The sequence below is a fragment of the Sceloporus undulatus genome, chromosome 4, assembly GCF_019175285.1.
Source record: "Sceloporus undulatus isolate JIND9_A2432 ecotype Alabama chromosome 4, SceUnd_v1.1, whole genome shotgun sequence".
In the NCBI taxonomy this organism is placed as follows: domain Eukaryota; kingdom Metazoa; phylum Chordata; class Lepidosauria; order Squamata; family Phrynosomatidae; genus Sceloporus; species Sceloporus undulatus.
The window spans coordinates 206923496-207067674 of record NC_056525.1 but is presented as its reverse complement, the minus strand read 5'-3'; positions in this window follow the sequence as shown (position 1 = coordinate 207067674).

The following is a 144179-nucleotide window of genomic DNA, read 5'->3' as shown; positions in this document are numbered from 1 at the left end:
AATTTAGGGAGGCACAATTAAAATGTTCCACCAGTAAGCCCTAGTGCCTCAACCAATTTCAAACCCCATAACCCCAAGGAATGCAGCCATGGCAGTTGAAGAGGAAGCATAGTGCTAAAATGGTGTCATGTGAAAGGCCCCTGGTACTAAATGCTCACGAGCAACATGAAAACCATTAGTGTCCCTTGTTTTATTCCTTTAGATTTAATCCAGATTTGATATGTAAATAATATTCACTTTTTCTTGTCCATAATCAGAAAATATGGGGGTAGTAGAACAGTCTTTTTAACATCATTGTGAGAGCAGAAAGACCAGCAGTTTTAAAATCAGCAGCAACCAGAACAGAAAACATTTTGGATAAGATGCTTGATCAGGAAATGTATTGCAAAGTTCCATAGAAATGGAACTTCAATATATATCACCCCGCATTACCTTAAAAGCTGTTGCACACACAATCCCCCATATAGCCATTTACTGGGGAATGAAAAGTGGTGATGGTGAGACCATTATCCAGCTGTGTTCTATAGCTGGGTCCATAGAATGGAAATCTAAGGATATTCCAAGGATTCTACAGAAGTCCTGAATGATAATGATATCAGAGATTATCATGCCCAGAAATGATAACACACATTTTTGTACTTTTAAATCCTGCATATATCCTGGCGGGATTTCTGGGTGCGATAATCTCCATCATTGCTGTTGCTGCTCAAGACGGAAAGCTAAGTACTATAGTAAATACTACGTAGTATAATATTGTTGTTATGAGCCTGACCTTTACAAGCTTTCAGATAAACTAGTTAATGCCAAATCTGTTTCACTTGTGAGGGGCAAGGAAGCAGAGTTTTAGACTACAAGTGATTATTAACCATCATTATGGACCCTTATTATGAACATTCCTGTGAATTCTGTTCAACTTCTGTGAGTTTGTTCTCTGTTCTCCTTCTTGCTGAAACTCAGTTGCTCTTTATTAGGAACATGGTCTTTTTGGTTGAGACTCCAGATCAATGAACCATCGTTCCTAGGGGAGTTTTGCCAAGGGCCAATATTTGAGGTCTTTAGGCATCAGGTTGAACCCTGGCTCTTTCGGCCTTTAAACCTAATTGGCTGGCTGTTTGTTTTGTTTTGTTTTTTTCTGTAATATAATCATGTGCTTGTATTTGTGTACATTCATGCATGTGTGTGGTGATCGTTGCTCTGCTACTTGGATTTCTATTTCAGCTGCTGTTAAAATGCATTCCGTTTAATATCAATATTGCTTAGACAGGTCTATGAGTTAAATATTTGTGATAGGATAAAAACTCTTTGCATCAGTTCTATGGTAGTTATTATGAGTTATTAAAAGGAAGAAAAATACAAACGAAATAAATATCTCAAAACATATGCCCTTTCACAATTTAACCTTCAGTAGGTATCCTTATAGACTTTATTCCCCCTTCAATGCCATCCTCTGCCCTCCCAAATCTCTCAGTCTGAACCCTATAGACATGCTGAAATCTGAATCATATCCCAGCCTATTTTAGAGCAAAAGGGATAAGGTCCTCCTAGAGCTGGTTATATATGTCAGGTGGTTACCACAAGAGTTCTTACGCCTGTATAATTATTGCCAACAGGATGGAAAGTGAATTTTTGCAAATGAAACAGCTGCTTTGTTTCAGTCAAATGACCATAAGGGATCAAAACCAAAGCCTTCACAGTTCAGCCCATAGCATAAAACCACAGAGACCACTATTTGTATGAACACACTCATGCACAATCTCTGTATGTAGGAGTTATGGCTAGTGAAAATGCTACTGCCAACCTCTGCCAGAATGGCCCCTTAGGAACAAAAGGAGAAACATGTAATTTAGAACAGCCTCAACCAATTGCAGCGGGTGATGTCATTAACTACACTCTCTGTTGCCTGCTCTCTATCCATCATACCAATGTTAATTGGTAGCTGAACAAAAGTTAAGTATGTGTTTATGAATGTAGGACTTCTGCAGCCAGTAATAAAAGTAAATGGTGTCTCACACTTCAAGTCCAGTTATGCTCACCTTGGGCTTCTGGTTCGAGCTAAGCCAGACTATGTTCTCAGTTCTGTATCTCACTCAAGACTCTTCCCCATTTCATATTATCCTATCCCCACACCTACCCACCTCAACCACCTAATGGTGGTGGTGACAGAAGTGCATGCTTCATCTCCATGTGTTTCAGAGCTTGAATTTATTTTATTTTATTTTATTTTATTTTATTTTATTTTATTGGGATTACAACTTCCCAGGAATCCCTCAGTCAGCACAACCAGTTACCATGATAGTAATAGCAACTACATTTCTATACCACTTATCAGTGCACTTAAGCACTCCCTAAGCAGTTTACAATGTGTAAGCCAACTGCCCCCAACAAGCTAGGTAATCATTTTAGTGACCTCAGAAGGATACAAGCCTGAGCCGCCCCTGAGCCCCTGGCTCATACTGAACTCACAACCTTGTGGTTTGTGAGTGAGTGGCTGCAGCACAGGCATTTAACCACTGCGCCACCAGGGCTCTGATAACTAAGGATTCTGGAAACTGTAATCTTTTTTTTCCTTTTTTTTTTTTTTTTTTTTTTACAAAACAACCCTAACTTTTCCAAGCTCTGAAAAGTTTTTCAAGCTCTGTAACCTTTCCCAGTTTGGGAGCCCTTGCCAGAATATGTTTTTGCAAGTTTTTTTTTCCAATGCACATGATCAAATATATTGTTATATATACTATTAAATTTATTGTAATTATTCTGGAAATGTTTAATATGAAATTTAAGAGCAAATAGCTGAAACAGTTTGTTACAAGAAAAACAAGTATTGTTATTTGATTCTAGACGGAAGAATTTTATCTGGCATGCACTCCAGTCTACTGACATCTGATGAAGTGGCCTGAAGTCTACAATAGCTTATGCCAAATAAAGCTTGTTTGTGTTTGAGTTGTCACATTTTATAAGATTGACCATAATACTGATTTTAATTTTGGATTTTCGTTATTCATTATATGACTTTTACAGAATTATTTTAGTTTGGATTTTGAATTTTGAGTCACCTTGATCCCCTGCAGAATGATTGCATATAAATGAGTATTCACATGCCAACATTTCATCTAACAGTAAGCTCAAGCAGGAAAGGCTGACAGAAATGGAATGAAATGGAGTTAGCAGGGAACCAAAGGGAGATAAAAGCATGGTTTGAGAAAGCCTACATTTTCAAGAATTACATGGGGGTGGGCTGACTTTTTTGTTTAGAAAATGGAAAGCAGTATCTAAGTAGGCAACACAAAAATATAAGACGCTGCCTGACAATTTCATCACATGAGCCTCATCCTCACAATTGTGTCAGTTTTAAAAAAAAGGAATCACATCAGGTTCAGAGCAGCCAATATTTCACATTTTTGCAATTGTGCAACTGGGGCTGCTGTTGCCATTGCACTCTCTTCCTGACACCCCTTACCTGACTTTCCTGTTCCTGATCTCTGCTACTGTGATGTACTTTTTTGTTTGTTTGTTTTAATCTCTCTCTCTCTCTCTGGCTTTGCTTCACGAACGAAGATTCAGGAAGGACTCGTCCCGCACTTTGTACAAGCGCGTTGGTGACTAAAAAGGCCAATTCAGGATAAGCAGGTCCAGTTGCAGAAAGCACAGCAGAAAGTCTCGTTGGGTGATGTTTCCAGGTTGTGGTTCTTTCTGCGTTGACGTTTCTCTTTGAGGCTCGTTCGGCGTGAGCTTTTGATGAAGGCTGCAGCGTCATGGATAATGCGTCTCCATGCCTCCCAAAGCGAGGCCAGGGAGGACCATTGTTGGTGATCTATCTGGCCAAGCCTGAGATGTTGTTTCAGGGAGTCCTTGTATCTCTTCTTTGGGGCGCCCCTCTTACGCTGACCCGTGGCAAGTTCACCGTAGAATACTATTTTTGGCAGGCGATGGTCCTTCATCCTAGAAACATGTCCTGCCCAGCGCAGCTGCGTCCTCAATAGCATGGCCTCGATGCTGGTGATCCCTGTTTGCTCGAAGACAGCAACATTTGTCACATAGTCAGTCCAGTGTATATTTAGAATTGTGCGTAAACAGCGCTGATGAAAGTGTTCAAGGAGTCGTAGATGTTGGCGATAGATGACACATGTTTCAGACCCATAGAGGAGAATAGACAGTACAATGGCTCTATACACACTGATTTTTGTGCTTCGCCTCAAGTGTTTGTTACTCCAGACTCTTTTGTGAAGCCTTCCGAATGCACTATATGCCTTTGCCAGTCTGTGATCGATCTCTTTATCAATCTTGGCATCTGAGGAGATGATGCTTCCCAAGTAGGTGAACTGCTAGACAGACTTAAGCACAGATGTGCCTATGGTAATGTGGGGATGGTAGTGTTCTTCCTGTGGTGCCGGCTGGTAGAGAACTTCCGTTTTCTTCAGACTGACTTCCAGTCCAAAGAGTTCTGCAGCTGTTGCAAAACAAGATGTGAGGCACTGCAGAGCTGCTTCCGTATGGGCAACGAGGGCAGGATCATCAGCAAAAAGCAGCTCACGGACTAGATAGTTTAGAGTCTTCATGCAGGCCCTCAGGCGGCTTAAGTTAAACAGGCTACCAGGAATCAGACTGCTTGGGAACAAGAGGGAGAGAGGGGAGAGGAGGAGACTGTGACACATTGGCATCACTAGAGGGTGTGGGGGGTGCAGACTGCACTGGGTGACATCCAGAAGAGGTGTGACACCCGGCTAAGCAGTCCCCCAACACGCATGGCACCCTTTCCTCCTTGCCTGGCATAGCTTTACTCACGTGTATAGCCATGACCGGCAGGGAGGTGAGGGCATGCCCTTTTGGCCCCAACCCAAAAGCCCCACCTCCCACAATGTGTGACATCCTGGTGTGGGACGCCACTGCTGTGACACCATGTGATGAGCACAACTGTCCTGGCAGTGATGTTTTGCACCTGGGGACTAGCCTAATTGGCAGGTCATTGATAGGGTGTTATTATGCTCAATGAAAAGGATATTGATAGAATGACAGCATGCTCACTAGCCATGGAAAGATGAGGTCAGCCGGTACCTTAGGGGAAGAAAGTGAAACCTTGGAGTGTAGGAATGAAAATGGAAATGGCTGTCTGGAATTCCTGTGAGCTTCAGGAAGAAGAAATGGCTCCTGTCCCAAATCACTTGTGTAGATGCAGTGGCGTCCCACAGCAGGGTGTCGCCAAGTGTGGGGGGTGGGGATTCAGGGCGGTAGGGCCAAAAGGACTTGCCCTCACATTCCTGCCTGGTGTGGCTTTACATATGTGTAAAGCCATGCTGAGCAGGAAGCAAGAGGTGCCCTAGGCCTCTCCCTATTTGTGGCGTGCAGTGGCATGCAGCAGGGAGGTGGTGGCACTCAGCTGGGTGTCACCTCTCTTCTGGGGTATCACCCAATGTAGTCCGCACCTGTCTGTACCTCCCCAATGACATTACTATGTAGATTTAGTGTCAGAGTCTCACTCTTCAGCAATGGCAATGTTGGATTTTCGTTTCCCATAGGAAGAAAGACAATATAAGAGCAGCATACTCTTCAACATTTCACAGATGAGAACCAGGACATATGAGGGCAAACAACATTAGAGTGTGGTCAACGTGGCAGAAGTTATTAATTAGGAAGAATACACAAGCTAATAGAGGCTACATCAGTTTGCTTTTGGCTGAGCCTCATGGGAAGAGCAAGACTTCATTCCATCACTCCAGTCCTTCCTGCTGAGTTAACTGAATACAAACATCTTTTGCATTTTGAACCCAATTTGCAGCAAGTGAAGTAACCTGCAGGCAAAGGAATATTTTAAAAGCAGCTGAAAAAGTTGCTGAAAATTAATCAAGACTTTCCTTGGCAAATTGTGACAGTTGTAGGGCATGGAATAATCTGTTGCTGGTCTCACTTATATAAGTACATTTTTAAAAAAAACTCGCAAAAGTGATACCTGGGAATATTGTGAGGTCTGTTTGCTTCATCATGCGATTGTACTGCCTCTGAATGATCCTTTGTTACTGTGTTGCAAATAGTTTCATTAATATCCAAAGTGTTTTGAAGGTTCAGAACCTACAGACTGTAGAAATGTCCGGGCACTTGTGCCATGTATTCAGGCACTTACCCGCTATGGAATGTGCATGTAACCATAATTACAAATGCTGGAATGCCAGACATGTGCTTGCCCACAGAACATTGTTGTCTCTGTGCCAGAACAGACAGTAAATATATCACAGCAAAGCTGCAGGACAGATAATATGAAAATGATTATCGCTAGTAATTTTATACTCTACTGCAGCATATCAACTTTCATTGAACTGCAGGAATTCATTTTGCCTAATTTCAAATCAGTATCCAAGAACACTGAGTCTGATTTTATCTCATGGAAACCTGTAATGGAAACATCATCATTGTCTCCTTCTCCTTCACCTCCATCATCAGCACCACTACCATTATCATGATCTTGGCTAAGTTCCAGTTCTGATAAACCATTAATGTGGAGGATCAGTAACTCCTGGAGTAGTTATTTCAGCTGGTAACCCTAGGGACACATACTATGGAGGAGGTTTCATTGAACATAGCAAATCTTACTTCTGATTAGACATTCTCCATTGCTGACCACCTCAGGAAATAACGAGATCAGACACAGTGGAATTGGGTTATAAAATGAGCAACTTTATTTAACTCAAACTATTTAATGGCCTGTTACAGACTGCCAAAATAAAGCTGCTTCTGGTCTCTTTGGAAGTATGCTATTTAAATTATGCATGGGTCCTAAGAGTCCAGAGGTTGCACCAAAGCCACACTCCATTCCTAAGCACCGGAGTGCAGCTTTTGGTGCAGCTTCCGGATTCCTAGGATGCATGCATCATTTAAATAGCATACCTCCAAAGAGACCCGAAGCAGCTTTATTTTGGTAGTCTGTAACAGGCCAATGTATTCTTCAAGATCTGCAACAAGGGGGGGGGGAACCAAGTGTGGAAACAACTGGGGCAGATGGTCTGCTCTCCAACCACATCCCCAGCCTCTCTTGGGTGGAACATCTGAGCCTCAAGGGCAATTCAGAACTAGGGTGCTCCCTGACTGGAGTGCAACCAGAAGGCCAACCCAAGGTTCCCTCAATTAACTCACAAGGCCAGCCCCAAGGGAAGTCTCTTTCTCCTCTTGTTTAGTTACAAGACCTAAAATTCAGTTCCAGAGACTTCACCCTTTAAGAGGGTGCCAAGGTGTTCACCTGAACTTCTATCTCCCCCCACCTATGCCATGAAACCAATCTATGACCACATCCCAGCCAACTGTCTCCATCCCCAAGGAAATAGTGTGGGGTAAGCAAAAAACCTTTGGAAGGGGAGGAAATTCCTACCAAGTCCCAAAGCAACCAGAAGAAATCTCACACTTCTGTAGAGGCAGGAGGGTGGGATAGTGTTCCAAGAGAGGGAGAGCGCAGGGCGTGTAGGCCTTAAATAGGCTAAGCACCTTCCCCACAACTCTCCAAATGTGGTGCCAGCATGCCATGTTTCTTTTTAAACTGCTGGTCTCTCCACGATCTGGAGGTGGGGGGGGGCATTCTGTGCAGCAGGGGATAACATAATCTGCTCAAATGTGCTTTGGGTTGGACTGCTAGGTGGCAAGGATTCTTTCCCTAATTATAAAATAGGCTTCCCCCATTGGACAGAATACTGGAGCATTAAGAATTTTACAGTTTTTCACCAGTATTCAAATGTATTCTGGAGAATTTTTCAGTGTCAAAATATACATCTGGGTTTTGTTTTGTTTTTGTTTGGGTTTTTTTTTTTTTTTTGCTTATTGTTTTTGTTTTGCATAAAAATGTTTTGCTTATTGTTTTATGTTTTGCATAAAAATGCAAAAAATGTGTTTTTTTCAAGAGTGGTTTGAGATGCTCAAAATGGTCAGCATGGTGTATGAGTTTGAGTATCGAACTATGAAAAACCACTTGGTGATGCTGGGCTAGTGACATACTCTCAGCCTCAGAAGAAGACAGAGGCAAACCCCCTCTGAACAATTCTTGCCCAGAAAACCTCATGATAGGTTCTAAGGCTGGCACAAGTCAGAAATAATTTGAAGGTACATAACAACACTGTGCATTAACATTTGTTTTTTTCTCCTGCAGTGAAGCAAAAACTACAGTGTTGGTTGGCGATTTGCATCCCTAATAAGCAGCACGCTTATTTAAACACTGTCTGACATATTTCCCATTAAACATGCCTTAAATTGTGTGGCTAATATGGAGGCCTCTACTGAACACCACAATCGTAAACTATTTATTTATATATTGTTTAGTTAGTAACTTATAAATCACTGTGAAAAAAAAAAAAACCCTGTCTCAAAGTAACCATCAGATAAATAGACAGACCAGAGCTTGGAAAGTGGCTTTCCCAAAAGGCTGTTAGTTATGTTTTAAATGAACTCCCCTTAACTTTTAGTTATCTGTACAAAAAAAAAAAAAAAAACCCACCATCTGAATGCTATACAGTGCCTGTAATCCAAAACACACTTGCCTCCTGACTGCCTTAAAATCACACCAACACCCATAACAGAGCACAAGGCTGAAGCATGAGGCACAGGACATGCCAAAATATGAACCGTGTAACATTCCTTTCCACCATTTAGTGGGGCTCTGCTTCTTTAATGAGAAAAGTCACTAAAACATTACGTTGCACTGTGAAAGGTATGTAGTTTAAGGTTTTTAGGTTTCAAAATATAATGTAATAATGCATTTAAAACATCATTGTTGGAAAAACAAATCTGATGCAACTAGGTATTTGGAACTTGTTACTTTTAAACTCTGAGCTAGGCATAGATAAATTTGTTGATAATTGTTATTAGCTGATTTTGACTTAGAGCAGCCCTATAAATGAGAAATGTTCAAGAAAGCCTGTCAGCAGCAGCCCTGCTCAGGTCTTGCAAGCTCTGGGGCTGCAGCTTCCTTGATTGAGTCTATCCACCTGTAATGCAGTCTTCCTCTTTTCCTACTGCCTTCTACATTACCAGGCATTATTGTTTTTTCTAATGAGTAATTAATCAAATTAAACACTTAAGTCAACAAACAGAAAGAAGCACAACCATAAGAGGAATTACAGAGGGAGGAAATAATAATGTAAATGGAGTCTGAAAGAAGGCAGTCATTCAACAACATCCATTAAATTAAAGCACAAAAGCCTGAGAGTTTTTAAAATCTATCTAAAATGGGAAAGATATCAGTTTACATTCCAGGTATGGATAAGTGTTGTGGAGGAGAGCCTTCTCTCACTATCTCCTCTCTGGTGAAGCCACACTCCAAGCTGATGGGATACTCAGAGAAGGGCTTCAGCTGGCAACCTGACCTTGGAAGTGGTATGTTAAAAGAAATAATCCTACTTGCTGCCTTAAAAAAGAAAAGCAACAAGTACTAATTTCTTAAATGATATTTTAAAATTCAGCCATATAACGATGCTTTTAAGATTCAAAGTATTCTATAGTGTTACCATATTACCTGACATGTTCTTTGGAATCATTTGGGGGATTTGCAACAATGTTGTGTATTTTTAGTTGAGTTTCCTAAAAAGAAAAATATCATATTACTAATGAATAATGTATCATGTTGCTTTTTAAAAATTAAAACAATATCGATGAGTAACTTTTCTAAAAATTAAAACTTACAAATTTGTTTTTAAAAAATAATATTTCCAAGCTCTGGATCCAGCATTGTAATTAACATAACACACTGACACTTAACTCATACAACAAGTTGGATTTTATTTTTCCTTCGTTCCTCCCTTCTTTTGCCTTCTGGGTGTAGAGATATCTAATTCCATGGTTCTCTGAAGCAGAGCTGACCCAATATATTTTGCAGCCAAGTTATTTTGTGATCTGTGCAAAAAATCCTACAAGCACCTCTCCCTTTGAGTAAAAATACATTATTATCATTATCATTATAAGTATTATTATTATTGAAAGAATTTAATAATTTCTTTGTTATATCGTTTTTATTGTTTGTTCATGAAAAATAAAGAGGGGAAAATTGTTATTATTATGCATTTTCCCAAAATTGGGACACACAGTGGCTTTCAAATTAAATGAACAATACAATTAAAAACATGCAAAAGTGAACATTAAAATAGAATTAATATAGTATTAAAACACATTACTCATTAAAAGTTGTGTACTGTAAATAATTATTTATAATGCATTTGTGCCAATCTGATGCTATGACAATTGTTTGAGAAGGTTAATGTTGTTCTGCTGGTTGACTAAATCCCACCATTCCACTTAGACAGTAGCTAGGACTGGAATGATCATATAAAAACATATCATTACTGCCAAGGAAGACACCAAAATGCACATTAACTTTCCATTTAGTGTTAAATACAACTTTCAACATATGGCTTTGGGACTGTTGTTTTTAAGCTCAATGTGTATTGCTTCATTCTGTACAAGGAAGAAATCAGATTCACTACTTCTTCACCCAAAAGCTCTGCCTGCATGAAAATGAGGACTGTGAATGGATGAAATTTAGCCTAGGCCTCTCTCAGGTATACAGTTTTCTGTGTCCTGGGTGTGTGTTATGTACAAGTGTTCAACCATGCTAACTCCTACTAGAATTATGACGTACCTCTGGATAGGAATGGATGGAGAGAGAAAAAGGGAGAGAGAGAGAGAGAGAACTTACTATTTGGATAAACTTTAGCCACCATTAGCTGTACACCTGAAAGTTCCTTTGTGGCATCTGTGTATCTGAGGTTGGATCATCACAGACACTGAGCCAATATCAGGCAGATGACTGCAAAAGTCTCCTTCTAGGGCACATGTGAGCTTGCAAGCCAAGAGTCAGGCAGATGACTTCAGCATAGGACTAAGACAGTCCATTGTGACATCTGGGGCGAGGGAGGGGGGAATGAGGGCAGTGCAGCTGGAGATTTGGAGAACAGGAAGGGATTTTTTTTAATGAGGCCAGAGAATAAAATAAAAGGGTGGTAAAATATGCAGGATCATCAGCAATGAGGTTCCACAGCACTTTTAGAAAACTAAGCTGCTCCACATCAGTCAATATGGAATTACGCCATATTCATATAGTAGTTCTTGAACCTAAGAGCCAGCATGGTGTAGTGGTTTGATGTTGGATTATGACACTGGAGACCAGGATTTGAATCCCAACAATGTTTTCAAGCTTTAATTTGATTTAGCTGAAAAGTGTCCAGAAAGTCAATTTGAACCTAATGGCGCCCATAGAACTGGAGAGATTTGGGGGGAATGAACCTCCATTTCTACTAGACCTGAGAATGAAGACTATTGGCAGTATTCAGAAATGTTGTTTATAGAACTGGCCACAGAGAGAGGGGAAACAATTCCAAAGAAAGAAAGTATGCAGGCCAAGGTTGGCAGCTCTGGGCAAACATAAAGCAACCTGTGCTCCTTCATAGTCATGTTATTCTCCTTTGAGCATAGTTTGAAGGAGAGCCAATGATGCTTGGCATAGACACCTTTCTCTTCACACTTGTCTGGAGAGGCTGATAGGCAGCTCAGTGCACCACAGAGTTTATTAGTGGCATGCTGTGGAGCTGATGGACTTTCAGCTATGTGGTTTCACCTGTTGTTCTGGCTTGCAAAGCTCATATGCAAGAGCAGCAGGGATGTGACAGCTCTGAGGAAGCAGCAGCAGCTGCAAACTAGCTAAGAATGAAGGGGCAGATTCCTTTCCCTCCAACCACCTCCACCCCCCAGTCTCCCTAGCAATCTCTGGCACAGAGCCTACATTACAAGGCTGTGCAGTGGAGCCAAGTGGTTGACCTCACACCTATTTCTGTTCATCAGTTTTCCTTTTTTCCAGATTCTCATGCGACTGTTAGTTTTGAGGGAGAGACACGGGTTATGTGGTTTCATTTGTTGCATAACAGGGAGATATTCAATAAGATAAGCTTTTGTCATCACTGTATCTCCACAACTGGTATAGGAGAGAAGGCTTCCTGACACGCTTTTAAATAATAAAATATGGAACAAATGGATACTGGGGTGATTCTGCAAAACTCTACTTTGTGAAGTCGAAGGCTTTCATGGCCGGCATCCATAGTTTTTTGTGGGTTTTTTGGGCTATGTGGCCATATTTTAGCAGAGTTTCTTCCTGACGTTTCACCATGCCCATAGCCACAGATGCTGGCAAAACGTCAGGAAGAAACTCTGCTAGAACATGGCCACATGGCCCAAAAAACCCACAAAAAACTAAACTCTACTTTATTGGACTAAAGCATTCTAGAATCCATAGCTAGTGGCCCTTGCTTGCTGGGAAATTATGGACCACCAGGGTTCCTTTCTTAATAAGCCCTTGGTCTAATCCAAGGTCATTCCTCTTATCTTTTTACATTTCCCCTCTTTCTTTCTTTCTTTTTTCTCCCACAATGTGGGTGTGGCTGGAAGGTTGTTTGCATTGAATTCTGCATGTGTAGCAGCCCTAGCAAAATGGAACAATTGATTTTAACAAGATCCAAATCCCTATGGGGAAAACTTCTCAGAAGTCAAATGTTGTGTTCTTCAGATGGGTGTGTGTAGCCTGTCAAATCATGGCAACCCCATGAATTTCAAAGAGTTTTCTTATGCATCTCTATTCAGAAGTGGCTTTGCCAGTTCTTTTCTCTGAAATGCCACCTATAGGACCTGGTAGTTGTTGGCCATCTCCCTTCCAAGTGCTAAGCAGAGCTTTTTTAAATTCAGAAGATGTCATAAGGGTGAAGCAATCTCTTTACTCCAAGTTTTCCAGCTCCTTCCACACTCCTCAGATTCGGGAGACAGGGTCACTTTTGCATTAGACAATTATAGTGCCATGTTCTACTCTAACTGCCATGGCAACATCTTATGGAAACCTGTGGTTTGTAGTTTGACGAGGCACTAGAGTTCTCTGCCTGAGAATTCCTAAACTACAAATCCCAGGATTCCATTGGTTGTCGCCATGGTGGTTAAAGGGAAATCAGTGTGAAATAGCTGTGTAGTGTGAAGGGGCCCAGAGTGTGGAACCTTGTTGATGACTTATGCTGGCAGAAGTCTCATTTATGTTGGTGTTAAGTCCTATTTTTTACTGAGCTGTAATGGAAATTGGGGAACAGCAGCAAAAGTTATCTCCATCAGGAAATAAAGCTGCCTTGATGTTTCCTGTCCAGCTCAGGGGACAGCAGAGAATCTTTATCTCATAGTCAAGACAAGTTTCATTGCTGTCCCACCTGTTGTCCCTCTCCCTCAGCCCCTTTTTCTATGCCTTCATGTGAGCTCCTCTGTCACCACCTCCTCTTGTAGCAGTGTCGTTACATTAGCTAATGGAATCTTGGCCTTTGGTACACATATTTTACATCAGCAAAGGAACACATGAGAACCAGCATAGTGTAGTGATTTGCATGTGGACTAGGATTCTGGGGAATAGTTTCGACTTTCCACTCAGCCACAGAAACCGATTGGGTGAGTTTGGGTAAGTCACATTCTCTCATTCTCAGAAGAAAGGAAAGGCAAACCCCCTCTAAACAAATCTTGCTGAGAAAACCCCATGATAGATTCACCTTAGGGTCACAATAAGTAAGAAATTACTTGAAGGCATACAACAATAAACAAACACATATATTTCATTGACCATTTATAGACTCTGAGAGTATGCCAAAGAGGTGTATAGAAATAAAGAAAAACTGTCAATCAATCAATACTGTGGGTTTTTGTGGAGTTTTGGGGGGCTATGAGGCCATGTTCTAGAAGTTATTCCTGACTTTTCACCAGCAGCTGTGGCTGGCATCTTCAGAGAATGCTGGCATGGAAGAGAGTGGGGTATATATACTGTGTGATCCTTGGTTGAGAGGAAGCGATTTGCATGTTAATCTGTGTAATGTTCTGCTGCTGAATGGCAAGGCCTTGCGGTGTCTATTTAATTAGTGATCTATTGTCTGCTGGAAAACCCCTGACCCTGGGTGGTTTTCATTTGCATTTGATGGATCTTGGTTTGGGGTTTCTTTCAGGACTGGTAGCCAAACTTTGCTGCTTTATAAACGGGCCCTATTAGGCACCGTCCTGACGCACCTTGCCCCTAGCTTGTAACGAGGGTGTCAAAAAGGCAGCATCCTATACAGATGGGCACTGCCATTTTGACATGACGGACGCTTAGTGTCCGCACATTGCGGCACAGTTGTGATGCCGCAAGGGTGCCATAGATGCCTTGTGGCGTCATAACTGCGCCACAAGAAGAAGCCGCTTTTTGCGGGTTCTTTTTGCTGCGCAGAGGAGCCGCGCAGTTTGTCTGCTGTGGCTCCTCCACGCAGCAAACAAGGGCGGCAGCAGACCGCCCTTTTGGGTGGTCTGTAACGCACCTTTGTTTAAGGGTTTCTTCTTTCCTGTTAAAGTTGTCCAGGGCGGGATACAGACGGGCAAAAAGGGGTGTGTTCATGACGTCATGAAGGTATAGCCTTCAGACGGCCCTTACCTGAATGCCGCCATGAACACGCCGCCCGCACGCCCCAAGCGGGAAGAAGCGGCATTAAAAAGGTGCTGCTTTTCCCCGCTTCTTTTCTATATAGTGCGCAGCTGCGCATCTCCGTCTGTAAGCTGCTGCACCGGTACGCCAGAATTGCTACACCGCTAATTTAAGTTGCCCATTTAAAAGCTCCGTGTCTGCTGCGTTGCATAATGAGTTGGGGTCATGGAACATGCGCAGTTTGCAGTCAGGCTTTAATTGCAGCGTCAGCTGCCATGCAGGTGTGGAAGCTGCAGCACAGCTGCAGCGCATTTTAAGACTCATAACCCTAACCCTAACCCTAACCCTAGAGCTGCATGTACGCATGCACTGCTAGAATCGTGGAAAGTTTGGAATTTAAAGTGCACCCCTACACACATTCCTGCTCCATTTTCACCTAACAATAAAAAAACGCTAAAACTTTAAATATTTACATATGTACAAGGGAGGTGATGGGGGATGGCAGGGGGACAGCGGTGGCAGCGGCGACAGCTGTGGCTGTGCATTGCAGATTCAGCAAGAGCACGGGGACCAAAGGAGAGGAGGCATCCATGATGCTGGTGACATTGGCAACGTGCAAGCGGACAAGGATGCCAACACCAGCTGATCACCAGCTGGCAGGAGACCACCTTTGTTCTTGGCCAGGGCGGGGGAAAAAGTTTAAAGGGGCTTGGGTGCTTTAAATGTGCACATATGCTTTCTGCCGCCAGTGCTGAGTGCCGCAGCTGTGCAGCTGCGCATCCGCCAGCCGGCAAAAGAAAAAAAAAGCCCCGTTTTTGGCCGCCTGTGAAGAAGCTGCCTCTCTCTTTGCAGCGTCCTGCGAGGCGGCGGTATGGAAACTGCGGGTTAGAAACAGCCCCAGGTGAGGCGTCTTCACTGCCCCCCATGTGGAAGCCCCATACACCTGAGCCACGCCCCCGGGGCGGGTGGTCTGGAGGCTCCGTATTCAGCAGAATACACCTCCAAGACGTCTTCCCCTGCCCGTCTGTAACCCGCCCAGGTGTTTATGGATTTCAGTGGCTTCCCTGTGTCAATACTGTCCTTTGTGAGAATACCTTCCATATGGCTTCTATCATGTCACAGGAAAGCAAATTTGGATTTAATGTAATCTGACTGGAGCTGTTAGCCAAGAGAATGGGCTTCTCTCCCAGGAAGAATATTGTATAAAGGCTGAGCCTAATGTGTCTCACTCCATGACTAGATGTAGAGCATTTGTTCCAAATATTGCTTGCCTTTCCCCTCTCCATTCCTTCTTCTTTTGTGTCTATTACACAGTACGTCTGTGGGAAAGGCCTATCAACTTTTAATGCCAATTAAGTTCTTCAACATTGTTGGCAGTTTATGAATAAATAAAAATTATGGTAATAATAGTAGTAGTAGTATTGATATTATCACCTTCTAAAAGTTGGTGAATTTTCTGCAAAGTGGACAGTCATCTAAGTTTTTAAAAATTGTGAGAGTATTTAATCTGTTTAAAAGTTCTTTCTATTAAAATTTTACTATGATATTTAGTATTATTATCAGTGCATTGATAAGTCTGGAATTCTCTTCATACTTTCTTATGAGTAAGCCCCAATGAATCCAATGTGACTTACTTCCAAATAAACATCCACAGAATTGTACTGTAAATCTAATAATACCAGCATTTATGCTTTATCTAGATCTAATAAATCTAACCACTATTTATGACCCTTTTATCATCATCTGGCAGCAAAACTGTCCCACCCCAGTACAAATTCAAAGCAGCCAGTGCAAGCAATATGTTCCCCATGCCATAGCCACACTATATTTTCCTATGCAAATCCCTATAGTCTATATACAAATGAGGACATAAACCAACATGTCTCCTATGAAAAACGATGTTTGCTTGAATGGCTAAAATATATGGTTCAGTGCTGCTGTGTCAAAGCATGAAAAATATTTCTATAAGCCATTTCCTTGAAAATAGCAAAAGTATTTTCAATACAAATTAGGACAATTCACCATCCATAAACATCATTTGCTTCTTTGACACTATAATCCTAATCCCATTATTACTGAGATAATTGCTTCAGTATCAGTGGATCTTAATTCCACTTCAGTGTCCCAACTCAGCAACAGCATTCCGCATTTGGAAACAGTTATCTGTGGGACAATCTGCTGTAGTAGGAGCATAAAAAGCCTACAGCATGGATGCATTACCAGCAAGTGGCTTCCATGTATGCTACTATCCACCTGTCAAAAGGAAGGATGGGGAGGGAGAGATTACTCAGATTCTGTCTCTACAAGGTATCTCTCTATTTTACATGAGAGAACTTTATCTTTGTATTGCTTAATTTTTTTTTAACCTGTGTTCATAGCCTTAGGGGCCCAGGTAGGCTGGAAGGCAATATATAAACACTTTAAATGAATAAAGTTTGCTTTTGAGATGGTATATTAGTATACTATATACTATTAGTGTGTGTGTATATATATTATATATACACACACACCCACAACACACACACCACACACACACACACTATATTATATATATATATATATATATATATATTATATATTATTATTAGTATAGTATATGGTATATTAGTATTTTCCCTGGATAATGATTAACCTTCCATTTGAAGCCAGCCCCCTTCGTCCATCTGCCTGGTCCCAGTGAGGTAGAGAGGAACTGCTGGACCTCTTACCCTTTCCCTCCACCACTCGCTTCTCCTTCTGTGTCATGTCTTTTTAGATTGTAAGCCTGAGGGCAGGGAATAGTCTAACTAAAAAGATTGCATGTACAGCGCTGTGTAAATTTACAGCGCTTCATAAATAAAGGTTAATAATAATAATAATAATATACTACTATTATTGCCATAATTTCTCAGACATTAACTAGGATTGTTTTAGTAAATGGAAGTTAAATAAACACTTGTATTTTATTTAATTTCTTTATTCATTTCATTTCTTGAAATATTGCAAATATAACCAACTTTCACAGAATCAAAAAACATAGTTGGAAGACACCACAAGGGCCATCCAGTGCAACTCCCTGCTTTGCAGGAAGACACAGTCAATACACTCCCAACAGAGGGTCATCCAGTCTTTGTTTAAAAACCTCTTTATTACTGATTTTTAATTCATGCACCTTCTTTTAACCCATGTGTGAGCTACTCTGGTCTCTTTTAAGAAAGGTGAGATGATAGATAGATAGATAGATAGATAGATAGATAGATAGATAGATAGATAGATAGATAGATAGATAGATAGACAGACAGACAGACAGACAGATAGATTAAATAGAATAAAAAAAGTAAAGCTGACATGACCTCAGTTTTGGTTTTTTGGGTGTGTTTTTTTTTTGTTTTGTTTTGTTTTTTTTGTTTTTTTTTTTTGGAAAGGAATTATAGTTAGGACATTCCATTTTTCTGGAATGTCAAGTTAAAGACAAAATTTTACAAAGCTCCATACAGGTTTAAGCTTACTGGGAACACCAATCAAGAAAGTAGTCTAAATTACTGTAAACTTAAATCTAGTTAAGGAAGCATTTCACAAACCAAGTCTTAATCTTAAGGGTGCTAAAAGTACTCTCTGAACAACACATTTACAGAACTGACTCAGCAAACACATTACGCTACTGTGGTTTGACTTAAATAGATACAGTCCTTTTGGCAACAGTGAGGCTCTCCTGGCTCTCATTCATAAACCCCACCTTTACTTGCTTGTTGTGTCCAGCCAGAATTACATAACAGATAATAATGCCAGGTTAAGACAGTTTAGAGGTAACTAATTATTTCAAAGAGATGTCAGTCATCTTTTGAGGGCCTATTAATAAGGAAGTTCCAAGTCAATGTATTATACAGGATTTTTAGATAATTACATACAGATTGGGTACTTTTGGGAATCACATGATGATTGCTATGCAAAGAATGTTTTATGAAACAAAAAATGAGGATTGTAAGGCCCTCCTAATGTTGCTGAATTGCTTTACATATAGATGAGGGAAGTGATGATAAATTGTAACTCTAAAGTGAGAGCTGCTTGCAAGGGTTTGGTTCAAACCTTGTTCAAATGATAAGGTGTCATTATTTTGAGGAGGGATGAAATGGCAAGATATACTTTGTATTCTTTTTTAAAAGGTTGGGTTGCATTGCAGGTGTCATTAAAGAGAACACAGAAAGGCATCAGGATGGAAAATTCTGTTTGATCACCCTACTGTGACAATCCCACTATAGGATTGTGGCAGTTTCATCTCAGATTTGCCACATTCTTTCGAAGATGACCAAGTGTAAGCTTTGGTTATGTTGAATAAATAATTTATGTTCATTAAATACTATTTAATGTGTATGGATCTTCTCTTTTATTTTAATAGCTATAAACCAATTAGTCATAATAAATATACTCAATACATCTGTCTCTCTGTCTTCATCCAAATGTCATTCCATCATTTTTACCAGACTTCCCAAGCTCAATTTCGATCCATCAATAACCATCCATAAATAAATTCACATTATTCAACATCTGTCAATCTAGCTTCTTCTCAGCCTTATTGTTGTTGTTAGTTCCCATCAAGCTGACATCAATTTATGGTGACCCTATGAAAGAGAGAGCCGGTGTGGTGCAGTGGTTTCAGCATTTGACCATGACTCTGGAGACCAGAGTTCAAATCTCCATTCAGCCATGGAAACCCACTGGGTGACCTTGGGCAAACCACACTCTTTTTCTGTCTCAGGGGAAGATAAAGACAAACCCCCTCTGAACAAATGTTGACAGGAAAATCCTGTGATAGGTTCACCTTAGGGTTACTGTAAACTGGAAATGACTTGAAGGCACACAACAACAATGAGAAATCTCCAAGATCTCTCAACAGCTCTGCTCAGGTCTTGCAAATTCAGGACATTGGCCTCCTTCACTGAATCTATCTGCCTGTAATGCAGTTTTCCTCTTTCACTACTGCCTTCTACCTTACCAAGCATTATTGTTCTTTTGTAAGCCAGATAGAGGTAAAATGGATTATTAAATCATGCTATAAGCTCCTTTTTCAAAATATGAACAGGTCAGAAATATCTATTTAGTAAAATGTCTTGGAAGAAATAACTATAGAAGACCAAAAAAATGTGCAGATTTGGAACCGAAGCACCCTGTATAAAGAAATGGTAGTGTAGTACTTTTTGGCAGAAGAACAGTGTGTGAGGTCTTCTGGCACTTGCTAATCAAGCTAGCCTTATGGGTAGATCACAGATCAGCTTGATTGCTTCCTGAGAAAAATAAAAAGGTTAAAAAAAACCACCAGAGAATACATTTGCATTAATATGTATTATACTCAGTGCCAAGCAGTTGTTCTTGCAGTAAGACAATCGCAAAGTGGAAAAAAGAGGTGATTCTTTTGGTAAAATTGAGAAATATTACATGCAGGGTGGCCAGATGTCATAACCGCAAAAGAGGACAAGGCACTGCAAAATGTAGGACATTTAAGAAAAATGTAGAGCATTGCAAAATACAAGTTAAAAACACTAGCATAAATGTAAATTCATGCTTCTTAGACTTGCTCAAAGTGAAATTCCTCCGGAATAGAAGGCTGAATTGTAGGATGTGGCCTGGAGGAGGAGGACATGTGGTCACCCTGCTAGCATGTAGCTTAATACTGAATACAAATAAGGTCATGAGAAAAAAAACAACAGTATATTGCTGCTTTCTCCCAAACGCAGCGCCCTACAGAGTGTGACACTATGGCTCCCATCATCCCTAGTCAGTGTGGGCAACAGATTGTCTGTGAAAGATGAGGATTTTACATGAAGGGCACTAAGGAGGCCAAGACTGGTTGAATGCAAACCTGATGAGAGGCCAAAGTACCTAAGAATTTGAGTAATAAAGGCCCTCATAAAGATTTCATCATATGTTAGACAGGCTGGAGGGAAGAAAACCACAAGGAAATAAAAACAAACACATGTACATTATTGCTCATATCTTTACCTCCCCTTTCTCTTGCATACCTTTCTATTCCAGGGAAATAGTAGGGATAAAGATACAGTGCTGTGAGGGTAAAGTTGGTTCCTTCCTGGATCCAGTTTCTTAAGTCATCACAGAGGTACAAAAACAAGCAACTTGAATGAAGAATGTATACTGTAGTTGGAAACCTCCCACAAATAAGTTTTGGAATACAGGTACTGCCAACCAAAAAATTGGGGCTCAGCCAAAACAAACAAAGAATACAGTATTTCTTTTGCATGTTTATTCTGAAAAAGGCTTCCATGTGTTAATCAAGCAATCATTTGTAAACATGTACCAATACCACTCGTACAGCACACCCCATTTTTAATCAGTTTTCCCATTTAATTGACATGCTAGGATTTTTAAAATGGTTGTTTCTGCTGTTGTAGTTGTTAGCATGGATGCTTATGTCATTTCCCTCTTCCGGACTCCCTCTGCGCTTAGCTACAATCTTCTAATAGCTGGGAGAAAATAGGTTTTGCCAACATGGATCTATTTTATTATCCTCTATCTGAATCTGAATATTTGGTGAATGAAAAATAAAGACCCTTTACAAAAGGCCACCTCCTGGAAGAGATGGCTAGAACTGTTTGTTGTCATGGAGCAATACATCCGCCTGCATGTTTGGATTCTCTTTTGGCATATGGCTATGGAAACTTTCATGATGACTGTCTACTCTTCTGAATTTTTTACTATACTACTGACTTGTATATATGCATGCACACATGCAATTTTTATGCAGATCTGCATCTTCTTTCGATATCTTTTTGGTGATGCATAAGTGGCTGTCTCAGAGCCAGCATGATGTTGTGGTCTGAGCCTTAGACCTTTATCACACTCATTTTTCGGAGTGTTAAGGGCACTGGAAGAGGACTCTCATGTGCATGTGCGACAGGCCAGAAACAGATTTTACCACATGTCAAAGTGTCCCCCCAAAGGCCCCATAACGTTCCATTGCGCCTAGCCATCCTCCTTCAGTGCTGACAGGCACCATTTTGCTCAGTCGGAAGATTTCCGACCAGAACATTTCACATGCCTCAGCACTGAAGGAGGACAGCTAGGCAGAATGGAACAGAACGGGGCCTTTTGGGGGACACTTTGACATGCGGTAAAATCCGTTTCTGGCCTGTCGCACACACACATGAGTGTCCTCTTCCAGTATCCTTAACGCTCCAAAAAATGAGTGCAATAAAGTTCTAAGTCTATGATTCTGAACACCAGGATTCAAATACCCGCTCAGCCCTGGAAATAGTGGCATCATTGGGGTTGGTGTCACCCAGTGCAGTAACTCATGATGTAACTCCCATGGATTGCCTGGAACTCTTATGGACTGTCTGGGATGGAGGTGCAGATAGAAAGAAAAGTCTCACCCTGGAGAACCTAGTATTCTGCCACTGCCATCCCATTCAGCTGAGAGAGCAAAAACAGAACACACCCTCTGAGCAAGGAGAGATTTTTAATTATAAAAGATCACCCTCAAGAAAAGAGAATGTCACAGCAAACAGTACCCCCCCCCCAGCAGTGGCATCACTAGAGGTGTGCAGGTGGTGTCGACTGCACCAGGTGACACCCCAGAAGAGGGGTGACACCCAGCCAAGCACACACATCTTGCTGTGCACCACTTTTCTTGAGAGTAAAATGGCATGCAGCAGGGAGGGAGAGTGTCCAGAGAACTCTCCCTGCTTGCTGCATGCCATTTCATTCTCAAGTAAACTGGCATGTGGCAAGGAGGGCGAATGCTCTGGGCAACCTCCCTGCCTGTAACGTGCCATTTTACTCCCAAGTAAACCAGTGCACAGTAGAGAGGGAGGGTGTTCCCTTCTTGCTGCGTGCCAGGTTACTCAGGAGTAAAATGGTGCACAGCCGCAAGGTGAGGGATGTGCACTTTTTGGTCTGCCCTTGCAAGTCCTGCCCTCCACACCAGGTGACACCCAATGCAGGAATGCCATTGCCTCTCAGGGGACAACAGCAGAATCAAACAGATTGGGAGGGGAGGCTGTGGGAGGAGAGTGACTGGCACACCAAGAAAAGTCTCCTCTTTATTTCTCGGAGAGGGGCCTTGGGACACCTCACTGCTCCCTGTGTCCACCCCCCTGAGGGTGTCACTCAGTGTGGTCCACACCTCCTGCATTCCCTAGTGATGCCCCTGCATTGAAACCCACTGAGTGGCCTTGAGCAAGTCATATGCTCTCAATAAGAGGATGGCAAAAGCAAACCCCCTCTGAACAAATCTTAGCAAGAAAATGCTATGAAAAGTTTGCCTTAGGGTCACCATAAGTCAGTACATACTTGAAGGCACACAACAACAAGCCATGAGGGCATATGGGCTTTGGAAAAACTTGTGATCATTAGAAACAAGGCTGCATGAGACTACCTGAGCCAGCATGGTGTAGTGGTTTTAGTATTGAACTAGAGACAGCCACTTATGCATCTTGAGGGGGAGAGAGGCAGGCCAGCAACAACAGGCCTCACCTGGGAAGACAAAGAGCCCTCCTTCCGACCACCATCTTGAGGGAAGAGAGGCAGGCCAGCAACAACAAGCCTCGCCTGAAAGAAAAAGAGCCCTCCTTCCGACCATCTTGTGGAGTAGAGAGGCAGGCCAGCAACAATAGGCCTCGCCTGAAAGAAAAAGAGCCTTCCTTCCAACCACCATCTTGAGGGGGAGAGAGGCAGGCCAGCAACAACAGGTCTCTCCTGAAAGAAAAAGAGCCCTCCTTCCAACCACCATCTTGAGAGGGAGAGAGGCCTATGTGAGAGAGCAGATGAACTGGACTTTCCCCCTTCCCTACTGTCATTCCCTTCTCCTTTTGACCATCCATTAAGAACTCAAGCCCTTCCTCCAGTCCATCTGCCTTGGTCCAGGTCTTGGAGGTAAAGAAGAACTGCTGGACCTGATCCCCTTCCCCACCACCTCTCCCTTCTCCTTTTGTGTCATGTCTTTTTAGATTGTAAGCCCGAGGGCAGGGAACAGTCTAACCAAAAGATTCTATGTACAGCACTGTGTAAATTTACAGCGCTTTATAAATAAAGGTTAATAATAATAATAATAATAATAATAATAATAATAATAATAATAGGGCCCGGTACAGATTATAAGAAAGGGGCAGCCAGAGGCTGTCCCTTTCTCCTCTAGATCATTGCCACAGCAACCACATGGCCATGACCACAATCTGCTGCAAAAAGAAGCTCCGAAATGGAGCACCTTCCCACAATGCCGCCAAGGTGCCATTTGCTCCCTGGGGCAACTCAGTGACGTGTCTTGTGTGCCATGCCATTTGGACGTGTCACACAAGACGCATCATTGGTATGAGCGCTTTCTAAACACGTGCACACCAAAATGGAGGTGCCCATACGTACTAGGGTTTGGGAGCATGTGGTTGCTGCGCACTCCCAAACCCTAGTATTGGCAGCACCACGCTGCCTTTGGCCCATTTATACTGGGCCTAAGACTCCTGGAGAGTCTTGTTTGGGCAAATCACTCTCTCTCTCGGCCTTAAAGGAAGGCAATAGCAAACCTCTTTGGAATCAATCTTGCCAAGAAAACTTTATGATAAGTTAACCATAAGTCAAAGCTGACATGAAAACTAACAAGGCTACCTGCATTGTCCAGTTCACAGAAGTGGAAATAAAATGCTTCTGTTAAATACAAATGTATGGCATCCCTTAGCCTCTTTAAAATACTTAAGGACACAATATATTTCGCCATACCATCCTTGCCTCTTTCTGATCTGGCTGTGCAACATTTGGTTGCCTATAGGGAAATGAATGAACTTTCTGTCTTTAATATGGATGTTTGAGGGAGTGGTAATGTGGACTGTTTTTTTTTTTTTAAAATTGCACTTACTGACCTAGATTCCTGTTGCGTATCTGAAGCATCATGTGTGCACATGCCTAATCAATTTGGTTAAGACTTTACATCGTGCTGTTTCATCACTCACTTAAACTCAGTGAATTATTTCCCAGCCAGATTTAATTTTCAGATGTATGCGCCCATCCATCTGATGTCACTACAAAGGAAACATTTGTCTTTCATCCATCTTTTCTTGCCATACATAGAAAAATGATTTAAAACCCCTCTTTTGTTATATTAATTATTTTGAGAATAATTTGGATAAGGCCTTCAAACTCCCAAGGTTATGCCAGCATGGAATAATCAGTTACTCAAAGCTGCATCTGTATGAACAAAATTGTCTTTTATGCTACTGTACTACTAAAGGCTGTCTCTGTCACTTGGGACACACTTTGTTGTTCTAATTTCAACTTCTGAGGCACCTTTCTGGGTGCCAATATCTTTCTCAAAGCTTCTTCTCTGGACTACCCACACACACATGATTTGTAGGGCAATTTGAGTTTCAGCCTTTGTATAGGAAACAAAAATATTTAAATATAAAAGCCAAGCCTGTTAGGGTCTAGCTTTAAATCAGCAGAAAACATGTCCCTGTTTAATTATACTTCCCTAAGAACTGAGACTGACTCAAAAACAACATGAGTAGCTTGTCTTTTAAACAAAAGTATACTAATGGCTTTAATCTAACTACGGCGGGTTACAGACCGCCCGTTTGGGGCGGCCTGCACCTGCCCCTTTCCCCGCTGTATCGGGGCCTCAGCTGCCAGACCAGCAGCCTCCAAGGCCCTGATCCGCTGCTTTGCAGGCCGCTTCCCCGCGGCCTGGAAAGGGGTGTCCTTGGGACTTCAAGCCCCAAGGACACCCAGCGACGGCAGGGAGGGGGAGAAAGGGGCTGCTTGGCGACGCAAACCCCAGAAGGAGCTCCATTTTGGAGCTCCTTCTTGCACCGCGGAAAGGGCGCTCTAGGCGTCCTCACGTGGCGCAAAGACGTCATGTCCGCACTGCCTTGTTTGGAGGCTGCGCGGTCATGACGTCATAATGGCGGCGGCCGTGTGGAACGGCTGCCGCCATTTTGTACAGACTGGGTCCGTACTAGGGTTAGGGGCGTCAGGAAGTGATGCCCCTTTCTAACCCTAATACAGACCCAGTCCGTATTTTCAGGCCCGTCTGTAACAGGCCATAGAGGCTATATCCTGATACAACTAGTGAATAGTTTACATTAAGAAGGAATATTTATCTCACCATCTTTCCGAAGAAATTGATGGAAAATGAAGATGGAGGACCGAACAGGGCAGGAGATAATCTGTGAAAGTGTGAGTACTTTCCAAAAAGGGGAGTGACCTAAGTCACATGGTGAGTTTGAATGAGAGGAGGGAGAGAGAGGGTTTGCATGCAGGAAAAACCTATATATATAAGGAGGTAGAAAGAGAATACAAAAAACTTCCACCACCTTTCTCCCCACAATTGGGATATACACAATCAACTAAAATCTGCAGTGCACAGTAGGGAGGCCAGATGGGATGAGCATCTCTATCCAAAGAGGGAGACATGTGGATGGCTGGAGCTTAAATCCCTTTTGTTCGTCTATCATTACCCCACATCCTAGCAACACTGCCCCATGATGCACTTCTTCTCCTGGCCCCATTTCTTACAGGCCAGTAAATGTGTCCCTTCCCTGCAGCCATAGTGGCTGATCCAAGTATGGGGATGGATTAGCTCCACAACAGTTTGGAAATAGTTTTTTATGGATTTTTCAGGCTATGTGGCCATGTTCTAGAAAAGTTTATTCCTGACGAAATAAACTCTTCTAGAACATGGCCACATAGCCCAAAAAACCCCACAAAAAACTATGGATGATGGCCTAGGAAGCCTTCAGCTTCACAGAGTTTGGAAACTCACTTTGAAGAAGAGTCAGTATTTAGGCTATCCTAACCAAGATAAATCTGTTCAGTCAATGGAACCTGTAGACATAAATTACTTACCACTCAACAAGAGATTTCAGTGAATCTATTTCAGTTAAAAACACCAACAGGAGAATTGGGAATAATTTAGCCATCCAGATATATTGGGCTGCCGTTCCTGCTGACTAGGGTTGTTGGGATATGCATTCCAAAAACATGTGGTGGGCCATATGATTTCCACCTGTAACATGCTGAGGCCATCCATAACTGAGTAGTGGCAGGTTGATGCTCTGAAGATATACCATTATATTAATTTATTCTTATTAAAAATAAATTTCTAAGCTCTATATAATACTGTTGTGTGGTCACCATCTAGAACAAGAACAGGGGAAATGAAAAAAAGGTTAAAATGTGTTCACAAAACTGATCATTCTTGCAGGTCTTTATTTTACATCTACTGTATTCCACCCTCGATTTACCTTTTTGGCAATCATAACCATAGGGGCACTTTAGAACATCTGCAGACAATTTTTATAGGCACTAGTGATTCATAAACTTTGATTTCAAAGACATTTCCTACAACTGCTTGAGCTCTCTGGGACCACATGAGTTTCCCCACAAAAATCTTTGGTTTGTTTCCAGAGTTTATTTCATGATTTCTGTTGTCTCAGGGATAAAGTGGTTTTGTTACAGCTCAATCATTGTGAGCTATTAAATCAAGCAAGCAGCTCAAACAATTCCCTAGTTTGGACAGTCTTCTTAAGCTTCTCCACACACACACACACACACACACACACACACACACACACACCTCCTTCATGAGTCCTTTTGAAACAGATGCTACATACTTTTGGGGTCCATTTTGGCTTGATTTTAGATTCAGGCTGTACATTACTATTACAGCATTTCATTCATGACATCTACTGAGCGGAGGTAGGTAGGAGGTAACTGATAATGCAGAGCAACATCGTCTCAATTTCCTTTCCTCTGAATCAAAACTGGTGTCCATCCCAACCCATTTCCAGATGCTATTGCTAAAGTACATTACTTTTCCCAGCTTAACACCTCATTTGTTCCTGTGTAACCATTACACCATCAAGTCCTATTGCTTTGCTGCATCCACCTTAACCCAATGGATTATATTACAATTTCTAGTGGATGGAACATCATACAAGATTCAGAGCCACAATATTCAGGGATATAGCTGGCTACTCTACATCTTTAACTGTCTCCATGTGTTCACTGCCCACACTTTGAGTTGTCTGTCTTGTCAACTGCAATCCTATGCACAGTCAACTGGGAGTAAGTAAAGAAGGGACTAACTTCTGAGTAAATGTGCATAGAATCAAATAAATCCCTTGAGAGAGTTTAACAGAAGAGATAGTTTATCTGAAACTTGGTAGCCATTGCAGCATAAAAAGGAGGAAGGGAGAGGGAGAAACAAAAAGAATATGGCAGCACTTTTAAAACAAACTGTTTTTCTATTTTAGCATGACCTTTCGTGGATATAAACCCACTTTTCAGAAACAGTACAGGCTAATATTAAAGCCATAGGTTGTACAGTTGTGCGATTGGGATAGAATGTAATAGGATCCAGAAACATGCAAATCATGTCCCTTGTCCTAAATTTTCAAAGGGCTGGTTGAAGTGATACACATTTTTCAGATTTTGCAGTGGTCAGTTAGTGTTGGTGTGTGAAAGCAATAAATCTGCTCACCAGAAGAGAATTTCCCTGGGTTCAAATTTCTCTGGGAAAATTATTTTTGTTATATGTACAGAAGTGAGACTTTTGAATTAGTATATTGAGCACCATATACATAGCTAGCCATTGACAACTTATGCTAACTAAGGCCTATTACAGACTGCAAAAATAAAGCTGCTTCAGGTCTCTTTGGAGGTATGCTGTTTAAATGATGCATACATCCTAAGAATCCGGAAGCTGCACCAAAGATTCACTCCAGTGCTTAGGAATGGAGTGTGGCTTTGGCGCAACCTCTAGACTCTTAGTACCCATGCATCATTTAAATAGCATACCTCCAAAGAGACCCGAAGCAGCTTTATTTTGGCAGTCTGTAACAGGCCTAAGTTTGACATCTGTCCTTTGAATAACTCATTCAAACATATGAAAATATATATTGAATTAAATTCTGATTTTTCTCTGTCTTATTTCTAAAATATCTGTGCTGTCAGTAGTACCACAGTTTATTGTTTTACATCAGTTAGTTGGTGTACATTATTGTTTATGTGCTTGGTCATGTTTTATAAAGTTACAAAACTACAAAAAAAATCCCCACATTTTCAAAGAAGAAAAATGCATCATCTTGTAATATAGTGGTGGGATTCTTGTAGCACTCCAGATGTTGTTAGACTGCAAGCCCGAGAAACATGAGCCAGCATAGCCAGTGGTGGAGTATGCTGGGAGTTGTAGATATACTCCAACAATATATGAAGGAAAGCACAATTCTAATTCCTGCTGTACCATATTAAATGCTTTATAAAGGCATACAAAGACAGTAGTTGGAACATGTAAACAGATGCAGAAGCAGTAAGTTGACTTACTGAGTCAGACTAATACTCAGCACTGAGCCCAGTAATGTCTCTTTTGACTGACAGTACTTCTCCAGGATGAGAAGACTTTCCAGCCTTATTTTCTGAGATTATGTAAACAGGAGTGTCAATACCAGGGACTGAACCTTTAGTATGCCAAGCATGTTAAAACTGGTTACATCAGGCTTGTACACAGTAATATGCAGAATCATGTATACACCAGACAAAAGCTCTTCTTCATAACCATTTGATGAAAGGTTAGTGCTCTCTCTGTTTTCAAGCACATTTCACATTTTAATGCTAAAATATTTATTCTACCAAAACCACAAATATGAAGATATATTCCATATATTGAATTTCCAGGTCTATGACGGATGAGATTAATCTCTGGCATCCTTGACAGAGGGGCGGTACAGACAGACACTTTGTGGCAGCCTGACCGCAAACTAGGGCTTCAGTAGGGCGGAATATTCACATGGTCCCAAACTCTACCGTACACCGCCGGTGCTATCTTGACATGCCCCGTTTACATGGGGTGTCATAATGCCATACCACACCAGTTATGGTGCCTCTTCTGCAGTGCAAAAAGAAGCCCGTACGCAGGCATGTGGCTGTTGCAGCCTGCTTTAGTGGCAGAAAGGGGCGGCATCTCACCATCCCTTCTTGCCCATCTGTCGAGCCCCAGGGTCAACATTTCTGGCCAGATCTACTACTTGAGCATTTTAAATAGTGTGGGTTGATGTTTGCAATCCCTCGGTCTTATGAAGCTCGCAGTCCCTATTAAAAATGGCTTGGAGCAGCAGCAGAGGTGGCACTAAATAATCCATCGATAAACTAATCCACTAAAGGCAAGCCCGTGAATGTGAAGAGCCAACTGATTTAGGTCCCTATAACATTAATGCTTGCAGTGTATAGAAGTACACTATCTATCTATCTATCTATCTATCTATCTATCTATCTATTCTTTCATGTAGAAGAAATACAGTCTGATCATACCATACACAAGCGAAGATTTACCACAATGGATACCATACTATTCTATCTGAAATCAAAAAAAGAAAAATATCTGCACCACATAAGAATGTAAGTAGCACCTCCTGCTAAATTATTAGCACATATGGCTGTTGCTTTTTTGACATATGTCTGCACCTACGTCTACAACTGGAATAAGCAATGAGGGCAAACCAAAGTTCTTCCTGGCTTCTAGAACAAACAAACAAAAAAGGACAAGTTTTTTGTTCAATAGCAGGGATGAACATTTGGTTAGTGACTGTATAGTGAGGGATCCATGGATTACATATGAATTATAGGTCTATGCCAGATGCAACAAGAGTTAAGCATTGCTTGTTGAGTTGTTGGTGGAGAAAGATAAGAGGAATTCCAAGATCAAGCATACTAAAAAGATGGGATTTAAAACGGGACCTCAAGAATGTGACTAAGTGGTCTGGGACTAATTGATGTATTCATAATTCATACCCAGTTGAGTGTGGTTAAGGGTTCAGTAACACACACTAGTAAAGAAGACCTGCAACCTTAGCTGGAAGGAATTCGGAACATGCCTTGGTGAAATATATGTTTTGTCAGCAACAGTTATAAAGTGAATTACTGGACTTTAGGGAATTAAACCACAATGGAAACCATTTGCAGAAGGTAACAGTTTCTTAGGTAGAAGAAGACACAGAAGCATAACAATAGTTCAATGCCAGTGTTAATTTTTCTTTGACTTACAAGACAGGCAAATTTCAGTTCTATGGTAGGTTGATGGCACCCACTGCATCATCATCATCATCACCATCAGAGCTAGAAATATTTCCATCAGTTCATTGCTGTAATAGGAAATTGCCCAGGTAATTAGTTCTGTGTTTCTGGAGACAAGAACAAAATTAAAATATTATAAATTCAAGGAAGATTCCGGATGAACCCATATATTACATTACTTTTCATACATAGAACTAACATTGAATGGAGCAAGGTATTGGTCCCATGTGTGCACACATACATGCACACATTGTGAACATGGATCCCTTGGGCTACATCACAAGCTCAACTTGTAGAGGATACAGGCTCTACACTTATAATCCTCGAACAAGTCCCAGAATCCCCCTGTCAGCATGCCACTGACCATGCTGGTTAGGAGTTCCTGGGAATGGTAGTTCAACAAGCTCTCTGAAAAAGAAACATTGCACTAAGGGCAGAACAATGCTACTAAATCATTGTTTGACCTTCATTCCAGAAATATAGAAGAAGAGTAAAAATGTGGAGCAGTGGGAGAAAGGAAATTGTAGAATATATCATAGAATCATAGCTTTGGAAGGGAACACAGAGACTTTCTAAATCAACCACTGCTCATAAGCAAACTCAGAATGCAGTTATGGCACCCTTGACAAATGGGCATTCCATTTCAAATACAGTATCTCCAGCAAAGCAAAGTCCATCCCCTTCAAATCTTCCAGTACAGTCTGTTCTGCTCCTGAATAACTCTCCCTCTTAGTAGCAGAAAGAGTCAGCAGTTGTCCCAAAAGAGTGTGTTGTGTGCTCACCCTTCAAGTCATCTGTTGATTTATAGTGACCTTATGAATTTCATAGGATTTGATTAGGCAAGAAATATTCTGGGGTATTTTTGCTAGTTCCTTCATCTGAAATATAGCCTACAGCACCTGGTATTTGTTGGTGGTCTCTCATCCAAGTACTAATCAGGGCTGACCCTGCTTACCTTCCATGATCAGACAGGATCTGGTGCCTTTAGGCTCAAAATACTAGCAAATTGTTATTTGTCCTCATCTGTCATCTTGAACTGCTAGTTACCCACTTGCAAGAAGTGAGGCTCTATGAAATTATAGGTTAGAAGATGTGACTTTGGCTCCTTCTCTACTATTCTACTCTACTATTTCTTGTACAACAACTGTGGAAAAAGGGCACCCCTGAGGCTGCTATTTTTCTAATCCTGATTCCTCCCAAACTCCCCTTTTTTGGCACTCCTCCTTGTCCCTTGAATTATTATTCACCTTGTAGATAAGTTTTAGGCTTTTCCACCTACGTGCTGGGGAATTTAAGAGATAATGGAGGATTATTATTATTATTATTATTATTATTATAGTTTATTTTATAGCGCTGTAAATGTACACAGCGCTGTACATACAAATGATCAAATAAATAAAAATGAAACCTGTCAATCGTATACAATCTACAAAATACTTATAAAACAATAGGTAATAATATAAAATAGAATTGGTTAAAATAAGAAGGCAAACAAACCAACCGAAGGGTTCTGGCAAAATATATATATATGGAAATAACAGCACCTTAGAGCAAAAAAACAATATAGTATCTTAAAGTGTATAAATACCCCACTGAAAAATCTATAAATGCTAAGGGTGAATATTTATATTTATAATATTTTTTGCCAGAACCCTTCGGTTGGTTTGGTTGGTTTTTATCTTGGGTTTTTTTTGGTAATAGGGACTTTGGTTGGTTTAAAATAAGCAGGCAACAATTAAAAACAACAACATCAACTGTCCAATCAAAAATCAGATAGATAATCACACAATGCCTGGGAACGCTTCCCTGAACAGGATAGTCTTCAACTCAGATTTAAAAGTGGTCAAAGAAGTGATGACCCTTTGATATTCTTGATTTTACTTGGTTTTGTACAGTTTAAATAAAGTTAATAATAATAATAATGACCCATGTTCATGGGGAAAGAAGGTTCCAAGAGTGAGGGGCAGCAAGTGAGAAGGGACGAGGCAGTGGAGATCTTAGGCTGGGACAGCAGACCTTGACTACTGAAATGGAGGGTAAGAATGGGAGTGTACAGAGAAAGAAGTTCAGATAAATAAAGATGGGCCAGCCCATGCAGGGCTTTAAAGGTCAACAACAGAAGCTTATACTGAATATGGAAGGGAAAGGGGAGCCAGTGAAGGGATGATGATAATAAAGGAGAAACATGGTTGAAGTGGTGAGTGGATGTAATGATGTGTGCTGCTTGAATGCTGAATGGAAATTAGAGGATGAAGATGAGAGAGAGGAAGAAGTGTTATAAAATTACAAAGCAGAAGTTGAGCAACAACCAGTCCCACCCATCTACCCCACACACCCCACACAGAGGCCTCAATCCAACAGCCACTCAGCATAGCATAAATATCTGCATATGAGCCTACACCACACTGCACAATGCAAAAGCACTCTAGTATCTTCCAGCTCAGCGTACCACATTTTCACATAACGTCACACTCCATCATCCATTCTCTGCTTAAGTAAGGACAATTTGGACATCAAGAAATTCTTTCTAAGAGCCTTATTATTTGATATGATGGGTGTCATTGTTTGACTTTGGACACTTGCACTTTGCAGTTGCTCCTCTTGTCATAGGAAAGTGGATCCAAATGAGAAACACTTTGTTGTTTCATCTCAGGGGTGATGTAAAAGTTTACAGTGATCAATGTGAATTTAGTCATGCAGTTGCTACCTGTTCAAAAATGGTGCTGCTGATTTTTTTTCTCCTTTACATTTACATTTCTGTCTGTAATGTCTTGCTGATAACTTTGATGCAGGGATGCCAGTACCTTCTCTCCCCGCCCCCCCCCCACTCCCGCCCCCAGCATGAAATGTTACTTCCACAGATGGATTGTGATAAGCCAAAGAGATCCAGTTAGGAACTGAAGCTACAGAAATATGAGCTCTTTTGAAAAAGAGGGAACCAATCTCTGGCACACAGTAAGTGAAAAGGAATTTCCATTCAAAGAGCAAGGGATGAGGTGTCAGGCTACACACACACAATTTTGTGTTACTCTGTAGAATGCTTATTCTATGATCAGATAAAATAGCAAAACTGTTACAGCTGTTATAAAAGGGAAGAGGGAAGTCAAATTAGTGAATCAAACAGAATTCCAGAACATCAACAAGGCCTTTATAACATCTAATTGTTGTCCTCCCTGTGTTTTTCAACAAGCTTTTGTATTTTGGATTAAAATCCTCACTATCCCAACTAAGATGAAATGATGAAACATCTTGGGAGCTGATGTGCAAAATATCTGGAGAGCACCAGGTTGGAGGAAATTGTTGACGTATAAGAATAGTGGGAAGCAAATGCTGGCAGGAAAGTGTTGAGCCCTCCAGACAGCTGGGCAAACAGCTATGCCATACCTGAAACAGAAATGGAAGGTACCATATTTCAGCAGCAGCCACTGTTAAGAGACAATACTGAGGCCCCTGGGCAGCTTGTACAGGGTCTTGCGTGTCTGTTGGGAGTGTGAGAAAAGGAAGTGACACACTTTCTTGCTCACCTAGTTCCACCATGTTAGCAGTTTCTGGGTGCTCCAGGTGTCTGTGTCATCTAAACACCACACCCCCGGAGCAGCCAGAAGCTGCCCCCATCTCCCTGTCTGTTTCAGACCTAAATAGGCAATGATGGATCTTTTTTACATTTTAAATGAACTTGTGTAGCTTTAATATGAGTGAGTAGAGGGTTCTGAAACAATCCTTTTGTTTTCATTTCAGGAATTTAATTGTGCAACCACATGGTAAACTTTATTTTGTTTTGTTTTCTATTGTTTCTTAGTAAAAACATACAACAATGAAATAGTACTGATATTCTCAGAACTGTCTCAGTTAAGAGTTCCAGTTGCAGAATAATATCTGCAATAATAAATACATTATATGAATATATGCATATATTAATAAAAACAATTTTTAAAATCCCTACCCAAAACCAAGAGTTTTTAGAATGGCATCTTTCAGTCTGCTTTGGTCATACCTTACATTTCACAGTTGTTTCCGTGTAAATATGAGACTTTTATGTATTATAGCCTCCTCCAATTTGTTTTGGACTACTGCTCCCACTAGTCCCAGCCTACAAAACAAATGCTCAAGAATTATGAGGACTTAATCCAATAGGTAGTTACAGTGTACACCTAAATAAGGGGGTGTATTCTCAGTTTGTGCCAAAAAGACTAAATATGTTGGCATCAGTCAGACAGTGTCACTAGCAAGAAATTGTTCCAAGGAGAGTTCAGAGGCAGTGCTAGAATGGACAAATAGAAAGATCTGGGAGAGCTCCAAGCAGAACCAGCAAAGTTCAAGGTGGGGTACTCTGGCTGGAGTAGCCAGTGGCATCCTAGTCCAAGGTTTTACCCATAGGGGGTGGGGCTTCAGGGGTGGGTGGAGTTCCAGGGGGCAGGGCTAAAGGGGTGCACCCTCTCCCTTTCTTGGCTGGTGTCACTTTATTCATGAGTAAAGCAGTGCCAGGCAGAGAGGTGGGGTGCACTGGATACGCAGGATGATGGACCAAAATCAACTGGAGTTGCTCTGATTGTGCTGCACAGCTGTTTGCCTCTGTGTTAGCCAAAGATGAGGCCTGGATGTGCCCACTTTCCTGTCTGAGGGAGGTACAACACTGCCATGCAACTCACTCCATTCAGCTGATGAAGAGCTCTTACCTTATTGGTCTCATAATTCATCTCCCTTTGGTACATGGATAAGCTGCAATACCTCCCATGACCATTATGAGGGTGACAGTACACAGAGGGTAGATCCAACTGCTAACTCAGAATGTAAGCTTTCTAGGTAGTGAGAGCAAGCGGGCATTGACACTCATTTTTTTTGTCCTGAGGAGATGTGGATCGCCATACTGATGCATACCGGGATTGTTGTTTCCATTATGTTTTGGGTTTGCAAATCTCTCTGAGTCATTTTAATTCTTGTGTTATTCACACAAACCATTGTTTTGGGATAAAATGGAGCCTCCTCCATTCCCTTGAATGACACAGAGCAACCCAGATTGATTTGGAAGAATATTCAGACTGCTGCAGATGCAGATCGATGCAGATTTTTCAGGAAAACTTGAGGGGGGAACGGGCATCGAATATCCCAATTTAAATGGTGTTTTTTTTTTAGTCCCCTGCCCCCAAAGTGCACCGAGTGCATTTGGGATGAGTGTGAACACCAAGAAAATAACCCAGATTCATTCTGGATTATTTCTGTAGTGTGAATGGGGCCCAAGATTTCTTGTAATCTTCCACTGTTTAATATATTAAACTTTAGTGCTCACTTCCTGAATCTCATGGTATTTTAGATATGCAAAAGCTATAGATTATGCTGACTGGGATGAGCAGGAAGTATGTGCAAAAAATGCTCAAGACTGACTGCAAATGTTCCCATAAACCTGGTCTCAATACATCTCCTTTGATCTGCACTGAAAAAGTAATATTTACACTTGATCATTTATGTGTTTAAGAAGAAGTGTAATGCCACTGATTTCAGCAGGACTTATTCTCAAGTAAGCATGCATTGGTTTGCTCTCTTCAGCAAGCTTTTCCATCTGTGCTGATGAAGCCCACTTGAGTTCATATTTAAAACAAACAAATTGTGTCAAATTATTCCCAGAGTCTGTTCCAGCAATGTGTCTCGATGCAGAAGTGTGATTTAAGGCCAGAATCTCAGAGCTGTCATTCTTCAGCAACACAGTGTTTTGTGTAAAGAACAATACTACACTGGCAAAGAAACACAGCCTTCACATAACAAGTCTCTTGTGTTTCCTGTATTTACGATAGACTGTCACATTTTACCTGAAGTTGGCAGTCCCAAAGTGAAAGAGACTAGAAACAAAGAGACAAAAAGGTTAGTCACTCTCTCTCCCCCTCCACCCTACCTTTAAAAAAAAAGAGGGGGAAGGGAGCACTGTAATCATTACTTTCATACAAACTACCTTTCAAGTCTCAAGGAGAGCTCAAGGGATGGTGTGATTTTAAACATCAGACATCTTTCCACTTGTCTTCATTTTCAATGACAGCAGCAGTGTCTAATGGTGTGAAATTTCTGGCACTTAGAATACTTTGATATGTACTTTCCCAGGCTTCAAAAGAACAGGGAGACAATGGCGGCATGACTTCAGGGGGAGCAGTGCTAGCCAAGAGCTTGAGGTAGCTCATCTTCTTTCTGTGTCTTTGGCAGGAGTTGAAATGTTTTGCAAGGTGAAAGAGATGTATAAGGGAGAAAGAGACTTGTTAGTGGTTTCTGAGGCTGCAGGTTTGGTGCCTCCGGCAACTTTCCGGTCTCCACAGGTTTGCTGTTATTGCTATGGGTAAATCAGAGGGCAGACCTTCATCAAAGACTGAAGACTTATGTTAAACTATAAAAGGCGCAGAAAGAAGCAAGTAATTAAACAGATCCTTTTAAAGCTACCTGGATTTCTTGGAGACTACAGTCAATAGTTTAAGGAAAAGGGTGTTGTTCTCTGAAGGATAATAATGTCTAGGGTGATGTTTACATGTGTAGTATATCCTGGGCAATTTATTCATTGATTTTGGTCAACTGATGTTTCATTTCCCCAAATTTAGTAACTGTGGCATTATCATGACCAAGTCAGGAGCTGCCTCCTGATGAAACCAGGCACAAAGAAGTTCTTTTCACATGAATAGCACTTGCAGTGTCATCCTCACAAATCAGTTCAATTGGTCTATATGGGATTTGATATCCAGATGAAAACTCATAGTGTTGCAATCTTAAACACACAGTCGGAGGTAGTAGTCTGGAGGAAGTCTAAACTTCTCTGGATTGAGTCCCAAATGTGGCATGGTATTTTTAATCTGACTCCACAGACAGAATTGTTTTGTACACATGAGCCAAATGAATTGCTCTAATCATGATCAGGAATGCATTTTTCTTCATACATAAGTGGCTTGAGATTCAAAGTGTCACAATGATTGCAGGCTTTCCTTTCCCCTGAAATATACTACTGTACTTTCTTCTCTCACTTCAGCTAAATGTTTATGCTGTGTTCCCTTTTTGAGCAGAGTTTTAACTGGGGCATACACTTTAATGGGGATGACATGGATTGTTATAGAGACCTAGAAGAGGTTGGCTTGGACTATATGGTGTTTAATGTGTGATATGTGATTTATGAATACAGTGCACTCAGTGCCCATAACCATATATGTGCAAAGACAGCAGATCTGTATTCTAGCATTCCTGTAAAGACTTGAGAATGATGCCCATGAATATGAAGATAAAGATTATCTTTATTTACATCCTGCCCCCCCCCCCACCCAACTGGGACTGAAGGCATTAAAAAGATTACAATTAATATATCAAAAAAATTAAAAATTAAATCAATTTTTAATCATATTGAAAACAAAATCCAGATTGTAGTTGCCTAGAGTTACACATTTGTAACTGATTCATATTCATGATTCCTACATATTCAACAGTGTATAGAATACATAGGGATCATAAAAGTACCCCAATCCTGACTTACTGGTCAGCAGCCACTGCAAGTGATGGAGTTAAACAATACATATTATTATTATTATTATTATTATTAAGATGATTCCATTTTATTCTTACAATGAAAACATGTGAAGTAAATTGGGCTGAGAAAGTGTGGTTGGTTCAAATAATCCAATCTGCTTCATGGGGAAATCCTATCAAGGACCTCTCCAAAAGACAAGTTCTTTCATTTCTTGAAGTCTCTATTACACTAAGATTGCTAATTAAATAGACACACATACCCTCCCACATATCTTCCACCTTGAGGCCTTGCCCTTTAACAACAGACCAACACACAGATTAACATGTAAATTACTTCTTCTCAACCAAGGGTCACACAAGTATATATTTCCCACATACCGTACTTCCATGCCATCACCCTCTGAAGATGCCAGGCACAGATGCTGGCAAAATGTCAGGAATAAATTCTTCCAGAATGTGGACACATGGCCTGGAAAACCCACAGAAAACTACGCACACCAGCCATGAAAGCCTTTGACTTCACATTACTGAAGATGATTTTTCAAGGACCTCCTAAATCTTAGAGGCAGCATTGATTGGAATCCAAGTTTCTATGGTCTAGGATTTTCTGTCTACTGCTACATACCACAATAAGAATTATACCTGAGATACAAGTGTCAAAATTGTGGCTTCATTGTGACTCCAGTCAGAGTTTGAAAGGGTTACTTTTGTGGATCACCATTCAAAGAATCTTCCAGCCAGCATGACCAATGGCTCCAATGAAAGTTGTAAACTACAAATTTAACTTTTCCAAGCTTTTGCTCCAGTCAGTTTAGTCTTAATTTGATGACACCTGCAAAATGGTACCATATTCAAGCACTATAGACTCCATTATTTCTGCAGTGGAGATGAGAGACGAGTGGCAAGTCATTACCAGAGCAGTATTGATAAAAACTGGAGGAGGTTCAGAGAACATCAACCAAAATAATCATAGCCCTGGTGGAATTGATTTATGATTGTAGATGAAAGGCTGTGTCTCTAAACCAATAGGAGGTAAATTATGCTAGGATGTATAATTTTTCCTTGGCAAAGTGACAGCTGACAGTATTAAAGCCTGTGAGGCTAACTGCATTTCCTCATGAGTAGGTCCCTGTGATGACACTGGCTTTTTTATTAATGTGTTTGAGACTGAAGCCAAACTCTACACTAAAAAGAAAAAAAAGATAGCATTTTATTACATTTAACTTGCATTAGATTCAAGGAAGCACAGAAATGGGGGGACAAGAAAAGATGATGTGGGTACAGATACAGAGACAGGCTTATCGATATTTATGAAAATTTGCAATGTATTTTGAACCCTTTATTGAATTTAGAACAGCAGTCTTCCAGATGTTGTTGAACTACAACTTCTACCATTCTTCACTATTAGCTATGCTGTCTAGGCCTGTTGAGAGCTGTAGTTTATCAGCATCTGGAGATATACATTCTCTAGTTCTCATCTAAGGTTGCCAGGTAAGATATGGGATATCCTCTTCTCCACCTGCCCACTCTCTATAAGGGAGGCAATAGCTAATTTAGGGAAGAGACATCTGTGGCTGAAAGCTGGGGTTGAGAAGGTGCAGAAGGACAGGTACCTCCCTGCTGCTTGATGAGGTTTTATGCTACATCCTCCTGCTTCCTGATCTATTAAGGACTAAAATTACAGGAGCTTCATCCCATATCCAAGCTAGTAACCTTATTTCCATCCCTGATGAACAGCAACCCTTCTCAACCTCATCCTCTTGAAATAAGTTTCTTTTTCCATAATTACCAGTCAACAATGGACATCATGACTGGGCACCAAGGTAGGTGAAGGTTGGCTAATACTGTAATCAGATTTAATTACACAGAATTATACAGATATGGAGAATTAGCAAAACTGAACAATATTGCATATCCTATTTCATTCTTATATGAGTTTTTCCCTGTCTGACACAGGTCTCATCTCCACTGCAGAAATAATGGAGTTTATAGTGCTTTAATTGCCACAGCTCAGTGCTATGGAATACTGGGATCTGCAGTTTGCTGAAGTATCAGAGCTTTCTGACAGAGAATGCTGAATAGGTCACAAAACTACAAACCCCAGAATTCCATAGCACTGAGCCATGGCAATTAAATCAGTGTCAAACTGCACGATTTCTGCAGTGCAGATTAGACCATAAAGAGAAAATTAGACTAAAATGAAATACGAAATGCAACACAAGAGTTTAGAAGCAAGCAATTACTTAAAACTAGTTCCCCTTTTCATAGAATCATAGAGTTGGAACAGACCACAAGGGCCATCCAGTCGAACCCCCTGCCATGCAGGAAATCTAAATCAAAGCATACCCAACAGAAATAGCTTGCGCTCAACAGGAAGGAGAGAAGAGGAGAAGAGAGGGCAAAGTCCTGCCCTTCCTAAACTAAGTACAGTCACCCCTCCTAATGCGCAGATCTAGGATCCGTGGTCTTGAATAATCATGGAGGGGCAACCTCCATTGTTTCCAATGGAGCATGCCCCTGGGGCACACACCTCAATTTCTCAAAACGTATTACTTTAAACTAATTAAAACACAGGACTTATTTTGTCCTTTTAAAAATCTTTCTCCTTGTATGGGAGTCTGAATCCCATTCAGGCTGAAACCTTATTTCCAACTGCACCCCTGGCATTTCCATCTGCACTCTTGGCAGTTCTAAGACACACTCCCTAGGGTCAGTGGACCTCTCTTGTTCCTTTAAAATATTTCTACCTAACATGGGAGTCTGAATCCCATTAAGGTACATACAGTGCGTCCTCGCCTTACGTGGGAGGTCCATTCCGGATCCCTCCGCGTAAGGTGAATTCCACCTATGCTCAAGCCCCATTGGAAACAATGGGGCTCGTATGTGGCGGCGCGGCGGCCACACTCTTCCCACGTTAATCTTCCCTTTTATTTAACCTATCCTTCATGTCAAATGATTCACTGGTGAGCACTCTTTGTATGTATAGTTTACATTGAAGAGAGAAAGGTCCCTCTGAATTCTCTGTTCTGATTAGGACCACTGAAATGATGAATGAATGACACACAGCAGCTTTGATAGCTGCAATTGGATTTATACATTGTAAACATTTTAAAATTATTAGCAATCTTCTGGTACCTTCCTCAGTCTGGACAACTGGTATGTCTCCTTTCTTTCTCTTGCTAACTTAACATGTGATACTACAACATTCTTCCCTCCCCCAATTTCTTTTAAGTTTGAGTTTGACATCTTGCAGAAACATTTATACCTCTTGCATTTCCTACCCATTTCAAAGCTGTGGTTTCAGTTTCTCCTGTTTTTTATTGATGGACCTGTCATTAGTACATAAAAGATGTGATGACAAATAGATGCCTATGGTAGTATAACCTAAGAGGTGAATATGACTTGGTCTATTTCATGTTCTCATTGCTTTTCTTTGTGTGTTAATAAAATCAAAGTGGCTGCTTTCCTAGTCATCTTTTCACATCATAGTTCACCCTACTCAGCATTACTTTTTTTTAATTGCATCATTTTAACACTTTTTATTCATTTTTTTAATTATAAACAATAAATAGAATTATAAACAATAAATAATAGTATTATAAATAAGAAATAAATTTGAATAAACAATGTGTGTGGGAATTGTCATTTAAGTCTGTAGAAATACATTTTTCTATCTGCATTACTAAAATTCATTAACATACAAAAATAGACTGAAAGGCTTTTCCCATACCATTCCATTGCATAAATTTATTTGCCCAGAAAATGATTTACATCTGCAAAAGTTTAAATCAGATGTTTGAAAACTGCAGAATCATTTAACTGTGAAAAACTTATGACACAATCCTATATGTATCAACTCAGCAGAGAGTCTCCTTCTGAGTTCAGTGCCGTCTATACCCATGTAAGTGCTTATAAAATGGCAGGATATTTAGGAATAAATTTTCGTTTTAAACTCAGTGCGATTTATCTCTGTGTAGTCATACATAGGATTGCAACCTTAGAACCCTATCTTGTTTAGAGACTGGATTATGTAAATCTTCAGATGTTGGACTGCAAAACACAGCAACTCTAGAAAGCATAGCCAATGGTGAAGAATACTGGTGATGCTGGGAGCTGCTCCTGAACAACATATGGAATGCTACCTAACACCCACTTTGATCTAATCTAATGTCTGCCACACAAGATAAACCTGTCTGCATGCACAAGGCATGTAACATGCTATGGTATAAATGCAATTGCTTTCCCCATTGAATGAATTTTGCTGAATATTAAGTCAATAAGGCAGCACTTTGGAAAATTCCACTGATACCATAGCTGGAACTAGTGATTGGATTTGTACCTCAGATCAGTTAAGGCAGTCCAGACTGGAGCATGACAGAGTTAAAGAACATGTGCATTGTGAACCCTGCAGAGGAGCCAAACTACATGAGGAAAGCAAAATAACAGTGGTAGAAACAGAAACTTCCCAAGGCCAGCAGCTAAGCTGAACTAGGGTCATGGGAGATTTCTTCCCAATTCCAAATTCAGAGCCTCTGTGTTAGCAGTAAGGAGATGTCTACTGTGTTGCAAGACCATGTATCCTATTGGCAAGCTAGATGTCAGTATTCTCTATAACAGTACCAAATGCTCTGTGAAAGGAAGTATAAGAACATAACTAAGGTACAATGAGAGACTCGGGGAAACAATGAGAAGCTGGGAGCTGGGAACTGGGCCATGTTCATGCTTCATTTAGGCTATTGACAGGCTCCTTCCCAAATGCCTACCCAATGGTTTGTACCACAGTTCCCCATTTCCATCCAAAATTTAAGAACAAATATTTGGCTGACTAATGTGAAGGGGGTGTAAAACACAGTACAGTGCTTTGGAACTTGAAATATGGTATGTATGCTCAAGACATCTAGGATTGGAACTAACATTAGGCAAAGTGAGGCAGCAGATGTTAACGGGCTGCATTGCCATTCTCTGGGCTGTTCCTCCTGAATTTCTAGGCTTTTCCCTTTCTTGAAGAATAGAATTGTACATGCTGCATAAGCTTTCTTGAATCCCTAAACTAGCCTCCTAATTCAGAAGCAGTGGTGTATACTTTTCTCAGGATACTGCCTTATCAAGACCAGTGGTTCAGCTAGTTCAATATTATTAACCCTGTCAGTGGTTTCATGGCAACATTCCTTTTCTAACCATACCTGAAGATCCCTTGTACATAGCCAGGTGTGCCCTCCATCCAATGACTAACCAAGCTCAGTTGACAATCTGATGAGATCTGATGTGTCCATGATGGTATGACATTGAAGAAATATTATTCAAGTGTCCATCCAGCTGGCTTCTGAATGTGGAATGAGTATCAGGCAGGAAATGTCTTGGGTTGGCCCAAGTATACCATTCCTTATTCCAAATTCTTACTTTAACTAGATTCCTTCACCATTTCAGATTAAGTTTCCATTCAGAGGAAATCTGCTCCCTTGAGATGATTCAGGGATGCTAGAGGGAGCAATAATTCCATGACGATTTTGCATTTCAAATAAAAGATTAAGTTCAGTTCTCAGTTCAAGGTGGCAGATGAGGGAGAAATACATAAAGTTATAACACAGTGTTAAACCACCCTTTATTATAGAATCATAGAGTCTTAGATGTAAAAAGGATTACAAGTGCCAGCTAGTCTAATGCCCTGCCATGTGGCACTCCTGTGAGATCGTAAGCCACCTCCATTCAAAGCCCTTTAAAAAAGGAGAGATCACACACACACACTCCAAGGCAGTCTGTTTTATTCTCCAATAGTTTTCAGTCAAGAGGTTCTTTTGAATGTTTAGGTGGAACCCATTTTCTTATCATTTGAATCCATTGGTTCATGTTCTGTTCCCTAAAGCAGCCTTGATCCATTGAAGATTTTCAACCTGGCAAAATCATGGGTAACTCATCCCTGAAACATCCCTCAAATGTCGAGGAAGTGTGCCTGTATGAATGCCTGGCACACCCTCAATTGTCATGGAATCATTGCTCCCTCTAGTGTCCCTGAATCGGCTCAAAGGGAGCAGATTTCTCTGAACGCAAAGTTTCTGTTCAGAGGAAATCTGCTCCCTTTGAGATGATTCAGGGATGCTAGAGGGAGCAATGATTCCATGACAATTGAGGAAGTGCGCCAGGCGTTCATACACATGCACTTCCTCCACATATGAAGGACATTTCAGGGATGAGTTACCAGCGATTCTGCCAGGTTTGAAAATCTCCATCTTCTACATGATATTCTTTCACATGTTTAAAGATGGTTATGATATTGCCTCTTAATCTTACCTCACTAATAAAAACATACCCTGCTCCTTAAGCCATTCCTCATTGGGCTTGATATCCAGCCCTTTTACCATCTTGGTCATCCTCCTCTGGACATAGTCCATCTTGCCAATATTCTTCTTAAACTGTTGTTCTCTGGAATCTGATTAAAGCAGAAGAGAGTGATTACTATTGCTCCCCTCAGTCTGAACACTATACTTCTGTTGATGCAGCCTAGAACTGCAGCGACTTTTTTCACCATCACATCACACTACTGGTTCTCATTTAGCTTAATTTTTCTCAAAAACTCTTGTTTCTTTTCACATATATTATTGTTAATCGGGGTGTAAGCCATCCTTATTTCTGCAAGTCATTTTCCTTGCCTAAATATAGTACCTCACATTTATCTCCTAATTTGCTGTCATTTACAAAGTTGATAAGCATGCCTTCTATTCCATCATCTAAGTCATTTATAAAGATGTTTATAACACAGAGTCCAGGACAGAACCTGTGGTACTCTACTAGATACTTCTCTCCAGGTGGAGGAGTATCTATTGCTGGGCACTATTTATAAATTGCGTGAATATTTGAAACCCAGAATGTTATTCTATGCCCCATACTTTGATTCTGATAGACCAAAAGAATTTTTACATTGCTGAATCTCCACTTTCCTGTCTCTGTAAGCTTTTCTCCAGTTCACATAATGGTAGACTTGTTTAACTACCATGGTAACCTGTAAAGGAACCTTGGGAATTGCATTTCTGTTAATGAAATAGACTTCTAATAAGGACCTTCATAAAAATTACAATTCCTAACATTCCTTAATGGAAGTCATGATTTTTAAGTTTATCTTTATCTGTGTAGATGTATATTTTGAATAAAAGAATATGGAACACTTGCTTTTTAACTTAAACTTCCACAATCCCCCAGACAGCATGGTCAATGGTCATTATGACTTGGAGTTTTAGTAACTTTTCTGAGAGCTAGTAAATATGCAGTTGACTTTGTGATGGACTGAGCATATTAAATACATTTCCAGAAACTACAAAAGAGAGTTTTTCTTACTCTCCCTCCATCACCCTTTCAGCAAACATATAAGGTTTTGACTATCTGTTAAATTATGGTTAAGAACACTATGAAGTTATAAAGGTGAATTTTTTATTTGCTTCCCATGTGGGGGTAAGTGCTGGGTGGGGAGACATACTAAGATATATATTTTTATAGATCCTACAGTGACACAGCAACTGGACCATATGGCATCATTATTCAGCCGACACAAATTTGACACTTGAACAATTTATTATATTTTGCTTTGCTTCTGGTGCCTGAATGGCTTTGTAACTGTCTCTTCATAAGGCCTATCACAGATGTTGATGTATTTTCCCTCCTTTGCAGTCCAGGTTTTACTGTGGAAACTGATACAACTTCACTATAGAATTTCTAGATGAATTATTCACGCCTTGCATGCTTTCTGCACACCAAGGCTTAGAAGAAATCTATCCTATTCAATAAATGGTTCCTTTAATCCTCTTGAACAACAGAATCTCTTCATATTTTTTAGCCATTTTCCATTGTCACCTTTGTGATCCTTAAATTTTGGGCAACATATTTACATACAATAACTACTCAGCATTACTCCCCACAAATTTTTGCCTTAAAGCACTCCAAAAAGAGTGTTGAAACCAATACTGCCAAGGGACAATAAATACTCCAGATGGGCCAAATTCTCCTCCTTTTGATTTGAGCTTGCTGTTGTAATTCAAAATCTGGCAGGCCATGGTTGATTTATAAGGTAATTCCTGAAATATCTCAATTGATGTTTTGGATAAACGTGCTGCCCTTAATTCCAGTACCATGTGTGCACATGAATTCTTAATTGAAAAGGAACTTTTGGTCTTGACAGAGGAATCAGGTGAACATATTACTGCTCCCTATGGATAGTGGGTTAGAGGAGAGAGATAAATAAAATGAATTATGTTGCATATTCCTGCAATACCTAGGGAAATAATGATACACAAGTTTGATGATGCTGGCTATCAAAGCCACAAATTCATAACTCTCAAATAGTGCTGATGCAAGGGCCTTGGAAAGGTCCTGGGATTGTATCAGTGTTTTAGAATGTGCAATGATCAAATTTTGCTCCACGGTGATATTGTCAAAAATGATGGGATTGTGGCCTTACTCCATCAAAATTGTGCATCATATTCATCCCAGTCCTTGCAAGGAGCTGTTTTCTATTCATTATCTCCAGCTTGGGGTAGTCAGGACCTCAGGATCTGAATCCTCTTGGTGTCCTTACTAGAGTAGAATTATCAAATCAGTAGGATTTAAACAAGACTGGATTCACCATTTAACAATGGACTACTAATAGGATTCAAAATATTGTCTAATGACAATGTCCCAAATGGCATTGTCCCAAAGAACCTTTGCCCTGTCCTCAATCATCTTCAGTCACTGTGTGTCATCATAAATAGGAAAGTCCCCATTTGCCTCTTTCTATCCCAACTGGGAGGCATTTGCAAAACCTGCCTGGATTGCTATTTCCTACCTCCCCTTCCCCATGCCCTGAATCTGGGAAAGCTACATTTTGGAACTACAATTTCCAGGATCCCACAGCAAAAATAGGCATTCTGGACACTAAATAGTTCCCAAACATGACCTTTCTAACTTCTTTCCATGCCTAACGATATGATGAATCATGTATACAAATGAATACTGCACATGGGATATTTCCCAATCTGATCCAGCAGCTAGTATTTGCAAGTGATATTTGCTACCAATAAAGGTTAATTGTATGAAAGCAATTAGCATCCTTATTTTTAAATGTGTAAAATTTTTATGCTATGTACTTTGGATTTTGTACACTGGATTCTTTATTTTTTATTTTTTGTACAATTATTTTATTGTTATTTTATCACTGTGATGTATTTGATGGTGTATTTTGTATTGATGATTCCTTTATTTTGTAATCCGCCTTGATTCCGCAAGGAAAAGGCGGAATATAAATTAATCAAATTATTATTATTATTATTATTATTATTATTATTATTATCATCCTGCCCTTGTGAGGCCTCTGAAGAGGACTCCAATGCACAGAGCAGAAGAAATAACTTCACACATACACACAGTGAAAACCATCTCTTCTAAACTGCTATTAGCCTATTGGTGCCAACAATTCTCTGACAGCAGGAAGGCAAAGGAGAAGAAAAGCACATCCTTCCAGGGTGATATACATCCAACTCTCTTCACATCTTCTGCTGAACAAACAAGAACTTCAGTGTGGATCCAGCAGGTGCATTCATACTGCCCCTATCTTTGTTCTGTATGTTAATGGAACGTAGGTGTCAAAGGAGCTTCTGGTTTTTCCCATTCAATTTCTTGCAGCCAAGTTCTGTCTCCCCCCCCCCCTCAAAAGACAATTTGGCCCAGTATTTGTCTGTGACTCCTACTCCTATATCACTCCTGTAGGTGATCTGCCCACTTAGGAAACATCCATAGCCATGAGAGGGTTTAAGATTTCTCTCTGGTATGATTTTTTTCCCAGTCTTTACACTGTGAGAGGGGGGTGTTTTGCTCACCTTATGCAGCTTAGTGATGTTCATTCTCAGTCATGACCATGGATAGCCAGAGGCTTTCATGTCAGTGGTATGGTCAATTCACACCAGGTTTTATGCCAGACATTAAACGAGCTTTCCAAGTACTGTGTCTGATTCTGAAAATAGGTTCAGTATCATGGACAGCAACTTTAAACCCAGAGATGATTTACCATATCATAAACAATGAAGGATCCAGCCATCCCTGGTAGGGCGCCTACTATGGGGCATGATCTCCCTGTTGAAATTAGGCAGGTTCTCAATACTGCTGCTTCCACTGTCAACAAATTGCTTTCTGTTGCATTTTCCAGCTTGTTTTCCTGGTTATTAACATTGCTAACATAGTTTTTAATAAATTGTTATTCATCCATTTGTCTTTGGTTTTATTAATTTATTATTTTAGCATTTGATTTTACTGTATCTAATTTTATTTTAAACTGCTTTGTGATCTTCTTTAATGATAGGTGGTTTATTATGTTCTTAAATAGGCTTCATAAATAAATAAGGAATGAAGGTTATTTTGCCAAATCCCTAACTTCTATCAACTGACAATTTAGGCAAAAACATAATATGTAGGTATTCCAGTGCAACTCTGGTCAGCTTTAACCAAAAGTCACACTGTAGGACCTAGAGATTCCTAGACAAAACACTCCACTAAACATTTGTAGCTCCTCCAGTGAAATTATATGGTCAGTGTCTAGTAGATGCTGACGACAGAGTTGAACTGGAGAACCTAGAGATTCCTAGAGAAGTGTTCTCTCAGGTAAAAACATAGGGTTTTGGGTTTGTTAGTTTGTTTGTTATTTGCATTTTTTCCACATTCACAGAGGTCCTGTGCCCCTAACCCCAGCGGATGTGGAGGGAAGAGTGTATATTCTACTTTTTCCCCAATCTGAATCAAGGTAGCTTACAGAATTTAAAACAGATACAGCTTTTTAAAAATCATGATGCAAAAGTTTTAAAAAATTAATTAAACTATCATTAAAATTGAGGACAGTTAAAACAAATGATTAAAATGAACACAACTACAACAGCACATGAAAAGCCCTTTCTCCATAGCAAACAGTACAAAATGGTCTGTGCTTGCTTATGAAATGACAGCGTGGAGGGCATCAGTCTAATCTCACTAGGGAGGGAGTTCCAGAATCTGGGAGCAGCCGCCTAGAAGGCCCTCTTCCATGTTCTCACCAGAAGTATACCTGAGGGTGGTAGGACAGAAAGAAGGGCTGAGCATTTTCCTGAATTCTTAACATAATTCTGCCTGTCTGAGTCTTTATATTTTACCTGGCTCTAGTTGGTGGGTCTCAAGGCTCTATGGGGTTGTGGAACAAAGTAGATCCCAGAAGCCCCAAGAGTCTGCTTACAAAAATTGTTCCTTGTTTTTTTGGTTGGGTGGCATTGTCTGCATAGCATTAAATCTTATACTTGAATTCCAAGAACCTCCCTGCTCCCAACCACTGCTGCTATGTCCAATAAATATGTGAGAAGGGTGAAATCAGTGAAGATATGGGATAGAGCAAGGATTAGATCAACATCCATCAAGTAACCACATAACTAAATCTTCAGATGTTAATATTGGGTTTACATTCATATCTTGGAATGCTTTCCTTTTCTTTCCTTTTCTAATGAGGTTCCACATGTTACAATTCCAACCTTCCACCCACACACTAATATTCAAATATGGTATTCACAGACTACGTGGCCTTTCCCCAAGTACTACATTAGCTTGAGACCAGAGTTTACATGTATTATTAATAATAATAATAACGGTGTCCTGAGAAAGTTTCCCAAACAGCACATGAAACTCAGATACACATGTCACGTCTTACATTCAAAGGTCTTTTGTTCTTTAAATGTGAGCCAAGCCAGCAGTTTTTTAAAACTTATTTTGATAATATTTTAAAATGTTTGTTTTTCCATATTCATTCATCCAGATACAGACAGCCGGGGGGAGGATAAATCATATACTGGGGGGTGATCCAAAGTAACTAAGTTCAAGAAAATGTTTTTCACTGTCTCTACTGAATTGGTGAGATTAAATGTTCCAGGAGCTAAGAAACAACACTGTATTTTAAGTGGCAAAAGAACTAGAACAGTAACTTTAAAACAAACAGGACCTCTCACTCACATATTTGCTCCTAAAGTTTTACTATATGGTTTTCTAATTACAAAATATGTTTTATGTTTTGATTAAACTTGTGAACACAACTGAAGTTCCTTCTGCTTTCTGATTCATTTTTAAAATGCAGGCTATTTTCAGACATTTAAATTAGCTACTTCTCCCACTTGATCTCAGAGTTGTTTCACCCATCTTTACATGAACAACATTCATACATGATTATGTGATAATGTACTACATATAAATTTAGAACTTGAATCTCATCTCATATCACATCACTTCAAAGTACAAATTTGACTGTAGCCAAATTTACACATCCAGTTGTCATCCATCAAATACAGTTTATGATTGCCAAAAATTAAACACTGTCCAGGTACCTGTGACCAGACCTAAAGAGTGGTTGCTGATTATAAGAATGGATGCCCTTGATTTTGCTAGAATTGGCCACATGATGAAATACAGTCACTCAACTATAATAGTGGTTTGGCCAGAATCCTAGTGGCGTCTTACCCATGTATAATTTTCCTATAGAAACAGTGTGATATTTTTCTCTGATGTGGAACATCCACATTCAGTTCAAGGTAACAGAAATAAGTTACAGATGTGTATGCATGTGCAGATGTACATGGATCATAGAATCACGGAACTGGAAGAGGCCACAAGGGCCATTCAATCCAAACCCCTGTCATGCAGGAAGATATAATCAAAGCACATTTGGTTCCACACGTGGGTGTGCATTCAGTTCCACAACATTTCTATTCAACTGAAAGGTTTTGTAGTATAATCAATATGTAACTTTGCATGTAGAGCAAAACCCCATGCATGATCTTTGCCATTTCTTTTAAGAAAATAATTGCAAGCTGCAATTCTATACAACAGTAATGGAGCTAATTCTCACTAAAATCAATTGGATTTACAGTTTTGAAGGGGGTGAATAGTGGCCCAGCAACTCTGGCCCCTTCCATTCTTCTATCTTCTTATCAACCTGGATGATCAAAAGCATCTGCCTACATAAGAAAAAGGTTGCATATGCTTTTCCCTTCGGGAATATGCGTCACCATATGTTCTAAGTGCAGGGTTCAGAATGAAAGAGTAAGCCACAATGCATGTATTCCAGTGGGCCTTTTTTCCTTCCAAGCCTTACTGCTTTAGTTTGGAAAACCTAAAGAAAACCCACAATCACTGTCTCTCATGAAAATTATATATATATATATATATATATATATATATATATATATATATGGCAGGGTGCTATACATATATGGTTTTATATGAGTTCTGTGCAAGCCCAGAGAAAACAAAGAGACTGAAACAAAACAAGGTCTTGCTCTTGTTTAAGTAAGGTAGAGCAGCAGAATGGGGAGAAATCAAAATGCTCTATATAGCTGTGATAAACATCAGCAGTCAAATGGCTGGATGGATCTCCCTGTATTAGAGACACAGTGTAATAGTAAGTCACATTTGGCAAATGCTGAGTTAGCACATCATAAAAATCCAAAACCTTGAATGTGCACTCTGCCCTTCAATGTGTGCATTTGGCAAGCATGCAGGGGAAGCTTGTAACGGGCCACTTAGTAAATGTTTTCTACCTAAAGGCTTGTTCAGAAAATGAAACCACACATCTTAAACTATAACCCAAGAGAGGCAGAGCTGGGCAGTTGTTGCTTTTAAAAAACCCAAATATTTCTTTGGAAATGAAATAAAGAAATAGCCATTGGGATTTGCATATTCAGACCTATTCCTGCTGCCGTCAGTCTTTCTGCCTCAGAGCTCTTTTGAAAACTGGAAGAGTGAGCAAAGCATGGGAAAGTGACTTTTTTTAGATTACAGTGGCCACACTGGCTGAGGGATTGTCAGAGTGGCAATCCAAAGCAACACCTTTTTAATGAGGGCTTGTTTTCACTTGCCAGGAAGCACTGGATTTCCTCCAGAACATTCTGGCCCCAGCCATGTTATCAACTCTAGTCACCTTGTTCTTCAGAGTGACTCGTGCCTGCAGTAGTGCTGCCAAGTGGTTTGCAAGGAACAAGAGTGAAGGCCAATGCCTTTGTCAATGCAAAGACACCTGAAAATTCACAGCAAAAGGTGTGTTATTCAAATGCGGCTTAAGGGATGAATCAGTGCAAATGTTATGAAGAAGTTCACACCAGATTCGGAGTTTTGGCCCTCTGTCATGTAAACAGGACTCAGTGAGCCTGGGGGGAAATCAGCGTAATTTGTCCAGGGAAACAAGTCCTGAGACAAGTATATTGAGGCTGATCTAAATATTTACTGATTTATCTGTGAGTCTGTACATTCATGAGAACAGAGGAAGAGCCATATTGAGATAAACCAATGGCTTATCTAGTCCAGCATTTTGTTCCTACAGTAGCCAACCAAATGCCTAAAGGGGAATCCCATTGGCAAAACAAGGATAAATACACCATCCTGTTAATGTCCAGACAGGTCCTCTATCATGAGGGAGAAGCAGTTAACTGTGTTCATGGAGTAGAAAGAATCCAGTTGGAGTCACACCAATGAAGCTACATGTCAAGAAAATCATCAGTTGTTAGGTGATGACCTCTGTCATCTCCAGTCTCACTATATATCCTATCCTTAAATTGGAGGCTAGCATCTCCTTAAAAGGGGGGGGAGCTTGTGGCCCTTCAGTAGTAGCTGAATTACAGCTGTCATCATGGCTGACAACTGGCTAAACTGACTACAACTGATGAAAGGTGAAGACTAACATCTGGAAAGACATAGTCTCCGCACCTCTGATCTTTAGTATGAATTATATCTGATATTCTAATTGTACTAACAAATGTGGTGACTATCAGGAAACGCTTTATATATCATATTGTGGCTCAGTCTACATGATTAGAACTGCAGACATGTGTAGGAAGAGCCCTAATCTCCATAAGCATATAAAGAGGACAAGTTAAGTTTAAACCACTGCTGAATATCCCTTGAAGTCTGGTAGGTTTTTGGATTAAGCCCCACAAAAAGCAGATATTTTAAATAATTTATATTTCATCATAATTTCCCACTTCCTATTACTGTTTAGGTTTTTCCCCGAACAACTTTAAAGAATGTCCAAAGAATCTTGGCAAATTCTTCTCCCTCCTCCACAAAGTGGAGAATTTCAAAAACAAGTACAATTTTCATATAGACAGCCTTTGTTTATAGAATATATAAAGTTTTCACCTTAATTTATTATGGTATACACTTAATTCATTATGGTATCATTTATTTTCATGATTTTAAGTGGAAGGACTATGACTTCTAAGCTGAAGTACTGGAAAATGTTTTTTTTTAAAATAAAAAAAATGAGTGTTAGAGAAACTCTGAGGAGAAAATTCCCAATGGATGAGAAACCTTGTAGGTCAGGACTTAGGGGCTGTACAGCCCCCCCCTTTAGTGCCAGATTAGGGCCACAGAAGCCACGGCCTAATCTTGCCTTCCCATGACACAAAAAGGAGCCCCAAAAAGCAGCTCCTTTCTGCGCCATGGAAAGAACTCCATAGCCTCCAGCACTGCAGCTTTTTGGTGCACCTTTGGTACTGTGTCATCTAGATGCAGCACCAGAAGAGGGCTGTGATGCCGCCTGTCATGTGGTCATGTGGATGCCACTCTCCGACTCTGCCCCCAGGCCAGCCTTAATGGCCGGTCCGTACACCCTCTTACTGCAGTAAAAAAAAGTGCATGTGGTGGGGTGTGGTGCTCATAAAACAGCATTTTCTGTACAGAAAATGATATTTCTATGTAGAAAATAACATTTCTAAGCAGAATGTTTTTCTGTGCAGAAATATTATCTCTTGCAGGAAATTTGTTTTCTGCACAATATTAATTATGAACACAAAATAATCACTGAAAACACATTGAGGAATACTGGTAATGGCAATTCAATCACATCTGGTGGTCTGCATGATTTTTATAATTTACATACAGTAATCATTTTCATTTACACAAAACCCAGCATTAATAAATGGGTCTGATATTCTGTAAACATATGGTTGAGAGGCAGTGCTGAGAACTGCAGAGTAGGCACAAGTCACAGCAACTGCTGTATATCAGGCATGAATTTGCTACAAGGAGCCTCTGCCTTATCTAAGGGGTGTGTGTGTGTGGCTGGCTGGCTCGATGTATGAGCAAAAGATGGCTGAGATGTGCCAGCTTCCCACAGTGCTCTAACCTGGTACCCGATACAAGTGACGAAAGTTATTGCTATGGCAAGGAACCACATCCTCTTGGAGGAAAAAAAAAAGCACTGGGCAAGGAGGGAATACAGCAGGTCTTAGACACAATGAGAGCCAGCACCATTGGGAGAGTCATACACTACTACTTCCTCATTATTGGACTGGTGCTGGCACTGGCACTGCTGCTGTTGTAGCCACAGCTCCTGCTGTGGAGAGCAGCTGCAGGGGCAGCAGAGGATGGCTGAGCCCACAGCACCAGCCAAACCTAGTTCCCTTCTTCTCAGCTTCTGCGTGTCCTCAGTGACAATGCAGCCCCTTATTGCCTGTGCCCAGGGTGAACCATTCCCATGGCCCAGCCTTTGAAACACCACTGTTTATTCCAGGATATGTATCAGTCCTCCAGCAGTGTTCTCATTACTGCTCCCATGACTTCACATTGCAAGCAGTAGTGATTGCAAGACCAGTATACGTCTTACAATTTGTACACCAGGAGCTATGCTTTTAGCTTATGACTAAAATATATCTAGTTTAGGCAGTCCTCTTCTTCAGTATACAGCCCCCCCCACACACACACACACATTTGTGGCTTTGACATTTGCAGATTTGGTTATTCACAGATTTGAGTCATACATTCTCCCTAGAAATCGCTAGATCCTCCAGCACAACTTCTGCCAGAAAGCACACTGAAAGATCTAACAATTACCAAAGAGAATTTGTAAGTCCTCCAGCACAATTCTATGGTCAACTTCGGGCAGATATTAACTACAGAGTTGCCCTGGAGGACCTAGAGATTCCTAGAGAAGTGTTCTTATTTGCAGTTTTTCCACTTTCACAGGGGTCCTGTGCCCCAAACCCCAGTGAATGTGGAAGGATCACTGTATTATCTGAATCACATATAGAGGGAGGTATTGATTGTTTTCATATCAGTGCTACACACACACACACACACACACACACACACACACACACTTGAGAATAATCAGGGGACATAGCTTCACAAATTTATTTTTACTCATTTACTTCAGAAGAGAATTTGAACTCCAAATCTTTTTCAAATATTTTGGCATGCTGCCCCATCCAGGAATTGGATGTGTTGGACTCCAATTTCTATTGTCCATGGCCAAAGGGCTGGGGATAATGGAGGTTATAGCCAACATATTCAGAGGGGACTGGTCTGGACAAGGACTCCTTACTAGTTCCTGGTGGATTTTTGCTACATGCTTTACAGCAAGAATCATTTTCCTTGTAAACGCAGTTATTTCAAACTTGCATTTGTGACCTTTTATTCCAAAGAATACATTGGCGAATCACAGCAACTACTACCAGTCCACAGGCAATGTCATCAGTGATGAAAAAAACCTTCCCTGACACATAAGATGCTTTCCAGGAACATGTCTACAAAGTCTTGGAAGGCCTGGTTATACAATTACAAGATATATAACTGCTAGTTGAAAGGGTCTCAATAAACGATTGGAGGTTTTTCTTAATTGAAATATACTACTGGGGTATGATAACCAGAACAGCACTTTGTCCTAAAAGAAGACCTGTGCTTAATATCAAACTGGATTTGGCAGGGAGTCTAGAATTTACAAATCTCCGGTGCCATGCCTGTTTAAACAGCCATTTGTTTAGGGACAATTTGAAGGCCATGATTGAGGAAGCAAAAGTGGCTCCAGATGTTTTGTTCACTCCCATCCAGGTGCGGATGGCTTGGTCTGTCTTGCTGTGAAGGTTTTCCTCTACCTCAGAAATCAGCACCTGGACAAGATTACATGTGGAAGGTTAAATTTGCTACAAAGAATGCTGATTTCTGTCTGATCCTTTAATTGCATGAGGACACATCACTTAATGCTGGTCTGAAAAGAACACCTTGTTTTGGCCTTTTGGTGTTGTGTTTATCCACTAGAAATGATCACAAAGTGAAGGATTCTGAAGCCAATCAGCTAAGAAATGAACACTGAAGCACAAGAAGAGGCATCTAGGAAACAGTTTGCTCTTGCCCCGGGGAGGGTTGTGTGTGGAAGCTCTTCTGGCTAGCTTGTTAAAAGAAAAATTCTTCCAGTAAAAATACAGACTTTTGTATTCTTGATCTTGTAAACAGATGGCTGCATGTGACCAAAAGTAGTTTTTATTCAGAAGTTGGCAGGTATTACTTTAACAGAAAATTCCTGTCTACAAAGGCAACCTTTAAAAGAAAAAAGAACATACACACACACACACATAACACATGCATACAAAGAAGATTAAAAGATGGTTGCACAATAGCCTTACAAGTAATGATGCCATATTAAAGTGCCTTTAAAGCAAAAGTGCTTTGAAAATGGACTGTTAGTTTTATAGAAGTGTGTATCAAAATCTTACTTGAAGCCTTTATACAACATGTTGGCAGAATTAGAACCAGAACCATAAGAAGACATGGATAGCTATAGATATAGGTTTGGACCAAACTTAGTCAGAGGAGACCAATTGCAATCAATTATAACTGAAGTAATCAAGAATAACTTAATTCCCATTGGTTTTGATGGGTCTACTTTTAGTACGAATTAATTTGGTTGTGATCTAAAGTCTTTATTTGAAAAAACATAATCATAAAATTGTAGTGCCCTTTTTCACATACATTTCTTCTGCCTAACTTGATTGCAATAACTAATATATTACAAAATTAGAGAATGACATCCAGTATAGTGTAGTTTGGGCACTAGACTACAACTCTGGGAACCAGGGTTCAACTCCCTGCTCAGCTATGGAACACAATGGGTTATAGCCACAGAGAAAAGCAAAGGCAACCCTCTTCTGAAGAAATCTTGCCAAGAAAACCAGATGGTAGTTTCACCTTAGAGTCACCATGAGTCAGTAGCATCTTGAAGGCACATAACAACAAGCAAACAAATAATAATAATGTTGAATGAGAGAGACACACACATCCAAGGTCTCTCAACAACTCTGCAAAGATCTTGCAAATTCAGGACCGTGGTTTCCTTGACAGTTTATCCACCTGCAGTGCAGTCTTCCACTTTCCCTACTGCCTTCTACCTTCTCTGAGCAAATTTGGTCAAGAAACCCAGATTGCCTTAGGGTCACCATAAGTCAGAAACAACTTGAAAAAACATGACAATAAATTAGATAATGATGATAACTTAATGAAACATCACTCCTTTAGACAACATAGCATTATACTTTTAAGTTATTTCTATTATTATGGGAATAGCTGCAATAAATGGTGAAGGAGATGATTATGATAATGATGATGATGATGGCGCTGACACATTTAAGCAGGCTATATCTCCCAGAATCCTCCAGCTATGCTGGCTCATGCTGTATTATGAGTAATACAGGCCTGTTACAGACAGGCCAAAATAAAGCTGCTTCGAGTCACTTTGGAGGTATGGTATTTCAATGATGCATGAGTCCTAAGGGTCCAAAAGCCACACCAAAGCTGCACTCCAGTCCTTAGGACAGGAGCGTGGCTCTGGTGTGGCTTTTGGACTCTTAGGACGCATGCATCATTGAAATACCATACCTCCAAAGTGACTCGAAGCAGCTTTATTTTGGCCTGTCTGTAACAGGCCAAAGTTTCAAGGTCTATGGGTAGACAATATATGTCATATCCCAGGCTGGTACAAAATTAAAATTGCTTTAAATTTAAAATTACTTTGAAAAACAGGGAAGCCGGAGAGTATAGTAGTTATAGTAACTACTGTGGTAACTACTTTGGGAGGTCTTAGAAGTATAACTTACCATGCTAGCTGTGGCTGAGAGCTCCAGTTCAAAAATAATGTTTCCAAGTTCTGAGTTCAAATGCTGGCTCACACTATACCTCCTTGTTGCTGCTGCTGCTGCTTCAGGGTGTATTATAACTACTGGTGCAATGAGATTTATGGGTTGAGAATGTGTTTTACACCTCATACCAATTATGGCATTCAGATGTTTTAGAAATAATTTTAAATGTACTTTTTAAAATCAGGTTTTTTTTAAACTAGAAGCTAAGTAATTACTTCTAAAAATTGCAGCTATTATGACGATTGCTTTGGCTAACCTTGGAGTTATAACTACAATAATGTTTAGACATTACTTTGCAAGATCTTTTGTTGCTTTGTGTTCTTCATTGTGATTAAAAACCACCTATATTGTCTAGCATATGTACATCTCATGTACATCTCATGCAAATCTGTGTTGTCCTTTTGGCAAAGTGTTTTAAAAAAAACCTAGCCACCATAGATCAAGGTAGCACAAGCCTGGTGTATGTTTCACTTTGGGAAGGAATCTTCCCAAAGTGAATCTTAATATTGCAGTGTTGTAAGGTAAGGGGTTATTACAATTTAGGTTTAAAGTTGCTGCTACATTCCTTTGTTTCCTCCCCTCCATTACTCCTTTTTACGCTGCAAGAGATTAACATGGCTACTGTTTTTTAAAACTATTAGAATTTTAGTGTGGAAATGCCACTTCTACCCCTACCCTAGATGCAAGTGGAGGACTTGTGCTCAGAAATATAGCAGGGGATCTCTCAAGAGAATGAATCAAATTAGTAAAGCAAAAGCTGAACAACAACCAGTCTCACAACCACACAGAGGTTCTAGCACAGAAAAAGAGGTAAGCTTGGTGTCCATAACCAAATGCATATCTAACTGAGGTGAGAGAAGGAAGAGAAGATGGGCTTCAGGCTAGAGAAAGGAAAGAGTGAATGTAGTAAAAGCAAACAAGAATTCTGCAAACTAGTAATATAGGCATGTAAAGCCTGCTAACTATCAGCATCTGAGGAAGTACAGTTGACCCTCTGTTTTTGTGGGGGATCCATTGCGGACTCCCCCTCCCACATGCAAAAACAGAGACTCACATGTATTCAAGCCCCATAGGCTTGAATGGGGCCCCATTGAGGATAACAGAGGTCGCCCCTCCATCCGCATCAAGAATGCGGATTCCAAGTCCATGAGAAAGGGGGGCAACTGTAGACCAAGGTCTAATCTGCACAACAGAAATAATGCAGTTTGATACCACTTTAACTGCCATGGCTCAATGCTATGGAATTCTTGAATATGTAGTCCTGTGAGATATTTAGTCTTCTCTGTCAGAGAGCTCTGATGCAACTACAAATCCCAGAATTCCATAGCATTGAGCCATGGCAATTAAAGTGGTGTCAAACTACATACTTTCTAAAGTGCAGATCCAAGGCTACAAAATCTTTTTTTAATGGAATTAAACTAGTACAGTATTAAAATATATCACTCATTAAAAGAATACAATATAATTTAAATGTTAAATCTTCTTTAGAACAGTACCTAATAAAACTATATACAGACCCTTAAAAACCTTCAATTCCACCATAGCGCATTAAGAGCCCAACCTCAACCACCTGTAAAGACCTGGTAGCATAAAAATATTTTGCAGCCTGTTAATAACAATTAACTGGATGGTAGTTAGTGTGTAGTAAAAGTTCTGACAACCAGTTCATACCAACAAGACACACCTTTAAGTTGCAACATGAGTGTCTTCTTGGGCTTGCTTCAAAAGTGGTGCTGTTTTAATACACTCTAAAACAAAACATGACAACAAACAGTACACCAAATCAACAATAAATACAGGTAATAACCCAGGTAAGGCCCTGAAAGTTATAGATAAAAGGTGTGTTCAGGAATCCTGAAAGACATCTTTTCATTAAAAATTAGCTAAAATTGTGGGATGTCTAGAGACTAATCTTGCTGGATGTATTCAATAAATGAGTGCCAAATCCTATGAAAGGTCATTCCAGAATGTAAGCCTCTCGCTCTGTTGTTATTATCTGCCATTTTCTCCATTAACCACAAGTCCCAGAGTCTAGGCCACCATCCTGCAATATTCAACTTTCCAGATTTCAAGTTCCTGGCTATCCTAAGCCTGGCAACAGCCAGAAGCAAACTAATAAATTCTTTATGCTGCAGGGCTTTGTTTTCATTCATAAAAATGGAGAACAGGAGCAGGAGTGGGGATAATTGTAGACTTTGTTTAGAGATCTTGGAGATCAGTTGTAAAATTTCTGTCCAATACTCATGCACTAAGGGACAATCCAGCCCCATATGTACAAAGGTTCCCCTACCTTCACAACCCCTCCCGCATTTTGGATTAGCATTGGTAGACATATGAGCCAATTTGACTGGGGTGAGGTACCACTGATGGACCAACTTGGTAGTATTATCTTTAATGACAATGGACCTAGTTTTAAATAGTAAATGAGTCCATATATTTTCCCAGGTCTTACTATCAATTGAAAGGGAAAGTTCTGCTTCTCATCCTGCCTTATGAAGCGTTGGGTTCCCAAATGTTTCTTCTAGCAGACAATTATATATGCATGCTATTTGGCCTTTAGAATATATAGCCGGAGAGACGCACATGTTTTCAAAAAAAGTAAGTGGGCGAAGATATTCCTGTATCTGAAGCAGTTTCTTTAAGAATAAGTGTATCTGTATTATTTGATACCAGTTCTGATGACCAGGACCTAGTTGCTCCATTGTGATAGTTGTCCCACTGTGGAACAGGTCCCTAATTGTATACAGGCCATAAACCTCCCAGCCTTGAAACTGTGTGTATTTTTATGGGCTCTGGAAAAGAGGGTGAGTAAGAACAGGCCGTTAAGGGTAAGGGTAGGGAGCCAAGAGATGCCTCCATTTCTTCCACAAAACCAAGGCAGTAAGCAAAAAAGGGTTATTACAAATTTTAGTGAATTTATATATAGATTCAGAAAAAAACTGATCAAAGGTAGCAGGGGATGCAGTGTTAAGTTCAATGTCTACCCAATTGGTCAGACTATTTCTGCTAATCAACTTGGTGATATGACTTAGCTGAGAAGCTTCAAAGTAAAGATCAAGTTTCAGAAGTGACAACCCTCCATATCCAGTTTTCGAATGCTTGGCCGCTTTTGAGAAGCATGGGTGTTTCCCATTAAAAACTAGGTAATTCACTAACTTGTTCCAGCATTTAAAGTATGAGTTTGGTGGTCTCAAGAGAATTGTTTGAAAAAGAAACAATAGTTTTGGCAGAATGAAAGATTTAACTAAAGCAACATTGCCCAAAAGGGAGAAATGAAGTGACCTCCAATTGGCCAGTTTTGATTTAATCCACTTAGTGATTGGATTATAATTGTGAGGGATAAATTGAGAGATATCTCTTGTGATGATGACCCCTAGATATTTTAGACCTGAGGGTTGATTTGTATGTGTGTTTGTCCCTCCCAAGAGTGCTGGGTTTCAAGAGTTGCATTGAGACAGAGCATCCTAGATTTTTGATAATTTATTTGGAACCCAGAGAACCTGCCAAACTGTTTCAATACTTCATCAATCTCCTTGAAAGAATCAGGTAAGTTTTTAGTGTAAAGCATCACATCATCTGCGTAAAGCCCAATTTTATGCATAGTCTTATTGATTTCTATCCCTTCTACATTGTTGTTGTCTCTGATCAGTGTTGCAAGAGGTTCCAACACTATTGCAAAGAGGAGCAGGGACAAGGGATAACCTTGCTTAGTGCCTCTTTGCAAGGTGATAAGTGCTGAGTCCTCCTTATTTACATATATCATCTCTCGAGATCCCCAATACAGGTCTTTAAGCAAATTCACAAAGTGAATCCCGAAGTTAGATTCCTTAAGCAAGGCAAAAAGATAGGGCCATTCAACCATATTGAATGCTTTAAGGGCGTCGAGTGAGACAAGTGCCAGCTGTGTACCTTCCCTTGAGGCATAATGTCTAATGTCTAATGTTCTCCTGGTGGCATCTGACAGTTTATGCCAAGGCATAAACGCAATTTGGTTCGGATGGATATAGTCAGTGATGAAACCATTCAATCTGGAAACTAAAATGAAAGAGAGCAATTTGGTATCTTGATTAATTAGTGCAATCGGTCTAAAGGATTGCACAAGCAGTGACAGTTCCTTAGTTTTAGGGATCGGCACGATTCTAGAAATTTTCCAACTACTTGGCACTTTTCCCTTCAACAAAATCTCATTTAGTAACACTACTAAATGTGAACTAAGGCAGTCTTTAAAGAGTTTATAAAATTCCCCTGTAAAGCCATCCAGGCCCGGGGATTTCCCCAGCCGGATCTGTTTGAGGGCATTATCTAATTCTTCAGTAGTGATGGTTGTTAAGAGCGGCAGCGTGATGTTCTGTGAGTTTTTTAATATTTAGGAATTAATAAACTGGATATTTTCATGATCGCCTGCTTGATCATAAGAGTACAATTCTTCTAAAATTTTAAATTGAGTATTATAAATGTTACCCTCTGAAGACTGAATGCATGGAGTTAAACTCCTCTCTGCTTTTTTTTTAATACTATTCTTGCCATTAATTTAAAATTCTTATTATCATATTCATAGAGCCTGGCTTTTGTGTGAAATATGGCTTTCTGAATTTGACAGGAATCACTCTCTTCCAAGAGAGCCTTTTTCTGGAGCAAAATTGCCAGGTCAGACTTGTCTTGTGAACTCTTATGCAGGTGTGTTAATTCTATTATCTCATTCAGGAGTGACCCTCACTTTGCTTCTTGTAAGCCCCTTCTTTATTTAATAAATAGGCCTCGTAGGACCGCTTTCAATGTGTCCCAAAGAAGGGCCTCTGACATTCTCGGGGTCAATCTTATACTACAACTTCTTTCACACAGTCTTAATGGTGCGACAAGATCCATTTACATACTGACAAATATGGCTGTGTCTCTGAATTCTGCCAGCATGAGTTTCAGAGTGAGATGGGCTGAGGCAGAAATGTGGCTTTTTAAGGTGAGCACTAGGAGAGGATGCTAATTTTTGGTGGGGGCTTCTTCTCGGAAATTTTAATCTGATACATCTGTATTTAGTTGAACTGGAAATACTGTAACCCATCCCAAGCTTTCAGAGCAAGGCAGTTTTTATTTTTTTCAAAAAAACTAAATAAAGACATTAAAAGCAAAGAGGCTTGCATACCTTCTGGTAAAGGTAACCTCAGATTTGCTATTATTCTATTTTTGCAGTGAGGGAACACTGTGTTTTTCCTTTGTTGTTTCTATTTTTAAGGCTGGTAGTCATAATCATGCATAGAATATCCACACACACACACACACACACACACACACACAAGAATAGTGTATTTTAAATATTTGTATTCATTGCAGACATGGAGTCTGTGGAATCAGTGTTTCAGCCAATTAAGCTTTAATCAGGACGGAATGTTAAAATATAATAATTGCTACTAACCCACTGGCATGTTCTGTCTTCCTTGGTAGGTCACTGTGTGTGCCTTCTTTACACACTGACTACAACTCCATATTGTGAAGCAAACAAGATCCTGCCTCTTAACAGCACAGATTCTGGGACAACACTGGTTCTTACAAGACTACCTTCTGTAGATATGTGAAGTCATCATTCAAACTGACATTTACAACTCAAACTTATAATGTATATATCAACTCAGAACTAAATCTCATTACATTTAGTGTGGTATACCTGATCCACAGCACCTCAGAAACTCTTTGGTTGAGGTGCTGCCAGTATGGAACAATAGATTTTTGGCTTGCTGTGATGATAAAGTAGAGAAAAAGAGAGCCATGTACACAGCTTTTAGCACATTTGAGGAATAATGGATACTATAATATGTGTATTAATACATTATTAATCTACCATATTTTAAAATGTAGTCCAGCTCCTCCTACACCTGTTTAGGTGTAGATTACTTAGTGCACATGACTTCTTACAACCACCATGTCACTGAGGTTTAGGAAGATCTAAACCATCATCCCAATATCATGTCCCATTAAGAAGGAGAAGCCACTCCCCCACTTTGCCCATTTGGGATGGGCAGGTGCCAAGCCTTATCCCCTGACTTTTCAAAGGAAGAAACCTCACTTATTCCTCCTCCCTCTCCCTGTTCCCAACTGGGTTGGGTAAGAAGGACCAGCTTCAGCATGTCTCAACTGCACCCACTCACGCCAACCCACCCAGCATTCAAAAATCACCCCTTTAGACCACCCCCATTGTATGGATACCTTATACTATGATCCTTAGTCTGGAAAAAAAGTCATAACATTTCTGGAAGGGTGTGGTAATCACTTGCTGATTTCTGCCTTCCAAAATGCCTATTAGCGTAATGTTTTTATTAGGCCAACCAAAAAGCATACAAAAATATGGCAACTTTTAAAAGATTTCCAGATAGCTCTGTCAGGCAAAATGCAAGGTAGCTGCATAATGTCTGGCAGACTTTTGTGAAAGGCTACTTTATAGCAGCATCTACAGTGGACCCTTTTTATATGCTGGGGTTTGGTTCCAAGGTCCCCCGTGTATAACAAAATCCGTGTATGCTCAAGTCCCATTAAGTATAATGACATAGCAAAATGGTGTCCCTTATTAAAAAAATGGAAAATCAAGGTAAATTTATACTTTTTTGGAACATTTTCAAACCGTGTATGCTTAAATCCGTGTATAAAAAATCCGTGTATAAGAAGGGCCGACTGTAGATGAATACTAGTTATGTCATTCTTTGCAGCAATCTTAGCCTGTAGACAGTTTTGGATTTTTGGAACATTGTGGATTTTGGAATTCCAGATAAGGGAGACTCATCGTGTATAATCCACAAAAAGTTGCAATATATCTTGCCCTACTAGAAATTACTCTGTTACCATGTAACCTGTGTGTCTGTTGGTCACTATATTTCCTGGTGCTCTTAACTGTTAATGAACACTTTTCAGGCTCCAGATGAACCATAAGGTTTTTTAAAGTGGACTTAGACTGGACAGTACTTCAAAAGGGGGACATCTTTCAACAGAAGACTGTCTTCTGACAACCCTTCAAACATAGGACATATCCCTGATAACATTAAGTATATGATCATCCTAGACATATGATTATAATAAATGTGTAAATCAGCTTCCATAAATTTTCATGGTACATCTCTATCTGGGATGGTAATTCTTCTTCACCACCTGTATAACTTCAGAAGAGGAAGGAATGAGAGAAGAAAGGGGACACCTGCCTAATCAGACAAATCAACTTTGGTGATCCATGAGGTGACACATGTTAACAGATCATGTCACATCCTAGGTTTTCATATATTTTAATCCATCTTCATACAGTGGATGTCTTCCTCTTGAGGAATCTTCTGGCATAATAGTTTTACTGAGGACAAGTTGCATGTGAAATCTCTGGTGGTACGCAGCTAAGCTTTTGAAGAAGAGTAATACTGTGAGTGACTGTTCTAACCATGGGTAGTTTTTCAAGCAGACTGATGAAAATGATTAAATCAAGACTGAGATTAATGGGTAGAAGCCTTTTTGGTTACCCTTGTTGATGTTTTGTCTGTAGCCACCCTTGATAAATGAATGCTCTTGAATGAAAGATAGCATTTAGTTTTTCTGAAGTATTTCACTAGCTTCTGAGAAGTTCTAGTTTGATGCTTCAGCTGTACACCAGGTGTTTTCAGTCACTGAGCAGAAGAAATACAGAAATATCTTTTCCCTCTAGAGAGCTGTTGAGTGGTAGAGGCATATTGATATGATTGGTATCTGTTGGAAAGCCTCATCCATCAGACTGGCAAGAGAGCATCTCTTGTCATTCTAATGTGTACAGAAGAATATAGTTTTGAAGGGTCAGAATTTCTGGTGAAAATTATTAGTTCAAGAATTTTTTTTCTCTTTTAGTGATATGGTAAACAAGTAACAAATATCAAGTAACAAAACAATCATCTGAGACTGCAGCTCTGTGATACTTCTAAAGCCCAGTTAGGCTCTTGTTTTCAGGCTAAAAGAGAGAGGAAAAGAGGAGCAGTATTCACCATTCTTTTCCTCCTATTTTTCTTAGTCACCCCCCCCCAATTTCAATAAAATGTGTAAGCTGAAATATAATAATGTAATAAATAAATAGCTGTGTGGGGAAAACACTTATACCATCTACTGGACTTGTCTAAAGATCAAAGTAGACCATAAGGGGAAATGCATATTGCTCACAATTAATCTGTTTTTCCTTCCATGACAGGAACTTAACAAATAATGTATCTTGCCCATCAGACTTGAAAATTACACTCATGTTTACTGTCCAATGAACAGTCACAAAGCAAAACACACTGAATACATGATATGTAGGTGAGGAAGACCAACACTTGGGGAAGCACCTCAGGCAAAAAAAGGCGATAATGAACATATTAAGGTGTGGTACAGCCTGCCCAAAAAGGGCAGTCTGCCGGCACCTGTTTTTCTGTCATAGGGAAGCCTCAGCCGCCAAATGTCAAGGTTTCCCGCCGGCGGAAAAAGAATCTGCAAAAATTAGGTTGTTTTTATGGCACAGCAGCGGCGTAACAAGTGAGCCACTGACGCACTCCTTATGTAAGTGCTGTGTGGTGTCTGCATGTAAACAGGGTGCCGACATTGTTATGCCCTCATCACGTGCGAGGGTTGCAGGACGTATGGATGCTCCGCCCCCAGGCAACCCTCGCATGTGACGAGGGCGCCGCAAAGGGAGGTATGTACCGGCCCTACGTTTGTCCCCTAATGTTCTCCCATGTTGGGAGCATGGGGGAGAATAATATTTATTCATAGTACCAGTAGGAGTGAATACTCCAGTCACTTACTCTATGGTCCCAATTGCCGCTCCTCCCTCTTTTCCTTATCTTCCATGTTGGAGTTCTGATATCAAAAAGTCAGCAACTAAGAAAAGATTTGCGGTGGAGAAGAGGGATCTAGAATGGGATTCCTCACCACCACCATCATATGGAACTCTTGTCTCTCACCTCAGGAGATTTCCAATCCTATTAACCCAAAGAAACCCAAAGGATTATAACTGTTTTGTTAATATAATTTGGAGATGACAGTGACCAATCTATCTCATTTGATAATTTTGCTAATTATAAAGATTCATTGCTCTCCTCAGCACTGAAGTTATATGTAATTTTTTGATAGCATTGTGAACAGCATGAGTCAGTGTAGTTTTAGCAGTTGCAATGATTCTTGTTTCCTGAAGTTTGGAGAGACACAGCTGTTTTTCAATTTTATATTTCAATTTTTAAAAAAAACAGTAAGTGAGTTTCTTTAGTTGTACATCTTGGCGGGTTACAAATCGCCACTTACGATGCGCTCCATGCGTGCTAGGGTTAGGAAGGGGCGTGTTAGGGTTAGGAAGAGTCACCCCTTCCTAACCAGCCCCGGCCCCAACACGCGCGGAGCGCGTCATAAATGGCAGCGCCCATCCACATGGGCGCCGCCATTTTGACGTCTTGGACGCATAGCGTCCAGATGTGTCATGGAGGAAGTGACGCCGTGAGGGCGCGCTTCGCCCCTTGCAGCGCCACTTCCACGTTTTGAAAAGGAGCACCATTTTGGCGCTCCTTTTTCGCTGCACCGGGAAGCTTCGCGGTCTGGCCGCTGAGGCTTCCCTCTGCAGCGAATGGCGGCGGCGGGAAAACGGCCACTTGAGGGCGGTCTGTAACCTGCCCTTGTTTCCTTTTCTCCGGTTAATTTGTCCTAGAAAAGTAATTGAGTGAAATCTGGAAAGGAAATGCTCCAAAATATGAATCTTTTATTTGGACTGGAAAGGCCATCATTTTTCATGGAAGAGTTACTTTTTTGAACTACATAGTGGCTGACCGATTCTGGAAGTTATAGGTCAAAAATTTTACCTTCCCAAACTTTTAGTAATGAGCTGTTTTGTATACAGAAGACCCTAGGTTCAAAGCCTGACATCACTAGCATTAGAAGGATTTGGCAGCAGGTTAAAAAATTGCCTTCATAACCAGAAAAAATAATAATGGCATCTATTGATTACCTCTACCAGAGAATCTGGACAGCTATCACCAACCAAGAGCAATATAGAAAAAATAGATGTGTTAGTCTGTGTAAGTATACAGAGTGATTTTACAGCACCTTTGAGACCAAGAGACAAAGGTTTGTAGCATAAGCTTTCATCAACTCAATGAGGCACCTGTGGATAGAAATGTATACTAATGAATGGATGTGGGGAGTGTGAATAGTAATAGAAATACAAAATATGTTGGTATAGTGATGGTGTGAAAAGTTCAGTTTCATTAATAGTTGTAAACAGTAATTAGGAGACAAAGGTGCAAACCAAGATGACTCCACATATAAATAGCGGAGAACATTTTTTCTCTGGTGTGTTGATATGGGCTCAGGAACAGGAAAGAAATGCAATACAGTGAGCACAAGAACCTGCTAGAGGCTGGGATATCAACTGAGGTGGTACTATATGTAGTATGCAGGGAAATCGTTGTCTCTATTAAAACCATTGTTAATGGCCTGAAGTTTGTGGATATATACTAGTTCAGCTGTTTCTCTTTCCAATCTCCCTTCAAAGATTATTTTGTTCAAGGATTACCATTTGGAGGTCTGAAATGAAATGTCCAAGAAGATCAAAGTGTTCTAAAGCCAATTTTTGGATATTCTCATTTCTAATGTCTGATTTATGTCCATTTATCCTTGGTAGTGGAGGCTATCCTATGCGTAACACAGAACTAGACTGATAAATATCTAGGTAGGGGCTCAGGCAGTTTTCTGTAAATTAAGCAATCTGAGGTTTCCACCACTTGATTGCTAGAAATATCATGATACAGGTTTCAGCTCCTTTATGAAACTAAGTGTACCTTCAGAATATCCTGTTTAGAGGAACATGTCAGGGGATTTACTTGTTTTACATCTTTTTAGTGATGATTCCTCTTTGGTAACTAGATGTTTAGTGCAATGTTGTGATTCCAGAACTTGAAAGAGTTACTTTACAGGAGTATAACACACTGAATCCATAGCTGCAAAGCATGGTGGTCAATAAATCTGCTCCTACAGGGATGGTAAATCCACTCTTGATTTTACATGATGCCTCCCACAACTGTTCTGAGTTGTACTGAAACTCTCTCAGTGTGGAACTCCTCTTGGGATAAGGTTCACCACTGGCAAAGCACCTGCAACTCAGAGCAGCTGCAGAAGTAGTGGTACTGGAATTAAGAGTGGATTCACACTTGTGGACGTCCATTAGCCACCCATGCTGCAAAAGGTAGCAAATACATTTATTTATACTGTGCTCTTACTACCAGAGAGTGATCCTATTGGAATTTCTGCTTCACAAGCCAGGAAGTCTTGGCCAGCTTCAGGTCATATGGTGATGATTCATTTGGTGTCTCACCTTAGGAGATGGCCCAAGATCACATTAAATTCTATGACCAAGTGGAGAGGTGAACTTTGGTTTCCCCATTCCAAGTTTAACAGGGTTCTCTCAGATAAGTTGTAACTGTAAAATAAGTTTGAAGGCTGAAACATAGTAGAAGAAAATCTAGTGGGAGGTGGGGGAGAGGTTGAAACTAGTGAAAATAAAAAATGCAACAATTCATGTGAACAATCGGCATGATTAGACTGTAAATTAGAGTAATCAGCATACTAAGTATAAACTGCATATTGTTCAGAATATGGCAACCGTAACTGAGGTATATCTGTAGTGATTCTGGTACAAATAGCTAGTCCCAGTTAAAATACACTTGAATTAACTGCTGAACATCCAATCAACTTTTAAATAAATCCCATTTATTCAGTCACTCAACTTTAGCTGGGACTAGCAATTTGATTTATGCCATTGAGTGATGAGTCTAGAAATTGTAGTGCAAAATAGTCAATGTTCCAAGCCTTTTGTGTGTGTGTGTGTGAGAGAGAGAGAGAGAGAGAGAGAATCTATAACTAAGCACAGCATCTTTATTCACTTTTTCTTTTTCTAAAAAGCATGTTGCTACATAAATTGCATTTTATACATGGAAGCCAGATTGCATTCTAGGAAGACTATGTTTGATGGAGGGCTTTGATCATGCTGATCAAACCCAGACCACCTATCAGCCTTCTTTAGTGCCACTATCCTTCATGTACATTCTCAATATTTTTGTCATAATAGCTACCAGTCATTCAATTTTGGGGGAAAATATGAGAATTGTAGCAATTAAAGATAAGCTAGAATCCTGATATTCAGATCACATTCTTTATTTGTAAAGTTGCTTCTGTGCACATGGGTACATACATGCACCCATGTCTATGTGGGGGGGCATGTTTGTGGATATATGTATAGACAGGACTTTGAGGAGGATTTCATCAAGACTTTACTTAAATTCTAATTCAAATTATGATAGTTTGCAGGCTAACAGATTTCATATACCATGCAAATTGGAAAGGACATGTTACTGATTGGTTTAGACCTGTGTTTCTCAAACTTGAACATGAAAACCAAGAAGGTAAAAAGGCATATGATTCCACCAAAAGAGGAATCCACCAAAATTGAAAAAATTATAATGATGATAGATCAGATTGTAGCTCTTGAGAAAAAGCACCCGTGTTTTTGCATTTCAGAATTATACTTTAACTGCCATGGCAATATCCTATGGAATCCTGTAGTTTGAAGTTTGATGAGGCACTACAGCTCTCTGGCTGAGAATTCTATATACTTCTCCGTAAAATGTAAGTCCCAGGATTTCATAGGATGGAACCATGGCAGTTAAATTGGAACCAGAATCCTATATTTGTATAGTGTGAAAGGAGCCCTAGCCTGTATTGTTCTGTTTGACTTAGACTACAGTACTAGGCTCTACATTTTTGTAGTCTCCTAGATCTTTTTTCTTCTTGGTAGGGTCATCTTCCAGACAACAGGCAGACCCTTACTTCTTCAAATATCCTGTACTGTAAATCTAGACATGATGTCTCTCTCCCTAAAGGAGGAATCATAGGAACCACAACTGATTCTCATGTGAAGAAAACCAGCTCCCCTTTCAAAGGTGAACTGAAGAAAAAGCTACAAAAGGCTGGTTAAACGCATGATATCACCTAAGGCAATGACATTATATCTCCTCCATTCTATATGCAGGCAGGCTGGGAACTAAACTTGAGATCAGTTGGATGCTTCAGTGGAGGTGAGAAACAATGTCTGCACACACAGTTCTGTGCTAAAATGCTATCCTATAATATAGAGAAGCCAAAATTACATTACATATTTACTCAAAAGTCATTTTTGTTCACTGCTGTTTTTCGCTTCCTAGGAGTGTCCCTTTCATTAGTAGCTTCATTCTCACCTCTTCTTTTATACCAGCTAATGTGTTGCTTCTGATTCACTTGTTCTGGATGCAGAACTCCTAAATTATTCTTAATCTGATGGCTCCTGAGAATGGTAAAGGGGGACTTCAATTCCTCATTTCCTCTTTTCTGTCAGAACATTATATTGAACAACTGCACTCTTAAAAATGAAAATAAAATGTACTGATGAGCAATAGTTCTGGTTATAAAGATGACATTGGTAACAGAAGTCACAATTTTTTGGTCTAAATCTGATAGGCACTCTAGTGGAGCAGAAGTCTGTAACCAGGGAGAACAGAGGCTTATTCTCTATCACCACTTTTTCCTTAGCTGTGCAACAGCAATCAGGGAATTCCTGGTCGCAGTTCTATTCCCCCAACATATTTAGCTACAGTGCTGTGCCTAGGTGCACTGCAGCCAGAGATTCCATCAGTATATCTCTAGATGAGGATCTCTGTTGTTGGAGGCATGAAGACCCTAGTCTACGTAATGAGTAAAATAATAAGTAAACATTATTTGTTACATGGGGAAAATGATATACTTTTGCAAGAACATTGTTATGCCTTGTTACCACCACAAACACCTACTCACACATAAAAATTCATTACAAGTAGTGTTGTACAATGTATTACTTCCTACTTCTGACAGCTGGTCCAGAGTGTCATAGCTACCTAGACTATTGACAGGGCCTATTATTGCCATTGCCAACTTGTCTGTTCCAAGCACAATTCAAAGTGTTACTTATGATTTATAAAGCCCAGTATGATTGGCCAAGCTATTCAAAAGATGCATTGTCCCACACAAAGCTATCTTTATGTTAATAGAGGAAGGCCTTTTGCTCAAATCCACCTTCATGAGAGGCAGAGAGGTAGGTACCCACTGTCTACTCTCAGACTTTGGGACTCCCTGCAGAGGAAGCTTAGGCTGGGTTTCTCGTTCTTCACAAGTTGGCAAAGACATTTTCATTCAGGAAAGCCTTTGGCTTGAGAACTACTGAAGGGAGTGCTTGGGTTCTAGCTCTATGTTTCTTATCGGGTTTTCACTTTGCTTTTAACATGGCTTTTATTTCATATTTTAAATCCATATTTTTTTAAAAAAAAATCTACATTTCAGTGTTGTTAACTACTCTGAGTACCTTCTTTCGTGGCTAACAAGACATCCACCAAGCAGATGCAATGGTTTGAGGGCTGGACTAGGACTCTGAGGAACTACGAGTCCCTGATCAGGCATTGAAACCCATTGGGTGATCTTGGGCAAGTATCTCAACTTTAGAAAAAGGTAATGGTAAACCACCTCTCAATAAATTTTGCCCAGAAAGCCATGTAAGAAGATTATCACACAGTGGAATTGACCCGAAGTCAAATAACTGCAATAGCAAGACATTAATTATTTAACTGTAAGTAATTAGTGCAACTAATTCATTGCAAACCTGAGAAAGGAAGTGCTAGATATAGCAGTATAGATAATTCAGCCATGAAACCTACTGGGTGACCTTTGGTAAGTCACATTCTCTCAGCCTCAGGGGAAAGCAATGACAGACAAATCCTGCCAAGAAAATCCCAGGATAGGTTTGCCTTAGGGTACCGGAAGTTGGAAATGACTTAAATGCACACAGCAACAACAACAACAACACATCAAAAAATACCGGTAGTCCTGGTATTTCAACTCAATTATTCTTTCCATCTACTCTCTCTCATGAAACTTCTCTGACAGCTACAGATCTTGAATTTCAGCCTCTCTGTTAAGATCAAGAATCTGCATACTTTCTGAAACTCTCTGTCTTACTTAAAGTGTTGAGGGTGCGGGAAGAGGTAGTTCTCTGTACTAAACAGAGGCAGAACGATGGGGAGATCAAGACTGATGTTCATTTTTGTAAAGATATTGTGTGGAACTAACAGTTCTGATACAACAATAAATATGAAAAGAAAGGGAGACATAATTCAAACGATCTGTGTGGCTGATAACTGCCTTACTGAGAATGGCAGTCTAATAATAACCATATATCACACAGCCACAAGCTAAAGGTTTTTCATAGTACAGATCAAAAATGCGCCTTCAGGCAACTTCACATCCCTTAATACTGTTAGTACAATAGTACAGTCACTTGCGGGATGTTGATGTTAGACTTCCTGGCAACGCTGAATGGATTTGTTTAATCACTAGTGCTTATATATTTAGTTTCAGCTCACTTCTTACTCCCTTTCTTCAGTTCCAGTCACCACCATCATCTTCACATTAGAGGTTGTGTAATATAGAGGCCAAGAAATCGAGCTGAGAGGCTGTTCAGTTCCCTGAACAACAAACCTGCTAGCAACCTATTATTTCCCAGTTACTGTTTGCAGAATAGATACAGGACTGTTATTATGAGACAATAAATGTATGTGAATCACCTTAAATGCTGGAGCTAGAACTAGCATATAATGTAAATGAGATGGCAGGTAGGGGTACTCTCCCAATGTCTCTTCTGTTCATGTGAAGGAGGGGAACCACTTCTAAATCTTTATACTAGGCACCAAGCAAGGACTGCCCAGGACATCTTACTGCCTTAAGCAGAACAACAATTGATAGCCCTGCTGTTAAAGTCATTGTCCATAGGACCAAATCAACCATGTTATTTTGGCACTTGAGGTTGAAAATCACACACTCTTTGACTCACTCACACACACCCCTCTTTATCCTTCCCTGGCAATAAACAAACAACAACAACAACAACAACAACCATCACCATCTTCTGCTTCTTCATGTCACCAAAAACGTGTTTCTGAAGCATCCAGTGTGTGTGAAATATTTACTCTTTTAGACTACAGTTCCCAGAATCCCTCCACCAAGGCCATGCCAGATGACTAAGGAATTCTGGGAACTGTCATACAGAAGAGTAACATTTCCAAGCTCTAAACAGAGGGATCTTGTAGCACCTTGAGACTAGTCTCAAAAGTGCTACAAGATTCCTTTGCATACTGATATGACAGATTAACATGGCTATGAACTTTATTGCACACCTTTTTTTTCCCCATTATGGGAACTGGAAGGGGACTCTCGGGGCCGTGCGCAACCTGCAAAAAACAGATTTTATCGCCCAGCGAATCATCCTCAAAAGGACCCCGTTCCATCCCCCAGCACCAAGCTGTCCCCATTCAGTGCTGAGGGGCGCCATTTTCCTTGGTTGGAAGATTTCTGACCAGAACATTTAACGCCCCTCAGCACTGAATGGGGACAGCTTGGTGCTGGGGGATAACGGGGTCCTTTTGAGGATGATTCACGCTGCAATAAAATCCATTTTTTGCAGGTCCACACGGCCCCAAGAGTCCCTTCCGTTCCCATAACGGGGGAAAAGTGTGTGGTAAAGTTCTATGTCTAATCTGGACATTCACCTCATACTATCTAATCACAACTGGCCCTGATACCAGAGAAATTTGATACAGCTTGAGAAAATCCTCATTTTACTTTTGACTTTCCTGGAAACTTTACTTCCATCCCAAAGCCTCTGCATAGTACGTATGGCCCGTTACAACGGGCCTTTTTGTGGGTGCGGAGGGCGCACTAGGGTTAGAAAGGGGCAGTGCGTCCCGCACCCCCCTAACCCAGTGCGCGGTCCGCACACACAAAAGGCACGGCCGTGCACCACACAGCCGCCGCCATGAGGACGTCACGACCGCGCCGCCTCATACCGGGGCGACGCGGAAGTGACATCCTTGCTCCGCGCCAGGGCGCCTAGTGTGCCCTTAGCGTGGGCAGGAAGGAGGCTCCGTTTCAGGACTCCTTCCTGGTTTGGTTCCGCTGGGCACACCCTTCACATGGCTGCACCCAGTGGACCAAGGAGAAAGGGGCCAAGCTTGAAGCCCCAGGGCACCCCTTTCAGGCGTGGGGGAAGCGGTGTTTTGCCGCTTCCCCGCACCTGAAAAGCGGCATATCGGGGCGTCAGCGGCTGCTGTTCTGGCCACTGAGGCCCCAATACACCAGGGAAAGGGGCGGGTACAGCCCGCCCCAAATGGGCAGTCTGTAACCCGCCTATGATTCTAAAATCTTATTCAGTCATTTATTGTCTCATGCAGTCCAGCCCATAAGAACACAACATACTATGAGAATCCTGCTGGGTCAGACCCAAGGACTGTTTGCTAGTCCAGCATTCTGGCTCCCACACAACCAAGGCCAACCAGGATATGTACACAGCATCTATTCCTCTGCTTGCGTTCTCCAGCAAGTGATATTCAGATCAGAACAGAACCTGGAAAACTAACTGTTATGGACTTACAGTTCCTAGAACCCCCTGGGCAGCATGGTAGTCTTGGAATTATAGTCCAAAAAAGTAACTGATTTGAAGGCATACTACATATGATACCATTGTGACCAGTAGCCATGAATAAACCTGCAGAGGGAGGACAAATAGGGGAGAATGAAGACATGCCTGTTGGTCCTGAGCCTTCTGTCATGTCCCTGTTTCCTCACCTTGCCACATGCATGTAGTGGAGGTCTGCAGGATACATCCTGGTCTGCGGGATACATCCTCTCAAGTGGACTAAGAGGGGCTCATTCCATAATTTGAACCCTGGTGGTACAGAAGTCTTCATCACGTGGAAAGACACTGTGAGTACAGTATAGAATATTCTGCAGATATTTTCTACCATTATGGGGTGAGGGAGGCATGCAATACAACCATGATGGAGAGCCCATCCCTGCTTGTCTGTTCATTGTGTGACTAAAAGAATTAATAACTGGGACTACCCAGAGTTCAGAAATAGGACAGAACTCTTGCAATACCTTGTGACCATTAAGTGTGTGTGTGAATGGATGTACTATTGGCTAAATTCTTTCTTTCTCTCCCCACTCCATTGTACAGTTACAGCCATATTTAAGAACTAATTTCTTTTTAGGCAAAGGTTGAAGACCTGAGTATTTTTTTATTTTTTTATTTTTTGGTCAGGATATTTCTGAACTATATCTGCACAAAGAACACTGGGTTTTGAAGTTCCATGGAGGGAAACTTCCAACAAGCAGTCCTCAATATTCTCACCAAATGCCATTTGGAGAAAACAATGTCCATTAAACTAGTGTGTGTTTACATGCCCACACATTAGTGTTAATGGGGTCAAAAAAAATTAAAATGTCTGTGCAAATGTGGTCTGGATGTAACTTACACACCTGCCTTACCTATTACCATGTAATGCTCTCATCCTGTTCATCCAAGGATCCACGATATACTATTTCCCTCCCCCCCCCCCCCCAAATCTTTCTTTTATTTTTCTAAACCTCAGGTTGTGCATCAGGATTGAATTAGAGGGTTAAGTACATTAAGTACTGCTGTTTAGTGTGCATAATTCATTCCGAATGCGTAGAATTCGTGTTTTCTTTTTGGCTGCAAAATTTGGCATGTACTACAGAAAACTGGACCCTAGCTGTTGAAATACCTCAAACCTCATGAACCAAGCCTGCAAATTAGGGTGGCCACCCATTCATAATTTGTAATGATTGTTCATATTGGAGCTTGTCCACATGTGAGGTGGGGTAAAGCAGAACATGATGTCTGTGTTTTGTTCTCCTGATGTGTGAACTGTCTATAATTGGCCAGATTACATATAAGATGTAAAAAAAAATTACTGCTAGAGATTTGTGAACGATACATGGAAAGAATTCGGGCTGTGCAGCTCCTACAGATGAACAAAATGGTTTTATTTATGTTCTTTACTGGTATTCCTCAAAGTGACTGGCATAACCATAGGCCCACCTACCTCTGGGACCCAGTGACAATCCAGGGAGCATCCTGACTTCTCCTCTTCACTATTGCTGCCTGTTCACCTGCCCTCTATAAGTATGTAAGCAATGAGAAAAGTATGTCCTCCAACTACCCCAAATTGGCAGGGACAGTCCCAATTAATTCTTTGGTCCCACTTTTTCCGCTGCTTTAAAAATGTCCCAGTTTCTCTCTCTCTCTCTCTCTCTCTCTCTCTCTCTCTCTCTCTTTGTCCTCAGCTTACTTCAATTGCTGCCAACTGAATTCAAAGTACAAAGTAGTTTGCACCCAATTAACTCAGTAGGAGGGAGAAGATAAGAGAGGAGGGAGTAGTATCTTGCCATTCTCAGGAGACTCAGTCGAAAGCAAATTGCTACAGCCTCTCCACACTTGGCCACATGTGTCCCAGTCTTCATCTGTGAACTGTTGGAAGGTATGGAAAAGTGAAGAAAGGAAGGGGGAGCAGTAACATCCATGTGGTTTATCCCTGTGGCATCACTTCAAAGGTGTGCAGTGTGCAGACCACACCAGGTGACACCCAGTTGGGCAGGGACGTAGCTGGGATTTTAGGAAGGGGGGTCCAGACTAAGTGCCACCATTATAATGGGGCTTGGGTGCGGCGGCGCAGCAGCACACACCATTCATTTTTCTAATGGAAGGGGGGGGTCCGGACCCCCCTGGGTTGGGCCCTCCTTCCCCTTCGGTGCAGGTGACATGCACACTTGCTGGCTGCTCTTTCTCCAGGCATGTACTCCCTTCCTGCACTGGGTGACACCATAGTTTGTAATGCACTGGTTTATTTCTCTCTGCTTCTGGGAGGTCATCAAGGCCAGCATGAACTTCTCCCTCTGAGAGGGCATCAGGATTCTGGTTAGCCAACTGCCAAATGGCTCCCATCCAAGCTGAGAGTCCCGCAATAAGAGTCCCTTATACCTGCTCCTGTGCATCACCCTTGTAACCTGATTGTTCTGGTTCTCATGCTCTGCACAAACAAGGGTAATGAGGTGAAGGAAGACAAGTATATTCCATTACCTATGGCGTGTTACAGACCGCCTAAAACTGGTGGTCTGTTGGCGGCGCCGGTTGCTACGCCCGGGAACTGCAGCGGCCAAACCACGCGATTCCCGGGCGCAGCCAAAAAGAAGCACCAAAATGGCGCTTCTTTTTGTGCCCCGGAAGTGGCGCTGTGAGGCGCTAGTCGCGCACTTGCAGTCTCACTTCCGCCACACGACGTCTGGATGCTATGCATCCGCAACGTCAACATGGCGCCCCCATGTGGAACAGGCACCGCCATTTTTTGCGCGCTCTGCACGTACTAGAGTTAGGGGCATCAGGAAGTGATGCCCCTTCCTAACCCTAGTACATGTGGAGCGCGTACTTTATGCCCGTCTGGAACGGGCCTCTGTCTTCATGGTTCCTGGCAAATACAGCTGTGACTTCCCAGGGCCTTGTCCCTAAGCCTCCCATTTTTGTGGATCGTCTCCAGTTTTGGGAGGCTCAAGCTCTGCAAAAGAGGAAAGGACTCTGTGCAAATCTCCAGCTCAGTGAGTGCAGCAGCAGCAGCTTGACTGACTAGTTGCTATAACTTGCAAAGGCTGTCTACGGAGGTCTATGTATTTATTTATTTAGGGCCTGAACAGATAGGCCAAAATAAAGCTGCTCCAGGTCACTCTGGAGATATGCTGTTTAAATGATGCATGCATCCTAAGAGGCTGGAAGCCATGCCAAAGCCTTGCTCCAGTCCTAAGGACTGGAATGCAACTTTGATGCAGCTTCTGGCCTCTTGAGATGTCTGTATCATTTAAACAGCATACCCCCAAAGTGACCCAAAGCAGCTTTATTTTGACATGTCGGTTCAGGCCCCTAGTTAGCTTTCTCCCCAGTCCTTCTGGCACTAAGGCTCACCTTCATTCTGTTCTGCATTCACCTTCTGACTAGAAGCAAGCTGGCAAGGGGCTACCCCTAGGTTTCAAGTTTTGGCCTGAAAATCTCAGTGCCTGGGATGATCCTGAACTGATAACTCTATAGGAAAATGAACTTATGTTAGTAATATTGAGAAAGGAAGGTAGGATTGAGGGACGGGAACAGTGAGGCTGTCCCAACTCCCACCCAAAGTCTTCCAAAACCTGGAAGTGTTCCCAGTTATTTGACCTAGAAGCAGTGGCAAGAAAAAAAATATAGACATTCAGCAGCAGCAGTTGTGCAGATAAGAAGTAGAGATGAACTCAGGAGAGACATCTTAGATAGTGACTCCCTAGAACCTGAAACTGACATATGTCCTCAGAATTACTTCTCTGTCAACAACCAGTGTAGCCCAATTTAGACCGTTACAAACGGGCCTTTGCGGCGCCCCCGTCACGTGCTAGGGGTTGGCCGAGGACCTAGCATCCACACTGGCCTCCTCCCTAGCACATGACGGGGGCATAAAAATGGCGGCACCCTATACACACGGGCGCCGCCATTTTTATGTGCCAGATGCATAGTGTCCACACGTCGCACCCCAGATAAGACGGTGTGAGTGTGCGAGTAGCGCCTCATGGCGTCCCATCCGGGGTGCAAGAAGAAGCGTCGTTTTGGGGCTTCTTTTTGCTCCGCAAGGGAGCCGTGTGGTTTGGCTGCTGCGGCTCCCTCGCGGAACAACCAGAAGCAGTGCAAGACCGCCCGTTTTGGGCTGTCTGTAACACGCCTTTGTTCCCAATTTGTGCCTCTAAAGTGGATATCCTAATGGGTACCTATCCCAGCTTTCTGCTTCTCCTTTTTTTAAAAGAATGCACCCATTAAATGAAATATGGATATAGCTAGTCACCCAGTCACCCTCAACCTGTTGATTTGATAAGCAAAGTATTTACAGCCTCCCACTAGAGTTCTGCAGATTTATGTTAGCAGTAGTCCTGCAGGTGAAAATGGAAACCACATTTGAAGAAAGAAGGCTTTGGGGAGGGATTGGGCCATGGGGACAACAGCAAACTGGCAACATGGATGACAATAAAGAGCAGAACAGAAACACATTCAACCCTGAAAGATTTGTAAAGTGACACAGAAACAGCAGGCAGACTTAGTTTATCATCTGGTCTGGAGATCTTAAGCAGGAGACATCTGCATTCAGCTTTCTCCTTTAAATCCTTTTCCACAGAAGCAAAACATAACACACGGAATGAACAAAGTGCTGGCAACTGATTAACATCTGTTGGTTTGATTAAGATCATATAGATGGCGGATTTTCAGGATCCAATAATTCTCTGACTTTTCTTTGCAACAAAGAAAGACTTTGTGTAGCAGGGCTTGCCCTGCCTGTAAAGACTCATATGCTTTGCATTCGCCTTTCACACCTGGAGCAGGGGGAAGCTAGGCTGCCCCAATTGCTAGTGTAAATTCCCTTTTATGTTAAACCAATAAAATATATTAACAGGCATTCCAGCTACTGTCGTTATTGCATAATAATGGAGTAGAAATTGTAGGCCAGCAAGCTACAGATTATGGGAGACTTCAATGTAGCACTGCTTTAATTGTGAGCTGGGGAGAAGCAATGAGGGCTTTTCTTGTGGCTGAGGAGGGATGTTATCTTATTTTATTGAACATCATGTGACTAATCCTCTTCTTGAAGAACGAATCATGGAATCTTGAAATACTGTTATAGTAAAATGAAAGAGCAAAACAGCATTATGTTTTCTCATTGTTACAGCTGTACTTAGAATAAATTATGGCCTAAATCAAAATGTTTGTCCAACCGGAGTAAGACCATTAAAACAATGAAACTTACTTAAGTGTTCACTAACCAAGTTCTCATTGATTCATACACTAGGTGGAATTAACAATTAGATTTAGGCCCTTGTATGTTAAAAGCCCATTATAGATCCTCTTTACATAGCATATCATTGAACTGTGGAACTTACTGCCACAAGATGTGGTGATGGTCACCAATTTTAACAGTTTTAAAAAGGAATTAGAAAAAAATATATGGAAGGTTAATTATTAGTCATGATGGATACTAGTCCAGCATGGCCAGGATCCAGCTGTGAGAATATGCTCAGGCAACTCCTGGTTACATGAGCAATTGCACCTTTAAAGACTGCACAAGAAGTTATTCAATATCTCTTGGTGCAAATAATTATTTATTTGAATGGCACAATGGGCCAGCTTACATGCCATTCAGGTGCTCACCCTTATTAATTGAGCTAAAACAAGAGAGAAAACATGAGAGTGAGAAAAGGGAAGAGAACTAGAAAGAAAGAAAAGAAGCAGACAGAGCAGCAGGGAATAAAAAATGTGTTAGAGCAGAAAATACTTACGGTGGAACAAGCTTATATTATGACAGTCCTTTAGCAGACCGCTCCTTTTAACAGATCCTTCCTGCTTCCTCCTCAGTCTCATATTCCTTGTAATTATGCCAGCAGGGCTTTTCACTCTACCAGCATTACATTAGATCTCAGTCTATGTCATTTAATAATTGTTGCTAGAGAAGAAGAGAGTGTGGTGTAATGGTTTGAGTGATGGGCTATGTTTCTGGAGACCAAGGTTTAATCACCACTCAGCCATGGAATCCCACTGGATGGCCATAGGCAAGTTAAACTGTCTCAGTCTCAGAGGAAGGCAAATGCCAACCCCCTCTGAAGAAATCTTGCCAAGTAAAGCCCATGATAATATCATCATAAATTGTAGAGATGGGGTCACCTTAAATCAGAAATAAATTTAAGGAACACACAACAAGAGACGAAGAACAGGAAGATGCTGTTTCATTTATGTCCTGCTAGTAGCCTTCCTTTAGGCATCTGACAGGCCATTGTAGCTGAACTAGCTAAACTTCAAATAGCTAAATCTTTGATCTGATTCAACATGGTTTTTATTATGTACTGTCATTTTTTAAATCTTCATGACACATGGGCATTCCCCCCCCCCCAATCCAACAGATTCCAAGGCAATAAACAGAAAATATATTCTAAAGCATTTAAAAAAATGAAACTGAAGCATTAACAATAAAATTAGGACATAACCATACCACAGCTTGTGACATTCCTCAAATTAAGATGTCTGGGAAAATTAATGTGTCTTAAGTTGGTACTGAAGACAGTATAATAGAGACTACCAAATGCTACCACCACTCTTCAAAATAGCCATTTAAGAATCAAGGCAACACCACCAAAAATCCCTCTGCCTTTTTTTGTTTGTTTGTTCCATGTTTAAATAGAAAGTGGTCACTAAACATATGGGAAAAGAGACGATTTCAGGTATTTCCCAAATGACAATTTGGGAAGAATTAGTTTTTAAAAGATAACAGCCCTGCACTTCCTTTGGTGGCTTTCGATAGCCAGCAAATTATTTGGAACTCAGGATTTTATCAAATGTGGGTTTTTAACCACAATTTTAGGATCTTTGGCAATACCTATTGCATGATGTCACCTCCAAACCATTGTTGCTGTGCTTCTGAAGTGTTGCTAGAGTGCATATTTTCATTGACCGGGAAAACCTGTCAATAAGTAGCTAATTGCATTACCACGCCATTACTCCCAGGTGCAATAAGTGACAGCTTGTGTGAGTCCCAATATTGAGCAGTCAAGTGGTGTCAGTCTCCTCCTTTCCCTCTCTTCCCCTCACCTTCACTATTCCCAATCAGCCTGTTTTCTTTTCTTTCTTTTTTTCTTTTTCTTTTACTGAGTCATATTGCCATAATTCTGGAATTGTATTACAAATTAAAAATGTAAAAAACTAAAAAAGCATGCTGGGTAGGGCATAGGGAAGGAAGGTGAGGTTAAGGAAAGATGTGGAAGAGAGAGAGCAGGACTGTCAATGGCACAAAAAGCCCCCACCTCAGTAAAGATGAGAGGCGTGAAAATAAAAGCTCCATAACCAGTATATTCATTTTAAATAGTATAATTGTGGCAAGACTGAGATTTGTGTGCTAAAGTCCTCAAATAATTGCTTCATTTCTTTTAATTGCAGACATTTTGCAAGGGGAATGTGAATGCTAATTGACAACTCCGTGGACGTGGAAACATTTGATCGGGGGAAAAATAGGTGACAACACGTTTCAATTTGTTTATTTGTTTTACTACAAAGCAAGCAATGTGCAAATCAATTTTTAAAAAAAAAAAAAAAAGTAGGAGTGATTTTTGTCTCCAGTAACACATTGTCAGGCTCCACCGTTCTTCTCATGACCTATAGTGGTTTCTGCAGCAATATAGTCTGAAGCCTCCCAGATGGTACTGTTCAAACACAATTGGACACAGTCTTTATAGTAATTGCACAGCCTGATTTTTCCTAATTTTTTTTTTATTCTGAAGGGTTTCCTTTAGTTGTTGTTTCAGACTTCTAAATTCAAATGACATCTGTTTTGTACAACAACATATCACTCTCAAAGAGAGCCAAGACAGTCTATGAAAGACACTGTATATCTACAAAACATTCAAGGATAGCATTGACATGTTTTACCTCAACACCAGCTACAGTTTTCCTGATGCAAAAGCATGAAAACATCTTGAGAAATTCAGTGTCCCCTGGTTTCACAAAGGATGGAGATATCATGGATTTGAAAGGAAGTACTGCATACTTTTGTGCTGCAAACAGATGTTAAATTTCCTGTACTTTGAGAATTTCCTAGTTGCCATAAGGCCAGAAGAAGGAGGTGCCAGGCTGCAAGAAATACCTCTCCATACCATCTGCACTAAGAAGAAAACCAGCAAAATACAGGCATATAACTAACATCCTCTTTTTTTCCCTCCTGTATGGTTTTTAACATCTTGCATGGTGAAGAAGGCAGTGGAGCTTCAAAAGCTTGCAACATGTATATTGTACATTTTGGTTGGCCCAATAAAGATACCACTGTCTGGCGGACTTTTTTATGTTATTGTATATCTACAATTATTGTTCTAAATTTTGTTCCAATCCAGAGCAATAGGTTGAGATCCAAAGAGGCCATTCATGTGTGAATCAAGAGACCCACAAGAATACCCATCCTTGAACAGACAAGGCTCCCCTCAGTTTCAAAACTAGCTTACATGTTTAGCACTAAAACTGGCCAAGAAAAATCTACAGAGAAAAATCCAGATTAAGCTCCATTCCTTACTTCAGATATGGGGGACAGATTTTCTGCCCTAGAACAAATGACAGCTTGTGGCTCCCATGCCACTAGGGTGATGAAGACATTCCAGGTTTGGACTACCATTAAAGGAGCTATCCAAGATCCTGGAGTAATTTAGGAAGATGGAGAGATTGGAGAACAGCTTATGAATGGTTGCATCCTTTAGTTCCTTTTTAAAAGTTTGATTTGTTCATTTTTAAAAAAATCATCTCTGTGTTGTTCTAAACATTTTTCAACCCATTGTGCATCACCTTGAGAGCCTTTTGACATTACTTATATAGCCTAGAAGCTGCATAGCTGAGAGGGTGCATCTGTTTATATGCACTCCTTACACCTAGTCAAAACTAGTCAGAATTGCTTCATTTATGAAAAACAAGAGTACCTAAGTAAGGATGAAGTGGCTCTTGGACTCTGGAACATGTCCAGAGGAGAGGTGTTCAGAATGTCAGGAAGGTAAACTTGCACACGTCTCCTCTGAACATGTTCCAGGGTCCAAGAGCCACTTCATTCTTACTTACAGTTATCATCTGTGAAATACTAGAGAATATGGACCCATTGGCCTATTTAGCTCAGTATCATCAACTATATTGCTAAGAGTTGTCAAGTGAGAGTGGTTTCCTGGAGTTTTAGGTAGGAATCTTTCCTAGCCCTACCTAGATAGCCCTGGTATTATCAGGCCTGCCCCTGCTTCTGAAATCAAGCTAGATTGGATGAATTTGGAAGGTCTGAAGGGTATACTAATTACATACACATACACTAGAAGTTCTAAGGGCTATTCTAATTCATGCAAAGCCAAGTTCTTTTGCCAATGTCATCATATTACATGTTCAGTTGTACAGAAGAGAGGGCAAAAAGGCATGGTGTGCAGGCTGTTCCTTGTTTTTTGTTTCTTGTGCTGCCCTTGGGCCACCTTGAGGGCTTGTGTCTGAAGTGATATTTGAACTGAAAACTTCTGATCTCTCTGCATAGCATTACATTTGTAGCCTCTATACTACACCCACTCGCTTTTCCCAAGTACAACTAGAACTGCTAGTAATCTTAAACAGACACAAAATCAGAGGTATCTAAGCCACCATTAGCAGAAATGGAAAAAAAAAAATAAACCTGGAGTCCTGATCGTAGCACTTATTCCTGTAATATAAACAGTGATGGGAAGTACTGCTTGGCAGAAAAATGGGAAAGTATTTATTTCTTCATGTATTTTATATGTATATTGCTATCATTTTGTAGAATGTACACCATAGCCAGGTTTCTTTTAGTCTATTTTATTGATTGTATGTACAGCGCTGTGTAAATCTACAGCACTATATAAAGTATAATATAAAAGTATAATAATATTTATGTATTTATTTATTTATTATCCCACCTTTCTCCAATATGAAATCCAAAGAGTTACAATATAGTAATAGCAATAGCAAATACATTTCTATACCACTTATCAGTGAACTAGCACTCTCTAAGTGGTTTACAATGTGTAAGCCAATATATGATTTAATTTTTTAAAAAATTGAAACTAAATCTAGTACAAAGAGTATCAGCATGGTGTGATGGTCTGAGTGTTGGATTAGGACTCTGGTAGACCAAAGTTCAAATCCCTGCTTGGGAATGGAAAACCACTGGATGACTTTGGTCAAGTCACACTCTCTCAGCCTCAGAGGAAGACAATGGTAAATCCCCTCTGCACAAATTTTGCCAACAAAGTCCCATGATAGGGTCACCTTGAGGTCAACATAAGTCAGAAAAGACTTGAAAGCACACAACAATAGTACAAATGTTTAAAAAACATTAAGTAGACCATCATTTTTTTTAAAAAAAAAAGCATAAAGCAATTTAAAATAGATATAAAAAGATAAAATTATGGTGCAGTATTCCCCATTAAAAGACCCTTCTGTCACACCAAGTTAAAGACCAAAGGCTTGCTTAAATGAAAACATCTTTACCTTCCAGCAAAAAGGCATTAGAGGAAGCTAAGCTGGTTTCCCAAGAGGAGCATAGGTGTACCTTTTGTGTACCTTAGCAAATATAAATGTTTGAAAAGAAGCTGTTCAAAAGCAATGTCAAATGCACAACTGCAATGCACAGCACTACTATCTGCATAACTCTGCTTCTGCCACTGTCAGCAGAAGAGGGAAATTATCACATGAGGCAAGAAAGAGGGAATTAAAACAAAATAGACTTGTGTATGACAGTTGTGGCTGAGCTGTAGTTAGTCCTCCATCCATGACTATGATACACCTTTTCATTGACGGGCTTTCCCCATCAATTGCAGCCAATATCACTGCTGTAGCATGAGTTTTGTGTGTAATAACATCTGGGCTTCGGTCTTGGCACTGGGCAGTCACATGGTGTCAGTTTCCTCCTCTCCCTTACACCATCCTGCTATTCCCAAACCACCTATTTACTTCATTAAGGAGCCCTGGTGGCGCAGTGGTTAGATGCCTGTACTGCAGCCATTCACTCAAAACCACAAGGTTGCGAGTTCAAGACCAGCAAAAGGGCCCAAGCTCGACTCAGGCTTGCATCCTTCCGAGGTCACTAAAATGAGTAACCAGACTGTTGGGGGCAAATTAGCTTACTTGCTAATTAGCTTACTTGCTGTCACCGCTATGATCTTTGGAATAGGGGATATAAATAAAACAAATTATTATTATTATTATTATTATTATTTTATTATTTTATTATCAAAACTTGTTTTTCTTCCCCCAACAACATTGCCATTATGCCTAAATTGTGTAAAAAAAAAGAGGAAAAAATTAAAATTTTAAAAATGAAAGGCATGCTGGTAAAGCAATAGGGTAGGGAAGTAGGGTTAAAGAGCATGCTGGGAAAGAGAATCCTATATTGTCAACGGCTGCTACGGTTATTGCAGACACGTGTGATAAGGACTGCTCCCAATTCGGTATGTATGTGTTTTCTTTCATTAACACAATTATGGAGAGAATGGGGGCTTGTGGGATAATCTCCAATATGTGTTGCCCCATGGGGAATAATTCACCTAGCATTAGTATTGAACTGGCAGGGTTCAAGTCATGGCATGGCTTCATAGTACCACCATCTAAATAGACAGATGCTAGAACCAAAGGCTACTCCCTCCCTTTTCCCCCCCTATTTTTTACTATGATTCCCAAAATCCTCTCATGCAGCAGATCCAAAGCTCTGACTAGAAAAGTTTTATTGCCTTAGTGGAAGGAATTTCTAATAAGGAGCATATGATTAGAGTTTTGTTTTGTTTTTAAAACGAATGTAGTGAACCAAATTCCACACCATACAGAAGCAGGTTACTCTCCTGTGCAGATAAAGCTTTGGTCTAGAAGGAACAAACAAGACCTCAACTGAGCTCTCTCTAGACTTTTAGAGAATGAAAATGGAGAATTTAACAAGGGTACTGTTGAAAACAAACCATCAGGCACTGATGAAGCTGACAAGGTAAAGTAAGGGTCATCTCCAATTCAATCTGCATCACTTTAAACACTTTCCAAGGCAACCATGGTATTGAGCCAGAAAATTGCCTGAGCAAAGGGCAATTTGAGGGTAATCAACACAGCCCTTCCCAATGCCACAAGCTAAAAGTCAGAGTTAGTAAAAGTTACTTTTGTGGACTTTGGCTCCCAGAATTCTTCAGCCAGCATGGTTAGTGGCCATTCTGGCTGGTGGAGTATCAGAAATGTAGGGCAAAAATTTAACTTTTCCAAAATCTGAGCAAAATCCTCAAAGCTACTTTGTGCACAGTACAGATACTGTCAAATCATAGAACTTAATAAGACAGGTTTAGCTAAGAAATCTCCCAAATGGGAAAAATGTGTCCTGATGTAGCGGTATTTTCTACTGTAATCACTGCTGCTTCTTTTTTATTCTGTCCATTTTTGCAAATGAAACAATGTTTGGAGCTATTTCCCCTCCATTTCCAAAGTATTTTGTTTCTCCCCAAAAGGTGTGTGTGTTTGTGATGTGGCCTGTGCTGGTAGTGGGTATGCATAGTCCCCTTCCCCATTCTGTTCCCAGATGTGTTTCATATCTGCAATGCCCCCTTGTAATCAGGAAGAATATTATCTTCCTATGAAATTGTCCTTCAGTTGCCAAATTTCTACTGCTGCAATAACTTCATTTCAGTATTTAGACATACAGTTTAGGCATCCAAAGAAAAGGAGCAAGCAATGTGGCTAAGGGAAGAACACAGGAAATGTGCAGGTTCTAGGTAGGAATGATTTTCAATGTCTCATTCTCAGCAATACAAAAAAATTTGAAGATATGATGGGAGGAGGGGGGGGGGGCTGAGAGACTTACATCTTCTCATGTGGACTTAAGATTGCAGAAAATACAGCTGAGCAGTTTCACAACATCTGTGTTCAGCAAGGGTGTACATAGGTGAGCCAACAAAGTCGTCATGTATCAGGACTAATGCGCAATGGGACCCGATGCACATAAGAGCAATACACACCAGAATCAATGCACAATGGGACCCAAGACATAACAGGACCCAAGCATAAGAGGATATTCTTGTCAATGGCACTGTACAGACAGGCCCTACGGGGCGCCGTTGTTATGTGCGAGGGGCAGCGCTTCCAGACGTGACTCGCCCCTCACACATGACAAGGGCATCAAAATGGCAGCGTTCTGTACATACAGGCACCACCATTTTGACGTGATGGACGCCTAGCGTCTGCATGTCCCGGTGTCATTGTGACACAGAAAGAATCAGCTTTTTGCGGGTTCTTTTTGCTGCGCGAGGGAACCGCGTGGTTTGTCCGCTGCAGCTCCCTCGCGCAGCAAACCCGGGCGGTCTGTATCCCGCCAATGTCTCATTATGCATTTTCACAATTCACCAATATGGTTCCTTAATGCTTCTGCTATGTACCTAAATATGTCTAAAGTTATGCAACGGAGTTTGTGATAGAGAATTTCAGGCAATAATTTGCCCACAATTAAAATCATGTTCTTATTAAATCCAGATCCCATTCCTAAATCCTATAGCCATGGATGGTTTAGACAATATACGAAAACATGTTGCCACTTAACTATCTAGTGGGAGCTAGAATGAAAAATATTTCAAAGAAATTTAGGGTACAAATTGATTCCTGAATCCCTAGCTCTGGTTCATTGTGATCACTGCTCAAAGGACTCCATAGGAGTGGTTAGAAACTCAAGGATGGAAATTAAAAGTCCACAGTGGTATGTTCCATAATGAAGAAGTTTGCAATATATTAAAAAGTTTATAACTTCGATATATGAAGTGTTAGATTCAAGATTGAACTCATGGGTATTTTGGCAGATACCCAGTTCAACAAAGTTACTGTGCAGACAAACTATACATTTGAGTCCATATACTTACGTTACACCTATCTAGACTTCCATTAAGAATTTACACAGCATTTTATCTCAGTTATTGCAGTGTACGAATGGGCTGTAAAATTTCCAACAAATATTTATGTTTAACAAAGTGTCCAGTGGTGCACATAAATTGGGTTGAAAGGTAGGAATACAGAATAGTCAATCTAGATCCCATATACAAGGCATCTTGAAATGTCCCTTTGGTCTGCCCATGATTTGATTTGGCTGTGATTTAGACTAAAGTCCCAGTCTGCTCTATTAAACTAAAATATAAATTAAAATATATGTTCCTGAGGGCATGTATATATTTATGCACAGCACATAAAACCATGTAACATGAATGCACACACTTGAAATTACATGTGTATGGAGACTCAAAGCTGCAGCCATATATCCACTTACCAGGAAGTAAGCCACATTCAACTTTTATTGGATTACTTCAGAGTAGGTGTACCAAGGATTGTACTGAAATTCTCTTTGTATGATATATTTATTATCATCCTTCCAAATATGCCTGCAGGGAGGAGAGGCAAAAAAGTTGGACTTATGTTGGAAAAAAAAGTTGGAAAATATAGCGGATACATTTTAATGCAAACACAGGAAAAATTACTTGAATATGTATCTTGGTTTTTTTTTATAATAATAATATAATAGTTGTTGCTATAGACAATCAAACCTCAAATTATGATGACAAAGTTTTCTTGGAAAGTTTATTCAGAGGAAGTTTGTCATTGTCTTCCTTTAAGGCTAAGAGAATATACCTTGTCCAAGGTCCACCCAATGGGTTTCCATAGCTGTATGGGGAGGGGGATTTGAACTCTGGTGTGGTCAATGCAGTTTGACACCGCTTTTACCAAAGCTCTATGACAAAGAAGGCTAAATATCTCACAGACAATAAATCCCAGAATTTCATAGCATTTAGCTATGATAATTAATGATACAGCCTTTGAATCTTAGTCCCATCACTCAAACCACTAGATCACACTGGCTGTTATAATATAATATTTCCCGTTGACAAGGTTGTCAAGTAATGTCCAACCATGGGGGCACTGCTCATCTCCATCACTAAGCTGAAGAGCCAGCATTGTCAGACACTGCTCTGTGATCATGTGGCCAGCATGATGCACAGAATGCTGTTTACCTTCCCACCGCAGTGGCACCTATGTATCTACTTGCATTTGCATGCTTTCAAACTGCTAGTTTGGCAGAAGCTGGGACTAGTGATGGGAGCTCACTCCATCATGCGGCATAATATAATACACATCCATTAATATTTTTCTGACAAAAGTTACATTAAGGCTGGAGTCAAGCTGGTGCCTTTCACTGGCACAATGGTCTATCAAGAAAGCCTAAGATACCAATACCAGGAAAGATTCTGGAGCAGATCATTAAAAAGTGAGTCTGTAAACATCTAGAAAGCAATGCCACAATCACAAAAAGTCAACACGGGTTTCAGAGAAAGAAGTCATGCCAGACAAATCTTATCTTGTTCTTTGATAAAGTTACCAGCTTGTTAGATGAAGGGAATGCTGTGGATATAATATATCTTGATTTCAGTAAGGCCTTTGACAAAGTTCCCCATGACATTCTTGTAAACAAGCTTGTAAAATGTGGGCTAGACAAGGCAACTGTTACATGGATTTGTAGTTGGTTAACCGGACGAACACAAAGGGTGCTCAACAATGGCTCCTTTTCATCCTGGAGAGAAGTGACCAGTGGGGTCCAACAGGGCTCTGTCCTGGGGCCAGTACTGTTCAACATCTTTATCAATGACTTGGAAGACAGAATTGGGGGCATACTTATCAAATTTGCAGATGGCACCAAATTAGGAGGATTAGCTAATACCCCAGAGGACAGGATCAAAATTCAGAATGACCTGAATAGACTAGAAAGCTGGGCCACAGCTAACAAAATGAACTTCAACAGGGAGAAATGTAAGGTACTGCACTTAGGGCGGAAAAATGAAATGCACAGATATAGGATGAGGGATACCTGGCTTAAAGAGACAACATGTAAAAGGGATCTAGGAGTCCAAGTAGACCACAAGTTGAACATGAGTCAATAGTGCGATGCGGCAGCTAACAAGGCCAATGCAATTTTAGGCTGCATCAACAAAAGTATAGTGTCTAGATCAAGAGAAGTAATAGTGCCACTCTATTCTGCTCTGGTCAGGCCCCACCTGGAATATTGTGTCCAGTTCTGGGCACCACAATTCAAAAAGGACATTGAGAAACTGGAGCGTGTCCAAAGGAGGGTGACTAAAATGGTGAAGGGTCTGGAAACCATGCCCTATGAGGAACGACTTAGGGAGCTGGGGATGTTTAGCCTGGAGAAAAGAAGGTTAAGAGGTGATATGATAGCCCTGTTTAAATATTTGAAGGGATGTCATATTGAGGAGGGAGCAAGCTTGTTTTCGGCTGCTCCAGAGACTAGGACCCGGAGCAATGGATGCAAGCTGCAGGAAAAGAGATTCCACGTCAACATTAGGAGGAACTTTCTGACAGTAAGGGCTGTTCGACAGTGGAACAAACTCCCTCAGAGTGTAGTGGAGTCTCCCTCCTTGGAGGTCTTCAAACGGAGGCTGGATGGCCATCTGTCGGGGATGCTTTGACTTGGATTTCCTGCATGGCAGGGGGTTGGACTGGATGGCCCTTGTGGTCTCTTACAACTCTATGATTCTATGATTCTATACTTTCTAAAATGTTCTATAATGATATAATTCATCCCTGTCACCAGAGAAAAGTGACCGGCCAGCTTTGGAGTAGTTGGCAAACCAACAAAGCTACTTCCTCTCCTGAGAGAGATGGCTTTCACTGCCCTTTCACTGCATCCATTTTACTCCTGCCACTGTACAGTACCATATACAATACTGTCAATTATATCTATGCCAGCCAACAGAATTACAACGTAAGGCAGAAATCTTATGCAGACTTACTTGGGAGTGAATCTGAATGGATTTATTGGATCAACTTCCATTGAGCCTGAATCTGATGGGCAACAATCCGCTATTCACATATTTGAGAATAGCTAGGAAATTAAAATTTGAGAATATATTGGGATGAATACATAACATTTCAAATAAACGTATAATATTACATTACCAGGCTCAATAAAATGTGCTTTTATTTCAGATCATTATAAACAGCACTGGTCTTACATCAGTATGGTGTAGTGCTTTGTGCACTGGACTATGACTTTGGAGACCAGGATTCGAATCTTGACTAAGGCATGTAAACCACTGGATGACCTTGAGAATACAATGGCAACCCTTCTCAACCCTTTAGATCAGCCATAACTATATCCCTCAGTTGATGTATATAAACATTTAGCAAAGTGAGGCACACTAATTCAAGGGCCCATCCTCCTGGGATCACATGCCTACTTTTTTGCAGCAGGTTTTATAGCACATACCTTCTAACTAGGTATTTTGCTGAGGATGGCTTCTCTCTAGATTCTCTAGATAAATAATGCCAAGAAACCCCTGTAATAGGTTTGCCTTGGGCTCCTCATAAGCTGGAAACTATGTGAAGGCAGACAACAATAAAAAAATACTCAAACAATTCAGCTGTAGATGGTATTTGAAACTAAAAGCTGAAAACAAGCACAGACCATCATTTGTCAAATCAGTCTTTTAAAAGCTGCTGTACTATTCAGAGGAAAGGGCAATTTAAAAATTAGTAATCAGCCATTCACACCCACAGAAAACTGATTAATCCTGAACAAGATTTTCAGTCCTAACCATTTTGATGGGCAGTAGCTCTCCAAAGCCTTAAATGAAGGTGTTTGCCAGTGGAGATGTCAAAGTCCATTTTGAATTGGAGACACCTGGTAATGAACATCAAAAAGATGCAGAAAGTCTTATTTTGATAAATGATGGCCAAAAACTGCAAAATGAGGCCAAAATCCTTCCCAAATATCATGCTCAGCTCTCTAAGTACTGCTCTTTATATTGCAAGCCGTGCATGAGGGAGGTATTAACATGCTGAGATAAAGTCAAAGTTTATAGAGGTACTCCCCACCAAAAAAAAAATTTTTTTGAAAAGAAAAGCTGATAGGGTAGTATTTGAAAAGCCAACAATTCATTGAGTTTCTCCTTGCTGGTCTCAAGAGAATGGAATGCTGACAAATAGCTGAGAAAAGAAAATGGAAGGTGTAGAGTAATGGTAGTATGGATTGTCCTGGAAGAAGACATGGCTGGCTGATTAGCTGTCTGGAACTCTAGGAACACTGCAGTACTTCATTGTAGGCTCCATATGTTCTCCTTCAAGCAATTTCATAATTTCTGTATCTCACCCTTTCAGAAAAGTAGCAATACATTTTGCCTGAAATTTCTGCTGCAGTATTATTTTACCTTCTGTAATAAGGTAATACTTCCAAAATTCTGCAACCAAGACACCTGAAATTTGTTATGAGTAACAATGGGACTCTAGAATTATTTTGTATTTAATTACATTAATTAATTTTCATTTAATTAGTTAAGTTTGCCGTATATACTTGACTAGACATTGACCTCATGCATAAGTTGAGGGCACATTTTAGGGCAAAAATTATGGATTTTGATATGATCCGTGGATAAATCAAGGGTAAATCATAGGGATCTAAATTTAATAAGGGATCTAAAGGATGGCGGAAAGGAAACAATGCCAAAGAACTTGCAAAATTCCATAAGGTATAACTAAAGCCAGGATGGATGAGAAAAGAGAAGTGGGTCACTGCTTCCAGAAATGGCGTCACTAGGGGATGCGATGGTGTTGTCCACACTGTGTGACACCCCCAAAAGGAGGGGTAACACCCAGTCAGACCCTCCCCACATCCTCCCCTCCATGATATCCCTATGTGTATTCCCACCCCCTGCACTGTCCACACACTCTCCTGCATGTGTTCTCACCCCATGTGCCATCTCTGCATTCCCCCTATACATGGTCTCCCAACATGCCATCCCCACGCTTCCTCATGTGTTCTCTCACTCACCCTATGTCATTCCACTCTCCCCATGCATGTGCCCACCCTCTGTGCCATCCTCATGCTCCCTGCAGTTCTCCCACCCCTGTGCTCCCTGCTCATGCTCCTCTCACCCCTCACACTTTCCCAGTGCTCCCCTCACCCCCATGCACCATCCTGTCCTTTTCCACATCAGGAAAAGGGTGGATTGCCACGAGGGGAGGGAGTGCACATCAGTCCCGGAAGCCCTGTCTTGTGGAAGCCCCACCCCCTGCAGCGGATAACACCTGGTGCAGGGATGCCTCTGGCTTCCAGGACAGATTGTGGTTTTGCCTTTCACCAGGGAATGGCTCCTTTTAAAAAATAAAAGTACAGTACTTACATTGACTCATAGGTAAGCCGACTCAGGTTTCTTGGGCCAATTTTTTGACAAAATCTTCTAGATTTATACATGAGTATATACTGTACTTTAGCTTAGTTTGATTTAGTTTAGTTGATAGATTGCAATACTGCCATCAGACATTAGGTGACAGATTTCCCTATCCTTGTGGGGGGTGGAAGAACTAAAAGATTTCTAAGCCTGAAAAAGCTGGCTAATACTGCTAGTTTATAATAATGGAGACTGACTTCTCTTTGGCATGATGTAGAGCAGAATATTTCAGCATTCCCTTTCAAGATGTCATAGATATAGGATATGTGCTCTATCTTTTGGGAAAGCCTCTCTCCTAGCTTAGTGTGCACCAGAAATGTTAGATCACGGCTCCTTGGCCACATTTTGTATTGGCTGGTGCTGATGTAGTTAACAATGCCTGAAAAGCACCATATTGGGCAATGCTGTTTTAGATCAGCCATAACTATATCCCTCAGTTGATATATATAAACGTTTAGCAAAGTGAAGCACACTAATTCAAGGGCCCATCCTCCTGGGATCACATGCCTACTTTTTTGAAGAAGGTTTTATAGCACATACCCTCTAACTAGGTATTTTGCTGAGGATGGCTTCTCTCTAGATTTTGCACAGTAGCTTCAAAGCACAAAGTTCAGTAGAAAGTTCATTACCTGGCTCAGGATGAGTAGAAAGAGTTAAAAGGTAACCAACAATGTTGAATCTTGTATTTCAACATTAACCCACATATATATATATATATATATATATATGAAAAGAGAAAGCAGGAAAGGCTGAGAAATGGGGGGAGCCCCAAAGAAAATTTAAAAAGAGAGAGAAAATTGATGCAGCCTGAGGCTGGATTCCTTCTTTCAAGAGAAGACATTAAAAAGAAACCTCCACAAAGTCTTCAGCTATCAGGTTAGGGATATAAAATTCATTTGTGCTGCTTTTGATGTGGAGGCTTGACATGCATTTTGGAATCGGGTCTAATTTAATAATGGAGATTGTCTTCATGATTCACATGCTGCCACTACCACCATGCCTGCCTCCTCGCCCTCTCATGTCGAGCCTTGTCAATGCAAAAGAGGATAGGGCCTGTACTGTATGTCAGCTCATCAGCTATTGACAGTGGAAAAGGCTGATTAAAAGCCTCTGGGACTTGCTATGTTGCTGATCTCACAGAGTGCTCATAAACTTATGCATCTTTGGAAAACTATCATGTGTTTTTAACTTCCTGAAGAATTCTTGTAAAATATAACTTAACCACATTACCCTTTGTCCTGTGCTTTTATTCCACTAATGGACAAATTGGGAGGAGGCTGAGAACAAATGTGCTATTAATTACCCAGATGGCTTTTTAATAGAACCTTGGATTATTGCTCAGCCACGAAACATTGTCCAGAAATTTCTTAATAATGCCGGTGAGTGCTGCATTCTTTCCAAGAGAATAAAGCTGCCATTGACCAAGAGGGCTAGGCTATGTCAGGTTAGTTTAAGAGATAGCAGACAAAGAGCAAGTATTGTATAGGTGGAATGACAAGCCATATCCTAGCTGTCCAGCTTCTCCTGCAATGACAGATTTTCTAATTCACTGCAGATTCTCAGAAAAGTGGGTGGTCAGCTCTAGGGAAAACTAACAGTGCTTCTATTGATAGTGGGTGGGAGAGACATAATTTTGAATTAACCTGGATTGATTTAATGCAGCACAAAGTCTTAGTATAAGGATAAAATTAGTATTAATGCATTAAACATCAGGTCAGAATGTTAAGTCTCATTGTTGAAAGACCTACACACTCTAAGGCAAAGCTTAATGCAAGCAGGTAATTTACATTAAATTAATTACTGGTGCATTTGTAATTCCAAAGAAAACAAAACAAAATCTACTTTTTTAACTGTAAAGTAATATAGTAGTTGGATAAAGAAATACTAACAAAATGTGAGTAGAGGAGTTTAAGGGTTTTTCATTGTGCTTATTTGCTGTTTGTAATAAGCTGGATGCTTTTTCAAGTTATATTTAGGGTTGTTATTTTTGTAGACTTCTCATCATGATGGCTAAGACTCATCAGTTGGTTTTTTTCTCCCCAATTTTCCTGCAACATTCCACCCAGGAAGGAAGTTGCCATATTTTCCAGATAGGCTACCTTACTATTCATGAATTATAATGTCTATGAAAAAGCATCATTGTCACTGTATTGTGCATTCAAATCATGATGATGCATTTTATTTCATTTCATTGAAATAAATAAATGAATGAATGGTTATGTCAGCACCCCTGAGCCTGCATAACCAGTTAGGAAACTGTTCCAGCTGTTCCACCCTGGCTATAGGGAATTTATTTGGTATCTATGCTGATGCCAGGCAACCTTTTGTTCACTGAGACATATCTCTGTATTCTGATTTTAACTGAGCTTGTACTTCTTTCTTTTTTAAAAAAATGTTGAATTATTATGAACTACCCTTTGACAAAGTGTAGTTCTAAAATGCAATAAAATAAAATAGCACCTCCAGTGTTTCATTGCAGGTTGGAAGTTTTATTCTGTTCTCTAGCTATGTTTTTGTAATAAACTGAAGTAAGGGATTCATATTACAATGTAATAATTCTTTCCTAGAATCATAGCATCATAGAATCATAGAGTTGGAAGAGACCACAAGGGTCATCCAGTCCAACCCCCCTGCCATGCAGGAACTCTCAATCAAAACATCCCCGACAGATGGTCATCCAGCCTCTGCTTAAAGACCTCCAAAGAGGGAGACTCCACCACTCTCCAAGTTTGTTCCATTGTTGAACAGCCCTTACTGTCAGGAAGTTCCTCCTAATGTTGAGGTGGAATCTCTTTTCCTGTAACTTGCTTCCATTGTTCCGGGTCCTGTTCTCTGGAGCAGCAGAAAATAAGCTTGCTCTCTCCTGAATATGAAATCCCTTCCAATATTTAAACAGGGCTATCATATCACCTCTTAACCTTCTCTTCTCTAGACTAAACATCCCCAGCTCCCTTAGTCGTTCCTCATAGGGCATGGTTTCCAGGCTCTTCACCATTTTAGTTGCCCTCCTTTGGACACGTTCCAGTTTTTCAACATCCTTTTTGAATTGTGGTGCCCAGAACTGGACACAATATTCCAGGTGGGGCCTGACCAAAGCAGAATAGAGTGGCACTATTACTTCCCTTGATCTAGACACTATACTTTTATTGATGCAGCCTAAAATTGCATTGGCCTTTTTAGCTGCCGCATCGCACTGTTGACTCATGTTCAACTTGTGGTCTACTTGGACTCCTAGAAAAGATGTTAGTTATTTCATTGTAAGAAAGGGAGAAGGTCAGTGTTTACTTATTGTTCTTAGAAGTAACTTTCCAAGCTCTTTTCCAGATGTTTAACTGCAGCCTCCATCCTTCTGCACCATTACCTATGCTACTTCAAACTGATGGGACTTACATTATCCTACCACCCCACATTTTCCCTCCATCCTTGGACTGGTGAGATATGAATAATCATTTGATTTTGGGATGTCTTTCCAGAGATCATAGATTTACTTCATAAGTAAAAATCAATTGACACTTGCAACAAGCCATGGACCATGCTATCCTTAGGAAGGTGCAAATTATACAGCTTGTGAGCACAAGATCAAGGAATTCTAGGAAACAGAAATGCTTTTGATACCACATGCAGAGTAGCATAATAGACAATTAATTAATTAATTAATTAATTACTCAGGAAGGAATAAATAACATTTTAAAAAATAACAGCCATTAGAAATACATTAGATTCCTCCACTATGAAGGCAAAAAAGCAATGTATCAGATTAATTTAGGGAAAGTCTCAGTTGTTTCCATGTTTTCTGCTACTTTCTAAATAAATTATTATTATTATTATTAGTATTAGTATTAGTATTAGTATTAGTATCCTGCCTCTCCCTGTATTGGATTGAGGCGGGTAACAACAAACAAAAACAATAAAATCAAACATGACTATCAATCTCCCTCCCACCCTAAAATACCATTAAAAACAATTCCCAGTAAAATGGTTAATAAAATAAAACGAGATCAAAGTCCAGTGGGTACCGCTAAACAAATGGAGAGGATATTCTGAGGAGATCAGTTTGGGGAAGGCTTGCCAGAAGAGATCCATTTTTATTGCCTTCTTAAAAGCCTCCAAAGATGTTATATGGCAGATCTCATCCAGCAGGTCATTCCAGATTTTTGGAGCGGCAACAGAGAACGTCCTCTGACAAGTCATCTTCAGTCTAGTTCTCTCTAACTGCAGTAGGTTCTTCCAAGAGGACCTGAGAGTGCAGGAAGGATTGGATGGGAGGAGGTATTCCCTCAGGTAAGCTGGACCCAAGCCAAGTAGGGCTTTGTAGGTAATAACCTACACCTTATACTGTGCCCAGAAGCTAATGGGCAGCCAGTGTAGGGGTTTTAAGATAGGTGTAATAGAATCAAATTTGGAACTCCCTGTCACCAATCTGGCTGCCATATTTTGGACCAGTTGCAGCTTCCGAACATGGCATAAGGGTTGCCCCATGTAGAGCGATTGCAGAAATCAAGATAAAAGGTTACCAGTGAATGTACAACCGTTTCTAGGTTTTCCCATTCCAGGAAGGGTCGTAGATGGTGAATCAGTCGAAGCTGATAACGGGCGCTCCTGGCTGTCGCATCCACCTGGGATGACAGCTGAAGCAACAAATCCAGGAGCATCCCCAAGCTACGAACACAGTCCTTTAGGGGAAGTGTGACCGCATCCAGAACTGGAGAGCTTATCACCATACCCGGATTGGGATTGCCTATCGCGAGTACCTCCGTTTTATTTGGATTCAATTTAAGTCTATTTTCCCTCATCCAATCCATTATAGACTTCTAGAGAATATTTCCTGAGATGTAGATGAAAGATCTTTTAATCATGTGATGTCTAAGAAGAATGCTAAAACATAGCTGAAAACAGAGATAGGTGCTAACATTAAAAGCAATTAAGTTATCAGTTAATTTTGAAATTTTCTGATGTAAAAGAACAACTTAATAAAATTTATTTTTACATAATTGTTAAGTTAAAATTTCAACATTAACTTAATTCCATAATTAAGTTATTAATTCAGTATAAGACACTAAAAAGTCAACAAATTTTATATTTCCCTATTGCTTCTTCATGCAACATGCTTTTCTCTTGGTTTTTTGCAAAACTGCTTCTTAACTTTTGTTGTACTTGAGAAGTCTTCAAGAGTCGTTCCTGTGACATGAATTGTGATAAGTGTTTGAGATTTGCAATTTCAGTAATTAATCCTCCCCATGCCCACCCTATTTCTAAATATAATAAAGGATCCATATTACTGAAACTAGACATTTATTTATCTATAAAACCTGGAAGACTTCAGAATGTTGTAGAAACACTTGAAATCCGTGTGACGGAAAGAACAAAATATAGAAGGAAAACAAATATTTTTAAAACTTTTTATTAGACAACTTTCTCCTCTTGACAAAATTCATTTTGGTTTAAAAACCAGTTGCTAATCCCAACCAGACATAGAGAATTAACTGTAAAATGTTAAATCAACATTTAATTTCCATTGATCTGGTAGGCCTACACTAACTTGGACTAACGATTAGATTTAGGTCATATTCTCAAAGACACTCTTATCCATGAATCCTGATCCACTAAAATTCAGTTCCACATATAACAGGGTATTTAGTTAAGGTTAAAATTCTGTTCAGTTTACATTAAGGTTAAAATTCTGTTCAGTTTTTTAAAAAGTGTTCATATGAAAAAGAGTATGATAACAGAATTATGGATGGCATTTTTCTTTTTCTTTTTGTTAAGGCTTTTAGTAAAGGTAGTTTACCATAAACAAAATACTTTTTTCTCCTTCTGACATGATTTAAATTTTGAAAAGCTTATGAAAAATAAACTGAATTCTTTAAAACTAGCTAGCTTTCTTATAGGGATGTCATTCTTCACTTTTCTGGAAGGAAGCAATGAGTAAATTTAGCAATTTTCCTCCTGTTGCAAGAAAGAGTTTGAAAACCATGCCATTTTTGAAGCCTGTTCACAACCCAAATGATTATTCTATTCAAAATTCTCATGTGTTTGTTTTGGACAGACAACAGCATTTTCTGTGCAGCAAACAGCTTTTTCTGAGTAGGAAATTATATTTCTGTGTAGAAATATTTTCTGTGGAGAAAATGACATTTTCTGCACAAAGCAACCACGCACAAACTTTGCACAGAATAAGTCACAAACTGAGAAGATTCTTTTCAGTCCAGGCTTTTCCTCATCATGTTTTTATGACACTAAAAAAACCCCTAGCTATTGACTATTTTCTGATTTTTAAAAAAATATTCTTTCCATCCCTACTTCAGTTTGTCTGAAAGTCTTCAATATCAGAATTTGCTTCAGATATTTGCAGGGCATTTGCAGTAAGGTTTCTATTGATCCACAGTAATCCAGTTTGGCATCTTACCTGAACATACATGCACAGTCCATATATTACTATTCTCAAGGGATGGGTAAACATATCTGAACAAGAGAAAAGCTGCAGATATTTTGATCTGAAAGTCATATAGGGAATACAAACAACTGCAAGGCTTGTGGTAATGTTAAGTAGTCTGAATGACACATTTTTAACAAGTATATTTTGCTCAGATAACCTAGAATCAGAAGGATTCTCAAATATAATCCAGTCCAACTGCCAGCCAATTCATGAAATCCCCTGTATAGAATCACAGAACTGGATGAGAGCTCAAAGATCATCAAGTCCCGGGATAAGCAACATTGAGGCTCATGGACCAGAGGCAGTCTATACATATGTTTGTGGGCTTTGGGCTCCTACATTTTCTGCAGGAAAAAAAAGAAGTAAATAAAAGAGCTGATCAGAGCTCTGAAGCTGACCTGGAGGCAATTAAACAACAATAAAGTTGGGAAGAAAATGTTTAAGCTTATTTCTTCACCTTAGAGAAAATCCCTGCACTACAATTTTGCTTGAAAAATCCTTCCCTCCTTCCCCATGAACCCAAATGAAATCTATTTTCATGCCAAATAAAATGTCTCCTTTTGAGAATATCTTTGTGTTGAGCGAAGATGGAAGTTTGAAGACAGATGCATGTGAATGGGATTATGCGTGCAGCATAAGTCTGCCTACTTATGGAGTGAAAAGTTTATTCTTGGACTACGTCTTCCAAAATCTCATGATGAGTGGGTAATTCTGAGAACTGTAGTCCCGAAAGTAACTTTCTCAAGCTCTGCTTGACTTTGGCCTCTTTGTCACTAGCATACAACACATGGAAATTTGCCTAGAAGGGGATTTGATGTTTCAGTATAAACAAAGTCTCCCAGCCCTGCTGTTTAGGAAGTAGCCTCAATTCAACAATTGCCCAACATACCTTTAACTCACTAGCTGTAAGCACAATGGTGTCAATCACAGCTGGATCCATAATGTGAAAGTAAGCCCACATGCATGCTAAACTAGAACACTGTTGTCTTAAATGTGATGAAGTTGCATTCTATAAAACAGCTGCTTTTCAGTGACCTATTTCCATACAAATACTTTTTAAAAGAATGAAACCAGAAGCTGAAGTGTTTAAGAGCAATAAATTGTAAACAATATTTGGCCTTAATCTAAAGTAGACCCCAAATGAATGGCAACATGGTAAAACAACACTTAGAGAAATTATGTAACTTCTGCTGACTCAATGGAATATACATAGGAGTCTGCTTATTAATTCCCATTTGTTTCAATGACTCTACTCTGTTTGGGACTAACAACTGGAAATAAACCAAAATAAAATTACAATTTACTATGAACTATATTTTTGCCTTTGTCGGTTAAAAAAGGGGGAAATTGAAATTAATCACTGCTTAAATGTATTTGACAGCCTGAGTTCACCTGGAATACTTGGCTCACCTTAAAGTCAATGAAACATCCATCATTTTAAATTTTCATCCTTTGATCTAAACAAGTCATACATTGGACTGTTAACTAATTGACTGCCTTGTTTCCCAACACTAATACACATTCATTGCTTATAATTAAAACACAGTATTTCACAAGTTACCTTGAGTATGTTTATGGAAGGGCTCTCTTAAATCTGTGAGGTAGAATAATGATGTAATTGTTTGGCAATGATGCTTAATACTTCATCTAAATAAAGTCATGGAGAAAGGTTTTCTTCAATAGTGTCATCAGACATCTGCTCTTATTATTTCATTGTTTCTCCATTCAGTTATCTCAAGGTGGCTTACAAACATTAAAACAAACTGAAAACACAAAAATATAGGTAACCCAAAGAGATTTCTTAAGAGGTGGTAAGAGATCTCTTTTTAGTTTGTACACACAAAACAATGCAGCTAATTTGTTAAACTTGTTAAAATCTCACACCCTTTCTTGTTCAAGCCATGTAGTTACTTATATTTTTGTCCGTTCAGATGATATACATCAGCAACTTTTGTTTCAAATCTATCTACTGTACTGCTGTACTGATGACTTCAAGAGCTGCCAAGTTGAACCAGAAGCCTTCTGAGTACAACTTGAATTGTAAAAACTGTGAAAAATGCAAAAATATATGTGTACATTACATAGTTTTAGCAGTTTGATATCACTGCAACCTATAGGTTTTGATACAACAGAATACTTGGATTCACTAGTGTGGCAAGATGCATAGAGCTGTGCTTTAGAGAGCTCTACTTCTGTACAGCACCAGCCCTAGTGCCTTGTGGGGTTGAAATTTGCCCTGCCATGCTGGGTTCTGATGGTAAACCTTCTTAACAGAAACCAGCATAATAGCACTATTCAGCATTCGTGGTTTAGATCTTTGATATCTGATAGAATCTTCTGCCTGTATGTGCTCTTTCTTCTGAAGCTCAGAAGAAAGTTGCTAGAAATAAGTATTTTTGTGCTGCCCCCCTATTTTGGGATGCCCTTCCCATTGGCATTCACCTGGTACCAATGTTTCCTTCTATTGTTAGGTTCAGACTTCTTTGTTTTTCCATGCTGTGTAATCCCTCTAACAGCTTGAACTCCTGTTTTATTCCTTCTTTGTCTTTATCTTCTCTCATGTGGATAGATAGATAGATAGATAGATAGATAGATAGCTAGATGATAGATGAGATAGTATAGAGTTGGTCCTCTGTATTCACAGATGCTTTATTCACTGATTGAAAATAAATTTAAAATATAAATTACAAGAAGCAAAGTTTGATTTTGCCTTTTATATAAGGGATACCATTTACAATCTATTGTATTTAATGAGACTTGAACATCCACGAATTTTGGATCCACAAGGGATTCTGGAACCAAACCCACTGTAGTTCTTTAGCATTTTATCATGCTTGCTGATTTATAATGTTTTTGTTTTTTACTGATTGTTTTTTGTGATGTGTTTCTAGAGTTTTATCATTTATTGGATTATTATCCAGTTGTTAAAATTGCCTAGAAAACCTGTTTTAAGCATCATATGAAGAAAATGAACCTATATTCACTATATATAACCAAAATGAAGTCCATAGGTGAGGGACGAAAATATTTCCCACTAGCTACCAGTTCAGAAGATTCAGTATTAAGCTAGGCTGCTGCTGCACTGCAGAATTAATGCAGTTTGATACTGTTTACTGTCATGGCTCCCTCCTATGGAATAATGGAATCTCTAGTTTATTTTGACACCAAAGCATTCTGTTAGAAGAGGCTAAATGTCTTTTTTAAAAAAAAAAGACTAATCCCAGAATTCCATAGCATTGAATCCATGGCAGTTAAAGGGGTGGTGTCAAACTACAATAATCTACAGTGTAGATGCAGCCCTGGCCCGTTACACATGGGCTAAAAAGTACGTGCGCAGCGCGTACTGAGGTTAAGGCGGGGGGCGGTGCTTCCGCACCGCCTAACCCTAGTGCGCGCTGCGTGCGCACAAATAGCGGCGCCCGTTGACACCCCCCACGGCCGCTGCCATAATACTCCACGGCCGCGCCGCCTCCAAACAAGGCGGCGCGGTTGTGACGTATTGGGGTCGCGGCTGGGCACCTAGGGTGCCTTTCCGCGACCCCGGAAGGAGCTCCGTTTCAAAGCTCCTTCTTGGTTTGGTCCGCTGGGTGCAGCCTTTAGACAGCTGCGCCCAGCGGACCAAAGGGGCCAAACGGCCCCTTTCTCCTTCTCCCCGCGCGGGGAAGGGGCCTTTTGCCGCTTCCCCACAGCCCGGAAGCGGCGGATCGAGGCTTCAACGGCTGCCGCTCTGGTCTCTGAGGCCCCGATCCGGCGGGGAAAGGTGTGTGCCTACAGGCCGCCCCAAAGGGCGGTCTGTACGCGCCCTAGACTCCTTATGAAGGAGTATTGTTATCAGTCAAAGTTTACACTGTTATTTGAATCTATTCTAGGTTAGGATGAAGAGTAGTATCACAGATTCTCTCCACCCTTAGGTGTGTTAAACGCAGAACAGAGAGGGAGGGAGTCCCTCCATCTTCCACCATAACTTTGTGTCATTAACATTCCAAGAAGGATCTTTGTTATTCAGTTTGCCTTATTCAGGTCTTCAATTTTTGGCACCAGGCAATATTCTTTAGACTAAACCATGTGTTCTCCCTTTGGGCCAGTGATCATATTTAACAATGTGAGATGGGGTATCACTTACTTGTAAAACACAGATTTATTATTTTTTTCACACTTACGTAACAGCCCTATTCGCATGATATAGATGAGGCAAGGAAGGAAGCAGAGCTTGCCTTGAGGAAAATACACTCTTGTGGAGCAGATGCTCTTTCAGATACTGTTCAAATGTGTCTCAACATGGGCAGGGGCTTCCAGCATGTTCTGTGGAGAGACTGGCTTTCATCGAAAAGTATTGTTGTTTAAATGTCTAATATAATTGTGACATATATACTAAACCAGTCTTTGCATAGTTTGAAAAGGTGATTTTTGGAATACAACTCCCAAAATCCTCTGACTGTTTCGCTGGGGAATTCTCAGAACTTGTCCAAAAAGGGAGCCCCTTCCCACACAAGCTCTGATCTTTCTCATCCCCCATATATTCCACCTGCTGCCTTGATCTGACAGGGTAGTCCCAAGAGTAGTCCTCTTCCAACCCATTTTTAAACTGCTTTTAAAATGTCCCAGTTTCTCTCTCTTTTGTACACTTTTCCCTTTGTCACAGCTTACTCCAATGCTACAAACTGAGGTCAAAAGTGTAAAAGAGTTTGCACTCAGTAACTCAACAGGTGAGGGGCAGGAGAAGAAGGGGGATATTGAATTAATGAATAGATTATTTAGGCCACCAGACCAGAAATATGGCAGAATCTTGCTCTTCCAGTAGGCTCAATGAAAACAAATTGCTGCAGCCTTATATTCTTCTCATTAATTCTCTTGCCCTCTTGACCATGCTCTGCTACTCGACTGACCACATGTGTCTCAGTTTTTATCTGTGAAAATATTGGCCGGTATAGTCCCGTTTTGTTGTACTGAACTCCTTCACTACAATACAGGTTTTTTTCCTCCATATCAGCCGTTCAGCCATCTGCAGTTACAACTCATTTGGGACAAATGCAGTGTGAAGGTGTTCATTCCCAGGTTCCCATGGTAGCACACTTTCTATTCTTGAAAAGCAACTGCCTTTTGACAAAGAGATGTTATGTGTGTTTGTCGTTACCATTGCTGAGGAATCATCATTTTAACAGCCCCAAGTCCACGTGACTCAGAGCAATGTCCCACCAAGCCCAGTGCTGTCTATTCTACGGGTTCCCCAGGACCAAAGGGGACTTATTTACAGCTCTGCTCTCTAGAGATGCCAAGGATTACACCTGAGAAGAAATTTCTCCATACACTGACTGAACTAGAAAGATACGGTCTCTTTCAGACAGTCCTTTCACCTATGAATCATCTAATCGTTGAGATCTCCAGTCATAAAATGTTCCAGGTGCAAGTTTACATCACACTTTAATAGAAAGTTTCTACTGTACCCAAAACAACCCAGGTAAAAGCAAAAAACTTGGTAAAAAGTTCCCATATTCCCACCCCTCCCCTATACAGGAAAGGTGTGGGACATTCTAGATTGAAGGATATTTAGGGGAAACATGAGATGCCAGTCTTGTTGTGCTCAAAAACAAGGTTGAGGTCCAAGCTGTATTCCCCTTAATCTATAATTCCACCACCATCTCAAAAAGGTCAGGTTATTTCCATAATTTTTTTTTAAAACAAAATATTAATATTCTTAATATATAATACATCTCATATTTCTATATTGAATATATTCCTACATACCTATTACATTCTATACATTTTAACAAGTTATTTATATTTCCTCCAGTCGCCCCCCTTCCCCAGAGCCCTTTCCATCGTTATATTCCATCTAGAATTTCCAGTTCATATTGTGGAGGTAATCTTCCATCTTCTTTTCTCAATAAATTCTTTCCAAATCCCCTCAAAATCGTTTCTTTCCATAGCCTTTTTTTTTATTCAGTTAACATGTCAATTTATCATTAATTGCTAATTCCCATACCTCTTTATACCAGGTCCTCCACTTCTACCTTTATTTTCATTTTCCAACAGCTTGCTACTATTATCTCGTTGCTGTAAGCAATCTGGTTACCAAATCTTTTCTTTTTCCCCATTTCTCTAAGTTAAATGATAACAAAACTAACTCGGTCTTACTATCTTTTTATATTCATAACCTTTTATTTCTAATATCACCTTTTCCCAAAATTTTGTAACATTTACATTGCCACTACATTGCTGTATGACCCTACAGATATGCCACTTGGCAATAATTGAAAACTCCTGGAGAACAAGGAGAAGTCCCAGCAGACTGGAGGAAGGGCAAACGCTGTCCCCATCTTCCAAAGGGGAAAAAAGAGGATCACAACAATTATCATCCACGTTGTCTGACATTAGTACCAGGAAATATTCCAGAGCAGATCATTAAGCAGAGAGTCTGTGAACATCTAGAGGCATTCCATAATCACAAAAAGTCAACATGGGTTTCAGAGAAAGAAGTCATGCCAGACAAATCTAATCTCTTTCTTTGATAAAATTACTCAGCTTGGTAGATGAAGGGAATGCTGTGGATATAGTATATCTTGATTTCATAAGGCCTTTGACAAAGTTTCCCATGACATTCTTGCAAATAAGCTTGTAAAATGGGGGGCTAGACAAGGCAATGTTACATGGATCTAATTGGTTGACTGGCGAACCAAAGGGTGCTCAACAATGGCTCCTTTTCATCCTGGAGAGAGTGCCAGTGGGGTCCCACAGGGCTCTGTCCTGGGCCCAGTGCTATTCAACATCTTTATCATGACCTGGATGACCAGATTGGGGAGCATACTTATCAAATTGCAGATGACACCAAATTAAGGGAATAGCTATTACTCCAGAGGACAGGATCAAAATTCAAAATGACTGATAGATTGAGAGCTGGGCCAAGCTAACCAAAAATGAAATTAACACAGAGAATGAAGTACTGCACTTAGGCGGAAAAATAAAATTCAGCGATATAGGATGGGGGATGGTGCATGAGCTACATGTGAAGGGATCTAGGAGTCCCAGTAAGACCAGAGTGCCCTCCCTCCATAACTGTCATCTTCGCGTTGAGGGAGGAGAGAGCAGGCCGGCCCAGCGTCATCAGGGGCTGGATGAAGACAGAGTGCCCTCCCTCCATAACTGTCATCTTTCGGCCGTTGAGGGAGAGAGCCGGCCGGCCCAGCGTCCATCAGGGGTGGCCTGAAGACTGAGTGCCCTCCCCCATAACTGTCATCTTCGGCCGTTGAGGGAGAGAGCAGGCCGGCCCAGCGTCATCAGGGGCTGGCCTGAAGACTGAGTGCCTCCCTCCCATAACTGTCATCTTTCGCCGTTGAGGGAGAGAGAGCAGGCCGGCCCAGCGTCATCAGGGGCTGGCCTGAGAATGAGTGACCTCCCTCCATAACTGTCTTTTCGCCGTTGCTGAGGAGAGAGCAGGCCGCCCAGCGTCATCAGGGGCTGGCCTGAAGACAGAGTGCCCTCCCTCCCAATAACTGTCACCTTCTCGCCGTTGGGGTATGGAGAGCAGGCAGGCCAGCTCATAGGGGATGGCCTTGAAGATTTGACGTGCCCATCCCTCCATAACTGTTCATATCGTTGAGAGAGAGAGCAGGCCGGCCCAGCGTCATCAGGGGCTGGCCTGAAGATACAGTGTATCTTAATTGTAGATTTTTCTTATACTGTTATATAATTTTCTTGTACACCGCTATGATCTATTTGGAATAGCGGTTTATAAATAAAACATATTATTATTATTATTATTAAGTAGACCACAAGTTGAACATGAGTCAACAATGTGATGCGGCAGCTAAAAAGGCCAATGCAATTTTAGGCTGCATCAAAAAAAGTATAGTGTCTAGATCAAGAGAAGTAATAGTGCCACTGTATTCTGCTCTGGTCAGGCCCCACCTGGAATATTGTGTCCAGTTCTGGGCACTACAATTCAAAAGGGACATTGAAAAAACTGGAGCGTGTCCAAAGGAGGGCGACTAAAATGGTGAAGGGTCTGGAAACCATGTCCTATGAGGAACGACTTAGGGAGCTGAGGATGTTTAGCCTGGAGAAAAGAAGATTAAGAGGTGATATGATAGCCCTGTTTAAATATTTGAAAGGGTGTCACATCGAGGAGGGAGCAACCTTGTTTTCTGCTGCTCCAGAGAACAGGACCAGGAACAATGGATCCAAGCTGCAGGAAAAGAGATTCCACCTCAACATTAGCAGGAACTTCCTGACAGTAAGGGCTGTTCGACAGTGGAACAAACTCCCTCAGAGTGTAGTGGAGTCTCCTTCTTTGGAAATCTTTAAGCAGAGGCTGGATGGCCATCTGTCAGGGATGCTTTGATATGGATTTCCTGCATGGCAGGGAGTTGGACTGGATGGCCCTTGTGGTCTCTTCCAACTCTATGGTTCTATGATTCTGTGGTTCTATACTTCTTAACAGCCTCTCCAACAATTTTTTGAATTATTCTTATCAATATTATGTAGTCTTACTGGAGTCAAATACCATTTCCAAATCAATTTATAATAAGTTTCTTTTATCCAAACAGATAAGTTATTTCAATAATTTAAAATACATTTAAATATTCTTTTTTTACAAAAAAAAAAACCCCTCTAAATCTAATTGTTAATCCCAGGTCTTGTCTACATGGACAAATTACCTTGAATTCCCCTAGGGTTCACTGCATTCTGTTTACATGACACAGGGCCAAAACCTCAAATCAGGTCCAGATTGTGTTAATGATAACCACACCCAATTTGGGGCTTCCTCCCCCTAAACTACGTTTCAATTACTCACTTTTTGCTGTGGGCTTTCAGCTCTCTTCATAGCAACAACAGTTGCTGCCTTTCCTCACATTCCTCTGCAAGCCACCCAGTGCCACCTCTGAGGGTGCAAGTTGCTCTGAGGTCAGAACAAGGTGCTCAGTGTCAATAACCTGACTGGGCAACTCATTCTGACTTTGGCAGTGGTGCCAGGCAACCAACAGGGATCGCTTGGGAAGGCAGCCGCCCATAATTCGCTGAGAGAACCAAAAAGCCACAGCAAAAGAGAGCAGGTAGAGGAAGGAATTCAGGACTAGAATATTCCAGGGTCACCATGGAATATTCCAGCAAGTAAAGACAAGCCCCTAAACAGTTAATCTCAAATCTTAAACCCATTAAATCAACAAGAATTTGGAAAAATCAACAGTTATGTAAACTCTGTTGATGCAGTGCCTGCTCCCTAAGTGGGTCTAACCATTAGATTTAGATGAAATTATTTTATAGTGAAGAAATCATTTTAGATTTTTAATTAAGAAGCATATTGCAGAATTTTAATTCACACAGCTATAGTACTGCCCTCTAGGTGAACATAACTGCCTTCCAGAAGGCTTTTATAGGATACAGATCACAATCTATTTTAGATTTATTCTGTTCAGGGCTGTGGAACTTCCTTATAAAAAGTGTCTCTGTGGAATAACCAACAACAACAACAAAAAAAACCACCACCCACAGTTATTTGGGATGACTGCACTTTTTCAGCCTTTTGCACTATATGACTAGTCATTATTATTGAAACTATACTTTTTGTAGGATTTTCTCAGTTTAAAGTCTAAATATTTAATTTTTCACATACGATATTTTGATAACACTTGTGGGTTGTTGTTTTTTAACAGGATAATTAAATAAGAGGTGTATGCTGCCTGTGAATATAAGTGATTCAGTTGTGTCTATCTGCAATGTTGATGCTTTTTGGAGAGAAACAAGAGATTGTTTTTCCGTTCCCCCATCTCCCTTGAAGGCAGTGACAGAAAGCAAGTTAAATGATGGATGTCCACTTTAAAGTACTCAGTATATAGGGTTTCGTCTCAGGCTCATACCTTGACTCTCTGTGAACCCAAAGCAAATGCTAGGAAATCAAGCAGAAAATGAACCTTTAAAAGAACACAGGAGGGTTCCATAAAAATGAAAGAGGCAATATATTTTGAACTATCCTTTTTTAAAAAAAAAAAATTGAAGCAGGGCTGAAACTAAAGGTTCTGTGATTCTATGTGACATGGGCGAGATCTGTGTTTGGCCAACTTTCTGTTTTCCCCCAAAGCAGCTGCAGAGCCAGAGTGAGTTGGGTAAGGACCACGGCACATATAATAGAGGAGAGGTTAACACTTTCTCCTTGCCCACTTCCCCAATTAAGTCAGCATTCCAGAAATCCAATTAGCCACAGGAGAGGAAACATACACTAGTTATCTTCTCCTTGTGATATGGTCCAGATGTAAATCATATTAGAATTGAAAAGCATTAGTGCATGCAAAACATAACCAGGGAAGGGGCACGATAGGCAGACAGAAAACTAGGTGGACTTAAGTATCTTGTCTGCTCCTGCTTTTTCTAGGTGACTAGTGGCTTTTTCAGATTGCATTACTTCTTCCTTCTTCAAGGAAACCATTTACCAGTTACTGTTTCCATTTGTAAGAGGCATGTAGCTACATACAGATGCTCTTCATAATGCCTGTCCACATGCTGCCTTGCATACAAGCCAGCTTTAGGAGCTTCTGTAACCACATCTAGAGCTTCTTCTCCTTTGCTAACCCTGAAACAATAAATGTAAGTTTTTCCTTTTTAGCTTGCTGCAAGCCTCCAGAATAATTCCTTCTGTTTGATATGCCATAATTGCAACACTTCCCCATGATACTCTACTGTCATAAATACTATAGAAAAACTATAGAAATATAGGGCCTGAACAGACAGGCCAAAATAAAGCTGCTTCAGGTCACTTTAGAGGTATGCTGTTTAAATGATGCATGCATCTAAGAGTCTGGAAACTGCGCCAAAGCCATGCTCCAGTCGTAAGGACTGGAGTACAGCTTTGGCACAGCTTCTGGCCTCTTAAGATGCATGTGTCATTTAAACAGTCTATCTCCAAAGTGAATCAAAGCAGCTTTATTTTAGCCTATCTATTTGGGCCCATAGCCTGTGCTTGGGACCTGCACTCCTGTGCACTTGTGCACCAGCACAACTCCATCAGCACCAGAGCAGTGTTCCTTTAAGAAGGGAGGCGTCGGTGGGAGCGGCGCCTCATAAGCCGGCCTGCCAGCTCTCAGAGAGGACTCTGTGCTTGGGACCTGCACTCCTGTGCACTTGTGCACCAGCGCAACTCCATCGGTGTCCCTTGTAGTAGTGCACCAGAACAACATTATAATTGTGCAGTGGTATAATTGTGCTGGGTTGATTGATACAGGGCAAGCATAAGATAGCGGGAGGAATGAGCCTGCTACAGCTTTTCCTCCATGTTCTAATCCTGTCGCTATTGAACAGAAAGATGTCATATTGTGATAATGATCTTGTAGGGGAGGTGGGGTGTCATGATAATTTGGCTTTAGTTTACGGAGCTCCAATCGAGCTAGTGTGGGGCAAGGGGAGATATAGCAGTAGGAGGGTGGAATTACAACATAAGGGAAGGCAGGATCGATACTTAACACCTATCCTCCCTTCCACCCTGCTAACCCAAAAGAACCAAGGGTCAATCCAACCGTACCACAGACCTTGTCTCTGCTCCTGTGCAACGCCAGGTCAATCAAGAACAAGACCCACATTATCCAAGATCTCTTGGAAGATAAGAACTGTGACCTGGCTTGCATTACAGAGACCTGGCTGGGGGCCGAGAGTAATGCGGTGTGGGCACAGGCTCTCCCAGCCAGGTACACTGTTAAGGAGCAGACCAGGGCATGTGGGCGGGGGGGAGGTGTTGCCATTGTCCATAAAAACACGCTTACCTTAACCAGGAACCCCATCCAGAAAACGGACTTCATCATGTGTATTTACCTGACCCTGAAGGCTAAGGACAATTTGGGGATTTTGTTGGTCTATCGTCCACCCCGTGGGCTAACAGACTCCCTAGCCGAGCTGACACAGCTGGTCTTGGAACTGGTGTTGGAGTCTCCCAGACTTCTTGTTCTGAGGGTCCTCAACATCCCTTTCGAGGCCGGCTCACAAGATCTGACAGGTGCAGCTCGGAAGTTCATGGCTTCCATGATGGCCATAGGCCTGTCCCAGTTAGTCTTGGGTCCAACGCATTGCGCAGGTAATACATTCGGTGTTGTCTTTAGTACGGATTGGGATAGTCCGTGGGCAGAGGTATGTAGTACCTCTGCTCTATCATGGACGGACCATTCCCTGGTCGAGGTCCGACTTAAGGCAACTACCCAAATCCCTCCCCAGGGGTGGAGGACCTATTAGGATGGTCCACCCTCGAAGGCTGATGGAACCCAAAAGGTTCCAAGAAACCTTAGAGGGGTTTATGGTTGGATCTGGCGGCGATTCTGTTGATGCCCTGACCAACATCTGGGATAACGAGCTCTCCAGGGCTATACACAGTATTGCTCCTAAGCATCCTTTCCAGCCCGCTTCAAATAAAAAACCCTGGTACACAGAAGATCTCCGGGAAATAAAGCAGGCCGCGCAATGACTAGAGCGCAGTTGGAGGAGACATCAGCGCTTGTCTGACAAGACACTCCATCAGGCTCTTTTGAAGTCTTATGGAGTGGCAGTAGGTGCAGCAAAGAATTCTTTCTATGCTGCGCATATTGCATCTGCAGAGTCACGTCCAGCAGATCTGTTCAGGGTGGTCAGGGAGCTGACTCAGCTTCCCCCCACTCTGAACCCTATTTTAGAACCAACTAAGGCCTGCTGTGACGATTTTAACAACTTCTTCGCAGATAAAATCTCTTGGATAAGGGATGATCTCGACGCTGGCATTTCATCAGAAATAACAAGAGAGATGTCCAGAGCTTCCGTGGACTCTGTTATACTGGATCACTTTGAGTTTGTACATACCGATGAAGTGGACAAGATTCTTGGAAGTGTTAGGAAGACAACATGCTCTCTCGATCCCTGTCCTTCTTGGCTGACCGCCCAGGATGGGAATGCTGTAACATTGTTGTTACAACGTATAATCAATGCATCCTTCAGGGAGGAAAAATTTCCATCAAGTTTAAAGCTAGCAACAGTTAAACCGTTGCTAAAAAAAAACCTCCCTAGATCCCCTGGTAAGGAATACAGTAACTACAAACCGGTCTCATTGTTGCCATTTCTGGGTAAGGTGATCAAGAGAGCGGTCGCCTTCCAACTCCAAGCAGTCTTGGATGAAACCGATTCTCTGGACCCATTTCAAACTGGCTTCAGAGCAGGATATGGAGTTGAGACTGCCACACCTTAGTCGATGATCTCTATCTGGGCATCGACAGGGGAAGTGTGACCTGGTTGGGCATCGACAGGGGAAGTGTGACCTGGTTGGTGCTTTTGGACAGCTCAATGGCTTTCGATACCATAGACCATGGTATCGTACAGCGCTGTGTAAATTTACAGTGCTTTATAAATAAAGGTTAATAATAATAATAATAATAATAATAATAATAATAATAATAATATCCTTCTGGAACACCTGAGGGAATTGGGAATCGGGGGCACTGCGCTCCAGTGGTTCCGATCCTATCTCTCAGGCAGATTCCAGATGGTGCAGTTGGGGGACACTTGCTCCTCTAAGAGGGAACTGACATCTGGTGTCCCTCAGAGAGCTATTTTGTCCCCCACTTTGTTCAACATTTAAATGAAACTGCTGGGAGAGATCATCCGGAGACACGGGGCGTGGTGTTATCAGTATGCTGATGACACCCAAATATGTTTCTCTGTGTCTCCGACTGATGCAGTGACTAAGGATGGCATCTCTCCTCTGAATGCCTGCCTGGAGTCAGTAATGGGCTGGCTGAGGGAAAACAAACTCAGTCTGAATCCAGAGAAAACGGAAGTACTGGTGATAGGTTCCCCAGGCCCGGGGAAGGAAATTTGTCCACTTGTCCTGAACGGGGTCACACTTCCCCTGAAGGACGAAGTTCGTAGTCTAGGAGTACTTCTGGACTCGTCCCTGCAGTTGTCATCTCAAGTAGATGCGACGGTCAGAAGTGCTTGCTATCAACTTCAGTTGATATGCCAACTGCAACCCTACCTGGGCCAAAGGGACCTTGAAACTGTGGTGCATGCTCTGGTAACCTTTTGTTTAGATTTCTGTAATGCGCTCTACATGAGACTACCCTTGTACCAAGCCCGGAAGCTTCAGTTAGTACAAGATATGGCAGCCAGACTGGTCACCGGGACATCTAGGTTTGACCATATAACACCTGTTTTAAAAGATCTTCACTGGCTGCCTATTCGCTTCCAAGCGCAATACAAGGTGTTGGTTATTACCTATAAAGCCCTACATCGCTTGGGCCCGAGTTACTTGAGGGACTGCATCTCCCCATATAATCCGCCCCGCACACTCAGAACATCCAGGAAGAATCTTATGGAAATTCCATCTTCCAAATATGTTTCTACATCCCAGATGGCCTTTTCAGTGATGGCCCCACGAATCTGGAATAGCCTTCCCGAGGAGCTCCGTTTGACGATCCCGCTAGAAACATTTTTTAAAAATGACAAATTGTTTCCTGTGCACATTTTGCTTTTTTATCCATGACATTTTTAATGTGCAGGCCTACCTTTTAAAAGTGTGCCTTTAAAGCTGTAAAGTGAAAATGCAACAAACGTGTTTGTTAAATGCACATGTCATAAAGGCCCCTTCCTCTGGGAACAAAGACTGATAGAAGCTCCTTGCTGTGTCTCTACTCCTTGGCAAATATACATTTGCTTCTGCCTAATGTGTGACATCGCCTCTGTTACGTTAACCAATTGCTATGCAATTTTGCAAATTTGCAAGTAGTTTATTATCTTGTGCAATCTTCTGGACTGCAGCCATGAACAACCTCACAATCTGTCCTGCTGTGTGGAGAAGACCAAAGAGCAGTGCCAAACTCCTGTCCAGAGACAGCCACACAATCCCAGAGAATGAGAAAGAGAGACTGAGGACTGAACCAGGAGTGTATTTATGCAGTGTCAGTCACATCTGTAGTTACAAACACAACTTTATATGTACAGAACAAGCTGATATTTTGCTTAGGAAAAAAATTCTCACTAAATAAAGCAGCAGCAAAGCCAGGTTTTTTGTCTCTCTGCAGCTAGGAAATACCTGGCCAACATGGTCTTAGCATCCTTTCTTTTTTGGTTTCCCTTCCCTCTCTCTGCCCCCTCCCCACCCCCTGTCTGGGGGACATATTTTTGTAATTGCTTGTCCTCAGGTACAAAGATGCTTGCAGGAAGTCATTAATCTTTCACGAGCCTGTTCTGCCATTTCTTAATTCCAAACAATAAAAAAGGCACTGAGGGGCACGCATACTCATGTCAATGGTACGCTTCAAGGGAAAGGAAGTTTTAGGGCAAGAAAAATCTGATCAAACGATAGGGAAGAGATAATGAAATGGTTTTTATCAAAGAGGGTAAAGTAACAATGGAAAAAGGAAATGAAAGGGAATAGAGGAAAGACACATTGGATTTGTTCTTTTTTTAAATGCTAAAATTCAAATCCAAATCCAAAAACATAAGAAACATAAAGTGTGGGGGGGAGTTAGAAACATAAAGTGGGGGGAGTTGCACCAGTATTTTGCTCTGTACTCTCTTACACATGCAGTCTCTCTCTCTCTCTCTCTCTCTCTCTCTCTTTTACACACACAGACACACACAGTCGGAGAACCTTACCCCTTAGATTTTTAAAAGGCCCTTGTTTGCTGTAGTAAGCAGGTGTGACAGCACTAAAGGGAGAGAAGATATCCAGCTGGAGTTGCCTATCAGCCAGCTGCTCATGGTAGCCTGCTCAGAGAAGTACCACCTGTTACTAAACTCCGAGGCGAAGGAGAAAGAACAATAGGCACATCACAAAACCCAGCTCACTCTTTTGCTGTCATTAATGCTTTGGAGCCTGTGAGCTCAAAATCCAACATCAGTTTCAAAAGAACAAGTTCATGCAGTTTGCCTGATCTGAAGGGAGAACAAAGATCTAGAGGAACAATCCAACCTCTTATGGTTACAGGGCTTTATGGTGAGCAAAGATTTGGACCAGTAAAGGAATCAGAAGGAGGGGAGAAATAAATACATATGTGCCATGTCCCTTCATATACAGTATGACATAGTAAGTCAAATCTGATGTGGACAACTTTCAATGCCATCAGTGATTACATCCCTCTGAAGTGAATGTTGGAAGTTGGGTCTGGGCATGACTTTTTTGTGGTGATTCCAACAGTTTTCATAATGATGTGGTGGTAAATTTCTCCTTAGCCCTGTGTCATCATGGCTTTGGAGCCATGCAAGCTTCCATCTCACCCTTCATTCTTTTTAACATGAATTGTATCATTGTATCATTCAGGGGAGTTGGGGGACATTGTCATCAGAGTTTGGTTAAATGACACATAGTTTTGTGTCTTCTCTTTAGAGCCAAGTGAAGTTGTAGGGATGAATGAAACAGTGCTAGTCTACATTTATATACAGGCTGAGAGCTAACAGGCTCAAAACTCAGTCCAAAACAAGAGGATAGCACTGTTAGTGGGTAAATCTTGAGAGTGGGTGGGGCATATTCTCTTGAAAATAAAGTACAACCTACAACCACATGTACGAAGACCTATGTACCCACGGGGTCAAAAGCACAGAGACAAGACAGCTAGAATTGTATCCTCGTATAGTCAAAAGCACACTAAGAATCATCTAGTCCAACCTAACCCACCCCCAGCAAAATCTACAGCAAATGCATGCCTAACATCTGTCTTAAAATCTCCAGCAAAGTAGAGTTATCTACATTCTGAAATAATTTGTTCCACTGTCAAACAGTTCTTACGGTCAGGAAATTTTTCCTATTGTTTATCCAGAAATCTCCTTTTTTGTAATTTGCATCAATTTAATCCCACCCTCTGGAGCAGCAGAAAACAGGGTTGCTCCATCTTCCATGTGAAAGCCCTTCTTACACTTGAGGAATGTAACTGTTTAATGTAATCACCAGGGGGCTGTCCCTTGTAACACCACCCTTGTAATATCACCCAGGCCTGCCTCCTGTGGGTCACAGATTTTGGCCTTGAAATTTCAGGACCTGAGCTGATCTTAACTTGGCATCCCCAACCAATGGAGCTTTTTGTTCCTCCAGCATTAACATTGGCTTTCAGCCCAGCCTTATGTTGAACCTTATTTGTGTTCACTGTCTACCATTTTGTTTCCAGGTCCAATTCAAATGGCTGGATTTTTGTTTCTCTGCCATTAAAAATTCTGCACAGCTTGGGACTTTGGGGGCTGATGCAATGTTTCCTCTTATATGTACCCCTCTGAAACTCTTGTCCTAGGAAGGCTAGGCTGCCTCTTTCCTTGGCTCCTTCCAGAAGCGAGTGAAGATTCTTTTTTGTTTATTTCAACAGGACTTTGGGAAATGACTGCTCATGGGGGAAAGGTTTTTTAAAATAATATGCTGTATTGTCTGGTTTTGTGGCTATGTTTCAAAACAGGTTTTCATTCTATCAATAGTTTCATTATGCTTGAGACCCTGCATCAGAAGATTATGTATATCATGTGATTAATTCTCTGGGGCTACATCTCCAATGCCACCCAAAAAAGCCCATCTTGCAGCCCCTCCCAACACAGCCATTTCTGTGTTGAGAGGAGTGAGAGAATCAGTAGGGGAAAGTCTTGTTATTTCCCTGTGGCTGGATGCACTGTTGTGGGTATCTGCCGATACCTCTGGGAGTCATTGCAAGCTGCGTTCGGATGACGTCCTTGCAACGCAACCAGTTACTACAAAATAGCTGGACACATCCCCACAGATACTTCTGTACTCTTACAAAATGGAATGGTCATGTTGGAGTGCCTACTTTCACAGTGGTTTTAGGGCAGACTTTGATCATTGTGTGGTTGGAACAAAATTCTGGCTTTCACAACAACTCAAAAAGTGGGTTGTGATGACATATGTCTGACAGACCTCATCATAATTCAGTAACAAGATGGCAACCAATGTTTTATATTTTATATGTTTTAGTGAAATGAACTTTTGTCAATACCTGTTTTAAATTTTGTAAGTCACCTTCTGTTCCAGGGCTGGCTGAAAGGCAGGTCACCAACAACACTAATGATCATTATTCTACATCAGCTATTTTGTAAAATATACTTAACTTAGTAACCTCTACTGGCCCAGTCCACTAGTCCCAAACTCAATGGAAACATCATTCACAAATTCTCCAGTCATCAACAGAATGGGCCTCCTTCTCCCCACTTAACTGGTGCCTGGTAAAATAAGTTGGGAGGAAAGATGAGTTATAGTTGTGGCAGTAGTGTCACAATTGTGACTAGGTAGTTCTTGTGAATATGGAACCGTTATAAACATTAAATCTAGGTAACTGTTCTGTATTCAAAATCATTACTTGGCCACAATTGTGACACCACTGCTATGATCGTAACTTCCACCCCAACCTACTTTACTAGGAATCAGCTACATGGGTAAAAGAAGATCCTTTCTCCTGACAATGAGAGCAGGGGCAAATGGCATTCCCATTAAGTTGCAGGCAGGAGTTGGGCCAGAAAAGGTTACCTAAAGCGCTTTACAGAGCACCCAAAAATGGCGCTCTGTCGGTGCCGCTGGTTGCTGCGTCCGGGAACCACAGCGGACAAACCGTGTGATTCCCGGACGCAGCAAGAAAAAGCTGCAAAATGTGATGTGTGGGCGCTAGGCGTCCATGATGTCAAGATGGTGGCACCCGTGTTGAACGGGCACCGCCATTTTGTATGCACCGAGCACGTACTAGGGTTAGGGGCGTCTGGAAAGGATGCCCCTTTCTAACCCTAGTTCGTGCATGGCACGTACTTTTTGCCCATGCGGAACGGGCCTAAGTTAAGTATATTTAACTAAGTAGCTGATGTAGAATGCTGGCTAAGAATAAGAATATACATACTCTTCCTTAAAATTCCTTACAGCAAAGCTGGATGAAGTGTGTCCCTGGTTGGGTTTGCTTCCAAGACTACCCATTTTTCCACGAGCAGTGATATGCCTTTTGAATAGGTTACAGGGACCTTCAGTATGGGTTGAGTGGATTTCTCATTTCTATTTTGTTGTTGTTGTTGTTGTCTGGCATTTTTGGCAGTTTGTGCACAGAGAAAGAACACAGGTTCCCAAACCTACCCAAGTTTCTCAGCCCAGCCTACAGAAACTCTTTCTTGAGGTCTCTCTCAATCTGAGGTTTGGAGAGAGAGCTTTTTCATTATCAACAGCAGAAATGTAGCTAGGTGAGTGGGGAGACCAGACAATAAAGCCTTTGTTCCCTAAATAAGAAATTTGCCTCCACAATTAACTTTTTCCCCAGTCCCAAATTTCTGGCATTGTACAGTCATTCACTTCTAGAACTCTTATATTTGCAGTGTGTTGCATTCCCTTGGCAATTCTTCCTGCACCTTTTCTTCGGGTTTCTAAATATTCAATTGCTGTTTTAAATTACTGTGATAATAGAAAGTTGGAGACTAAAAGAAAATTTCATGGAAGGGGCAGAATTTTTATTTGGAAAAGGCAGTGCCTCATTTTGTCCACCTTTACATCCCTAAGGTGGGTTATAAACTGCTGCCGTCGCTGTTTGCTCCGTGTGGGAGCCGCAGCAGCCACACCATGCGGCTCCCGCATGGACCGAAAAAGAATCTCCAAAATGGAGCTTCTTTAAGCGGCACCTCTATGACGTCGCGAGGTGCCAGGGGCGGACTCGCGACGTCATAGACGCCGCAACACGTGCAGACGCACAGCGTCCTATATGTAAATATGGCGGCCGCCGTGTGGAACAGCCGCCATATTGTACGTACAGAATACGTACTAGGGTTAGGGGGGTGCGGAAGCACCGCCCCTTCCTAACCCTAGTACATATTCATTACATACTAAATGGCGGTAACCCGCCTAAGTGACCGCCTTCGCAGTGTGATAACACTCTCTTCTGGGAAACTCACCCAATCCACTTATGTATCTTTTCATACTAAATTAAAACTATTCTATCAGATATTTTAAGCATGTGAGTATTGTGATATTAAGGACTTTATTTTTGTCCTTGTGGTGCAGTTTCTAGCTTTTGTGTCTGTACTATATTTTTCCTTGTTTTGTTAGTATGTGAAATATTCTTGCTGTGCTGAATTTTACTGTTTTAGTGTATTTCAGTGTATATTTATAGTTTGAATATTGGAATTGTATGATGCTTACTACAGTCCATTTTACAATAATAAATATTTTATAATTGCAAACAGTTATTAGTATCTTTTTTGAAAACTACATCCATTTGCTGATGCAGATGGTTCATTAAGAGGCTATTACGTCACATTTTAAAAATAATGACATCCATGAACAGGAGCAACCTGCCAAGATCTACAAAAGAAGAACCTGTAAAATTCATTCATTTAGGGGAAGATGAGAGAGAGAAACAGAACCTGGAAATAAAAGCAATTTTCTGGAGTTTGGTGCAGAGTGGGAGAAGTTCTTATAGAGTGTAAGCTGGAATACTTGGAATACTCACCTTTTCTGTACTTGTGATAAAAGGTGCCTTGGCACATCAAGAGATCCCACTGAAAAAAAATGTTGTAATATTTTGCTATGAGATTTTGTGCTGTGAGATTATACATAACTTGTGGCTTTTGAGAGGGCAATATTTGAGCAAAACAAATCTTTGTTTTGCACAAACACCAGCATGTCACACAAAATCAAAATTTTCACAGAAACATGTATTTTTAAAAAATGTTATGCAAAGTTTTTGTCAGTGCAAAAGTTTTCTACAGAAAAATCCCAAATGATTTTTTTAAAAAAGCAAAATCTTTTATAATTTCACCCAGCAGAGAGAAAACTGTAGGAATTGTCTTTGTGAGAGGGTCTGAAATAAATGAAGATTTACATACTTAGGCTGGTGGCAGAAGGCATTAGGCGTTTGGGGATTGGGGACTGTCATTATGCTGATGACAGCTTTATTTCTCTTTGTCATTAAAGTTTCCTGGAGCTGTAGAGATGCTGGAGCAGTACCTGGATGGTGTAATGGGCTGGATGAGAGTGAATAAACTCAAGTTGGATCCTGATAAGATGGAAGCTCTGTGGACTGGAGGTTCTCAAGTCTGGGAATTAGGTAGGTTTACCTACCATTAATGGGGTAGCACTCCCCCAAAGGAGCATTGTTGGACTGCTACAAAACAATGAATTAATTTGTCAAATAAAGTCATATTTTATAATGCAGTAAGATTAGAGACTGGAAAAGCAGCCATACTGGCCGAAAGTTTTGAGAGCTATTGTCCAAAAATGTAACTTTTCCATGCTTTGATTGAGAAACTGGGCAGTTAGTCCTTTTCTCATGGCTTACAATTTTTTTCTTGCTGTTACAGAAGCTAAGATTTCACTCAGTATGACACAAGTCAGTTATGTCCAAACAGACTGTCTTTTTTGTGTTTTGTAGAAGTCATCAGAACTTCCTTAAAATAGCAATGTCTGCCAAGAGCTATCCAGCTTTGAACACAGTTTTGGCTTTCTTGAGAGTTACTGGCATGCTTTAAATCTTGTATCTGAAACAGGCCTGGCTCTGATTGGAGGGGTGGGAAAGGACACAATAAACCCATACTCTAATAAAAAGAAACAAATCAGGTCTACAGTTTTACACACACCTATTGGTAATCAGTCCAAATGAATGACTTCCACATACATATGCATAGAGCTACACACACACACACTGTTAAAATCATGTGTTGTTTATTAGCAACAACCCATAAAACAAAATAAATGGTTTTATTCTATTGCATGCAACCTGATCTAAATCTTGTCTGAATTCATTGTCTTCATATTGAAATATATAGCCAGAGAAACACAGCACAAAATACACTAGCTGCTGAAATGTGAGTGAGTTGTACCCAGTAGCATTATTGTGGATGGGATGTAAGAGGAGGAGGAGGAGGCCACTGTTGCAAAGGAGAAGGGCGAGCATGCCTATCCAGGCTTCACTGTGGCAGTGACCTCTTTCCCAAGAGAACGCTGCCCCAGCAGCAAAGGACAATGAACATACCCTTTTGCCTCCATCTGCATCCCCATTAGACCCCCCCCCCCCGGAAGCCTGCCCCCCAATCACACACACACCAGGTGACATCTAGGTTGGAATGCCACTGGGCACTAGTGGATTATGTCCATCCAGCCCTGGGATCCAAAATATTTCAACATCCCACTGTCTCTACAGTCGTGCAAACTTTCAGTCACTTTCAGTGACTTTTTATAGTTTGATCCTACCAAGAGAGGAGGGAGCATAGCTCCTTCATTTAGCTCTTGCATAACCTATTCCATAATCCCATGTGTTAATGGCTGCATAAGCTGTTTTCACAGGCCATTTCACAAACTGTTCCAGATGTAAGTGCACTAGTGTGCAAGTCATTATGACTTCATTACGCTAGCTGTCAATTAATGCTAGTTGTTCCAACAACAGTTCACAAGGGCTAACAGAACAGTGCTAGTCTTGTACCTTTTCTGCTTGCACACTATTGGATACAACGCAATAACCCACCCCCTCCCACTCTGAAAAAGTGGAGCCCTCGCCTCACATAAGCTTGGAAAATGGAATAAAGAAAGTCAAAAGTAAACTACAAGACTTCACACTGGCAGAAAGTCAAATTAGATTGTTACTATATCCAAAGATGTACATGTTTTTCTCACCTACATGTCTTCCAGTTAGCATGCTTTGTTTTATGACTTTAAGGTACAAGACTAGCACTGTTCATTAAAGGGTAAACATGAATATAATTTGTAAATCTGAATACTGAGACACATCTCTTTGAGGAAATCCCACTGTTGGAAGTAGAGCACATCTTTCTTATTTTATGAATAAGAAGAAAAGACGACATGGGTTGGAATCCTCTTAGTGACTAATGCATATGTTCCCTTGGATAGATGGTTGGGCATTTTTGTCCAATGTATGACAGTTCAAGGTTATGGAAGAAGAGTTGTGCATGCAGTGCCATTGTGCATGGATGTGAATGCATATTATGCATAAATGTATATGGATGCACATTGATGAACACTGCAAATGGATATATCCCTTTTATCATAGAATCATAGAACTGCAAGAGACTGCCAGGGCCATCCAGTCCAACCCCCTGCCATGCAGGAAATCTAAATCAAAGCATCCCCGACAGATGGCCATCCAGCCTCTGTTTAAAGACTTCTAAGGAAGGAGACTCTACTACATTCCGAGGGAGTGTGTTCCACTGTTGAAGATTCTGCATTTAATTGCCATTCAACACAAAGCTTGTGTAGCAGAATTAATGCATGGTGCAACATGCAGAGATTTATGAACATCCATTGTACAGTTGGCCCTCGCCTTACGCGGGGATCCATTCCGGATACCTCCGCGTAAGGCTAATTCCGCCTATGCTCAAGCCCCATTGGAAACAATGGGGCTCGTGCACGGCGGCGCAGCAGTGCAGCGGAGCGCAACGGGCGCACACACCCATTCAGTTGAATGGGACGTGCCGCCCCTTCCGCCCTGTGCGTGCCCCGCAGCTTGAGCACATAAGCTCAAGTCCGCATAAAGCGTGCTCGTGTATGACACGGACGCGCTGTATAATGAAACATGGGATTTGTGTGCCTATTGTCTGATGGCTCAGAGACAGAGGAGGGAATTTCAACAGCTACGAAGTACAGTTCTTCTAAACAGCTTTTAAACATGCCAGATGTCCTTATCTCCTTTTACTTGGCCACCCTATTTTGATCTGGCTATTTAGGCTCGGTACAGACAGGCCTATGTGGTGCCCTCGTCACATGCTAGGGGTTGGCCGATGGCGCTCCACCCCACACTTTTGGGTGGTCTGTACCAGACCTTAAAGACCATTTTGGAGTCAGAGAGTTTTGAAATGCTTAGCAGCTGTCCATTGAAATTAGCAGCTGTCCATTGAAAATACTGGAATATTACTAGCCAAATACGTTTCCCTTTCTGCAGCATGCAAATTAGTAAGAAAAGAGCTGTTTACTTTTATTTGACTAATAAAAAGTCAAAAAGTTTAAAAGTTTGTTATCCCCATATTCAAATTCCACTTAAGTCTGAATTGGCTTGGATTATACTCATCCCCATGGAGTGCAAGGGCAGCAGAGAGGAGAAAAATCCACCCTGTCTTCTCCAAGATGGGATCCAGTCTGAGATGATGATTTGAGTTTTGCTTGCTGGTTCCAATTAGATAATGTACATTCAGAGGGATTACAAGCAAGAACTGAAATCCCAGGAAGAGTCCCATTTATTTTCTTTTTCCTGGTATCCGCCTGCAAGGCCTCCCCATAAGGAAGCACATGAGGCAAAGTACACTCATACTTCCAAGATCCTCTATTAAAGAGGGTTTTGTGATCTTAAGTAAAGATGTTGTTCTGGCACATCATGATAGGGAAAGGTGAAATGTGTCCAGCACAAGCCAGGGTAATCCATTCCAGACATACGTGTAATGGGGGGGGGGGAACAGGTGCAAACAATTGAGCCAGCTGTCAGTAAGCTCTAGTGATTGCTTTTGATAGCTTAATCGTTAGTTGATCCATGTGCAACACTGGCAACATCACTGTCATAGTTGACTGCCTCCTACACATCTGCAACCTTTTCTAGGTGCTTCTTGATAGGTGTAGGAGTCCACAAAGTCCTGACATCATGGAAAGTTCAATTAGGCATGATTGCTGCCATTTCTGTTTTCCTGCTATGAAACACCGAAAGCTGACAAATGTCAATAACTGCTAATAACTCACTAGCCACTACTGTTTGCCACCTGCCATGCAAGCCATCTATGCACTCCAATAAACGTCCATTGTAACTAGGAAGCTTGAGAATCCCTCTGTTGATAAAAAAAATCATTGTCCTATTTAACCATTTACCATTCATGACTTCAGTGTGAACATGTCTTTTGCTGTTAGAAAAGTCAACCTGCTTCATTCACTGAATTTGAAGTGGTCTCACATGACATTTTTCTCCACTCATAATCTACTATACTACTGCTTCTTCCATCATTTTTCCCTTCTTGCAGAAAACCTGTAAGGAGAAAGAGAGACTTGGATGATGGAATAGAGGGTATGCTTATGAAATTTGGAGTTGACAGCAAATTAAGAGAGTAGTTAATACCTCAGAAGACAGGATCAGAATTCAAAATTACCATAACAGATTAGAGAGTTGGGCCAAAACTAACAAAATTAATTTCAGCAGGGAGAAATGCAAGGTCCTACACTGAGACAGAAAAAATGGAAGGCTCAGGTACAGGATGAGTGACACCTGGCTTGGCAACAGTAGATGGGAAACGGATCTAGAAATCTTAGTAGACCACAGACTGAAGATGAGTCAACAGTGTGATGCAGCAGCTAAAAAAGCCAATATGATCTCAGGATGCATCAGTTGGAGTATCATCTTTAGACCAAAGAAAGGATAGTAGCAATCTATTCTGCCTTGGTCAGACAAGAGCAATATTGACAAGATGGAGCATGTCCAGAAGAGAGTAACCAAAATGGTAAAAGGTCTGGAAACTATGCCTTGTGAGGAGTGACTTAGGGAGCTAGGTATGTTTAGCCTGGAGAAGGTAAAGAGGTGATATGATAGCCTTGTTTAAATATTTGAAGGGGTGTCATATTGAGGACGGAGCAAGCTTCTTTTATGCTACTCCTTTGACTAGGACACAGAACAATGAATTCAAACTAGAGGGAAAGAGATTTCAATTAAAAATAGGAAGAATGTCTTGGTGATAAGAGCTGTTCAGCAGGGAATATACTTCCTTGGAGTGTAATGGAGTTTCCTTTTTGGAGGTTTGGAAACAGAGGCTGGAGGGCCATGTCAGGAATGCTTTAATTGCATCTTCCTGCATGGCAGCGAGTTGGATTGGATGGCTCTTGTGGGCTCTTCCAACACTATGGTTCTATAATTCTATGACTATTTGCACCATGTCTTCTAATTACTTGAGGGAGAAATCTTACCTCTGGAAACACATTTTATCGAGATCATAATATCAGTTCATGAAGAGGTTGTTTTCCTTAAGCAATAAAGTCCACCAAAGCCAAGTTGTGCTGTTGTTAGTAGTCACTTTCTTCTGTCAGCTGAAGGCCAATAGATGGAAACTGTTACACAACCTCCACACCCCAGGAGAGCCAAGTAGCTTTTGGTATTATTGAGTGTAAAGTGTAAAGATGACACAATATTCAGGTACAGAATGCAACCTTTTCTAATCATTCTGGTTTTTATTTCACTTGGATGATACCTCGATGAAAATTTTGCAAGATAGATCAAATTGTTTCAGAGGCCAGATCTATGTCAAAAACGTCCACTTGAAATATGTGCTAAAGATATTTATGCATTTACAGTACTTTCATTAAGCATTCCAAAGTTTGCCCTATACAGTCAAGCATTCAACCTAAGAGAATGCTCACATGAGCTACTACATCTTCTGATGTTAAGAAAGCCTTTTATTAAATAAGGAGCTATACTATAAAAGTAAAGCATATAGTGGAAAGTGACAACTGAAACTCTGCCGTAAGAACTCAGCAAGATGATAATGCCCACTTGAACTATATGCTCTAATTGTTATCTGCAGCTTAATTTTTTTTTTGGGGGGGGGGAGATAGTAGTTTCCCAGATCCTGAAAAATATTTTTTCTACATTTATTTTGGTTTTCAAACCCTTTTTTTCAGAATCAAGCACAAAATCATTTAGCAAATCAAGTAATAGTCATCAGGAGAGTCATTTGTTTGTTCATGTCTGTATGTGGTTTTCTGGTTTTATTGTTATGTGTCTTCAAGTAGGTTCTGACTTGAATTTTATCTTTCCATATCATGGGGAGTTTCTTGACAAGATTTATTCAAATTTGGTTTGCCATTGCCTTGCTCTCATTTGCTTCATATACTAAAGATGGAAATGATTTTTATTATTATTCATTTCCAAACTGAAAATAGGGTTCCCAACAGATGGGAAACACCATCAGGAAGAATAATAACAGTGAGGATCTTATGCAATTTTCTCCTGGCGTTCAAATATTCTGAAGTATCACAGAGGAATAATTCTGCATAGAAAAGTATGTGGAGATTTTTTGCCCCCAATAAATTGTGCATGAAAACCTGGCCATGCTGTTTCCACTGTTTTCTGAGCAGAAAGCACTGTTTTCCATTCAGAAAACTATTTTTGTGCAGAAAACAAGTTTTTTTTACCCCAAAAAACCCCATATGTTTTTCTATGCAGAATAATTGATCCACAGCACTTTAGGATACTTGGATATGGGGAGAATACTGCAAAGAAATAGTTGTTTTCTCCCACAGCATAGAGAAAACTACTGTACTTATTTGTTCCTACATACAAGGTCAAAACTGTAGGGGATTCACATCCCTACCACACACCCAAACATGAATGCATATTGACACACAATCATCTTTCACAAGTGTAATACCATGCATGGAGGATGCTGCTTGGTCTTCACAGCAGAGTTTGGAAAAAATTATGGTGGGAACTACAAAAAGTGGCCATTCTGGAAGGGTTATTGTTGAAGTCATCGCCCAAAAAGGCAGCATTTCCCAGATCAGCTATTGACCATCCAGTAACAGCCTGTTTGAGACCTAATGCTATGCCGTTCCTTCTTAGAATGATTTCCATTAGTGGTCATTCTCTCTAGTCATTATGTGATCCAAATATACTTTAAAACCCTCCCCTCTCGGTACTCTTATCTTTATTCCTTTATTTTGTGCCTAGAAGCTATTCTGGTAGAGGCCCGCCTATTCTATTCAATTTTGTTTTTAATAGTCTTCTGTGGCTTTCAAATACTTGATAACAATGATAAATAATATTATGAAATAATAAATGCCACATTGGTTTCTTGTAGCAAAACAACAAAGTGTCATGTGGCATCTTTAAGACTAACAAATTTATTATTGCCTAAAAAATGTTATATTATGTTTCCTTTCTTTTCCACTTGGAGTATGCAGCAGTTCTTGTGATAATCTGTTTACTTCTACATTCAGAAGCATTTCCACGCAGTAGCAGCTGCCCTGCTGGAGAAATCATGGATTCAGTTAAATTCTGTCCAAGCATCTAGAGGCCTTTAGGCATGTGCTATAAATTTAAAGTTCTAATTATAGCCATGAGCAGCAGGAATTACAGTCATGAAAAGCAGGAACAAATGGGAGAATTGCTCACCAACTGAAAGAGATCAATTTTGCCTTCCCCTCCCCTCAGGCATATCCTCTCTTGAGGTCTCTTGACGGGTACATCTACCACCCCCTAACAAAATGAACCCTCCTGCAGTCTCCCAGTGACTCAACTTATAACCCTTTTTAACCTGAGAAGCGAAAGGCCTTTGATACATAACATCTATTTGCCACAGTTATCTATCTTGTGAAAAAAGTAAATACAAAAATGACATCAAGAAGCCCCTACCCTTCTCTGGTTATAATTATTCACAGTAGAGGCTATGTTCTCTATCACAGATGTAAAAAAACAACAACAGACATTTAGACTGATAGGGGAAGGCAGTCTAAACTGGATTGTTTCTGATTCAGCAGTCTTGAGTTTGTTAGACAAGTTCGATGTCAGCTTTACTTAAACTTTTATGATCCAAAATGGTTATAGTCTGTCTAGGCCAATGTTGGGTGGGGGAGAAGCAATGTGGTTTCCAGAGACCATAAAGGTTAATCTAAATTATCCTGGAGATTAGCTCTGAGACAGTGCACGGTTCCACAAACATCACTGCTGGTGTCCTGAGTAGTGATCTGATATGCTTTGCTTTTGTTAGCATTTGCAGGGAGACTAATCCCAGAAAACTGGGGTGAGGTGAAGACATCATTTTATAGGTGGAGTTGTCCGTCTCCCATGGTGAGTTATGGGGCTCAACTGACAGTGGAACAGTAGCATGCAAGTTACAGGTCAAGCTGTTTTAAATGGGATCTCTCCCCCCATCCCGACTGCCCAGTCTGAAAAGCAAAGTCTCAAAACTGCAGCTTCTAAAAGATAAAGCAATAGGAATTCACTTTCTGAAAATTATAGCTCTTCCTCTTTTCATTGATTATCATAATGATTATTCCACTAGCCTGAAATGAATTGACAGACAAGAAACATTCATGATACGGAAAAAAGAAAATAGGTGTTGCAAAGTGGTATTCAGGATTTCCAACCTCTCTCTTCAATAAACACTTTTAAAACAGAGAAGAAATCTGCATGACAGTTCTCACTCAGACAAAACAAGTTATTAATCTTCATGAATATGAATTGCATGAGTTAAATCTCCTAGTCTAATCAACAATAATTTGGGACTGTATCCAGTGCTGTATCAAGTGCATATTCGCTTGCTCATCTCTGCTCCCTGCTGCAACATCTCTGTCAAGCACCCTGAAAACGTGTTCCAAAAGGCTGAAAACCCTCCAAAGTATGTTTTTGATACTAAAGAGCACTGTTAGAGTTAGCAAGTGTTGCATGCTTATAATCACTAATAACTAGTCTGAATGTTTGCAAATTTCCTTTTTGTTTACTTTTCCACATCCACTTTCTTGCTATATCACTCTAACCTGCAGGCATTTTCTTCCCTTTCTCTCTCTCTCTCTCCTGCATTAGGCCATGTACTGTATTTGATTATGCACAAGTTATTGTAAGTAAAGCTATTTGTATATGTTTTAAAAAGAAGACTAAGCTTATTTCTCTCTCTGTTGCACCCTGTGAGTGAGTGGGTATGGGACTGATTGTTGTTCAGCTTATATTCTGTTGTCTTGACTACTCTGCTTGAGAGATCCACTGCTATTTTTGACATTTTCCATCAAAATCCCAATGCTTGTGAATACCCCAAACCATTATGCACATTACAATGGATTTAGATTTATTATTATTATTATTATTATTATTATTATTATTATTATTATTATTATGCCAAGGTATACATTCATTTAGAAAAAAAGGAGGGAATGGTTCTGATCAAAAGTGTCTATTCCATTGCACATGTGGCACTCCTAAGCAGACCTTCCCATTCACGTCAAAGGAAGGTGCTATCCCACAGAGACCTGGTGTAGGCACGCCATTCCTCACTCTATTACAGTGAATGAGTGAGAATATGGGAATGAGAGACATAAAGGGGATTCTTGCCAGTATTAGAGAAGAGCAGAAATTTTAGAAAGTGGAAATTCCAGCCTTTTGGTTTAGAGATTCTGGAATCTACACTCCCCTAAAGCCACAATTTCTTGCTCCAGCCCTCAAAGCTACTTTCCCCCTAATGCTTCAGTCAATCTTACTCTTTTTGTAATGGCACTCTGTGCCAAAAAAACAAAACAAAACCAAGTTCTTGCAAAATAGCAATAGCAATACCAGCTTCATTTATATACCACTTCATACCACACTGAGCAGCCTCTAAGCAGTTTACAACTGTAAGCTAATTGGCCCCATCAAGCTGGGTACTCATTTTAGTGACCTTACAAGGGTGCCAGGCTGAGTCGACCCTGAGTCCCTAGCTGGGACTGAACTCACAACCTTGTGGTTTATGAGTGAGGGGCTGCAGTACTGGCATTTAACCACTGCACCACCAGGGCTCCTTGCAAAATGAAATGAACTGAGATGGTTGTGATATGTAAGTAAATTTATGGCTTTGTAACCATACAAAGCCCTATTCTGCATATTTGGAGGTTGCTATTTCCAATAAGTTCTTACCCGATGTTCTAAGAGTGCGGGGCGGATTGTATAGGGAGATGCGGTCCCGTAAGTAACTCGGGCCCAAGCCATGTAGGGCTTTATAGGTAATAATAACCAACACCTTGTACTGTGCCTGGAAGCGAATAGGGAGCCAGTGAAGATCTTTTAGAATAGGTGTAATATGGTCAAACCTGGATGAGCTGTTGACCAATCTGGCTGCCATATTTTGTACTAACTGAAGCTTCTGAGCTTGGTATAAGGGTAGCCCCATGTAAAGCGATTACAGTAAATTGCTGCTGGTGCTTTCTGCCCTCAGGTGTCTCTCTCTCCACACTCCCATAGCCTAGGTTGCACATTTCTCTCTTGTCTCCAGCAGCAGCTGGTGACTTTCGTGGCAGTAAGCTGCTGAATCTGCTCCAGCTTTAGTACAAAAGTCAAAGGAGCTTTCCAATGTGCTGAAACCTATCCTCTTGGAAAGCTCATGTTACATCTAGACAGGATCCCCTGTTCCACTGACAAAGAAGCCACCAGCAGCCACTCTTGAGGCTATTCATTGAACACCATCATAATCTGTTGCTGAGTACATGGAGGCATCACTCTTACTGGTAAGTGTCATAAGAAATCAATGTTCTGGCTTTGTTACTTCACGAGTGCAGAGATTCTGCACTGTTGAGCAACACACAACATGGGTGTAGGCCATATTATCATTCACCTGTTCTTGTTGCTGCTACCCACTCTGTGGGACATTACCAAGATAATAGCTGTGCTTCCTCCTCCACTGCCTTGTGATGCCCTGCAGCAAAGTCTTTGGCTCCCTCTCCCACAACCCAAAACCCAAACAAGATATGACATTACCAGCATCTTGGCTTCTATAATTTGTATAGTCAGTTAATTACATAAATTCCACTTCCTCTTCAATGAGTTCAAGATGCATACAAGATTCTTACAGACAGACAGACAGACAGACAGACTGTTCAATGGTCACCGAGTTTGCATAACCCTTTGGGAGCAGGTCTTCCAGATCCTAGTCCACCATCATAGTCCACTAAACCACTTTGTCCTTTGTGCACTTTTTCCCCTGTGCAAAGAGCAGGAAGGGAGGAGAGCTGCAAATTATCAGGATCACAGCAGATGGAGAAGGGAATGTTGTCCTTTCATCTTCTGCTGCAGCCATAATGAAATGCATCCTTTGATGCTATTTGAAGTGCACATACTATTTGAAATACATATGTATGGTAATATTTGAAGCATAGTATGAGAAAGAATTCTGAAGAAACTTGTTGTAAATAACTGATTAATTGTAAAATGTTAATTGTCCAATTTATTTTTCCACTAAGGAAATCAAGGGCATGGAAAATATGTGCATAGGGACACAGAGGTCTCTTTCACAGACCCACATGCCCTCTGACAACCACCTCAAGTTCTCACATCTTCCAAAAATATTTGGAAAGAAATTCCCTCACTAAACAGTCAAAAATTGCCAATTACTAATTGAAACCCTCTAGCACCAAATCCTCTGAAGTTATGACTGGAGGTAGACTGGGCAGAATGTTTAGCTTGTTTTGGAGGGAGGGGAGGGGAGGTGGTGTGGCATGCCATATATACAGGAAGAGAATTGGCTGCTACAGACAATTATTGTCACAATTATTGTATATCCTCCAATTGTTCAAATGTAGCAAGGACACTCCCAATTCATCATCTGTCATCCCACTTTTTCAGCTGCTTTAAATATGTCCCACTTTTTCATTCCTCCTCCCACTTTCCCCATTTACACTTGCCTTACTTCCACTGCTGCAAACTCAGTTCAAAGTACAAAAGTAGTTTCCACTCAATTAATCATGGGGACAGGAAAGGAAGATGCAGATACTTATGTTTCCTTGTAGATTCAGGCAAAAACAAATTGCTTTAGCTCAGTGGTTCTCAAACAGTGGGGCAGGATCCCTGGGGGAGAGCATGAGAATTACACAGGAAGGAGTGTGGGACTTGGAGGCCCTGACCCTAGCTCCTCCTCTTTCCAAACTTGTTTGTGTAAAATTTACACATGCTGGGTTAAATAATGCGTTTACTTAAATAAAACATTTCTAATTTGAATAGTGTTATTTTCTTATAAAATGTGAAAATATTATTATACAGTGGACCTTTGTTATATGCTGGGGTTTGGTTCCAAGATCCCCCATGGATAACAAAATCCGTGGATGCTCAAGTCCCATTAAAAATAATGACATAGCAAAATGATGTCCCTTATGAAAAATGAAAAAATCAAGGTTTGATACTTGAAATTTATACTTTTTTTGAATATTTTCAAACTATGTATGCTTAATCTGTGTACAGTATTAAAAAAATCAGTGTATAAGAAGGGCCGACTGTACATGAACACACAAATGAAAATATGCACACTAAATAAACAAAATATTTTTATTCATATACTACATTGAGGGGGGGCACAACTCTGCATGGCAGTGTAAAGGGGGATCCCAAGGATTAAAAGTTTGAGTTCCACTCCCTTAGCTTCTCCTATCTTGTGTGTTCCTCCTCATTCATAACTTTTGCCTTGACCACAGCCTGATGCTCTTTGGCCACTTGTCCCAGTTTTCATCTGTGAAATATTGGATGATATGTCATTGTTGCTGTTGCTGTCATAGTCACCATCATCATTGTGCCTTCAAATCCTTTCTGACTTATGGCAATCCTAAGACAAGATTCATTTAATAGTGGTTTGGCTTTGTCTTCCTCTGAGGCTAAGAGAGTATGACTTGCCCAAGATCACCCATGACTGAGTGGGAGTTTGAATCCTCCCTATAGTCCAGCACTCAAACCACTACATCACAATTTCCCACTTCTGAACTGAGGAAGAACTAAACAACTTTAACTTTTCAGTTACTCTGATTGAATGATTTTTTTTATTTATTTATTTATTTTTATTTTTAGTGTGGTTTCACAAACGAGGAATGTCACTTGGTCCAGGTATTGGTTCATGATTGCCTTCTGCTGTTTCCTTGTGATCTGTTTTAGGTGTGATCTATTGTAGTGACAATGAAGTAGACATTGGCACATGGACAACAGGCTAGCAGCTTGTAATATTCAGATGTGAACTGAAAGTAATGATTTCAGTACCTGATTGAGATAAGGAAACATAACGTTTCAAATTCATGGTCTGTTTTAGTCCCAGGGGAGGCCTTTTCAAAACCATGAGCTAAAACACATTTTAATTGCAACTGTAATTTAAGTAACAACTTTTTTGACCTTGGAACAATACCTGTAACTACTTACTTTTTAAAAGTACCTTCCCCAGCTGTTGTACAAGGAGATTCAAAACAAGATAAGAAAGCATTATGAAGCCAGATGCTGCAATCTTGAGTTTTATGTTTCTTTTGCCTTTGGGGGGTTGCTTGTTGTGGTTGCTTTATAATTATTTTAATTCTTAAAAAATACATTTTGTGAAACGTACTTGTCCCATAAAAGCAGAGGTGACAACTGCCCAGGGTCTAGGACCACACACATGCTCACCAGAAGCAGGTGAGCTCCCTGTCAAGCTCCCACCTGCACTCTAAGGGACATGTGGGATGATTTCACTATATCATTGGCCTTCTGGCTTGTTTTAAGGTTTGTTTGAACCAGGAAGTAAACCAGAAATCACCTATGCTTTACCTCATGGTTATGAAAAAGTCTCCCCTGGACCTAAAACTGACATTGGGGATTATAAGATGAGGGACGTTCCATCCCTGTCCCTTCATGTTCATGTCCTTCCTGAATGATCATGGGAAGTACTTTCAGACAGGATTCACATCCAGGAAGCACGAATGACAGTGATCACATCAAAGACTTCCAGATTAAGTCACACAGATTCTGTAATCATCCCACCATTAACCTGTCATGAAAGCAACATTGGCCAGCATTTTGCATTAACAGCCGTATTAATGCAATGCCAATTTAATGACAGGTTAATGATGGGATCAGCACTACGATTTGAAAGTCCTTTGTGCAATCACAGTCACTGATGGGTTAAAGATGGGATAAGAATGGGGGAACGATCCCATCCCTATGCCACCCCATGGGAAAATCTCCCATGAGTTTAAAACATATCAAAAATACCTTATATGTCCATTAAAAGCCATAGGGAGCATTTTAATATTAATAATAATAATATTTATTATTTATAAACTGCTTTTCCAAAATTTGATCAAAGCAGTGTACAACACAAAACAAAAATGTGAGACAATAAAACAAATCAATAACACATATCATCAATTAAAATTATATTTAAAAGTTTACAAATATTAAAACCCAGAAAAACAAACTAGCTGGATCACCCAATTGCATATCAAGAGAAGAACAGAATGGAATCATGACACATGGGGGAAAGCTTGTCGAAAAAGAAAGGTCTTAAGATTCTTCTTAAACATGTCAAGGGAGGAGACAGAGCGGAGCTCGTCAGGAAGGGAGTTCCAGATCTGCGGGGCCAAGGTAGAAAATGCCCTATGTGAAGACGAGGAGTATCTTGTCTTCGGAACCCTCAACAAATGCTTCCCGACTGATCTGAGAGTGCGGGGCGGATTATATGGGGAGAGGCGGTCCTCTAAGTACCCTGGGCCCAAGCCATTTAGGGCTTTATAGGTAATAACCAAACCCTTGTATTGCGCCCGGAAGCGAATAGGCAGCCAATGTAGGTCTTGTAAAATAGGTGTATCCAGTAACCAACCTTGCTGCCATATTCTGTACTAACTGAAGCTTCCGGGTTTGGTACAAGGGTTGCCCCATGTAGAGCGCATTACAGAAATCCAACCAAGAGGTTACCAGAGCATTTACAACCGTTTCAAGGTTCCTCGGGCCCAGGTAGGGTCACAGCTGGCGTATCAGCTGAAGCTGGTAACAGGCGCTTCTGACTGTCGCATCCACCTGAGATGTCAGGCGGAGCGACGAGTCCAGAAGCACCCCCAAACTGCGAACTGAGTCCTTCAGGGGAAGCGTGACCACATTCAGGACAGGTGGACAAATTTCCTTCCCCAGGCCAGGGGAACCAATCACGAGTACTTCCGTTTTCTCTGGATTCAGACTGAGTCTGTTTCACACACCCCCTTTTGAGGGGGGGAGGGTTAAAAAAAAACCAGAAATGGGATAAATACCCCTGGAGACCTAACGAAAAGGCCTTGAGGGAATGCAGTTTCACCGCCCTCACACTAAATGAAGTGCAGAATATAAACATTTAAAAATAAATACAAGCAAAAGCAGTGAAATATGACAGAAAGTGTGTGCTCTTGGTATTTTGTCTTATTCTTGGTGTCCAGGTTGTGTCCCACTTATGATGAACCTAAAATAAACTTACCATGGGTTTTTCTTGGCAAAATTTGTTCATAGGGAATTTCCCTTTACCTTTGTCTTTCTCTGAGGCTGAGAGTGTGGGACTTGCACAAAGGCACTAAGTGGGGCTCCATGGCTGGGCAGGGATTTCAACCCTGGTCTCCAGGCTCCTAGGCCAGCATCCAAACCCACAACACCATGCTGGCTCTCTAAGTTACATACACTTAAAATGAAAATCCACTGCTCTGAGCCAAGTTTAAAATGCTGCACGTGGTGATTTGGAGATTTGAATATCTGTGCTTGAACCAGGAATGCCTGTGAGCAGTAATTCTATCACAATAGTCTTTGATTCATGCTTCTTCAACATCAGATTGGTTCCAAGTCACATAGATTGCAAGTGTATATAAAATGTTATATTTCATGTGCATGGGTCACATAGTCATCATCTCTTTATTTGGGGAGGAAAATATTGGTCTTATCAATTCTTCCATGGTGAGGAAATGTGGTATACAGACTAGTTAAGGTATTGCTACTGGTAGATGTGGTGTGATTTCAGATGTTCCAAGTGCAGGAGCATAAAAAATTATTTCACTGTGGAATTTGCCCTGTGGTTTGTATTCTTGCCATTTCAACCTCTACTTCAACACTATCTGTATTTGGTTAGAAATCAACCCCACATCTCCACCCCCAGCCTGTTGCAATGTTGATGACCCTCCTTTGAAGCGGTAGTTATTTATAGCCAAGTAGGTGAAACACGGGTCTGATCCACTCTATTAATTTTCTTATGTTTGTTAACTGTTCCCTAAATACTGGAAAACAAACCTCATTCACAGAATTATTGTCTATAACATGGTTCATTTGGTGTGGTGTGTGCTTGTCCATTTGTTTTATTTGGATACTTAAAGATCAAAAGGCACCTTATCCCATCAGTGATGAAGCTTTATGAACTTAGCTTCTTATAATAATAAATACTTTGTTAAAAGCATCACGTAGTGCTGGCTATCTGCTTTTTCAAATTTAAGTGAACGGTGGCTACGATGAACAATAAAACCAGGTTTTTCAAAACAAAACAAAACATCAGGGTAAATGCAACCTGTCTTGTCAAGGTCATTGTAGAAGGCACTAAACAATATAACCCATTGCTAAAAGCTGACGTGGTTTGTTCAGCTTGGTATAGTATAAAAGAAAGCTAGGAATGTTCAGAGCTATGTTTGACCTTTAGGATGGCATCCTGCGTGGATATAAAATGCTGAGTTAGAAAACTGTCAGATAAAATATAGAGATGAGATAATAGTTGAAGAGATAATGTTAAATGGGTTCCCAGTATGCTAAAACGATCAGGTTTCTTTGAAATGGCATGTGACCTCACTGGGGTATCAGTTTCTTTTGTGCACAGAGTGTTTGTTTTTGGGCATAAAATGCATGCAGACGTAGTGCCATCTTCTGGCAGCCCCTTGAAGGACAGGAGCCTGGCAGACTGTTTTGAGACTGGGTGGTGGCTTTGTTTTGCCCAAGTTTATTTCAAAGGGATAGTCCTGTTAATCTGTTTATGATATTTTTAAGACTAGCTGGTGTGTTTTATCATTTCATTTACATAGAAGGTCTCCCCCCCTTTTTTTTTTCTTTTCTTTTCTTTATTTACAATGGAATCTGACTTATCACATCTTGTTTGTTCTTTAGGTGAAATATGCAATGCCAGGTGTAATAGTTTATGGACTGCACTCCCGAAGACAGAAGGCAAAAGAAGGTCAATCCTGTCTGGAGAATTGGTGCTTTGATGTTACAGTTTACCTTTACATGGATAGCTATCGAAGCTGGAAATCAACAATTAAGTCAAACATATCTGTGGTCCTGATAGCCAAACACAAAAAGAGGCAAGCTAGCTTTATCACCACCTCCATCCTTACGTCATTGGATTCAACAGTCCATCACAAATGTTTCTCCAATAGGTTTTAAGACCATACTAATCCAGGTGGAATGAAGAGGCAGTTTGCAGGGGAAAAAGAGGCCATGATCTCTTTCCCCCTAACTTAATGAAGGTTTGTCCATCCAGTATTCTCTCCAAGCCCTACCTTCTTACCACAGCACCATACTCTCCAGCTGTCTGAGTATGGCAGGGACAATCCCAATTAATCCTCTGTTGTCTCAGTTTTTAATCTACTTTTTAAATGTGCCAGTTTCTCTCTCCACCTCCCACTTTCCATCTTTGTTCTCAGCCTACTGCAGTTGCTGCAAACTGAGTTCAAAATTCATAAGTACAATATAGCTTAAAATCATAAATGCATAGCATTTTTTGCTATTCAACATTAACCAGGTACCAACTGCAGTGAACGTTTTGGAAAGCTCTAATTGGGATTCATGAATAATCTTCATATGAAAGGTCTCTGCACTGCTAAAGTTAATCATCTAAGAAGATCATATGGGGAGATATGGGGCAATAAATAGCCAGGTATTCTGTGTCCCATTGAAGCATTAATCAGTTCAAACCTGACCCTGCTTAGCTTCCAAAACCAGACAAAAATAAATGTGTTCAGGATGGTATAGTAGCACAGGTGGCATCATTGCTACACACACAACTTTGTTGAAGACTTTCCTCAGGGACAGAATATCCAACTAGACTGAAGTAGAAAGGGTGTAAGAGCCTGGGCAAACAATAGGATCCTTCCCTTCCCCAGGACTCCCTCAAACATCTCTACGGGAAATGTGGGGCTGTTGGGTCATGGAGGAAGGTAGAATTGCTGATTATCATCCTACCAGAAGGAAAACTAAACAATATTAGCCAATATCCTTCATTGTCAGAGGTAGCTACGACAACAGAGCTCCATTGTTGCAGCTACTTCTCCTGATGCCATCCCACAAAAAAACTAACTTTTAAGCCAGGCAGTACCTCAAAGAAGGGTCTCCAAGGTACAACAGATTCAGGCACTAGGAAATGACAACTCCATGTGTCCCAGTTGTGGGGCACATTGAAACAGGCAATAGCGGAGACCTCCTCAAGGTCCTGTTGCCGCTTTGTCTCAACATGCTCTACAACTAGATGGGTGTCATCCTTTCCCAGTAGCCCAATCTGAAGCCCTTTGGTTGGGATACTGCCTAGCTGTGGAGTCCCATTGGTCATTAACAACCATAAACCAGAATCCCAAGAGTTATGGGGTCATAAGGCCAGCTTATGATGTGATAAATATTGAACAAAAAAACAGCCAATTTTTTTCTTTCTCATGCACACTACACAGTTATCAACAATTATTCAGCTTTAATGTAATGAGAACATCCTATGAAATTGTGAAGTTAGTTGTTTAAGGAAATTTAGGAATCTCAGCCAGAGAGGTCAATTACCTCCTCAAACTACAATCCCCAGGATTCCATAGGATGAAACCACAGCAGTTAAAGGGGAAACATAGTGCTATAACTGTGTAGAATAAAATGGCCACTCACCTCTCTCTCTCTTTTGGCAGAATGATGAAAAGTGAGAAAATACTTGAATTTATCATAGTGTGTGATTTTCATCACCCACGTATCTTGCATTGAATGTGCTTTGTTTTATGACTGGTCACCAGAAGGTAAACACAGATTTAAGTTGCAGTTCTGGTTGCTGAGGCATAAGCGTCTGAAGAAATGTCATGGGGAAAGGAAATCTATGGAAGGAGGTTGACCATAATACACATTTCCCTTGATGCTGTGATTCTTCTAATTCTTCCATGTAAGCTAGATCTCATTGAGTTCTTCCAGTTCTCTAGCAGAGGAGAAGGATGGTACTGCCAGGCCCTACTTTCTTTTTTTGGCTGACTTTTAAGGATTCCCTGCATGTTCATAAATTCTGGTTAATGGTTTCCAAATTCTTCCATGACACCCAATTCCACATATCCTGGGGAAAACCCATGTGGCCATATATCATATCAACCACATAACTGTTGGTGCAAAATAAGAGGGGCCCTTACCTGACTGCCCTCTTTCATTCTTTCCATTAAAACTACAATGACTATGGATTTACTACATCGCCAATAAAATTCACTTTGTTTTCAGGGACAGACATCTTAAGAATGGAACCACAATGACAGGGGGGAACCACTCTTGGTCATGATTTATGTAACATTTTGCTGGTCTCATCACATAAAGGCGGTTGGCAGTGAAATAAAAATCCTAACCACAGAACATTTGAATCTAGCCAGAGCTGGATTGTAGCTCTCCGGGAAATAAATTCTCTGGGTTTATTTTTGTTTTTTGTTTTCTTCCTGAAAACTGCCTTAAGTCAGAATTTCCCTTTATCACTGTAGTACTCAAGATAATTTTTCACAGACTCAGGAACATCTTAACTATGTAGTAGTCTCTCCATCCAACCACCCACAGTGATGCCTACATGCCCTCCTATGCACTTTGGGGAAACTTTATCTTTATTGTTTAGAGCATACGTATAAACTGTGGATAGAAAAACAACATATACCTCCAAATGCTGAGATTTTTACATCAAGGGGGAAAATATTCTTCTTCTTGTTGGCATCATACCAACCAACTTAGCTGCAGAAAATGATGTAAAGCCGGTGATTAAAATAACATCAGGTCTCTGGAACAGTGTGGGCAACTTGTGTGCCATGGACACATGGAGACCCCTTGCTTCTACATGTCTCAGTTTGTCCTGAGCCCCAATAAAGTGTTGTTTGGGACATTCCTTTCCTGAAAGTCTCGGCCATGTGGTGATTCCCCCATATATATGTGATGACTCTGCCCACTGTTATTGGTTTTTAATAGTTATGTAATTTTAATCTTACATTGTTTAATCTCTTTTTAAGGGGGGTATTTTGTATATATGGATGTACTATTTTAATTGCTGCAAGCCACTTTGATTGTTCTAACAAAATGTGGAGTATAAATAAAAGTAGTATTATTATTATTATTATTATTATTATTATTATTATTATGTTTGATGTTGCTCAAAACATTCTCCCCAAGTGCTCTCAATACTCCCAAACCTGCACCTCCAAAACTGGAACCAGTTATCACTGGTAGCTGAATCAAATGGATACATGATAGCATGTCTTTAAATGGGCTTTAAAGACATATTTGTGTAGAATTGTCTTTTCTGTTAAGAAATGATCATGCTATTGGTTTGTTTTGGTGCCCATATAATTTAATTTTTCCCTTAATTGTATGATTATTCCTTATGCTGGTTTCATCACTATTTTGTAGTTAAGTCCACCATAAAATATGAGAAAACTCCTTGGTCCCATCATTATTTTAACTGTGCGTAGAATGTTGTATTTTATAGACATCTTGGGGTCATTCACACTTACTTTTTTGAAAGATGAGATTCGTATCTCCATTCTGATCCAGAACCAATTCAGAATTGGTTCAGTGTTCCCACTACAATTACACTAATCCTATCTCTCTGTACCATTTTAATCATGTTGCCATTCACATTTGCCACCGTATCAATTTAGAATGGAGGCACCTCCATTTGCAGGAACGATGTAGTGTGATCCTTACACTACGGATGATGCGGACCATTGCAGTTCTTAAAAAAAGAACCACTAACTGGCCCAGTGCCAATTGCAGTGGTTTAAGTGTGCTTTTCAGGTGCCCCCACCCCCCAGAAAACTGCATTGATTGTGGTCAGGGTGAGTGTGAACATCATGGAAATAAACCATTATATTTTCTGTAGTATGAATCACCCCCTTGTGAGGGTTTGAATCTACAAGGTGACCTAAAAATATCTTGAATAAATGCATACTCTACATTAAAGCACAACAGGATAAAGAACAGGTAGGTATTCACTTGAGTACAGTACTAACTTAGATGAGTCATAGTCAAAGGACTCATTCAGAGATCTTTTTTTAGCAGAACAATGTGAATAACCTCACTCACACATTCTGGGTTTATAATTCACACCATGGAATTGCATCTCTCTGCAAACTATATCTCTCTGCACCTCTACGCATGTGTTACTCACACATGCAGGCACTCTTCCCTTGTCCCTGCACTCACCAGCACCCCTCAGCTGGGCAAGGGCTCCTTCTCTAACCACTCAAGGGGTCAGCATCCATTTTTCTCTCCTTCCTCCTCTGTCTTTTCCCCTTTTGTCCCCTCCTGGTTTCAGTGGTGACTGTTCCACTAGGGAAGGTATGGTGCTTTCTCAATCACTTCTGCGCAAGGATCACATCGCCCCCGTCCTGCATCACAGAGTTGGGTTGTGAAAATGATGCTCCTGCTCCCCTTGGTGTGCAATGTTAGGCACTCTTTCTCTCAAAGCCCCTCCATGTTCTGGTTCACCTCTGTCAATAGTCAGGTGAGAGAGGGGGGCTGAAGTGGTCCTGAGGATGATGTGGATGGTTATTTTCTGGAAGTAATGGGAGGACAGAAGTGAAGGGGAACCCAGGGCATTCCAGGGGCTGTTGATGATGCAAATGTATTTGAAACACATTCAAGGCATGCAGAGTTTAATCCCAAATGGGCCTATTCACATTGATTATTGACACTGCCAATAATGCAATTTTAAAAAAACCAGAAAACCCCCGATATCGATTATCCCAGGGAAGGCCAGTTTTTTGACAGCTCCCCCCCTCCCAAACTTAATTGCGTGCATTCGGAATGCATGTGAACAACAGAGAGTTGACCCAGATTCTTCCTGGATTATTTTCACCATCTGAATAGGCCCTAAAATGCATCTTATGTTCCTGAACTGCTTTTTTCCCATCTTGAGGAGGGGTATCTATTTACTCTGCCCTGTCCTGCAAGGCTCCTGTTTTTCAATATGTGCTGAGCTGGTATGAACTGAGCCAAAAGCTGGGTTGGGTGGGTGCTTGTTCGCAAGCAAAAATATACCATTGCCACCGCCACCAGAAAAATATGAAAATGACCAAATTTAGCAACTAGTGTCTGCATGTTCAGGTGTCCCAAAACACCCAAGATTAGGGCTTTCAACGTGTAGGTCCATAGCTACATTTTGCTACTCAAGCCTTACTCCATTTCCTCTCAGGGAACTCATTCATCATTGATGCTGACATCTTTCTGGCCCTTACTGCAGCTGCCAGAGAGTTTTTGTCATTTTGTAATAAATCTTGTAGAAGTGCATACATGCTTTGAGCAATGAAGAGGCTTCACTGTTTTAAAATAAGTAGCTGTGAGTGCCAAAGTGACATGCAGAACTATAATGGGGGATGGGTAGGTTATAAGATGGAGAGAAAGACTGTGGATAGTTTCCAAGTTCCACGTAAGGACGAGTGCTTATTTTTCCACTTAAGGAACACAGATCCCAAAGTTTTCCTTCCCCTTTTGAGCTCCTATACAGCTGCTACTAA